Raw genomic sequence first — 123,298 nt, 5'->3', positions numbered from 1 at the left:
GCAAACTACATGAGGTCCATGGGGTCGCAAACAGTCGGACAAGACTGAAGCAACTTAGCACAAAAGAATATGACGTTCAGGAAATAGAAAGCCTGCAGTCTGCTGTTTTCAGCCTGAAGGATTATGGGAAGAGAACTGTGACAGAAGACAGAAGCAGGAAATAAGTTCTCCCCCCAACCCTCACCCCAGGGATGAACCTCAGGCTCCTTACCCCCACACAGAATACACGAGTGCCCCCAAAGAGCCGCACACTTCCTGAGGGGACCCAGAAGTGCTGGAGAGAAAGAACCAGCAGAAGGAAGAACAGGGAGGGAAGGGGCCGCACTAGGTACCTGAGGCCAGGCCACCAACTGCCCCTCAGACCAGGGAGCAACCGAGACTCGAGCAGAGACCAGTGGGAGTCCTGAAAGCCACACAGGTCCCCAGGCACTGTCTCCTCTGCTGTCACAAGGAGTCCTAGGCCCCACCAGCTGCTGTAGGAGACAGATGGGCTCCAGGCTAGACATTGACAACTGGCCTCCTATCCGCATTTCATTGGGGCACAAAGAAGTGGGCTTCAGGCTGGATACTTACAGCTCTTTAGCATTTCTTGAGACAAGAGATAGGTGGGCTCCAGTTGAGGCATTTACAGTCAGCCTCCTGTTTGCCCTCCGAAATGGAAGCAACAAAAGAAACAAGGTAAATAGCAAATGTTTGTCTTTTATAAACACCTTAGGGTAATAGTCACAGCAAAAGTCAAGGTAATAGTCATGGCAAGGACAAAGAGAGGCAAAACCCTGTTTTAATAAATGATGAAGGGATCTCCGTGTCCCCCTCTTTTGAGACAAGTGAGACACTACAAATGCACCGAAAGGTTCTTTGTGGGTCAAAAGTCAAGAGACAATGCCAGGCCGTAATGAGTCTTGCTCCTCCCAGAAGCCTTCACTTGGATATCCATCTTGGCTGAGGGCGGTGTGCACACCCAGGGGAGTGTCCCAGGGTAGGTCAGGTGTAGAAAAATAAACCAGATAATTGGCCTGAAGGAAGACAAAGACCCAGAAGAACTGCCTGATATAAATGACTTAACTGCCCGCCTCTTTACTTCACTCCTCCTCACCAGAGGGGATGCCCGCACCCTTCCTCTCTGGGTGTGCATCTCCGTCTTGTTTCTGTCTTAACTAATCAAACCGTTTCTCTGTGTGCTCTCAAACTTGTTGTTGTGCTGTGTCTCTAATAATAAACTTTGTACCTGCCTCCGTGATAAATACATTTTCCAGTGGGGGCAAAGATCCAGGAAAAAATAGCTTCTAGCCTGAAGCCCTTGCTGGTCTGGTGGCTAGGATTCCTGGTTCTCATCCAGGCTACCCAGGTTCAATTCCTGGGCAAGGAATTAAGATCTCACTTCACGAAACCACTCACTGCTGCTTTGCCAAGATCACAGCTACGCTCACCCTAAACCTTCTCAGAGAGGAGCTGGGTTGGGGGTGGAAACTGAAAAGATTGATTGATCCAAGCAGAGGCTAAGCTACGGAGACACGGGTTCGATCACTGGGTCGGGAAGATACCTGGAGGAGAAAATGGCAACCCTCTCCAGTATTCTTGCCTGGGAAATCCCGTGGATAGAGGAGCCTGGCAGGCTACAGTCTATAAGGTCACAAAGAGCCAGACATGACTGAACGACTGACACACACACACACAGCCCTACAGAACCTCATATCATCTGCTTCTGGGCTCTTCTCTCCTCAAGAACACAGAAGGACAGTGTCATCGGCCTCTGAAGCCCTACTGTGTTATACAGGCTGGGGCACATAGTAGGTACTCAGCAGACAGTTGCTGAACACTGAATGGGAGAGAACCTGTGGGGGTGGGGGAGCTGGGTAGAGTAAGGGGCAGCTGTGCGTGTGGGGGCTGGACCAGAGGAGTGACAGCGAGGAGGGCACCAAATAGCAACTGCAGAGAACAGAGCAGGGTGTGAACACACAGGAGGCATTCCTTGGTGAATTCCCAGAAATAACTGGAATGCACTTTGAGCGCAGCCACTGATCTACTAGGCAACTGGGTCACAGAGACATAGGTAACAGCCCAGTCAACTTGGTCTCGTACACGACACGTGTCGGTGATCTCACTTGCCCTGGCTGACCTTGTTTTAACCTCCCACCTGCCCTGTTTTAACCTCCCGGGCATCCCCTGGGTTTTTCCCTGCGGGTGTGTCTGTTCCAGCTAATTGTTGATGAGTCAGGCTGAGGTTTTGTGTTTTATTGGTAGGGATATCCTGATTATAAATATTACATGTCTTTAACTTTGAAAGTATATTTGTACTGGTCAATCAGCATGTCCCTCTTTGGGATCAGAAAATATGGTTACTGTGGCCATCTCCTCATTAGCCTGGGAGACCTCTTCAGGGCCCAGGCTGTAGCTCTTTATTCTTATGGGTCTCCTCCCAGGACCCAGTTCTGAGAGCTGCATAACGTGGCTGTTAAACAATGGTGGAGACACACCTCTTGACCGATGGCAGCCAAGGCCCATGCCCCTTCCTCCTCTGAGCACTTGAGTAGACGCATTTCCATGGGCATCTTCCTCTCCTGAGCTGCTCAACCCAGTCCTCTGGCCCTTCTGTTGCCCACGGTGGCTTCAGGCCACTCTTATTCGGCACTTATTCTGGGATTCTGACCCTACCCCGCCCCTGCCACCCTCCACCCCACACTCATGGCAGCCCTGGCCTGCTGTTCTCAGGCCCTGTCCTGAGCAACCAGCGGTCCTGCAGCTTGGAATAGAAACCCTCCCCCAACACACACACACACACACACACACACACACACACTCCTCCCTGCTGGCTTAAACTCAGAAGTGTTCCGTTCTCCAGAATGGGAGGCACTGTTTTTGACTGAGTCACCACCTTATACAGACCTCTGTGAATTGCGGAGAAAAAAAATCAAGCTGACTGGAGAATTTATAAAATGATCTCTGCCCTTGAAGAACTGAAGGTCTAGCAGGAGTGGCAGAACAATCACAGAGCGACAGACTCACACACTGCAAGAGACACTTAGGAGGACCTTGTCTCACGTCTTCATTTCTCAGATGAGGGATTAAGGGACAGAGATGTTAAGGAATTTTCCCAGAGTTAACCTGCTACTTAACAACAGATCTGGGACTCCTAAAGTTACTTAACAGTACAGGCAAAAAGAGATAAAACACACACACACACACACACAAATCATGTATAAATAATCACCAATTTTAATAACCCTACCGTTAGATTTAGGAATGTCCCCACCTACTTGGCCTGTTTTATTTTTTATTTTTTTGTCTCCAGGATCCAGGAAGAATGCTCTGGCACTGTTACTGCTAGTGGGTTCAGTCCTTACTAATACCGTAACATCACTGGTGATTTTATAGTTAGTGTCTTCTCCCTCCTTCCCTCATTCACTTCCTACTATTAATTGAGTCATTTCTGTCTCCTCCACTAACTTGTAATTAATCTTTGGTAGCAGAATGGAAGAAAAAAAAAAAAAAAAAAACCTTTAACAAATGGCACCTAAATTCTTCTTGCAGAGAAGACACTTCTTCTTGTCTTTAGCAAGAAAAATATCTGGATATGCCACAAGGAATGGAATGCAAGGTCTTAAGCCTAGGGAGTCAAGGCATAAAAAGATAAACTGCTGTGTAACAGAAACAGACAGGAATTTGGGGATGGGGAAAGAGCAGAGAGGGAGAATCAAAGAATGAGGTGGGGGAGGGAGCAACCAGGGGTGGGGAGCTGAAGAAAATTGAAGAACAGTTTGGGGACTTTCCTGGTGGCCCTGTGGCTAAGACTTCATGCTCCTAATGAAAGGTGCCCAGGTTCGATCTCTGGTCAGGGAATTAGATCCCACATGCTGCAATTAAACATCCTACAGGAGACAACTAAGATCCAGCGTAGCCAAATAAATTAATACAATAACAAAATAAAATACATTTAAAAAAGAGAAGCTGACATTGTTATACTATAAAACTCTTTCTCCTCTGTCTTCATCAAAACTCTCAGAAAAGTTTACTATATACAGTTGGAGTATGTGTGTGTGCTTCTAGCTAATAAATATGGCAAAGGTGATGGAACAGCCACTCCCTTGATTAGGTTATGTTATCTAAGCCTCTGACTTAGCACATTAGAGACAGATGGTTTTGCTGACTTTGAAGAAGTCAGCTTCCCTGTTGTGAAACAGCCTAATGGCAAGGGAATGCTAGGGGCCTCTAGTAGCCAAGAGCTACCCTCAGCTAATAGTTGGCAAGAAAATAGGAACCTCAGTCCCACAGCTGCAAGTAACCACATTATTCCAATGACTATCTGAGCTTGGGAGAGGACCTCGAGCTTCAGAAGGGAACGCAGACCAGCCGACATCTTAATTGAAGTCTGATGAAAACTTGAGCAGAAAACCCGGCTAAGCTGTACCTGACCCACAGAAACTAAAAAAATTAATGTATGTTATTTTAAGCCACTAAATTTGTGGCAATTTGTTACGCAGCATAGAAAACTAATACAGGTGTGTGTGTGTGTTTATATACTGAGCCAAGGACTGAGTTCCTGGTCCGGATCGCCACTGTGGGTAGGAAGCGGCACATGCAGAACAGTGAAATGATCTCTGAACTGATTAAATCAGCTGAAGCAGAAGTTCTGAGTCAGCGGTGGTCCTGAGAACGTAGCCTTCAGAAATGCGGAGAAATACTGGTATCTTAGCCTCCCCCACAGGCAAACACTGAGTCAAGAAGTTAAATTTCAAGGGCCTTCCTTGGTGGTCCAGTGGCTAAGACTCTGCACGCCCGATGCAGGAGGCCCAGGTTTGATCCCTGGTCAGGGAACTAGATTCCACATGCCACAAGTAAGACCCAGTATAGGGAAGTTAACTTTTTTTTAAGTTAAATATGGATCTTTTATTTGAAAATTGATCCCAGAAAACCAGGTAGGATATTGGGGGAATGAAAGTGAAGGAAGCTAGGGAAGGCTGCACATCAAGCAGATTACTACTGCGGGCAGCTAGAGCTTAATCCTGTGGGAAATAATGAAGAACAAGCCCCAGAGTTATCACACCAAGGAGCATTTATCCACTGTAATGTTTATCCACCACCTGCCATCAGATCTGGGCTGAGGGCTGCTTCTGATGGGTAAGGAGAAATTAATTCCCCAGACTTCTGGGTGACCCTCTCAGACAGGCATACCGTCCAAGCCTTCTGCCCTTCTCTAACTGCTCGCAAAGTGTGTGTGTAAGCTACTCCTCCTGTCAGGCACTTTCTATCTATTTGTTCATTTAATCCTCCCAGTATCTTCTTCTCAGCAGATATCACCACCCCATTTTACAGACAAGAAAGACTAAAACTTCAAGAAGTCAGCAACTTGCCAAGGTTATATAGTGGCAGTTGTTACTAAGTGGCAGTTGTTTTGTTTAGTTGCTAAGTCCCTTTTGCAACCGCATGGACTATAGCGTGCCTCCCCCCAGCCCCTTGACCAGGCTCCTCTGTCCATGGGATTTCCCAGGCAAGAATACTGGAGTGGGTTGCCAGTTCCTGAGGGCAGGACAAATTGAGAAAGTAGCATTGCCATATATACACTGTCATGTGTAAAATAGAAAGCTAGTGGGAAGCTACTGTATAACATGGGGAACCTAGCATGGCACCCTGTGATGACCTAGAAGGTTGGAATGGTGGTGGGAGGCTCAAGAGGAAGGAGATATGTATATAGTTATGACTGATACATATTGAGGTATGGCAGAGACCATAGCATTGTGAAGCAATAATCATCCAATTAAAAATAAAAAGAACTTGGATTAGAAACACAAGTTGGTCACCAATAAAGTTCAGGCTTCTGACTACCTCTCTGAGTCATCAGTCAGAAGTCCACCTCCTGGTCTAACCTTTGCTCCTAGGACCTACCCTCTGACTAAGCTCCAGGATGTAATGTGGACCTCTCTGCCCACTCCTGGTGCCCTCTCTTCTGGCTGAAGCTATTTTTGATTCTTGCTTCCATAAACCTGTATGTGAATGGTGCCAAGGTTGTCCCTACCATCAGTTCAATTTGCCAGAGTGGAGGGAGTAGGAGGACCGGAGAGTCTGTGGAGCTGAGGCACGTTGCCTGGGAAACGAAGAATTTGTGTGAGGCTTTGTGTGGGGAGGAGGCAGCGCTCCGCTGCTCCAGCAACCACGGAACAAGAGACAGATTAGCTGGCCAGCTCTCTCTGGAACAAAACAAGCTTTCTGTGGGCCTGGACAGTGAGGGACGGCCCTCCCCAAGGACTTTTTTTTCTTCTCCTTTTTCTTTTTAAAGCTCTCCAACTCTGGCTCGCTTCTGAGAAACATCAAAAAGAAATGGAGATAGGGCGGGTGGGTGTCAAAAACTCCCTTGCCCTTCCTGGGGCCTGCATACTGCAGGTTGGTTTTGCTGCCTGCAGATGTCTGTAACTGTGAGGATTAACCCGGAAGAAAAGCATCCTATAGGGATGTGTGTGTGTGTTAGTCGCTCAGTCGTGCTTGACTCTTTGTGACTCCATGGACTATAGCCCGCCAGTCTTCTCTGTCCACAGGATTCTCCAGGCAAGAATACTGGGGTAGGGGTTGCCATTTCCTTCTCCAGGGCATCTTCCCGACCCAGAGATTGAACCCAGTTCTCCTGCATTGTGGGCAGATTCTTTACCGTCTGTGCCCCCAGGGGAGCCCTCTGCAGAGATGGAGTGTCTCAAAAAGACACGGGGCTTATTAGGAGAAATGTGTGATTCTGGGAGAGCATGGGGTCCTGGGGTAGATTTCCATAAGGCTGGGAGGAGGAGCTCCCAGTTCCAAACTGGAATACTGAAAAGCATCCAAGTGTTTTATGCTGAGAGTCAATATTTGATTTCTGAATAGAATTCCTGCCCCCTCAGAAGCTGAGAGGAACTCAGGCTTGTGTCCACAGCTGATGAACGTGCCCTGTTCAGCAACTCTCCAGAGGAACAAAGAGGAGCAATTCACTGGCATTACAGCATGGAGAGATCCAGCTTTCACTGGCCTATTTACGATGTGGCAAGGACATTCTAGAAAACATCTCTGGATTTCTGTTCATGTAAAGCTTCAGGAAGATCCCCTGGAGAAAGAAACAGCAGTCCACTCCAGCATTTTTGCTTGAGAAATCCCATGGACAGAAGAGCCTGGTGGGCTGCAGTCCATGGGGTCATAAGAGTCAGATATGACTGAGCCCACTAATCAACAACAACAAAGTTTCAGTGCTCAAACAAAAGGAGGTTGAAAAATCATGGGGAAGCCACAGATTACCCTCAATTGGTCAAAGGCTTCATTGTTTCTCTCCTAGATGCTCAAATGGTGTCCTCCCACCAATGGTATCTGGGAAAGTGTTTGCTCCCATCCTCCCTTCCCTGCCCTCCTCCCAGAGAGGGAGGCTCGTTAATGGAAGTCAACTGCCTACTGTGTGAAAGGCACTCCGTGTTCCAGACTTTAGTAAGAGGAGTGGGATGTGGGGAAGGGGACCGGTTCGAAAGTAACAGAAAACACAATCCTTGCGGAGGTATTTAACCTTACCTGGGAACGTGGCATCTATTAATAAATCTACAATGCCGTTGATAATGCAGCTCTACTGCCCTTACAGTTTGTCTTTTATTATTTTTTTAAGGTTATTTTTATTTACAAGTTTGGGAAAAGGTACACTTTTTACATGGGTACTTGTGCAAAATTAGAAGTGATAAAGGCACACAAATTGACAATGGGACAAAGGGACATTTGCAAGCCTTGTCCGCACTGCTACTTAAAGGTACTTTTTATCTAAAAGTATAAATACCCACAGGAAGATCGCAGTGACTTTAAGGTTCTTTACTACGGAAAGGGACGAAGAAACTGAAGCATGCAGCATAAACTGAGGATTTGAGGGGAAAATAGTTTACCATTGATATGTTCCTTTCCTTGGGCTAATTAAAACTTAAAAAAAAAAAAAAAAACCACCCCAAACAAAGGGGGATTACACATTTGTTTATCTAGAATAGCACTGCTTCTTTAAAAAGATTAAAGGATCCCCAACTTTCCCTAGCTTAAAAACTAATGATTGTTTCCATTCCTCTGCCAAACTGTCTTTTAGAATATTGTCTTATTCTAACAACTCTGTGTGGCAAGAATTTTTTTTCCCAAGGAGGGACATGAAGCTCAGAGAAGTTAAGAAACTGGCTCAAAGTCACACAGGTTATGTCAACATAGAGTATACTTAGCCCATGCTTCTTGTTCTAGTCTTCACACCCTACACTCCTGAAAGAGGTTGCTTTCAGTCAAGCCCAGAAGTAAAAAATGGGTAGAAAAAACGATGTCTCTGAGACAAGGTATGAGACAAGGAAGGATAAAGGCAAGCAACAGGAACTTATGAAAAAAAAAAAAAAAACAGATTTAGCAAGAGAATGATTGAGTCCCCTGTGGTGACTCTGAGGACACTTAAGACAATGAATTTATGATACATGGGATTCAACGTAGGGAGAGACAAGGTTTCTTTTCTTTATATAAGTATATTTATTTATTTGACTGTGCCTGATCTTAGTTGTGGCACTCAAGATCTTCGATCTTTGTTGCAGTATGCAGAATTTTTTAGTTTAGTTGTAGGATCTAGTTCCCTGACCAGGGATAGAACCCAGGCCCCCGGCATTGGAAGCTTGGCGTCTTAAGCACTCGACAGCCAGGGAAGTTCCCTATAAAAGATCCTTGAAATTCCTCTTTTGAAATTGTTTTTAGACCCTTCAATATATTTTTTAAAGTATCTCTTAAGATTGCAATTTTTGTATTTTGGTGCTAAGTCACTTCAGTCATGTCCGACTCTTTGCAACTCTATGGACTGTAGCCTGCCAGGTTCCTCTGTCCATGGGATTTTCCAGACCAGAATACTAGAGTGGATTGCCATGCCCTCCTCCAGGGGATCTTCCCGACCCAGGGATCAAACCTGTGTCTCTTATGTCTCCTGCATTGGCAGGTGGGTTCTTTACCACTAGTATTTAGGAGTACATTTTCTAAAAAAGCCAAAATATAGTGAATAATATAGGCAACACTTTATTGACAGATAAAATCATTTTGACCCAAACTGGCTTTGTGTTAAGGCGAAGTCTCTCATCTTAGTGAAGCTTCTTTGACTACAAATAGTCATCCCAGGGAAGTTCCCATCAGAGGCAAAGCATGCCACATGGGTCTAGAATTGCAGCGCTTATACACTGGAACCAATTTTTGTAGGCAGCTCTGAATCTTTCTGCTTATCCACTCCATTCTCTTACCTTTACCAATAGCCTCCGTCTATTTTGCTCACCTAGGGGCTGTCTATGTTACAAACAACATAAAACCTAATGCAAACTGGCATTCACATAAGGGACTTTATTGGCTCACATTCGCTCACAGTCTAGAGGTGGGATAACCTTGAGAGTTAGCTTAATCCACAGGCTCAAAAGTGACAACAGCGAATAGGAAGGACTTTAAATTGTGGTTAGACCATCTCTTTGAAATATTGCCAGTCTCTTTGATGAATAAGAAAAGAATAATGATGATGCTAGTGATAAAGAACATACATGTCTGCTGATACAGGAGGCATAAGAGATGGAGGTTTGATCCCTGGGTTGGAAGAACCCCTGGAGGAGGGCATGGCAACCCACTCTAGTATTCTAGCTTGGAGAATCCCATGGACAGAGGAGCCTGGTGGGGCTACAGTCCATAGGGTTGCAAAGAGTTGGACAAGACTGAAGCAACTTAGCACATACACACAAGGACTATCTATGGATTTTACACTGGGAGTAACATGGCCTGAAAGCTGTTCGTGCCTTGGTCCCTGAGGCGTAACAACACTCAGAGGGGGTTGTAGTTGGGTTCTCCAGGAAGAAGACTCTGAAACGAAGTTTCAAGTTCAGGATTTTATCAGGGACTGGATATTGACACCTGTTGAAGGGAGGAGGAGGAAATAGGAGGAGGCAGAAGGATCGATTGAACTGTGATTCAGGCTGGACAGCCTCAGCCAAGTCCATGGGGAGCTCTGAAGCTGAAATGATGGCTCATCGGAATTGCTCCAGGTTAGGCAGAAACACCCACACCTTATGTATCCAGAGAAAAACATGATCGAAAAGGATATATGTGTCCCAATATTCATTTCAGTAGTGTTTACAGTAGCCAAGACATGGAAGCAATCTAAGTGTCCGTTGACAGAGGAATGGATAAAGCAGATGTGGTACATGTATACACAATGGCATATTACTCAGCCACTAAAAAGAGTGAGATTAATGCCATTTGCAGCAACATGGATGGACCTAGAGAGTGTCATACTGAGTGAAGCAAGTCAGACAGAAGAGGAAAATACCATATGACGTCACTTATATGTGGAATGGAAATAGAAATGACACAAATGAACTTACTTACAAAACAAAAAGAGACTCACAGACTTAGGAAACAATTTAGGGTTGCTTCGGGGAAGGGATAGTTAGGAAGTCTAGGATGGACATGTCTACACTGCTATATTTAAAATAGACAACCAGTATGGACCTACTGTATAGCACAGGGAACTCGGCTCAATGTTATGTGGCAGCCTGGATGGGAGGGGAGTTTTGGGGAGGGTGTATACACGTATATGCATGGCTGAGTGCCTTCGCTGTTCACCCGAAACCATCACAACATTGGTAATCAGCTATACCTCAATCCAAAATAAAAAGTTTAAACAATAATAATAATAATAGACAAAAACCATCTTGTCTTTACATTCCCAGACCCATCGATCTTGGGATGAGTCTCCTCAGAGAGAGAGCAAGGCTGCTCTCTGAAGCTGATGTTCCTTAAGGAGCCGACAGCTCAAGGGGTTACAACGCTCTCAGAAGCTGGGCCATCAAGTCCTTCCTTGATTCGGGATCTGGGAAGTGCATCTCTGTCCATGTGAGATGAGTATTTGGTAATATGGAGGACAATGAAGCTCTTGTGTTAATATTTTTTTTAATCACCTACGAAGAGAAAGGGGAAAATGCGTCTTCATCTTTGATAAATTTAGAGAATTTTTTGCAAAGATGAGTACAGCAGATGCTCTTGACACAAGCGGGCTTAATCGGAACACTCTGTAATTGATGCCATTTACAAGGAAACACTGCTTGTAAAAAACTTGGTTGGCACAAACAAGCAGAAGGACCCTTGCCAATGACTTCAGTTAGAAAGTTTATTTTGAGACTGATACCAAGCAGGGCCTTGTGGGGCTCCTGGGCACAGAGCCTTTCTGTGTCTCCCATTTCCTTGATCACAGGAAACAGCCTTCATTCAACCTTCATGACCTTCCCTGAGTTCCAATGGGCAAATTCAAACAGTTGTTAATTAGGGAAGGGAGGGGATGCAAGACCAAATAGAAACAGTCAAGAGCAGCCTTGGGGCAAGGTCCTCTTTCCCCATCAAAGGATACACACGACAATATCTTTGAGGTAGTTTGTAGATATGGAAACCCCTTCCAGGTGGGAGAAGATATGATATGCTCCCCTTAAGCATGTTGACCCCAGACCATTTGGACCTGAAGGCTGATGATGTTGACACCTACTTAGCTCCCCACCAACCCATCAGAAGAAAGTCAGGAGCTGACATTTACTATTAAACTTGTCACTGTCTTCCCCAAGTGGGGACACACGATTTTGAGGGCATTAGCCCACTGTGGCCCCCTTTGCCTGGCAAAGCAATCAAGCTACTCTTTTCTGCTTCCCCCAAAACTCTGTCCAAGATTTAATTCAGCACCAGTGTACAGAGGAGTTGTTTTTGGCATCAAGAGGTAGGCAAAGAGGAGGAGGAACAGAGAAGACTTGGAGGAAACAGCCCAGAACATTGGATGCTAACCCTAGGGAATCCTGCTCAAGTGTGGGGAAGAGAGTGGAAATGGGTGACGACACAGCAGTCGAGCATCCAGGTCCCTAGAGCGGGGAACAGGCAATTTTCCCACTTAAGGCAAAGTTCTCCTTAGGACAGACCCTTGGGACGAACAGGTGACCACGTTTTCCAGTGTGTTACAGGTCAGGGGGAGGGTCAGTCAGCCACAAACAGATTAGCGGCAACCAAGCAGCACATTTCATAGTTCTGTGTGGGTGGACCCCTGCCAAGGACCCAGTGACTCGGGCTCTGTGCGCTGATGGCTAGGGATTCCCCAGCCACACACATCAGAGAGCATCCCCCTGAGGAGCAGTGATTGAAGCAGGGCCGCAACACTCTGGTGCCAGCAGCACCTGTTCTTTTAAGTTCTTGAAGAAGACAGACATTTCCAAGCAAACAGTTCCCTTGCTGAGAAAACTAACTCTGGCCACGAAAGATAAGCCTTGTGAAAACATCAGCAAATGGGAGCTGGGCTCAAGATGAGATCTCTCTGGAAATGCAAGAATATAGATTTATAAGAAGCCATGGCACAGAAGCTAGTGGGAGGCACAGACCTGAGTGAGCAGGTTAGAGGAGCTACCTGATAACACTTCTTCCTAGTGTTGGGGTGTGTGTGTGTGTGTGTGTGTGTGTGTGTGTGTGTAGGTGCACAAATCCATCTCCCTCTGGCCCTCTCCAACAGTAGCTGTTTTCTGTTTCTCACCACCCTGGGTGGATGAGGGGTGTGTTTTCATTTTTTTTTCCCTTTCTTTTTTTAAAATTAATTATAAAAAATTTACACTACTTTCTAAAATTGGAGGATAGTTGCCCTACAATGTTGGGTTTCCTTTTTGTTACTTGATTACTCAGTGCTATCTAGAAACCATTTGTTTTTTAATTCTATTATTTATAAAAAGAGAGCTCCTTTTTCTCTGCTTCGCCCTTCGCTTTGACTCTGATATTAGGCTATGCCACGCACTAATTTGCCAGCTACACTCATGCACCAACCTCCAGGTCTTTTCCTGGAATTCCCTGAAGACTGTTGCTCCTGGCTCTCACCAACACTATTCTGGTCATGGATCTTGGTGATTTCAATAACCTCAGGAATAATCCATTCAGTGCTCTTACCCTCATTTCTCTGACCTCTTCTTCTGCAGCAATTTTGTTCTTCTACTTGAGCACTCTCTCCCTTGGTCATACCATAGACTTTGACAGTACCAATATTGTGGTTTCAAGCATCTTGAGGTCACCACCTATTTTTAAAAATAGGTATTTATTTATTTATTTGGCTGCATCAGGTCATTGTGGTGGCATGTGAGATCTTTAGTTGCGACCCACGAACTCTTAGTTATGGCATGTGGGACCTAGTTCCCTGACCAGGGATGGAACCTGGGCCCCCTACATTGGGAGCTGGGAATCTTAGCCACTGGACCACCAGGGAAGTCCCTCAACCACCTCTTATTTTTTCGGTGCATTTTGTTCTAACAAACCTTAGACCCACCACTGGACCCTACAAGGTCTTGATCCTGACAACTTTACCAGGTCCCTTACCTACTTAGTAGCTTCCCTGGTGGCTCCTATGGTAAATAATTTGCATGCAATGCAAGAGACCCGAGTTCGAACCCTGGATTGGGAAATTCCCCTGGAGAAGGGAATGGCAATCCACTCCAGTATTCTTGCCTGGAGAATTCTATGGACAGAGGAGCCTGACGGGCTACAGCCAATGGGATCGCAAAGAGTCAGACATGAGTGAGCGACTAAGCACACAAAACAAATATGGGAAAGGGTGACAAGTAGGTAAGATGATTTTTAATCACGCAGTCATGTCTGACTCTTTGCAATCCCATGGACTGTAGCCTTCTAGGCTCCTCTGTCCATCGGGATTCTCAGGCAAGAATACTGGAGCAGTTTGCCCTGCCCTCCTTCAGGGGATCTTCCCTACCCAGGGATTGAACCCAGGTCTCCCGCATTGCAAGCGGATTCTTTACCATCTGAGCCACGAGGGAAGTTTCAATTCCATGGTCAGTCATTTAATTACTCCTTTGCACTCATCTTTAACTCTCTTGCACCTTTCTTGCTTGTGAGTAATAGTTTAGTAAAACCTCAACCTTGGTTAAAATTAAAACCCCCACCTATGATTATGCCTGTAACCATGCAACTGAAGGAAAAGCCTCAAACATGCTGACTAGTCTCACTTTAAATTCATAATCATGAACCTCACATGGGTCCTTAATGCCGTCTGGCAACTGTACATGTTTCTAGTTCATACTTTTACTCTTCTGGACAACTATTTTATACCTTTTCAAATGTCCAGCATCTCTTTTTTTTCTATTTTATTCATTGATGAACTTGCTTTCTATTTGTAATAGTTATTACAAATAGTTTGTAACCAGTTACCTCAGTATCTAGCATCTTGAAACAACAAATATTATCTCACAGTTTCTGGCTGGATACTCTAGCTCAGGGTCTCTTATGAGATTGCAGTCAAGTTGTTGGTCAAGACTACAGTCTATGAAGACTTGACTGGGGCTGGAGGATCCACTTCCGAGATCATTCACCAGGTTACTGGCAAGAGCCTTCAGTTCACTGCCACGTGGTCCTTTCTATATGACTTCTCATGACATAAATGGCTTCCCCCAGAGCAAACGTTGGGAACGAGTGAGAATCACAGCAAGAGTGAGAGATGGAGAGAATAAGAGTACATGGTGGAGAGAAACACAGCATTTTTTTATAACCTAATTTCTAGTGACATGTCATATACTGTTGGTCACATAGAACAATTCGACACAGTGTGTACAGTGTGAAAGGGGACTACACACGGTGTGAATACCAGGAGGTGAGGCTTATAAGAGTCAGCTAACAAAAATACTACTTTACAGAGAAAACAGAGCAATCAGAAAAGAACTTCCACAAGCTCCCACTGCCACATTAGCCAGTTACCAGTATATATTTTATTTCACTGCTAGTGTTACAATGAACTCTCTCTCCTGCTATCTAAGGCCAATCCCTCCAACTGTTCACTAGATCCATTCCCTCTTGTTCATTACATCCTGTTCCCTCTTACCCACTTAAGGACACAGATACAAAAATTCCCCCATCTCTCTCCTGCATTGTCAGTTTTCTTTTGTTTACTGGATAGTTAGCATCAACAGTACACATGGACTGCAATATTAAAGAAAAGAATCCTATGATCCTATCTTTCAGATACACATTTTCTCTGTGTCACTTTACAATTCAACTCATTGTAAGAGTTGTCTAAAATGGCTGTCTCCAATTTTTCCTCCCTCTCTAGGTCTACCCAACAGAGCCTTTTGATCTCAAGCTACCCCCAAAACACTGCTCTCATAAAAGTTATCTATGACCTCCATGTTGTTCAATCCAACAGTTAAATTTCAGTCATCATCTTATTTGACCTATCAGAATTTAACACAGGTCAAATTCCTCTTCAATAAAACATTTTCTTCAAGGTATTACACACTCCTGGTTTTCTTCCTAGGCTGACTGGCTGATCCTTCCAATCTCTTTGCATTCCCCTCTTCTTCCCAGCCTGTTTAATGTGAGGAAGCCCCAGGGCTCAGGTTCTCAGCCAGGCAGGGAGGCACTCACTCTGGAGCAATTGTACTTGCTGTTCACTTTGCCTGGAACTTTTAGAAAGCTCTCCAGTGAAAATCGGCTTGTTCCACTAGTCCATGGAAATTTGTATTGGAGTCTTTGCTCAAAATTATTTCAGTGAAGCCTTCTCTGGTCATCCTATCTAAAATTCCATCTCCTCTACCCTCTGACACACTTTTTATCCTCGTCCTCAGCTTTATTGACTATGCCAAAGCCTTTGACTATGTGGATCACAATAAACTGTGGAAAATTCTTCAAGAGATGGGAATACCAGACCACCTGATCTGCCTCTTGAGAAATTTGTATGCAGGTCAGGAAGCAACAGTTAGAACTGGACATGGAACAACAGACTGGTTCCAAATAGGAAAAGGAGTTCGTCAAGGCTGTATATTGTCACCCTGTTTATTTAACTTATATGCAGAGTACATCATGAGAAACGCTGGACTGGAAGAAACACAAACTGGAATCAAGATTGCCGGAAGAAATATCAATCACCTCAGATATGCAGATGACACCACCCTTATGGCAGAGAGTGAAGAGGAACTCAAAAGCCTCTTGATGAAAGTGAAAGTGGAGAGTGAAAAAGTTGGCTTAAAGCTCAACATTCAGAAAATGAAGATCATGGCATCCGGTCCCACCACTTCTTGGGAAATAGATGGGGAAACAGTGGAAACAGTGTCAGACTTTATTTTTCTGGGCTGCAAAATCACTGCAGATGGTGACTGCAGCCATGAAATTAAAAGACGCTTACTCCTTGGAAGGAAAGTTATGACCAATCTAGATAGCATATTCAAGAGCAGAGACATTACTTTGCCAACAAAGGTCCGTCTAGTCAAGGCTATGGTTTTTCCTGTGGTCACGTATGGATGTGAGAGTTGGACTGTGAAGAAGGCTGAGCGCCAAAGAATTGATGCTTTTGAACTGTGGTGTTGGAGAAGACTCTGGAGAGTCCCTTGGACTGCAAGGAGATCCAACCAGTCCATTCTGAAGGAGATCAGCCCTGGGTGTTCTTTGGAAGGAATGATGCTAAAGCTGAAACTCCAATACTTTGGCCACCTCATGCGAAGAGTTGACTCATTGGAAAAGACTCTGATGCTGGGAGGGATTGGGGGCAGGAGGAGAAGGAGACAGCAGAGGATGAGATGGCTGGATGGCATCACTGACTCAATGGACGTGAGTCTGAGTGAACACCGGGAGTTGGTGATCGACAGGGAGGCCTGGCGAGCTGCGATTCATGGGGTCGCAAAGAGTCGGACACGACTGAGCGACTGATCTGATCTGATCTGATCTGATCTCAGCTTTTAATCTACAATGCTCATCACTCAGACACATTTGTTTACTTATTCATGAGTCTGTTTTGTTATTTCTCGTCACTTCCATGAACAAGGGATATTTATCTGTTTTGTTCACTACTATACATTTCCAGTGCCTAAAACAGTAGGTATATAAAAATCTCTCAATTATAAGTTACACGAAAGAATGAATGGGTGTCTCACAGGGATAATGAAGTGTCCCTGGGTTATACTAAAGCTTGGAGCAGACAGGGAGACCACTCAGGAGGCTACCATACTTATGCATAAGAACATGTATGAAATAGCACTACTAATGTAAGGAGGTGTACAAAGGATCAGCATGATTTACAAGTGGCTTGAAAGTGTTAGTTGCTGAGTCGTGTCCAACTCTTTGGGACCCCATGGACTGTAGGCCGCCAGCTTCCTCTGTCCATGGGACTTTCCAGGCAAGAATACTGGGGTGGGTGCCATTTCCTTCTCCAAGGGATCTTCCTGAAGGGATCGAAGCTTGGTCTCTTGCACTACAGGCAGATTCTTTATGGTCTGAGCTGCTGGCTTAGTTCATTCCTCAAGGAAGCCCTGCGAGGCCCGCCTTCGCCCATCCTTTTCCTGTGCTTCCTTCAATTAGGCCCCTGGCCAGCTCAGTTATGGGCTTCTCTGATGGCTCAATGGTAAAGAAGCCGCCTGCCAAGGAGGACACCCGGTCCGATCCCCCCTGTCGGGAAGATCCCCTGGAGAAGGAAATGTCAACCCACTCCAGTACTCTTGCCTAGGGAATCCCACGGACAGAGGAGCCTAGCGGGCTACAGTCCATGAGATCGCAAAAGAGTCAGACACGACTTAGCAACAACACGCTCAGTCAACCAGCTTTTCAGCCCGACGTACTCCTTTTCCGGAAGATGCCGGACGTTCCCGGCGCTGGGATATTCGAAGCACTGCCGGCAGACCTACATTTCTGATGGCCGGTTTCCCAGCCGCCGGGTGGACCCACCCAGGCCGCACCCATTCCACCAGCATTCACAAGTCCCGCCCCCTCAGCGAGACGAAGCGGAGGTGACGCACATCTGGAGCGCTAAACTCCGCCCCTCACGCTTTCCCAGTCCCTGGGAGATGACGCAAGCCCGGTAGAGGCGGCTACGAGGCCGCCGAGGGGCGGGGCGGGGCAGCGCGGCGCGGCCTTCTCCAAAGCGGCGGTTTACTGGCGGTAGTTACCTTAGTATCCACGTTAGCTTGAGTTGTGGCCAGCTGCGATCGATACTACTAGGCCGGTGCAGTCTCAGCCAGAGTGTGACCCCGAGGCCTGAGAAACAGGATTTTCTCTGGTCCGGGACTCCCCGGCGTTCAGCGCTGTCCCCATAACCGGATACCAATTATTTGAACTTCAGACCCAGGTTCCCACCCCGCACCCTCCCAGTCCCGTCGCCCTCCCGCTGCTACGCTCTTCTTCCTTTCCCATGTCGCTGCGCCACCAATGGCACAGTTTCCTTCTCAGTCAGGTTATTTGTCCCCCGCTCTCTTCCGTGTTGCTTTTCGAGGGCGATCTTGAAACATTTCCTGCCTTTATAACACTTCTTTTGTATCTTCCCTTTCCCCTTCTTTTCCCCCTTCCTTCCTTCGCCAGAATCTTTGTCAGACTAGGGTCTCCTGCAAGGCTTCACTCATTTTCAGAAGTCTGTGGCACAGCTGTTAGGGAATTGAGTTTTTAAAGCGGTCATTTGAAGATTTTGAGCTTTTCCTCTCTCCTAACCAGGAGTCATAGATGCCAAGAAGTATGGCCCCCCTCAAGAAGCCTCGAAATACCTCAAAGTTGCCCCTGGCTTTAAACCCCTTGAAGAGCAAGAATGTGTTGGCAGTGCTGGCTGAGAGGAACCAGGCTATAGTACCCGTCGGGGCCTGGGTGGAGCCTGCCCCGCCAGATAGTTCAGAAGTCCCGGCAGCTGTGAGTGTCAGTTTGATGCCTATGTGGTGCGGTTTCTTCTCCCATCTTTCTTTTTGTTAGCCTTCCCTAATTCCTTGTGCTCGGATAAGCAGTCTGGGGTTGCCGTTTGTATTCCGTCATAGTTATGTTTTTGCTTTACGGTTATTGAACGAATATGTAGTTGTTAATTAAATTATCATACAAAGATGTTTAGTTGTTTCTAAAATGTGGTACACTCTTAATCTTTGGTTTACGCTTGAAAGCCACAATTTGGAACCAGTCATGCACTTCAGGAAAATGTTTGGTAATCTCAAGGTGAGGGCAAAAGAAGGCAGACACACAATGGGAGTTAAGGAAAGAGGCGCCGGTGGCTTCAGTTTGTCTGGTCTTGAGTTAACTTGAGTCACTTGTCCAGACTTGATATATATATATATATATCTCCTTTGGAATTGTGTTACCTAATTGTTCATTGATACTTGTACATTCTACTCTCTGGTACATATGTTCTAGAATAGTTTATGGGACAGATTTCTTGGAACTCATATAATTTTAATTGGAATTTAAATTCACTTGATTTTGAGAATTTAGAGACTGTGAAATAATTTGAGGCACCCCTCAGAATTAGAATTTGGTATCACTGTGTTAGAAGTAGGGATAGACAGGAGGTATGATGGGTTTATTTAATTTGGAGATTCCTTATGACTTCACTTTCACTTTTTACTTTCATGCATTGGAGAAGGAAATGGCACCCCACTCCAGTGTTCTTGCCTGGAGAATCCCAGGGACGGGGGAGCCTGGTGGGCTGCTGTCTTTGGGGCCGCACAGGGTCGGACACGACTGAAGCGACTTAGCAGTATGGAAGAGAAACATAGTCTAGAGAAGAGCAATACAGTATAGGACATAAGTGTTGGAGTCAGAGAACGTTCTAGCTTTGCTACTTGCCAGCTGTAGGATCTTTGGCTGCTACTAAAGATGAATGTTTCCTCATCTTTCATGTAAGAGATAAGAATACCTAGTATTGGAGCTAGTTTTGAGGATTCAGTGATATGAGTTAAAGTGTTTATGCTAATACATCCTTAATCATGGTGACTACTATTATTTTCATTCTTTGCTATTCAGAGCACTTAAAGGAAGTGAACAATGATCAAGGACTCATGTAATAAAATGTTCCAGATTGTTTTGTAATTAAGCATTATATAAATATTGAGTATCTTTGTATTATAGGCTCCATTACAGTAGGGGAAACAAAGAAGAATGAAATTCATTTCCTATCCTCAAAGGATTCATAATCTAATAGGGAGTTAAGAATTATTGTACTCAATGTTAGTAAGAATGAGAGGTGGTGGGTGGTGGCAGTGGTGTAGTCGCTAAGTCATGTCTGACTCTTGGGACCCCATGGACTGTAGCCTGCCAGGCTCCTCTGTCCATGGAATTTTCCAGGCAAGAATACTGGAGTGGGTTGCCATTTGCTTCTCCAAGAATGAGAGGTACCAGATGGGTATTGGATGTTCTTGAAGACTGAGTAGGCCTTTTCTAGGTAGAGATGACAGGAAGGGCATGCTTGGTTAAAAATGCAGCATAATTCTCATTTTATAATAGCACATAGTGGGTGAGTGGTGAGCCACCTGGTATGTTAGTGTTAGTTTCTCAATCATGCCAGACTCTTTGCGGCCCCATGGACTGTTAGCCCACCAAGCTCCTCTGTCCATGGAATTCTCCAGGCAAGAATGTTGGAGTGGGTAGCCACTCCCTTCTTCAGGGAATCTTCGAGATCCAGGGATTGAACCCAGGTCTGCATTGTAGGTGGATTCTCTACCATCTGAGCCACCAGGGAAGTTGAGCAGTCTGGTATATGTGGACTGTTTTACTCACTTTAGAAACTGAAACATAAGATAGGTTTGAATTGGTTCATTGAGAATTAATGAAGAAACTTTTAGTTCTCAGTACATGAAAAATTAAGATTTGATTTTTGTGTTCACAGATTCTAAGTTTTAGTTTGTGATTTGGTTTAAGTTCTTGGTACTCACTTGAGCTTCCCTGGTGACTCAGATGGTAAAGAATCCACCTGCAATGCAGGAGACCTGGGTTCAGTCCCTGGTTTGGGAAGATCCTCTGGAGGAGGGCATGACAGCCCACTCCAGTGTTCTTGCCTGGATAATCCCCATGGACAAAGGAGCCTGGTGGGCTATAGTCCATGGGGTTGCAAAGACTCAGACATGACATAGCGACTGAGCACAGCACAGCTATGTCTAGATTATCAGCTCTGAACTACTGTGACTTCTTTATTGTACAGGGAATTTTGGATTATAGAACTGAATTATTTTTTGGGGATTGTATCCTGACCACTTTGTGTTTACAGTAGGCAAAACTAGTGGGACAGTAAATTTATTTTCTATCTTTCATCTTTAAAGACTTCAGCATATATAATTGAAGAAGAACTGAAGGAGCAGCTAAGAAAGAAGCAAGAAGCTCTGAAGCATTTTCAGAGACAAGTCAAAAGCCGAGTAAATCAGCAAATTAGGCTGAGGAAAAAGCAACAACTTCAGCGGTCTTATGAAGCTGTAAGTTCAAAAGTGAGCCTGAGTAAAGATTGGATGGAACATGTGTTTGTTATGGGAAATGCTATTAGGCAATAACAGAATCACCTTTTTTGAGCCCAGGCTTTGTATAATCTGATTAACTAGTGAGGGCAGTCGATTTGTAGGCAGAGAACCTGTTGTTTGTGTTTTCCTGTGTTGTTCTGACTACCTCTTTTGCTTTCACCAAATAGTAATAAATAATGTCAGAGTTTGGGCTGGGGTTTGAATTCTGGCTTTGCTCCCTACTAGCTATGTGACCTTTGGAGAAGGCAATGGCAACCCACTCCGGTACTCTTGCCTGGAAAATCCCATGGATGGAGGAGCCTGGTGGGCTGCAGTCCATGAGGTTGCTGGGACTGAGCGACTTCACTTTCACTTTTCACTTTCATGCATTGGAGAAGGAAATGGCAACCCACCCCAGTGTTCTTGCCTGGAGAATCCCAGGGACGGGGGATCCTGGTGGGCTGCCGTCTATGGGGTCGCACAGAGTCGGACACGACTGAAGCGACTTAGCAGCCACAGCAGCTATGTGACCTTGGGCCAAGTGCTTAAATTCTCTCAGCATGGTTTCTTTTTCTGTGAAGTGGGGATATAATACTTGTCCCACAGTGTTGTTTTGAGAATTAGATAATGTAGATTATTAGCACCCAGTAGGTACCTGGTAAATGTTAGTTTCTTTGCCAACTAAAATTTCCCATCCCTCTCACCAACCCTGGTTTTAAGACTTTTGGGCTGCTTGTAGATATTAGTTGATTATACTGGGCTGGGGGGAATCACTCTCAACTAGAGAATCTCATTCTTTCTTCTTTCGTCTAGGCAGAGAAAGAAGGCTCTATAGCCATGTACTCTTCAGATCCAGCACACTTAACTCCTAAAAGAACCAGCGTTTTTCCAAGCAATTTGAATGCTGCTATTGGAAGGGCCAGATTGCCTCCTCCCCAGATGCTTGAGGGTGGAATAGAAGACCGAGAGAATCAGAGTGAACTGTTCCAACAACAAGCCCAGGCTGTAAGTACATTTTCATTTTATTTATGTCTCTGGTTTCTTTCTTTTTTTAGATATATGACATACCTGGCCTATGATGTAGAGATTAGGTGTCACATCAACTTGGATTTTTATCACGTCCCCCCCTTTTTTTACCTTTCTAAAGTGAAGATTAATGGGATGATGTTTATTTTTAATATATATTTAAAGTTATATAAGAGTCCTTTGGACAGCAAGAGGATCAAATCAGACAATCCTAAACGAAATCAACCCTGAATATTCAGTGGAAGGACTGATGCTGAAGCTGAAGCTCCACTACTTTGGCCACCTGATGTGAAGAGCCAACTCATTGGAAAAGACCCTGATGGTTGGGAAAGGTTGAGGGCAGGAAGAGAAGGGGGAGACAGAGGATGAGATGGTTGGATAGCATCACCGAGTCAATGGACATGAGTTTCAGCAAACTCCAGGAGATTGTGAAGGACAGGGAAGCCTGCATGCTATAGTCCGTGGGGTTGCAAAGAGTTGGACATGACTTAGTGACTGAACAACAGCAACAAAAATTTATATTTATTGATTGGACACTTATGATACCAAAGTATTCGAGTTCAAAACTTATGAAAAAAAGCTTTAAGTCAAAGAATGTAGATTTTCCAATTATACTTAAGTTGTTACGGGTAAGTGACTCTCAGTTTATAGCATATGGACAAAAGTGATTCCTAACCTCTATTCCACAAAGGTTCAGTACATATATGGGAATTTCACTGACTGTTTTTGTTTCTTTTTTCTGTCCCTCAGTCTGATTATCACAATAAATTGATCTATAAGTCAAGTAATAATAAGTAAACTCTAAATTGACATACTCACAAATTTTTAATATAATTTTTCGCTGATTGACTTTGTATACCTAATATTTAAAAATTAATCGCCATGAGTAGCTCCATCCACTCAAGTCACTTGATGCCATCTAATCAGCACCCCCACCCTGCTGACTGTACCTTGGCTTTTGTTCACTTGGTCACATTCTTCACCTTCGTTGTGGGAATAATCTTTCATCTTATCATTTTATTTTATTTCATTTTATTTAGTTCTACAAGTTTATTGCTACCAACTCATCTCCCTCCACCCTCCTCATGCGTATGTGCTCAGTCATGTAACCCCATAGGCTGCAGCCTGCCAGACTCCTCTGTCCATGGACTTTTCCAGGCAAGAATACTGGAGTGGGTTGGCATTTCCTTCTCCTATCTTATCCTTTTAAAATGTAATCCAAAGTGTTAGTAAGAGGAGAAAAAAAATGTAGAAAGTTATGATTATGTGAAAATAAAAGTTGTGTGATACTAACATGCTTGGTCATAAATATAAAGCTAATCTTTTTGTGCTGTTAGGATAAATAGAGAAAGCTTTATAAGTACATGTGTGTTGAAATACTTTTTAAAAAGATTTTTTTCTCTTTCCCAGACTATGACTTTTTGTTGTTATTGTTTGGCTTGTAGTGATCATTTTTTATTTTCTTTTAAATATTATGAACAATTTACCAAGCCAGTATTTATTGAGCCAGACACTGCATAAAGTACAAAGGATAAAACATTGACCAAGACAGACACAGAACCTTGCTTTCATGGTGCTGGTAGCTATAAATCTCATTGTAGTGAGGCTTGTACTTCATCTGTATAATACTTAAATAGGACACATCAGTCCACAGATATTTGAATATACTGTGTTTGTTAAGCATTGTGGGGATACTAATGATATGTGAAATAGGACCTTTCATGGGTTTACATTTCCAAGTAGAGATACAAAGCTGCTGCTGCTAAGTCGCTTCAGTCGTGTCTGACTCTGTGCGACCCCATAGATAGCAGCCCACCAGGCTCCCCGTCCCTGGGATTCTCCAGGCAATAACACTGGAGTGGGTTGCCATTTCCTTCTCCAATGCATGAAAGTGAAAAGTGAAAGTGAAGTCGCTCAGTCGTGTCCGACTCTTAGCGAACCCATGGACTGCAGCCCACCAGACTCCTCCGTCCATGCGATTTTCCAGGCAAGAGTACTGGAGTGGGGTGCCATTGCCTTCTCTGAGATTCAAAGCTAGCAGACTCCGAATCTGTTGGTTAATAATATGGAAATATTTGCTGCATTTGGTGATAAATCTGTGCAGTGGAAGTTCAAAAATGTTTTAATTCTAAAGAAATAGTTAGGGAAGAATTCTTGGAGGAGGTGGAATTGAGCTGTATATTTTGAACTGGTAAACTGAGTTGAATTGGTAAATTAAAAAGAATTTTAAGATAGGAACAGTAAAAAGTCTAGAATATAAAAGTTTTTATACCCTGTTTGTTTTTTTTTTTTCTTTTTGGGCTGGGCCTTGGGGCTTGTGGGATCTTCTTGTTCCCTGACCAGGGATCAAATCCATGCTGTTTGCTGTAGAAGCAAGGAGTCCTAACCATTAGACCACCAGGGAAGTCCCGACCCTGTTTTTTTCTTTAAAGAAGATGAGCTACTGAGGAATATTCAGTGACTTAAACTACTCTAAGCCTATAAACTTTTGCTTATGCAATCTGTGACAATAGAAGCTCAATTTTTTTTTTTAATCTTACTGTTTCTGTTGCACTTTCTATCCACTAGATGTCACTGAGAACTAGACAGTGAGACAGTGTGCAAAGCACTAACTCCTTCGGAACAGCTCCAGGCGAACTGGGACAGCTGGTCACCCTGTCTCTACGTGTGTTCACTCTTCTTTACTTACTTTTCTACTACTAACTGGTATTCTCATCATCACAGCTACAAAACTTTGGCATACTTATAACTCCTTTAGCCTCTTTGTATGCATGTTCATTTTACATAAATTATGTAAAATGAACATTTAACAAATAGGGGGATTTGTAAGCCCACAAACTTAGTAGCTTAAAATGACAACAACTTTTTCTCTCACAGTTGTGGAGACCAGAAGTCCAAAATCAGTTTCACTGAGCCAAAATCAAGGTGTCTGCAGGGATATGCTCCTTCCACAGATTCTAGGGAAAATTTGTTCTTTGACTCTTCAAGCTTTTGGTGTCTGCTGGCATTCCTTTGCTTGCGGCCACATCAAACCAATCTTTGGCTCCATCTTCATATCACCTTTTCTGTATGTCTAGTTTTCCTCTATCTGTTTTATAAAAACCACTTGTGATGGCTTTTAGTGTTGGTCTAGATAATCCAAGATTATCTCATCTCAGGATCCTCAACTTAATCACATGTGCAAAGGCCCTTTCTCCTTATAAAGTAACAATTACAAGTCTAAGGAATTAAGACCTGATACCTTTGTGTGCGTGCTAAGTCGCTTCAGTTGTGTCCAACTCTTTGGGACACCATGGACTATAGCCTGCCGGGCTCCTCTGTCTGTGGTATTCTCCAGGCAGAAATACTGGGTGGGTTGCCACACTCTTCTCCAGGGGGTCTTCCTGATCAAGGAATCAAACCCACATCTTTTGTACATCCTGCATTAGCAGATGGGTTCTTTTACCATTGATGCCACTTGAGAAGCCCCTTGATATCTTTGGGTGACTGTTACTCAGCATACTACATCCTAATAGCAGGTCATTGAAAGGGCTTTTGGGTTGATTTAATGACAGAGAAACTGAATGTTAGATATAGTCCAATTGCTGGACCAGCTGAAATATCCTGCTTAAGGGACTAAAGTCAGTCTGCGATTCTAATAGAGGTTGGACTTGATGGAAAATGAAGACTACATAACTCTTATTTTAAATCTGTCACACCAAGTATTTTGCATCCTTGGTCCCATTATACAGGGCAGTGATGTCTGCCATACCTGACAGTGAGTTAAAGCAGGCCTGTTCTTGGCTCTATTTTTTCATAACTTCAACTGCAAATATACTGTGTCTTTTTGCATTGTAATTAACTCTATCTTGGGGAGTTGGTGATGGACAGGGAGGCCTGGCGTGCTGCAATTCACGGGGTCGCAAAGAGTTGGACACGACTGAGCGACTGAACTGGACTGACCCCTTTAGCTACTCTACTAACTAAATTTAGCTACTCTATGGTGAAGTCGCTCAGTCGTGTCCGACTCTTTGCGACCCCATGGACTGTAGCCCACCAGGCTTCTTAGTCCATGGAATTTTCCAGGCAAGAGTACAGGAGTGGGTTGCCATTTCCTTCTCCAGGGGATCCTCCCAACCCAGGGATTGAACCCGGGTCTCCCACACTGCAGGCAGATGCTTTATCGTCTGAGCCACCAGGGAAGCCCAGCTACTCTACTCTAACTAAATTTAAAAGTCCTCCTTTTAATAGAATAGAGTATAATGTTTCAAGCTGGTTTCTCTGGCTAGAGGTATAGACTTTCTTAGAAGCAAGGTCAAAACAGAGGTAATATGCTGTAAGGAAACTGGACTGGTAACAAGAGAGAATTTTCATCTCTAGTCACTATTAGTAAATACCATAAAATATTTGTTATTTATATCTGTAAACCATAATCATTATTTCCCTTTAAGGAAGAAATGATGTCATTAAACTTTCACTGGATGGGTTGAAATTGGTCCTGGCTTTGCCATAATTTCACTGAATTGTTTAAGGATACACTTTCCTGGATTTTCCTTAAAGGAACATTCTGTGCAAATATGTGAAATATAAAATAGGCAGTGCTTCTCTGAAAAAGAAATCAAAGTAGGTGCTTACTGAAACTGCTAGGTAGAAATACGGAATAAACACAAAATTAACATATTTGATATTAATATTTATTACTAATTGTTGTCTAGAGTACTTGAAACAAATTGGTTCTGTTGAGATGTTTGAGTTTGTGTTCTAAATTAATGTAGGAAGGCTTCCTGGAAGAAGAGACATTTAAGAAAAGACAAGTAAGTACAGTCTTCAAATGTTACAGGTGAAAAAGGAGCCCGTGTAAATAAGAAAAAACAATTTTAGGGAAGTAGGAATGATAAAAGTGATCAGGCATGCAAGGACCAGTTGAAGAAATAACTCTTTATTAAGAAGATGGATAAAAGGTAAAGAATATCTGCTGAAGCATTTCCAAATTCAGATCTTTAGGTTCTAATATTTTTGTGTACTTACTTAATATAAAGCATACATTATTAAAAAATGATTTGAGTAACAGCACTTAAATCAAGTTATGAAATGCAGTCTCTTAGAATAATAAAACAGTGTTGTAAAAGCTTATCAGCACATCAGAAAGTCTTCTTTGCAGGTAATCCTCTGGTCTCAGGTCTGGCATTTTTTAATAATAGGGGCCTGTTTTCCTGTTGGAACACTTAGTGAATCTGGTATTAAGACTGTAGCCTGTTTTTGTTTTCTTTTTTTCCCTTGTCCTTGGCAGCTTAGTCAAAGCATGAAACAAGCACGTCACCGGCTGGCATCATTTAAAACTGTGAATCAGAAAGATGCACCAGAGTTTCCAGATGATAGAAAGAAAAGCTTTCCCACCCAGGAGGTAACCTAAGTTCTCATGAGTTGTTTCTAAAAATACAGGTAAAAAATAAGATAAAGATTAATTTATACCTCAGCATTATTTAGAACTGAAAAATAATTGGAAATGACCTTAATTTTCCAATAGTAGGGAGTGGTCTACAAACATGATATATCCATATATAGCTGTTATCAAAAATATCATGCTTTCAAAGGATATTTGAAGCCTTGGGAAAGTGTTTGTGATATAAAGGTAAGTGGAAAAAGTAGGATATAAATTAGATATAGTATAAGCTCAATTTAAAAAATTCATCCAATAAATATTTATGGACTATCTGTAGTTTCCAGGCATTGTTCTAGAAGCAGAACTTAACAGCAATGAAAAGATCCCTCAAGGAGCTCCTGTGCTAGTAGGGAAGCATATTCTTAAACAAGCACATAAATACAGAATATTATTTCCAATGATAAGTGTAAGGCAAAATATCGAGATGGGGAGAGAATGCTATATGCATAGACAAAGACCTGAAAAGAAATGAACCAAGAGGTTCATGCTGATGATTTCTGGGTAGTGTTATTACAAGTGATTTTTTTTCTTTTTTTTAATCATAGAAATTTTCCGTAATGTATATATTTTAAATTTTAATCAGGAAGGAAGAGGTAAATGGCATTTTTTTTAAAAAAGGAAATTCTCTTGGTTTTTTGGATTTTTTTTTTTCACCATACCAAACAGCATGAGGAACTTCCCTGACCAGGAATTGAACCTGTGCCTTCTGCAGGAGAAGCATGGAGTGTTAACCACTAGACCACCAGGGAAGTCCAGAAAGAAATTCTTTTGTTTCAAAATATAGAATAACTTTCTGGACGTCCTGGTATATATTTTTCCTGGTATATATTTTACCATAGTGAAAATAAAGACTGTGATTGCAGTGAGAAAAGCTATAGAATAAAGTTAGATCGAATTGGAACCTAAATATTAAGTTAGAGTTAAAAGAATATTTAAAGCCATGCTTATAAAATCACATTGTTTTGGTGTCTCCTTATTTCCATATTCACAAATTTGGATCCTAAACCAGTATATTTCCCTGTGTTTACTTAATTTTGGAAGTTTTGATAGGCAGCATCGATAAAATGGATTATTAATCAGTCTTTTTTTTACTCTTTTTTGGTACCTTTACCAGCTGTCTCTTGTTTAGTTCTCTCTCAGTTTTCCTACCTAATTGGTATTTTTATTTTTACATTTTCCTAGATTACATATATGTTTACATTTTATTTTTGTATTTTTTCCTTGAGTATCTCAGTGCAACCAGCAACCATCAAAGACATGCCTCTATGTTTGTAGTTAGTAGAATACTTCCTCTATAGTGATAATTAAGAAACTTATAGTTAAATATGGACTTCCCTGTAGCTCAGATGGTAAAGAATGTGCCTGTAATGCAAGAGACCTGGGTTTGATCACTGGGTCAGGAAGATCCCTGGAGAAGGAAAGTGGCAATCCACTGCAGTATTCTTGCCTGGAGAATCTCGTGGACAGAGGAGCCTGGCGGGCTACCGTCCATGTGGTCACAAACAGCTGGACACGGCCAAGTGACTGGCACACGTGGTGAAATGTGAAAAGCAAGTAGGCATGGGTGTGCCGAGTATTGTGTTCCACCTTGGATGCATTAAGTGTGCTTACCTCTAGGATTGCATTGTTGTGACTCAAGACACAGTTTCGTTTGTAACTAAATTCTTGCCTTGGTTTCTTGACAATTTTCATACCTCTTCCGCAGATTTGGCAGTACTGTAGTTTTGGCCCATAAGACCGACTTCCTGGTACTGCGAAAAGGAGATGGTTGGACCCAGTTTATTTAAACCAGAAAAAGAAGGATGACCAGATCCCAGAGACTGATACTTTATAACCTTTCAATTGGTGTTTTTCCAAAAAGAGTACTGTTCCTAGGTCTGACTGAAATAATTATCCAATAGAAGAGAGGAGGTTAAGTCTTTTATAACATCCTTGTATAAACCAGTTTTATACGTCAAAGGTGCCATTTAAGTGTAGTTCATTATGATAATGATGAACTCTGGTCTAGCTGCTTGCTTTCAAATAATGCATGTGCTATTTCAGATAAAGCACCACAAACAAATCTATGCCGTATAATTGACAGCGAAATTTTTCTTATCGAGTATGTAGTCTTTGCTTTAAATCTGAATAGTTCTACCCACTCAGTTGTGAGCAGGAGGAATCTGCTGGTCAGAAAGGAGAACAGCCTATAACCCAGTTGAGCTCTGGTTTCATTTGCTTGTTAGACTTATTTTTACTGACATTAGAATCTGGTTGGTTGTTATCGTTGTTCTAGATTTAGAGATACACGTGGAAGATAGGTTTGTTTGCCCACTGTTAGATCACCAAGACAAAATTATAAGCATTCTGAAGTTGTTACTGGCTAGGATAGGGCAAATTGCAAAGAAAGTTAAAGTATTCTACTATCTTATTTCACTCCTTACGTTTGTTATGTAAATGGTTTGTTTGTGTACTTGAACTAGAACTCTATTCTGTATTAGATTACCATAAACTGGTAAGATTGTATCAGATATTTCACAAAAACTCAACTTAGTGTTATGAGCATATTGCTTTCTCTAGACCATTTGTATTTGTATTAGTTTTTCTTTTTTGCAGAAAGCACTTTGTAGGAAGCCATCATTTACCAGGATAAATATAGGCGTAAGAGGAGAACTGCCCTTGGAGGTCCATCAAGGTCTTTTAACTCCTGCAGATTACCAGAAATTTATGGATGATCAGGTAGGTAAATATAAAGAGTAGAGGGGAAAAAAGATGCCCGGTTATAACTAACCATACAAGATGGAATTAAGTACTGAGATTATAATATCCAATAATTTTTTTCTAATGGTTTTATTGAGCTATAATTCCCATACCACACAGTCTGCCTACTTTAAAGTGTACTCTTCAGTGGTTTTTGGTATATTCACAGGATTGTGCAACCATCATGTGAAGTCGCTTAGTCATGTCTGACTCTTTGCCATCCCATGGACTGTAACCTAACAGGCTTCTCTGTCCATGGGATTTTACAGGCAAGAGTACTGGAGTGGGTTGCCATGTGCAACCATCACCACAATCTAATTTAGAAGATTCTCATTATCCCTAAAAGAAACACTGTACCCATTAACTGTCACTCTCTAGTCCCTTCCTGTTTCTGTCCCCAGTACTAAACAACCACTAAGCTACTTTCTGTCTCTGTAGATTTGCTTATTCTGGGCATTTCATGTAAATGTATGTGTCATATAAATGGAATAGTATAAAATGGGGCTTTTGTGACTGACTTCTTTTACTTTGCTTAATGTATTCAGAGTTTATCCACCTTGTAGCATGTATCAGTACATCAGTATATTACACTTGGTATATCCATTCATCAGTTAATAGACATTTGGATTTTTTCCACTTAGCTTTTATGCATAATTGTGCTGTAAGCAGTTACATGTATTTGTGTGAACATTCATTTTTCTAGTTATGGAATTTCTGGGTCACATAGTAACTCTTTGCCTAATATTTTGAGGAACTGTCAAGCTGTTTTCCATTAGCAATATATGAGGTTTCCAGTTTCTCCACATCCTCTTCAATCGTTGTTGTTGCCCATCTTTTTATAGCCTCCTAAGTAGGTTTGGAGTGGCATTTCACCATACTTTTAATTTGTATTTTCCTGATGACTAATGATCTTGAGTATCTTTTCATGTGCTTATTGCCCATTTATTTATCTCTCTTGAAGAAAAATCTGTGTTCAGATGCAGTACCATTTTTAAGTTGGGTTGTCTTTTTATTATCACGTTGTAAGAATTCTTTGGGCTTCCCTGTGGCTCGGCAATAAGGGATCCACCTGCAGTGCAGGAGACACAGCTTTGATCTCTGAGTTGGGAAGATCCTCTGGAGAAGGAAATGGCAACCCACTCCAGTATTCTTGCCTGGGAAATCCCATGGACAGAGGAGCCTGGTGGGCTACAGTCCAGGGGGTTGCAAGTTACATGATTTGCAAGTATTTTCTCCCATTCTCTGGGTTGTTGTTTCATTTTTTCGTGTGTATGTGTGCGAGAAGCCTCTTTATTGGGGTCCCTTCCTTTATTGGTGTAAGAACAAAAGTTCCAAATTAACCATGTCACTGCTTTATTCTCATAATAGATTTTTTTATCCAATTCTTTTGAAATTTTAGACTCATTTGTAAATATATCTTTCTACATTAAAACTACTCCTCATCTCACAAAGACCCCACTTACCTTTGATTTCTATGGACACATTTTCAATTACTCATTTTATCCACTATACAAAAAAATCCCACCATTTTGTAAGCAGTTTAAAAGCCCTCAAACAACTCTCCACCAATTCATCAAAAGAAAATTACCAAAATACAAATCTTTTTAAAACAATAAAAAATTTCTGTTTCTAAAACCGTATTTACAAGACTGACATTCCATCAACATAACAATGAAATTGTATCAACATTGCCATCAATGTAAATATTCATTTCACTTTTTTAATGCTATCATTTTTTAGCACAAAATTTTTAGTTTTGGTGTCATCTAATTTATCTGTTTTTCTTTTGCTGCTTGTGCTATGGTGTAGGATCTACTAAACCATCGCTTAATTCTACGTGTTCTAAGAATTTTATAATTTTAGCTCTTATAATCCATTTGGAGTTTTTTTTTTATATGTAGTGTGAGGAAGAATTCTAACTTAATTCTTTTACATGCATTCTTGTTTCTACCTGTAATAGATACATTTGTTTGTTTTTCCATTTTTGTTTGTATGTTCTTTAGGAACCTGAGGAATCTTCATCTGTTATGATAGATAAGAAAGGGAAAAAGCATTTGTCTTGGGGGGACCAGGAGGCTCTCTTTCCTGAAGACAAAGATATACCTTTCAGCAGAGTTCAGGTAAAGCAGAGGGAAGGGAGATGGTATAATAGAAATGAAAGTAATTATGATTTGGACTTGAGCTGTTGGTATTCTTGTGCCTGGTTTGGGATTGTAGATTCAGGTTCTGTTGAGCAAAGACTGTAATTTTGCATTTTATCTTAGTAATTTGTTTGACTACCATATCCTTTTAAGATTATTTTAGGAATCTCACAGAAAACCTGAGTGTTACTGCTACATGGCATTCTATATTCAATGTTCCTGTTCACTTTTAGAAAGTACAGTTCAAAACCCCACTATTTGATGTGATAGAAGAGGAAGAAGTAAAGCAGTTACATCAGGACATTTTGCCAGAAGCCCAGGATTATCTTCCAGAAGCTCAGGGGGATTTGACGAGTGCCCTTGATGTTGAGTGGGAAGCCCAGCGCTGTGAGCCGAGACTCAGTACCCAGCATATCGACCTGGAAGGCCACACTGTTGAGCCCAAAGCCCAGGCCATTAAGACAAAAACTAAGAGTTGTATCCTGAAAGACCAGACTGTTGGACTAGAAGATGGGGATATTGCCTTGGAAGTGCAAGATCTTCCACTCCAAAATCAGACTTTTCTACCCACAGATCAGCACATTCTCCCCAAAGACCAGAATATTCAACCTGAATGTCAGGACCAGGATTTTCTACCCAGCGATCAGGTAAAATAAAATGGAAAGAAGATACAACAAAAAGAAATAAGCATGTTAAGGCTTGTAGTGGGATTTGCAAGAACTATTGCAGCTGATTTAGAGAGTCATAGTTGGGGAAGAAATAACTTGTCTGATTGATTTCTTACATGTCCAGCATTCTTATTAAGTGTTAAAATTCTTAGCAGCAGCATATTACCCCTGTCTGGACAATTTACTTTTTAAAAAAACTTTCTTCGTTAGATGAAGTATTTCTCGCAGCTTTTGTCTGTTTTGAGAGCTGAAAGATGGGAAAAAAGAGTAGACCACAAGTGTCCCAACAGTATTTTTAACCCAGGTCCCAAGGCCAGCCCTCCAGCAGAGATTGATTAGACTTAAGAGGAAAAGAAAGGGATCAACAGGAAGTAAATTACTTAGGGCTGTGGCTAGGCTTATGTGGCATAGAGTATAGTGTATTAACTTATTCTCTTAAGATGATGGCCTCAGTTAACTTCTGAATTCTCACTGCAACCTAAAGTATTATTGATTACCTTGTGTTTCTTAACTGAACAACTGCTATTTATATTTGTTCTTTTTTAGAAAGCAGATTTGAAGCCAGCAGTATCAATGTTGATAGGTAGGAGTCAGGGAGAGGTGTTTCCTCTGGATATCTGTCAGGATCTTTTACACAGGCGTGAAGATGAGGCCTTCATCAGTGGCAAGGTAGAGCAGAAAAAGGAGAGAACATGAGGAATTGCATTATTTGGGCTTAGTTTGGAACTTATCAAGATTGTTCTCAGAGAGATTTCAGGAAGTGTGGTTTGTGTTTTATTCCATATTGTTTCACATCATCTGGAGTTGAAAAAATTACTGTAAGGTTTCTAATAAAGCCTGGACTATTATTTCTATTATTTCATGTTACTCCCGTTGAACAATTGACAATTTATGTTTTTTTTTTTGTCTTTTAGAAGGTATGCTTCAAGGAGACATACTGTGATATGAATGAGAAAGGGAGAAAAGACTTTTCTCTGGCAAGTTATCAATATCTGCCTCCTAAACTTCAGTACCAGGCTTCCATCAGAGATCAGGTAGAGCTCAATCAAAAAGATATAGATGCGGGACTTCCCTGGCGGTCCAGTGGGCTTCTGTTGTGGCTCAGACTTTAAAGAGTCTGCCTGCAGTGCGAGAGTTCTGGGTTCTGTCCCTGGGTTGGGAAGATCCCCTGGCAGAGGAAATAGCAACCCACTCCAGTGTTCTTGCCTGGAGAAACCCATGCACGCAGGAGCCTGGCGGGCTATAGTCCATGAGGTCACAGAGTCGGACACGACTGAGTGACAACACTATTCTAGTGGTAAAGACTCTGCACTTCCACTGCAGGGGGTGCAATTCAATCCTTGATTGAGGAACTAAGATCTCACACGCTCTGAGGTGTGCCCCTACTCCCCATCCTGCCAAAAAAAAGAGAGATAGATGGAAAAAAAGTAACTGGATTTTATACATTTCCAACAACTGGTAATGTGAAATATAGAATCAGACCCTTGTTTAGTGAACTGTATCAATCAAAGCAGTTCTGTCATTCAGAAGGCTGATAAATCATACTTGTATTCTTATTGTGGAATCAGACGATTTTAGTTTATTATTTTGGTGAGGCATTGTTCCCACAGGTATACTGCTCTTACATGAACAATGTAGGGGAATTAGCAGATTCTAAATTACTTAAATTTTGAGGAGGTTGTCAGACTGTTCTGTGAATGTTTCGGGATTAAAAAGTAAGATCTATAGACTTGGGTTAAAAGTTTAACATCCCTGTTCAAACTAAAATGTATCAGAATACCCTCATGTGGTACCATTTCTCTGGCGTTCTCACTGAAGCCCAGAGTGTTAAGGTTAGCATGTTGCCCTGGTTAGACGATTTGTTTTCTGTTTTTGTTGTTTCTTTTAAACGTATTTCTGAAGCAACTGTCATCTCTAATGCGAGAAGAAAGATGAATTGACTCTGGGGTGTCATCAGTATATTCAACCTAAAATGTAAGACCTGCCCCCCTCCCCCCAGAGAGCAGGTAGAGCAGAAGACAGTGGGAACTCTGTCTACTTTCTAAAAAAGTAACTGCAGATGGTGACTGTAGCCATGAAATTAAAAGACGCTTGCTCCTTGGGAGAAAAGTTAGGACCAACCTAGACAGCATATTAAAGAGCAGATATATTACTGGAAGAAAAGTTATGACCAACCTAGACAGCATATTAAAGAGCAGATATATTACTTTACCAGCAAAGGTCCGTCTAGTCAAAGCTATGTTTTTTCCAGTAGTCATGTATGGATGTGAGAGTTGGACTACAAAGAAAGCTGAGCACCCAAGAATTGATGCTTTTGAACTGTGGTGTTGGAGAAGACTTTTGAGAATCCTTGGACTACAAGGAGATCCAACCAGTCCATCCTAAAGGAAATCAGTCCTGAATATTCATTGGAAGGACTGCTGCTGAAGCTGAAACTCCAACACTTTGGCCACCTGATGCGAAGAGCTAACTCATTTGAAAAGACCCTGATGCTGGGCAAGATTGAAGGCAGGAGGAGAAGGAGATGACAGAGGATGAGATGGTTGAATGGCATCACCGACTCAATGGACATGAGTTTGAATAAACTCCAGGAGTTGGTGATGGACAGGGAGACCTGGCGTGCTGCAGACCATGGGGTTGCAAAGAGTTGGACATGACTGAGCGACTGAACTGAACTGAACTGAGATTACTTAAGATTTGGGCTAGAGCTTGTCAAGCTAGCTTGTATGTAGGCTGCATAGAATTAAAGCTTCTGGCATTAGGCTAAGAGTATGATGTCTTCAGTTATTTCAAAATGTGTCAGATCTAAAGAGAGTCCAGGTGACAAAGCATAAGTCTGTCATTTGGGCCAAATAAGAGGTAGATTTTACTTGTATAATATTGATTGGTTGTCAGTAAATAGTTCTTGGTAAACTCAAGTCCTTCAGTAAATTTGGCTTTGAACATTTAGTCTTCTATACATTGAAGGAATTCTACTCTTGGGCAGCTGAAGCAGTATACCAAAGCCAGACATCCAGTTTGCAGACCAATTATGATGAAGAACAAAACAAGCTGTTTGCCACTCAAAACTTCCCAGACTTCACCACTTCTGTTGTTTATGCATGGAATTATCGGGGACATTGAGTAGGCGTGCTTAAGGGAAGTAACACAAGCTTGTTTCCTGGCTTTACCTGAGAAAATGTTGGCAACTTTATAAAGATATTTTCTTGTTTCCTTATCGTATTCTAAATGTGTTGTTGAATAAAGAGTTACCCCATGCAAAAAAAGAAAAAGAAAAAGCCAGAATAATCTAGGATTTGCTTTCAAATACTCTAGGAATAATGTGGGAGAAAAGATATATGAAAAAACATGATGTTGCTAATTGCTGGGTGATGGGTATCTTTAGATTCCTTATACTATTTTTTTTTCTACTTTGATGTATGTTTGGAAATTTTATATTAAATACATGCATGCACACACCTGTTAAATTATCCTCTCCTAGTATCATTATTTTGGGTTGTCACTGAAGTATACAGTACTATTATTAAACTACTATTATTATTTAATAGGTTATTAAATAATAACCTATTATTTTTGCTCAATTAGTTTTGTATTTTGTTGTTCTTTTAGAGCAAGTGTATTATGCAACCCTCATGTTTCAAGAAATCGGAGCTTGGAAGAGGAATTGCTTCTGGAGTGTGGTTGGTATGTCTCACCCAGTGTTCAAGACCTAGCCTTTCCCAGAGAGTAAGTAGAACAGAATATAGTGGGGAGTAAGTTACAGTAGATTCCTTAGGTTTGAATTCCAGATTGGCAGGGCAAAGTCATAACTGCTTCGGGGGTTTAGTGTTAAGGTCAATAACAATGGGCAAAGGTATAATGCCCTCTTGTTCTGTGACTGTTCTGCCCTGTTGAGACTCGTTCTGGCCTCTTCACTGAAGCTTTCGCTAGGGCCCTGGCCTGATGCTGCTTCTTGGACAGTTGTTCAAGGTTTCTTTTCTTTTAGCACAGGAACTTCGGGCAGGCCTCACATAATGTGACAGATGAGAGATGGAGAGAGGAGCTATTTCTGGAGCACTGTGAATGTGTCGTTCATGAAATGCAGGATCCAGTTTCTGCCAGAGAGAAGGTAGAGCCTAGTATAGTGAAGAGTAAGCAGCAGAAAGTCAATTAGTGAGAGTTTGATATGGGCTTGCTAGAGCTATGCTGCCAGCAAGCGATGATAGTGTTATCTCTTATTAATAGTATTAGTAATGTTATTAGTATCAGTATGAATAACAGCTTAAATTCATTAAACATTTACCATAGCCACAATGGTTCTAGAACTTTGTATCCTTTGTCTCATTAAACTCTCAAAATAACCCTGGGAGATCGATGCCATTATTCCTTGTTTTACCAGTAGAGAAACTTAGGATTGCTTCGCAGATACAGTTAAGATCCGTAGCAGTGGCAAGAGTAGTGTCTGCTTTCATTCCCTAATGCATCAGACTCTTCTGACATGTTTAGATTACATCAGGGCTATCACTGCAGCCTAAAGTATTTTTACCAACATCATGTCACTGCTTATGCAATTTGGTGAATGCTTTTGTATCTTTTAGAGCTTATGCTCCATACAGCAACCATGTGTTGGAACAGCTGAAAGATGGCAGGAAGATTTGCTTCTGGATGGGCATCACCATCTTGCGCCCAAGCAGCAGAGAGAGGCTTCCAGCAGAAAACAGGTAGAGCAGACTGTGGAGCGTGAGCAGTGGAATTTAGATAGGGTCATAGGTACCTACTGAGCTGGGAACAGTAAGCCTGAGCAAAAAGCAGATTCTTGGTTTATTTCATGGTGTGTGAAACCTGTTTTGACCTAAGATTACTCCCTGAAGGCTAGGGTATTGTCAGAAACACTTGTTACCTATTGGAAAATTGTATTTTTTACATGTGTATTCTCTTATAAAACGTGTATTTTTGGTGTCTCTTCTTTTATGAGAAGGAAAGAAGTAAGTGGTTTCTGAAGGGTCGGGGTCAGGAGAATCTTGCACCCAACAGCCAGGACTAGATCCCCATCAGGAACCTGGTAGGGCATAAGGCAGATCACTAAGACATTTAGGCTGGAACTTGTTAGGGTTATGTTTTCCAAGAAAGTGTCACGGTACTGTGGCCTACTGAGATTTCCCTATGACTGAAGTCTAGTTTATTCCCATCAGAATTTTACACTGTCTGCATAATTTCTAACTCGTGTTTTTTTGTTATTTTAGAAACAGAGCCTTCAGGCAACTAGCATTGTTAGAATATATGAAAGAGATAAAGAGAAATTTTCCCTTGGTCCTTTTAAGAGAGCAGAAAGAAAAGGAGGAAGAAAGGCAGAAAGAAGCACTTGGGCTGAGCTTTTCAGACTGAACTGCAGCTTCTTTATTATTTTTGGTTTGGGTCTCTAAGGTTGGTCTAAGGGAAGGCTGTTGTGTTTTATTCTGCATCACCATTTCTATATTCTGCAAGCCCTTTCTACTTGCTGTCCTTTGCCTATTTTTTCCCTCTTTTTGAGGGTCTTCTCTTTTTTGCTTCTCATCCTTTAGATTTCAACTTTAACTTCTGCTCTGACCACCTTATCAAGATTAGGCCTCCTCCCCTTTTGTGTTTTTCCTCTGTCCCTGTATTCTGTTTGTTTCCTTCTCCATACACAAGACAGTTGGTAATTACTTATTTGCATGTTTTCCAGTAGTCTGTAAGCTTTATGAAGAGAAATAGCATACCTGTTTTGTTTACTGGAGTGTGGACAGCCTTTAGCATGGTGCCTAGTACCTGCTTGTCTCTTGCTAAATTTGTTTAGAAAGAATTGGTCAGTCAGTCAAACGTTTATTGAGCACCAGTTTGATGTTAGCCATTGTTTAGGTTTTAAATATTAAAGATATAGCTGTGAATAAGACTTAGCACTCAAATTTCAGACCGTCTGAAGAAGAGAGACTGATAAATAAGCGATAATTATGAAGCAGCGTAATTAGTGTTAGAGAATGGATAGGCCATTAACTGAGCAAGAAGAGGGGTACCTAATCCTGACTGTTTGATTCAGGGTGCCACTTTAATAGCCAGAACCTCTCCTTGTCCTTCTGTCACACCAGCCCTGAAAATCCTAGATCAGTCCTTTGACCTTTCAGACTCCCGAATAATCCAGGTTTATTGTAAAGAAAACCCTCTTTAATGGAATAGATACAATTATACACATTCATACTTAGGGTTTTACAGTCACAGCTAGATCCCCAGTGCTGCTTAGCGTTTTTCTTAGTTGCTACTTGTTAGCTCCCTCACACATGGCCCACACTGATAATTCCAAACCTTAAATACTCCATAAAGTTCTTTCTGCAACCCTGTACTCTCTGACTTTCATTAAAAAAGGGGCCATCATTCAATAACTCCCTTGACCATTTACTCTTTTGCCGTTCTTCCCTGTTTCTACTAATCTCAGGGGAAGAATTGTCCCTTTTTTTTTGGACTGTGTGGCACATGAGATCTTAGTTCCCTGACCAGGTATCGAACCCAGGCCCCCTGCATTGGGAGCGTGAAGTCTTATCCACTGTACCACCAGGAATGTCTCATCCCAGAGTTGTCTTTCTTTGGATCCATATTCTGGATTCACTTTCCATGTTTTCTTCTGGGTCCAATTTTGAACATTATATTCTTGTTAAAATCTTCTGAAGAACGTTCCTTTTTTTGTTCTGGCAGGCAGCTGACCTGGTTAAGTTCAGGCTCCAAGTTCTCTCTCATCTTCTGTGAACAGCAGCTCCAATGTTAGTTCAGTTCTCAGAGCCTTCTTTATACTGCATTAAGTCCATCCCAGGCAGCACAGCTCAGGGGTGATGCTGGGGTGTGTGCCATTTCATACACAAAATTAAGGAATCCGCTTTTCTAACTCACCCTTCTTTTTTTTTTTTTTTAGTTAATTTTTATTGGTTTATAGCTGATTTAAATGTTGTATTAGTTTCAGGTGTAGAGCACAGTGACTCAATCATGCATGTACATATCTGCATGCTTTTTTAGATTCTTTTTCCCATTTAGGTTATTACAGAGTATTGAGTAGCATTCCAAACTCACCCCTCTTCAGGGTACCCCACCCATATACTCTGCAGATACTTAGAGCCACATTTCCTACAATTTATACTTAGAATCAGTGAGAGAGAGCTAGAGGCTCAGAATGGGCTTACTTCTTGGCCAGTGCTGGAAGTCCAATTTTTCTTAACCAAAAAAAATGTTTTTTCCTATACTTATTTTTGGCTGTACTGGGTCTTGGTTGCTGCACGCAGGCTCTCTGGAACTGAGGTGTGCTGGCTTCTCATTGCGGTGGCTTCTCTTGTGGCACACAGGCTCTAGGGGTTGAGACTCACGGGCTTAGCTGCTCCACAGCATGTGGAATCTTCCTGGACCAAGGATCAAACCTGTGTCTCCTGCATTGGCAGGCGGATTCTTAACCACTGGACCACTGGGGAAGTCCTTTCTTACTTTTATGAAAGCAGAAAAAATGATTTCATTTTTATTTCAGCAAAAAGTAAATACAAAGGATAAAAGACCCCAAATTACAGAGATAGCCACCATTAACCTTTTGCTACGTACTGTTTTTAGATTTTATCTGTAACAAACAAACTTTATTGAGGTATATAGTCAGTTCTCTTTACTCATAATAGTTATGTTCTATAAACTTGCCATAAATACTGCAACTGAATTTTAGTCAATACTGAACCATTGCTTAACTGTTTTGTGTGAATTTCTGTTTAGACACCTTATTAATATGTATTGTTGATCCATTAACATTGGACTCAGGGCCAACGGCACTATAGCTCATGGCTGAATGAAGCTTATCTAATAGATGTATTTTCTCCATAAGGCCCATCACAACCTTCTTATGCTAGAAACACTAGGTAGTACTTGAGCACAGTGCTTGAGGGGTGTTTTAAATAGCACAATAACAAAAAAAGCACAAAAATGCAAAAAGCTTTGGACTCAGTGTACATTTGAAAGGATACTGTTTACAGTATGAAGGCTGAAAGAAGAAGGCAGAGCATCACAGTGTTTGACCTTAGCTGACAACATGTCCATCTGATGACTCAGATTTTTCCCAGTACTGTTCATGTCTGGAGGCGACCACAAGCACTGCAAGCATTAATTCTATGATAAATACATCTTGGTGAATAGGCAAATTCACAAATAAGGAGTAGTCAAATAATGAAGCCTAGCTGCTTTGTATACCATACAGGTATACAACCCATTGAAAATGTACAATGCACTGTTTTTACTATATTCAGAATGTTGTGCAAACTTTGCCATAGTCACTTCTAGAATATTTAATCACTGCCCAGAAGTCACATACCCTTTAGCAACCCCTCATCCCCTTTTGCCCCTTACCTCCAACCCCAGCCCTAGGCAACCACTAGTCTACTTTTAAATCTCTCTAGATTTGCCTATTCTGGACACTTTATATAAAAGGGATCATAGAATGGCCTTTTATCACTGAGTTCTTTAACTTAGCATAATGTTTTCCAAGTTCATAGACCTTGTAGCATGTAGCAATGCTTCATTCCTGTTCGTTGGATAATATTCCATTGTATGCATGTAGCATATTTTATTTATCCATTCATCAGTTAATAGGCATTTGGATTGTTTCTACTGCTTGACTGTTAATAGTGAATAGTGCTGCTGTGAACATTCGTTTATATGTTTTTCTGTGATATGTGTTTCCATCTTCCTTGGGTGTATAAGTAGGAGGGGAATTGCTGAGACTTCTGGTATCCATATGCTTAACCTCGGGAGGAACTGCCAAACTGGTTTCCAAAGTGGCGCAGCGCTGTTCATCCTTACCCACAGTATTACGAGGTTTCTGTTTTTCCGCGTCCTCACTAACACTTGTAATTGTCTTTTGTCTTTTTAATTATAGCTCTCTTAATGGCTGTGCAATGATAGCTCATTGTGGTTTTGGTTTACATTTTCTTGATGATTAATGATGAGCATCTTTTCATGTGCTTATTGACCATATGTGTATTTTCTTTAGAAAACTATTAAATCCTCTGCCCAGTTTCTAATTGGATTATTTGTCTTTTGATTATTAACTTATGTGAGTTCTTAATATATTCTACACATAGTACCCTTATTTATTTTGTGATTTGCAAATGTTTTCTCCTGTCCTGTGGGTTGTCTTTTCACTTTGTCAGTGGTTTCTTTTGCAGCACAGAAATTTTTAATTTTGATGAAGTCCATATTATTTACTTTTTTGTGGCTTGTGCTTTTGATGTCATATCTAAGAAACCATCACCTAATACTCCTTTGTATTTCTCTAAGAATCTTACATCTCTTGCGTTCAGGTCTGTGATCCACTTTGCATTAATCTTCATATATGGTGTTGGGTAGGGGTCCAGTTTCACTCTTCTGCATGTGGGTATCCAGGGTGACCCAACAGCATTTGTTGAAAAGATTCTTCTTACCCACTGAATTCTCATCACTCATGTCAAAAATCAGTTGATTGTAAATATGAGTTTATTTCTGAACTGCCAGGTCTGTCCACTGATCTGTGGGTCTGTCCTTAGGCTAGTGCCACACCGTGTTGATTAGTGTAGCTTTGTAATAAGTTTTGAGTTGAAAAGAGTGAGTTCTCCAACTTTGTTCTCTGTTTCAAGATCATCTCAGCTATTCTGGGTAAAACTCAGCTAGTAAAGAATCCGGCTGCAATGCAATGCAATGGGTTCAATCCCTGGGTTGGAAAGATCCCCTAGAAAAGGGAAAGGCTACCCACTCTAGTATTCTGGCCTGGAGCATTCCATGGACTGTATAGTCTGTGGGGTTGCAAAGAGTCAGACACAACTGAGCGACTTTCACTCGTATGAATTTAAGGATTACCTTGTCAACTTCTACAGAGAAGTAAACGTAATTTTTTTTTAATGTGGACCATTTTTGAAGTCTTTATTGAGGGTTTTTTTTTTTTTCGATATTGCTTCTGTCTTATGCTTTGGTTTTTGTGCTGCAAGCCCTGTGAGATCTTAGCTCCCTGAACAGGGATCGAACCCCCCGTCTCCTGCATTGGAAGGTGAGTCTTCGGTGCTGCAGGAAGGCTTTGTCTGGTTGTGGTGTACAGGCTTTTCATTGCCGTGGCTTCTCCTGTTGCAGAGCCCAAGCTCTAGGTGTGCAGGCTTCGGTAGTTGTGACACACAGGCTCTAGAGCGTGGGCTGAGTAGCTGTGGCACGTGGGCTTAGTTGCCTGCGGCATGTGGAATATTCCTAGACCAAGGATCAAACTCATGTCTCCTGCTTTGGCAGGTGCAGTCTTAACTACTGGGCCAGCAGGGAAGTCTAGAAGGTAAAATATTAACCACTGGACTGCCAGGGAAGTCCCATCAACTTAAATGTTGATGCAGACTGCATTAAATCTGTTGACTCATTTGCCATCTTAACAGTATTAAGTCTTCTGATTCATGAACAAGAGATGTCTTTTCACTCAATTAGATCTTTTATTTCTTTTAACATGGTTTGTAGGTTTCAGTGTATAATTTATATTTCTTTTATTAAATTTATTCGTAAGGTGTGTTTTGATGGTATATTATATGGATTTTACCTTTAATTTCATTTTCAAATTGTTTGTTGCAAGTACATAAAAATGTAATTGATTTTTGCATACTGATCTTGTATCTTGCAACTTTGCTGACAGATAAATAACTTTTTTTTTTGATAAATAACTTTTAAGCTAAAAAGATCAAAGTAATTTAAAACTTGTATTTCTAAAAGTTAGAGATCATAATTTGAGCCACATAATGTGAAAGTAAGTATACTAAGTTATGTCAACAGGCTTTCCTAGTATTTTGGAAGAAAATAAGTTCTAGTTTCTTCCCTGCCATGACAGCTGATTGCTATAATCTTTTCTTTCAAGCTTTTATTCTCTAAATTCACACCATCAAGAATGTGTACAAATTGAAAATTATTATAGATATGAGATAGTAAGAGATCTAATTTTATATCCTATATTCGATCCCAAGCACACAGTCATAATAGAATTATTTCAAGTGACCATTGTAGAAGGCCTCTGTACATTTTTATTTGTCATGAATTCATCCATATCTTTGACCTGAGTCTTTTGTTTTTGTTTAATGCCTTTATTCTTTCTTAAAATTTTATTCTTTTATATATATATATTTTTTAACTTTTTAAATCTAGTTGAGCTCAAGATTGCAGGGGAAAGAATTAGTAGATAAAATTGTCAAAAATGTGCATAGGTCTCGCTTTTGGCAGTTTTGTCACTTTGTGTGACTGGACTTCCTAACAGGTTGGTGATGAGTATCAATCAGGATTGAACACTGAATTTCAAACTCCCCTGGCACTTCAGTCTGGAGTAAGTCAAGAGGAAGACAAGAAAGAGGTATGTAGTGGTAATGGCTTTTGGACATCAGTATATGTGAGATTGGAAGCAATTTGTTGTGTCCTAACATACTGAGCCGGAGAAGGCAATGGCACCCCACTCCAGTGCTCTTGCCTGGAAAATCCATGGACAGAGCAGCCTGGTGGGCTGTCGTCTCTGGGGTCGCACAGAGTCGGACACGACTGAAGCGACTTAGCGCAGCAGCAGCAGCAGCATACTGAGCTAGTAGTAAGGATATTTCCTTTCTTGGAAAGTCTCTGAGAGCAGAGTCTTAAACATTTTTACTTCTCTTCTTTAGCGTCAAAAGCAGTATCTGAGGTATAGACGACTTTTCATGGATATTGAAAGAGAACAAGTGAAAGAACAACAAAGGCAAAAAGAACATAAGAAGAAAATTGAAAAGTAAGTTCTTTGATCCTCAGTGTGAGCTGTGAATTACCAGTTAAGATCATTTTGGAAGCTAGATTTTAGAAAGAGTCAGGCAGTGGTTTTACCTTCTTATCCATAGTGGAAACAGCTATTTTTGATCTGGGTTGCAATATTAAAAGATGGTTAAGAGTTATATTTTTTAATAGGTTTATTTTTTTTGAAATAGTTTTAGATTCATGGCACAATTAAACAAAGTCCAGAAAGTTCCCATTTACTTCTTACCCTGCACATGGACTGCTTCCTCCACTGTCAATATCCTGTACCATAGTGGTGAACTTGTTACAACTCATAAACCTACACTGACACATCATAATCCTATTTTACACATGGACAAATAATACTCTAATATCTGGATATACTACAGTTTTGGAGAAGGCAATGGCAACCCACTCCAGTGCTCTTGCCTGGAAAATCCCATGAACAGAGGAGCCTGGAAGGCTGCAGTCCATGGCGTCGCTGAGGGTCAGACGACTGAGCGACTTCACTTTCACTTTTCACTTTCATGCATTGGAGAAGGAAATGGCAGCCCACTCCAGTGTTCTTGCCTGGAGAATCCCAGGGACAGGGGAGCCTGGTGGGCTGCCGTCTATGGGGTCGCACAGAGTCGGACGCGACTGAAGTGACTTAGCAGCAGCAGCAGCATACTACAGTTTATTTGTCCATTCACCTCCTGAAGCATATCTTGTTTTTTTCCCCCAAGATTTGGCAATTATAATAAAACTGCTTTAAACATCTATGTGTAGGTTTTGTGTGGGCATAAATTTTCAGCTCCTTCGGGTAAATAATGAGGAGTACATTTGCTAAATAATATGGTAAGAGGATGTTCATTTTTCTAAGGAACTACTGCACACCAGGATCAAGTGGAATTTATTTTAGAGATGCAAGGGTGGTTCACATCCACAGATCAATCAATGTGATACACCAAATTAACATACTGAATGATTAAGATCATGTGATTGTCTCAACAGATGCAGAAAAAGCACTTGGCAAAATTCAGCATTCATTCATGATAAAAGCTCTCAACAAAGCAAATATAGAGGACATGTATGTCCCTTGACATAATAAAGGCCATATGTGACAAGTCCATAGCTGACATCATACTCCATGGTGAAAAGCTGAAAGCTTTCCTTTAGGATCAGAATGCCTATTCTTGCCACTTCTATTCAACATAGTATAGGAAATCCTAGCCTGAGCAGTTAGGCAAGAGAAATAAATAAAAGACATTAAATCAGAAAGGAAGAATTAAAACTGTTACTTGAAAGAAGGCATCATTTACCAATATTAGGAATGAAAAAGAAGCCATTACTACAGAGCCTAGAAACATTAAATGTTAATAAGAAGACATTAGAAAATTTGAACACTTTGATGAAATAGACAAACTCTTCAAAAGAACAAAATGAATGCAAGAAAAAATAGAAATCTGACTAACCCCACAAAAAGAAATCACTTATGGAATGTAAACAAATTAAATCACTTTTTGAAAAAAATTTTACCAAAAAGAAAAACTCGATGTTTAGATCCAGGCTCAGATGTCTGCATTCAGTTCAGTTCAGTCGCTCAGTTGTGTCCGACGCTGCGACCCCGTGAATCGCAGCACACGAGGCCTCCTTGTCCATCACCACCTCCTGGAGTTTACTCAAACTCATGTCCATTGAGTCGGTGATGCCATCCAGCCATCTCATCCTCTGTTGTCCCCTTCTCCTCCTGCTCCCAATCCCTCCCAGCATCAGGGTCTTTTCCAATGAGTCAGCTCTTCGCATGAGGTGGCCAAAATATTGGAGTTTCAGCTTTAGCTTCAGTCCTTCCACAGAACACCCAGGACTGATCTCCTTTAGAATGGACTGGTTGGATCTCCTTGCTGTTCAAGGGATTCTCAAGAGTCTTCTCCAACACCACAGTTCAAAAGTATCAATTCTTCGGTGCTCAGCTTTCTTCACAGTCCAACTCTCACATCCATACATGACCACTGGAAAAACCATAGCCTTGACTAGATGGACCTTTGTTGGCAAAGTAATGTCTCTGCTTTTTAATATGCTGTCTAGGTTGATGTCTGCATTAGGGGATCCCAAATATTTAAGGGAAAAAATAACACCAGGGTTTATATAAGCTATTCTAGAGGATGGAAAATAGTGAATACTTCCCAAATAATTGTAGAGGCCAGCATAATCTTAGTACCAACCTGACAAGGACTTTATAAGAAAGCAACATTTATAGACTTAATTTCTCTTGTGAACATAAATTTTACTTGAAATTAAAATAAGAAGACCTAGTGACCTATTAGGGTCACTGCTTCACCTATTAGCCCCTGACCTTAGGGCTTCTGCCCAAGCATCTGCCTTCTTCCCCAGGACAGCTTCTTAACTACCCCTGAACTTCTCCCAAGCCATGGACCCAACGGAAGCAAAGCTTTTTGCAAGAACAATGATGATGAACACAATGATTAAATTAAGCATTCCAAGATGTTTAGGAATTGTCTTTCACTGGGGGAAATAAGTAATTTTTTTCTGTTCTTTCTGCATTTCAATTTTTTATTATTTATATGTTTGACTCTGGGAGCCTAAGCAGAAAGGGCCCCCTAGATTAATGTCTTGGGTGTTTTTTGCTATAAAGACTACAAAGACTCTGAAATTTTTATGTGGCAGTCCACTGGTGAGAATGGTTTTCCTGTGAGGTGTTTAGTAGTTCCTTTGGTATGTTTTTATTCTCACATTTTTTTCCCCTTTGAGACATGTTATAACACTGTTGTCCTAAAAGCGACTTGGCAAAAACTGCTACAGTAGAAAAGTGTATGTGTATGTGTGTTTTGGATTGGGATTAGAAGAGAGAGGCTTGGGAAAATCCTCGTGAATTTACCAAGGGTAGCCTTTAGGCAGACTTCTGTTTAAATAGTTCAGGGATCTTTTCTGTTCTTAATGTTCTTTGGGACTATAATTATTTAATTCCCTGGATAATAGTTTCAGAATCTAAGGACATTGGCTCTCAGGAAGTCCATTCTTATATCTAGGCCAGATTTGTCGTACTATAATTTAGTCATTTTGCCATAATTTTGATCTGATCTCCATCAAAAAGAAAAAAATCTGAATTCTGTGGTGCCCATATATAAGCATTTTACAGACTCATCAGGCAAAACACAGAATAGAAATTTTAGTTCATCTAATTGAAGCCAAGACATCTCTGCTGTGGGTAGTTTATGTCTACCTTAAATCTTCTTATGACATGCCTACCACATGGTGTAGTCAGTGGGGAATTCTTCTTTAGCTATTCTGCTGACCTTCTTTAAAAGCTTTTCTGCTTAAGGCTTTTGTTTTATTGCCATTTTCTCACTGGATAATCTTTTTCTTGTTGGATTTATACTCTTGACCCCAGAAGAAATATGAAGGTCTCTGTCTTACAGATGGTATCAGAACATTAAATCTGTTGTCAGTGACAGTTTGAAAATAATATAAAATTATTTTTTTGCTTTTTACTTGTTGAAGAAATGAAATGTATGCCCTTCTTTGCAAGGGAGTTATTTGTTTTAACTTAAAGACAAAACCACTTTAGCAGCATTCTAAAGTAAACATATACCTGCTTTCTACATAGGAGTTGATAGTAACCACTTTACCTCACCCAGTTGTTACGAGAATCAAATGATACGTCTTCATTTATTCATTTAGCAGCTATTTATTGAGCATATATTAATTGGTAGACATGATACTAGATTTAAAGCATACAAAATATGGAAGATATGATCCCATCCTTCAAGGATCTTAGTAGACAGATTCTACTGACTAATGGAGAGGCAAATAAATGAATAATTATAGTGCAATATGTTTAAGTATTACAACACAATATACCATGTGATTAAGAACCTGGGGAGATACGTGTTCAAGTCCTAGCTCTGCTGCCCACCAGCTTTGTGACTTTGGGAAAGTTACTATTAGCCCTAGTTTCTTCTCTATAAAACAGATATAAGAGGAATATACACCTCAGAAAGTTGCTGTGAGGATTAAGTGAGGTAACATGGCAAATGAACTTAGTGTAGAATCTGGCATGTGGTACATGCTCAATAAATGTTAGTTGCCAAATATTTAAGCACTAAGTTTTACATAAAATATTCCAGAGAATGGAAAACAGGAATACTTGCCAAATAATTATAGAAGCCAGTATAACCTTAAAATCAACCTGTCTTGGATATTAAAAGATAGCGATATTACAGACTAATTTCTTTAATCAACATAAATGTAGAAATATCAAGTAAAATATTAGTAAAATAAAATCTTTCTTCTAATGTCAGTAGAAGGAAAACATTATACAAGAAGGTATGAGAGCACAGAGACTGTTTTGAACTCAAAATTGGGGTCCCAGTATAGCAGTACAGGGAAGACTTCCTGGGCTGAGCTGTGAAGGGTCAGAAGAGTGTATGAGACGCAGCTGGAAGCGGTGCACCAGGAGTAGACAGGAACTCCAGGCAGAAGGGCCAACACTGTAAAAGCAGGAACACGAAGGAGCACGACACTTCTGAGTTGGATGTGATTGGAGCTAATAGAATGGCAAGAGGTAAGCCTTATAAAATGAGGAAAGATCATAAAGAACTTTGTATGTTATAAGAGGGAATTTGGATTTTATACTGAAAACAGGAGCCGCTTAGACACATTGTGAGGCATGGGTAAAATGGCTGAGACTAGATGTTAGGAGATAATTATCCTTTTTACTTTACAGATGAGAAAATGAGCCCCCGAGAGGTTAACTAAGTTGCCTACGATAAAGATCATACTTAACAGTGGCAGAACTGGGATTCAATCCAAAATTTATTCAGTTCCATCACCTAACTGCTTTGAAGTCTGTAACTTCAATAAGTTATAAGCCAGGGCCAGGGAGGCAGTGAGGAGGAGGCAGTTTTAAGAGCAAAAGACATAGAATTGGTAAGATACTGCTAGAGGAGAATTCAAAGATAAGTTCCAGGTTTATGGCTTAGGCCACCCTTAGCCTATTTACCTAATGAGCTGCTTTGAAACAGATTTTCCAGCAAGGAGGTAGAGGTGGAGAAGATAAGTTTAGTTTGGGGCAAATTGGATTTGAAGTGCCTAAAGGAAATTCAAGTAGAGCATCTAGTAGGAAATATTACGTTATTTTTAGTAATGATTTCAGAAATCACTAAGGAAGAATACTGTCAGAATCAAGAAAGAGAGAAAAAGGTTGAACAGGAAAACAGGATTGGCAGGCAGAGATTTAGACTGTGCTAGATTAGACATTAATCCTGTTGTACCGAAGAGGAAGATTTCTTTCATCTCCTTAAGAAGTTATTTTTCTAGCAGACACCTCTTTTAACCCCCGAAATAAAGCTACTTCTTATTCTTGAATGCAGAGTTCCCTTTATGTGACAGTGTTAGTGTTGGCAGATTTCTGTGATTGCTTAAGAAGTATGAATTCATAGAGCCAAAAAGTCTCCAATTCTAGTTCTAGATCTCTATCTATTACGAAATTTAACTTTGTAAAGGATTAGTGGCGTGACCTTATATGAAAGATGACTAACAAGATGTTGAGTTGTTGTAGTTCTAAGAATGTATTTTTACTGTACTTTACCTGTGATACTGCTTTTTCTTCAGGATGCTTTCCAAATGTAAATATTGCCATCTACTTGTTGTGCAGACACTCAGTGTAGCAAGTTGACAAATCAGTTTGCAGAGTTTTATATTCTTCCTCTCTTTGACTGAAAGTTTGACACTGGGTTGAGAACCACTGTAATTGTATTCACGTCAGTGCCCTGGGAAAAACCCATGTGTTAACATCTTGATTTCCAACCTAGTTAAGTTTCTATTGTGTATCAACTAAAAAGTGTATTTACGTAAGAAGCTTTAAAGACATTTGAGAGGTTTATAAAGTAATTGTTTTCATCAACTTTTTAAGTTGATTTTGCCATTTTTTATTGTTATGATCCTTTCTGCAACTACTGTGTGGCAGTAGTTCTTAACTTGAGAATCTAACCAAAGTTGTGGATCCTTTTCCCAGATAAATACCTTTGAGACACTCAACTGGAATGTCAAACTGGCAGCCAGTTAACTAGGTTTAAATCTCAGAGGAATGGTCTATGCTGGAGCTGGAGCTTAATGAGTTACAGATGATAGGGGTGGTCACAGAAGCAGATGGTATGCAAAAAGTCACCTAGGGAGAAGGCATAGAATAAGAAATGGACAATGCCTTCTTCTAGAGTAAGAAATAGACATGGTATATTTCTGTTTATGTACTATGACCTTTTCGAGGGCCACAAACTATTTTAACATCTAAGATATTTTGCTCCCTTGAATCAATTTTTGCTGCCGTGGGTATAATGTCACCCCTGTTGAGAATGTAAATGCTAGATGGATTAACCTGTAGGCCACCAATGACCTTAGAAAGAGCTGTTTTGTGGAGTGATTGATGGGTCTTAAAAGCCACATTGGAGGAGAGAGGAGATCAGAGAGGAAAAGGCTAGACTCTTAAGATGTTTGACTGTGAGGAGAGGACTAACTAGGGGGGAAGAAGGGGAAAGGGCTGATTCCATCACTGCTAGTAATTGTCCTGTTACCAACAATTTCGAGTAATTTTCCTGTTACCCACATTTGAGAAACAATGCTGACATGTTTCCTTAGCTCTTAGTTTATAGGTATAGAGAATAAATGGTATAGAGAATTATGTGTGTGTGCACTAAGTCACTTGAGTCGTGTCTGATTCTTTGTGACCCTATGTATTGTAGCCCGCCAGGCTCCTCTGTCCATGGGATTCTCCAGGCAAGAATACTGGAGTGGGTTGCCATGCCCTCTTCCAAGGGATCTTCCTGACCCAGGGATGGAACCAGCGTCTCATGTCTCCTGCGTTGGCAGTCGGGTTCTTTACCACTACTGCCACCTGGGAAGCCTATGGAGAATGATACCAGTAACTAAACCGTTCTGTTATTATTCACTTGGCTTCATTTAAGTTTCACTCTTGAAAACCTAAGGCTTCCCTGGTGGCTCAGTGGTAAAGAATTCGCCTGCCAATGCAGGAAACGAGGATTTGATCCCTGGGTGGGGAAGATGCCCTGGAGAAGGAGATGGCAACCCACTCTAGTATTCTTACCTGAGAAATCCCAGGGACAGAGGAGCCTGGTGGGCTACAGTCCACCAGGTTGCAAAACAGTCAGACACAACTAAACAACAGCAACAATTGAAAACCTCAGTTTGATTTCTCATCTGTAAAAAATCTTTTCACATTTGCATTTTTCACCAGCTCAGGAGTTACTGAACTAATCAAATATGAATGTCCTGAAAACATTTACTTTTTTAAACTGGCTCTCTTTGGGAAAAGATCTTTATGTAAATAGATCCTTGGCGAAGGGCACCTATGATCCTAGGCTCATATTTAAACTTTTATACTTTTTTAACCTCTTCCTTTTATTCTCTTACTTATATCACGCATTCTATTTTAAGAGAACAAATTGATGTATATTTTGAAGTTAATTGTGGGGAATTCCCTGGCCATCCAGTGGTTAGGGCTCGGCACATCTACTGTAGTGAGCATGTGTTCAATCCCTGGTCAGGGAAGTAAGATCTTGCATGCTGTGCAGCATGGCCAAAAAAAGAAAATTCAGATTTGAATAAGTATGTGTGCCGTGGCTCTTCTCCACATTACCTTTCTCATGTTCCTAGTACACTGCCTGGTATGCCTTTATATCTTGATCCTTACTAGGAATAAAACATCTCTCTACATAAGTTGGAGTATTGAGATTTCTTACTTCTTCCTTGTTCCAACTTTATATTGCATTTGAGTTTGATTGTGATCCCCTTCATGGATCACAGCCTTGTCATGGTGAAGGGGCTTATGTAATGCAGTGAAGCTATGAGCCATGCCATTACAGGGCCACCCGAGACAGACGGGTCATAGTGAAGAGTTCTGACAAAACGTGGTCCACTGGAGGAGGGAATGGCTAGTATTCTTGCTGCGAGAACCCCATAAACAGTATGAAAAGGCAAAAAGATATGACACTGGAAGATGAGCCCCCCAAGGCCAGAAGGTATCCAGTATGCTACTGGAGAAGAGCCAAGGACAATTACTAATAGCTCCAGAAAGAATGGAGCGACGGGGCCAAAGCAGAAACAGTGCTCAGTTACGGATGTGTTTGGTGGTGGCAGTAAAATCCAGTGTTGTAAAGAACGGTATTGCATAAGAACCTGGAATGTTAGGACCATCAATCAAGGTGAAGTGGACATAGTCAAGCAGGAGATGGCAAGAGTGAACATCGACATCTTGGAAATCAGTTAACTAAAATGGAGAGGAAAGGGCGAATTCAGGTGACCATTATATCTACTACTGTGGGCAAGAATCCATTAGAAGAAATGGAGTAGCCCTCATAGTCAACAAAAGAGTACAAAATGTAGGACTTGAGTGCAGTCCCCAAAACACCAGAATGACCTTGGTTCATTTATAGAGTAAACCATTCAGTATCACAGTAATCCAAGTCTATGCCCCAACCACTAATGCCAAAGAAGCTGAAGTTGACTGGGTTCTGTGAAGACCTACAACACCTTCTAGAACTAATACCAAACAAAGATGTCCTTTTCATCATAGGAGATTGGAATGCAAAGATAGGAAGTCAAGAGATACCTGGAGTAACAGGCAAGTTTGGCCTTGGAGTACAGAATGAAGCAGGACAAAGCCTAACAGTTTTGTCAAGAGAACACACTGGACATAGCAAACACCCTTTTCCATCAACACCAGAGATAACTCTGCACATAGACATCACCAGATGGTCTCCGTGTGGTCATGTTTGACTCTGTGGGACCCCATGGACTATATCCCGCCAGGTTCCTCTGTCCATGGAATTCTCCAGGCAGGAATACTGGAGTGGGTTGCCATGCTCTTCTCCAGGGAATCTTCCCAACCTAGGGATCATACCTGAGCCTCCTGCATTGTAGGCAGATTCTTTACCGTCTGAGCCACCAGGGGTTGCTATCCCAGATCATCAATATCAAAATCAAATTGATTATATTCTTTGCAGCCAAAGATGGAGATGCTCTATACAGTTAACAAAAAGAAGCCCTGGAGCAGACTGTGACTCGGATCATCAGTTTCTTATTGCAAAATTCAGGCTTAAATTGAAGAAAGTAGGAAAAACCACAAGGCCATTCAGATATGACCTAAACCAATCCCTTATGATTGTACAGTGGAGGATCAAATAGATTCAGGGGATAAGATCTGGTAGACAGTGCCTGAAGAACTATGGATGGAGGTTCATAACACTGTACAGGAGACCGTGACCAAAACCATTACCAAAAAAAGAAATGCACGAAGACAAAGCGGTTGTCTGAAGAGCTTTACAAATAGCTGAGGAAAGAAGAAACACGAAAGGCAGGGGAGAAAGGAAAAGATATACCCAACTGAATGCAGAATTCCAGAGAATAGCAAGGAGAGATAAGAAGTCCTTCTTAAATGAACAATGCAAAGAAATAGAAGAAAATAATAGAATGGGAAAAACTAGAGATCTCTTCAAGAAAATTGGAGGGATCAGGAGAAAACCTTATGTAAGGATGGGCACGACAGTGAGGACGGAAGCAACCTACCTAGCATCTTCCTAGACAATGATGCTGTTAAAGTGCTGTACTCAGTATGTCAGCAACTTTGGAAAACACAGCAGTGGCCACAGGACTGGAAGAGATCAGTTTTCATTCCAGTCCCAAAGAAGGGCAGTGCCAAAGAATGTTCAAATTACTGTACAGTTGTGCTCATGTTACATGCTACCAAGGTTATGGTCAAAATCCTTCAAGCTAGGCTTCAGCGGTAGGTGAACTGAGAACTTCCAGATATAAGCTGATTTAGAAAAGGCATAGGAATCAGAGATCAAATTGCCAGTATTCGTTGGAGAAGGCAAGGGAATTCCAGAGAAATTTGTACTGTTGCTTCTTGGGCTACACTAAAGCCTTTAACTGTGTGGATCACAACATACTGTGGAAAATTCTTAAAAAGATGGGACTACCAGACCTACCTGTCCCCTGAGAAACCTGTATATGGGTCAAGAAGCAGAAGTTAGAACTGGACATGAAACAACTGACCAGTTCAAAACTGGGAAAGGAATACAGCAAGACTGTATATCATCACCTTGCTTATTTAACTTCTGTGTGGAGTACATCACGTGTAATGCCAGGCTGGATGAATCGCAAGCTGGAATCAAGATTGCCAGGAGAAATATCAACAATCAGATATGGAGATGATACCACTCTAATGGCAGAAAGTGATGAGAAACTTCTTTCCTCTTTCCAGAAAGTGAAGGAAGCTCTTTAGAGCTTCTTAATGAGGGTGAAAAAGGAAAGTCAAAAAGTTGGCTTAACACGCATCATTTGAAAACCTAACATGACATTCGGTCCCATCACTTTATGGCAAATAGATGGGGAAAAAGGGGAAGCAGTGACAGATTTTATTTTCTTGTGCTCCAAAATCACTACAGACAGTGACTGAAGCCATGGAATTAAAAGACACTTGCTCTTTGAAAGAAAAGCTACAACAAACCTGCTGCTGCTGCTGCTAAGTCGCTTCAGTCGTGTCCCACTCTGCGACCCCATAGACGGCAGCCCACCAGGCTCCCCAGTCCCTGGGATTCTCCAGGCAAGAACACTGGAGTGGGTTGCCATTGCCTTCTCCATTGTGTGAAAGTAAAAAGTGAAAGTGAAGTCACTCAGTCGCGTCCGACTCGTAGTGACCCCATGGGCTGCAGCCTACCAGGCTCCTCCATCCATGGGATTTTCAAGGTAAGAGTACTGGAGTGGCTTGCCATTGCCTTCTCCAACAATAAACCTAGGCAGTGTATTAAAAAGCAGAGATATCACTTTGCTGACAAAGGCCCGTATAGTCAAAACTATGCTTTTTCCAGTAGTCATGTACAGATGTGAGAGCTGGACCATAAAGAAGGCTGAGCGCTGAAGACTTGATGCTTTTGAACTCTGGTGTGGAGAAAACTCTTGAGTAGTGTTCATTGGACAGCAAGGAAATCAAACCTAAAGTCCAAACCTAAGGCCATCCTAAAGGAAATCAACCCTGAATATTCATTGGAAGGACTGATGCTGAAGCTAAAGCTCCAAAACTTTGGCCACCTTATGCAAAGAGCTGACTCACTGAAAAAGACCCTGATGCTGGGAAATAATTGAGGGCAGGAGAAGAAGGGGATGGCAGAGGATGAAGTGGTTAGATAGCATCACCAACTCAGTGGGAGACAGTGAAGGACAGGGGATCCTGGCATGCTGCAGTTCATGGGGTCCCAAAGAGTCAGACATGACTTAGTAACTAAACAACAACAACAACATACCATATAAGCTATTTTTATGTTCTAGACTGTTTGAGGAATACTCCTAGTAGACTTACAGCTCAAGAAAGAATGGTAAGTGTGCCGAACAGTTATAAGAAAATCCTTGTTTAGAGTGGACTTGTCACCTCTACTGGAGGTGACAGAATCTGCATGAACTTAGTCACACATCAAGTTTCTTGTACTTTTCCAGTGCCTGATCTTTGAGCCTTTGTAGGACAGCTTCCTGGTTTTTTAGTATATACCTGTATTAATCTAACAAAGGAAGCCCAGAATTCCCCTGGAGTAAACAGGCTGCTACAAATGGATGGAAGCCCAGAATTTTCAGCAGACCATGCTTTATTGAAGAGGTGTGTGAATTGACCTCATACTACTGTTCAGAAAATAGCAGCTCATTTGTTTCAAAGTCATTTTTAGCAACTGACATTATCAGCATACGTCTATAAGTTCGAGTCTTGAATTATATTGCTTTTTAAAAAATATTTACTTACTTGGCTGTGTCAGATCATAGTTGTGGCATGCAGGGTCTTTTGTTGAGGTGCACTGGTTCTCTCGTGGCACGGGTTCAGAAGTTGCAGTGCACAGGCTTAGTTGCTTGGTGGCATGTGGGATCTTAGTTTGCCAACCAGGGATTGACTCTGTGTTCTCTGCATTGCAAGGCAGATTCTTTACCACTGAACCATGAGGGAAGTCCCGAATAGTTACATTTCTTAACAAAAGCTCTTAAATTAGATTTTCTGGCAATTTTCTCATTGTGCAACTAGAAGGTGTTTTTTGCTCTCTGCTAGAAGGTGTTTTGTTTAAAATAAGTATAATTGATGTTCAGTAAACTACATTGGAAAAGACTCTGATGCTGGGAGGGATTGGGGGCAGGAGGAGAAGGGGACGACAGAGGATGAGATGGCTGGATGGCATCACCGACTCTATGGACGTGAGTCTGAGTGAACTCTGGGAGTTGGTGATGGACAGGGAGGCCTGGCGTGCTGCGATTCATGGGGTCGCAGAGAGTCGGACACGACTGAGCTACTGAACTGAACTGAACTGAAACTACACGTATGAAATTTCACACATACATAGACACACACATGAAATGACTGTCATAGTCAAGACAGTGAACATATCGATCACCCTCAAAAGTTGCTTCATGCCCTTGGTAGTACCTCTTACCTGCGCAGCCCCCTCTTCCTCAGGCAGCTACTTGTTTGCTTTGTGTCACTGTAGATTAGTTTGCATTTTCTGGAGTTCTGCAACATGTACTCTTGTGCCCAGCTCCTTTTATTTTAACTAAATTTTATTGGAGTGTAGTTGCGTTACAATGTTGTGTTAGTTTCTTGCTGTATATCAAAGTGAATCAGTCATACGTATGCATATATCCCCTCTTTTATGGCTTTCCCTCCCATTTAGGTCACCACAGAGCACTGAGCAGGGTTCCCTGTGCTCTACAGTAGGTTCTCATTAGTGATCTATTCAGTACACAGTAGTGTATATGTGTCGGTCCCAGTCTCCCAATTCATCCCATCCCCCTTGGTAGCCGTGAATTTGTTCTGTATATCTGTGACTGTATTTCTGCTTTGCACATAAGTTCATCTCTGTCATTTTTCTAGATTCCACATATAAGCAATATTATGCAATATTTGTTTTTTTCTTTCTGACTGACTTTGTGTGACAATCTCTAGATCCATCTATATCTCTGCAAATGGCACTATTCTGTTCCTTTTATGGTTGAGTAATATTTCATTGTATATATGTATCACATCTTCTTTATCCATTCCTCTGTCAATGGACATCTGAATTGCTTCCATGTCCTGACTATTTCCAATAAACATCAAGAGTGCATGCATCCTCTCCAATTATGATTTTCTCTGGATATATACCTAGAAGTGGGATTGGCCCAGTTCCTTTTTTAAAAAATCAGTCAATTTTATTTTGTGGGGGTTGCACTGGGTCATCATTGCTGTGCATGGGCTTCTCTAGTTGCGGAGAGCGGGGCCTACTCTCTAGTTGCGGCGTGCGGACTTCTCATTGCAGTGGCTTCTCTTGTTGGGGAGCACAGGCTGTCAGTGCAGGGGCTCAGTCGTAGCATCTCACAGGCTCTAGAGCATAGGCTCGTGGGTTTAGTTGCTCTGCTGCAGTTGGAATCTTCCTGGACCAGGGATTGAACCCCTGTCCCCTGCACTGGCAGGCAGACTCCTTCCTATCCACTGTACCACCAGGGAAGTCCTGGCCTACCTCCTTTTATTCAGAGTGATTATTTTGAAGATTTGTCTTTGTTGTGGTGGTATCAAGCGTTTATCCTTTTTCTTATAGATAGCATTCCATTGTTTGGATATACCACAATTTGTTTATACATTCAAAGGTTGATGGACATTTGGGTTGCTTCCAGTTTGGGGCTAATACAGATAAAGCTGCAGTGAACATTCATGTGCAAGTCTTTGGAAATATGTTACCTTTTCTCTTGGGTGAATACCTGAGAGTGGACCGGATCATCATGGTAGGTGTATATTTCAGTTTTTAAAGAAACTGTCCGATGGTTTTCTAGAGTAGTTGTACCACTTTATGTTGCCACCAGCAGTGTGAGAGAGTTCAAGTCCCCTTACATCATTGCCGACACTTAAGTGTGATCAGTCTTCTTCGTTTTAGCCATTTGAATAGGTGTGTAGTGGTACCCCATTGTGGTTTTAGTTTACATTTCGTAAATGACTGAAGAGATTGTACTTTCGGTGTCATAGTTAAATCATTGCCTAACTCAAGGTCACAAAAATTTGTTGTTGTTTTCTTCTAGAAAGATTATCATTGTAGGTTTTACATTTAAGTCTGTGATCTAGATTGAGTTCATTTCACATGTAGTGTGAAGTGGTTTTTTTGTATATGGATATCCTCTTGCTGAAGCTATTCTTTCTCCACTGCATACTTTAGTGCGTTTGTCAAAAATCAATTGTCCAACGAACAGTAAAAGAGAAGATTGATAACTTGGACTTCATCAAAATTAAAAACCATAAAGAAGGTGAAAAAAACAACTAAAGATGGGAGAAATTATTTGCAAATCATATATCTGATGAGAAACTTGTAGTCAGAATATATAAAAGAACTCTTACAACTCAGTAATAAAAAGATAACCCAATTAAAAAGTAGACAAAGGATTAAATAGACATTTCTCCTAAGGAAATAATATATAAATGGCTAATAAACATTTGAAAATATACTCAACAGCATCAGTGCTTCTAATGAATATTCAGGGTTGATTTCCTTTAGGATTGATTGATTTGATCTCCTTGCTGTCCAAGGGACTCTCAAGAGTCTTCTCCAGCACACAGTTCTAAGGCATCAGTTCTTCAGTGCTGAGCTTTTTTTATTGTCCAGCTCTTCCATCCATACATGACTACTGGAAAAACCATAGCTTTGACTGTATGGATCTTTGTAGGCAAAGTAATGTCTCTGCTTTTTAATATACTGTATAGGTTTGTCATTGCTTTTCTTACAAGGAGCAAGCATCTTTTAATTTCATGAGGATGTTGATCAAGTCTATATCTTTGCCATGTTTATGCCTGGTTTTTCTGTCAATAATTGAGAGAGGGTATTAAAAATCTCTGCCTTAACTGTGGATTTATTGTATCTTCTTTGCAGTTCTATAAGCCTTTGCTTCATGTATTTTGAAGCTCTTTTATTAGATACATAAATGTTTGGAATTGTTATGTCTTCTCAGTTAATTGACTCTATAATTATGAAATGACCTTTATCTCTGATAGTTTATTTGCTCTGAAATCTACATTGTCTGATATTAATATAGTTATTCCAAACTTCTTTTAACTACTGCTAGCATATATTTCGCATTTCTTGTATTTTTAATCTGTTTCTTTCTATTTAAAGTGCATTTCTTGTCAGCAGTGTGTCGTTGAATCAAATCCTACGATTTTTATCAAATCTGACAATCTCTTCCTTTTAATTGGGTGTTTAGACTATTTACTTTTAACGTGATTATTGGTAGGGTTTGATATATTATCTTGCTGTTTGTCCCATTTCTTCTTAGTTCTCTTTTTTTCTCTTTTTGTACCTTTTTTGAATTACTTTTATGTTTTTATGATTCTAGTGCATCTCCGTTGTTGGCCTGTACACTATGACATTTTTGTTATTTTATTGGTTGTTCTAGAATTTATAGGGCTTCCCATGTGGCTCAGTGGTAAAGAATCCACCTGCTAGTGCATGCATGAGACTCAGATTCAATCCCATGGAGCAGGAAGTGGCAACTCACTCCATCTTGCCCAGGAAATTCCATGGACAGAGGAGCCTGGCAGGCTCCAACCCATGGGGTTGCAAAGAGCTGGACACAACTCAAGAGACTGAGCATGCACACACTAGGATTTATAGTTGTGTATCTCTTAACTTTTCACACTCTACCTTTAAATGATATTATACTACTTCACAAATAATGTAAAAATTTTAGTATAAGAATCTTAGAGTAGTGTACTTCCATTTCTCTCATCCAACCTTTATACTATTGTTATACATTTTACTTTTACATATAAAATACATGGTTATTTTTGTTAAAGAAGTCTGTTATTATTTAAAAGAGATTTAACTAATAAGAATCTTATATATATTACCTAAAGTATCATTTTGTTCTTGTCTGAAAGATAACCTTTAACATTTCCTGCAGTTGTGGGTATACAGGCATGCCTTGTTTTACTGTGTTGCGCCTCATTGTACTTTGTAGATACTGCATCTTTTTACAAATTGAAGGTATGTGGCAACCCTGTGTTGAGCTAGTCTGCTGATGCCAATTAGTTTTAAATTAAGGCATGTACATTGTGTTATCACACACTTAAAAGACAACAGTGTAAACAGAATTTTATATGCACTGGGAAACCAAAAACTTCATGTGACTTGCTTTATCTCAATCTTCCCTTTATTACAGTGGTCTAGAACCAAGCCTGTACTGTCTCTGTGTTATGCCCATACTGGGGATGAATTCTTTCAGGTTTTGTATGTCTGAAAACAACTTGATTTCATTTTTTTTCCCTTCATTTATTCATTTATTTATGTGACACGGTTTTTTCTTTTGATGGTAAAAACATATAATGTATAATTTACCATTGTAACCACGTTTAAGTGTACAGTTCAGTAGTGTTAATAAACAAATAAACATATCCGTATTGTTGTGAATATAGTATGAGGTGATAATCTCATTGAGATTTGCATTTGAATGAAGATTCGTGATGTTGAGCAACTTTTCTTAGGTTTGTTGGTCATTTATAGATCATCTTTGGAGAAATATCTCTTCCAGTCCTTTACCCATTTTTAATTGGATTCATTGCTTTTTTGTGTTCCTTTTAAATTTTTGGATTTTCTCGCTGTGGTTTATTTTGGATAATTTCTATCATTATGCTTTCAGATTTAGTTTTGCAGTGTTTAACCTGCTAGTAATCCCATCCAGTGTATTTTTTTTAATAAAGAATTTATTTTTATAGAGAAGTTAGGTTCATGGCAAAATTGAGAGGAAGGTAGAGCAATTGTTCATATGTACTATCCCTTGACATTCAGAGCCTCCCCCATTATCAACATCCCCCACCAGTGTGGTACAACTGTTAACACATGATAAGCCTGCATTGATACATCATTATCAACCAAAGTTTATAATTTACATTAGGGTTCACTCTTGGTGTTACACATTCATGGGTTTGGGCAAATGTATAGTGACTTGTATCCATCATTAAGTATCATAGAGAATAGTTTTACTACTCTAAAACTCCTTTATGCTCTGCCTGTTCACCTTCTTTCCCTCTCTCCAACCCCAGCTTCTGGCAACCACTGATCTCTCACTGTCTCCATTGTTTTCCTCTTTCCAGAATGTCATATGGTTGGAATCATATAATATGTAGCCTTTTGAGATTGGCTTCTTTCACTTAGTAATAGGCATTTACATTGAATGTCTCTTCATGTCTTGGTAGCTCATTTCTTTTTAATACTGAATAATATTTTGTTGTTTGAAAGTACAACAGTTTATTTATCCATTCATCTACTGAAGGACATCTTGGTTTCTTCCAGCATTTGGCAAATAAACTATTTAAAACATCCATGCGCAGGTTTTATGTGGGTGTAAGTTGTATAAATACCAAGGGTACTGCTGGATTGTATGGTGTTTGATTTTGTCAAATGCTTTCTGTACATCTTTTTATAGAATTGTGATTTTTCCTATATAGCTTTTGATATGATCTATTACATTAATTGATTTTTTTCATGTTGAACCAGCCTTTCATTATTGGCCTGAATTCCTTTTGATTGTGATATATGTGTACATTGTTAGATTTGACTTGCTAATATTTTGAGGATTTTTGCCTCTTGTTCATGAGAAATATTAGTAATACTTTCTAATATCTTTATCTGGTTTTGATTTTAGAGTAATGCTGACATCATAGAATGAGTTAAGCGTGCTTTCTGTTTCTGTCCACTGAAAGAGACTGAAGAGATTTGGTGTAATTTCTTCCTTAATTGTTTGGTGAGCCCATCTTGGTCTGGTGCTTTCTGTTTTGGAAGGTTACTAATTATTAATTCTATTTCTTTAATATACAGAATTATTCTCCAATGTATTTTTTATTTCAGAAATTGTAGTTTTCATCTTGATAAGTTGATCTCAGTCTTCTTTATGTCTAAACTTTTTGAATGTATAAGATCTATTAATAGTTGTTCTATCTTGTTTTCATTTCCTTCTATGCTAATTCTAATCACTGTCTATTCTAGGTTGATTTTGAGTGGTTGATTACTCTCTTCATTATTAATTGTATTTGTCTGCCTCTTTGCATGCCTGGTAATCTTTGATTAGACGTCCAACATTGAATTTACTTCATTGGTTGGTTACTGGTTATTTTTGTATTCTTATAAAATTTTTCTGAGCTTTGTTCAGGAATACAGAAGGAAATGGTAACCCACTCCAGGATTCTTGCCTGGAAAATGCCATGGACAGAGGAGCTTTGTGGGCTACAGTCCTTGGGGTCACAAAGAGTCAGACTAACACTTTTATTTAAGTTACTTTGGGGCCTTGCTTTTACAGTGTTGGTTGTGTCTGGAACAACCGTTACTCCCCACTACTGAGGTAAAGTCTTCCTGAAAACTCTACCCAGTGCCTGTACATTATGAGTGTTTCAAGGCTTAAGTGGTGGGAACAGTCTCCATTCTGTGCTGTGAGCACAGGACACTGTTCCCTGTCCCTCTTTAGGATGGCTCTGTCCTTGGTCTCAGATCGCGTCCTCACATACATGCTCAGTGCTCTGCTGTGTACTAGGAGACCCCCTAGATCTCTGGGGTTCTCTCTCTGAGCAGCTCTGGCCCCTGGATTTTCTGTCTTAAGTACTCCAGTTGCTTTTGTGTCCCTGTACTTTCAGCGTCATCTCCCCAACTCAGAAAGTCTCTCAGGCTCCACCTCAACTCTCCTGCCCTGTGCTGCTGCTGCCTGGAAACTTTGAAGGCAGTGAACTTGGACACTTGTAGGACTCACTTCATTTGTTTTCCATCTGTCAAGGATCACTGTCTTTCATCAATGAATATCCAGTGTCTAGAAAACCATCGTTTTGTTTGTTTGTTTGTTTTTGGTCTGGTTGGTTTCTGGGTTGATTTGTTGTTTTATTTATTTGGTTGTTTAAGGTGGTAGGGCAAATCCAGTCCCCATTAATCCATTTTAGCTAAAAGCCGAAGTCCTGTCTGCTTGTAATTTTAACCTCAGAAAGTTCTTGTGTTAGAATTCTTCCGGGAACACTCTTTTAGTAGTAACTATTGGTCATTTCCATTCAAGAGAATGAACAATGAGATAAACTTAAATCAGCCAGCAGGGGGTTTTGAGGCTTTTCTAGGGTTGTTAAACTGATTTCCTGATTCCCCTCTTTCTGGGAATTTCTTGAGGTATTTGGACCTAAAAGCTAATTCTAAATAATGACTTGAAATTCCTAACCATGTTATGATTTTATTCTCAGAATTAAGAAAAAGAAAGAGCAGCAACGTTATGCTGAAGAACAGAGGATATTAAGAATGAAATCCCATGAAGAGCCATGTTCAGGGGAGAAGATGAGTGAGATATTAGCCCAACTACAACTGGAGGAAATAAAAGGAGCCAGAGAAAAGCAACAGCAGAAAGAAAAAGAATACCAAAGGTACTTTGGAAAGTTCTGCATGAAGTTTTGGCCCTGGAGGAGACCTGTTAGGAAGTCGGGGTTCTCATTTTCCCTAAAGTGAATTGACTGTGTCTTCTTATGCTTTAGGAGGCACAGAACTTCATCACATTTCTTTTTTTTTTTTTTTTATGTGGACCCTTTTTTAAAGTCATTGAATTTGTTACAATATTGTTTCTGTTTTGTGTTCTTTGGCTGTTTTGGCCATGAGGCTCCTGGGATCCTAGCTTCCCAACCAGGGATCAAACCCTCACCCTGTGCATCAGAAGGTAAACGGATTTCTTGGTCACCTAATACCTCTCTGGAATAGCACTGCGCTTTTCCTTGTACTGCCTCTTAGTACACAGAGGAAGGGTTGAGGCTCAGTGATAAGAAATAGTTTCACAGTTTGAGCTAGGAGTAAAATAAGGACTCATGTGCATTCTCTTCCTGGTGGTTCACTTTGCTTGGTCATACTGTATTTTTATAGATATGTAGAAGCTTTAAGAGCCCAGATCCAGGAGAAAATGCAACTATATAATATTACTTTACCTCCACTCTGCTGCTGTGGTCCTGATTTTTGGGATGCTCATCCAGATACCTGTGCCAACAATTGTATTTTCTATAAAAACCACAAAGGTAAGTATCTTTAAGGAATGGTTGGGGCCTGATGGCAGATAAAAAATAACAAGAGTAAAAGAAGTGATTGTAGTAGAAATTTAGCATTTATTGACTAAGTGCTTATTATATATCAAAGACTGTTATACCCCCCTTTACAAAACAACTCTGAGACAATAAAAATAATTATAGTGAGTTATATTTCTCTTTGAGATATGTTATCTTCTTATCTTCATTTATGCTGGGGAAATAGTCCTAGCCCATTGTACAGTAACGAGACTAGGGTTGCAGGTCCTCCTGTAAATGAAGAAGATTAGAGGTTTATAGCTATCTAAGTTAGGCCTCTGTCCAGTTGAATACCCTTTTATCCAGATTCTTGAATGTTATCTAACAAAGACTTATCATCTGTATATTATTTATAATGTGTGTATATGCACATTAGACTGCCAGGTCTGCTAGGGGTCACTGAGAAACATGAGGACCAATATAAACTCTGTTAGGAATACCAGCTAGAAGAAATGGAGTCATTTCCTGTTGTCACTAACATGTCTGTTTCCTGTCCATTCCTAAATGTATTGATTTACATAGTGTGGAGATTATAGAGGCTTCATACAAACACCGAAAATGGTGGTGGTGTTTGTATCCCTAATGTTCCATCTGCGATATGAGTTTCTTATCAGTCCTGTGAATTATGTTTTAAAAACACACATCTGATTGTGCCATTCCCTTATCATCAGATCTGTCGGACTTACCACTGAAGTACAAAATACGGTGCATAAACGGCATGTTTTCTCTCTGGCTCCAGGCCATACTCCAGCCATATCGAACCTGCTGTTGTCAGTACACACCACATAAAAAATGTATCCTTGTACCCCCACACACTCATTTCTTTGCCTAGAAGGCCTTCTTTCCTTTACTTCTATTAATCCTTCAAGACCATCTTAAATCTTACCGATTCTTTTTTTTGGAATGTTGCCACTTCTGGGAATCTTTTTCATCCTCTCCTAGTTTCTTTTTCGTTTTGAGCTTCATGCTGTGATGACATTTTGTATATGCCTCTGGTTTGGAAATAGTACACTATAATTTAATTTCTGTGTCCATCCTCTCATGATCTTTTCTGTAATCACAGAGTACTTGGCATGTGGTAAATACTCAATACTTATTCAATGGATTGTTAATGCCTTTAAGACTGGGCAGAGAAGCAGTACTAATAGGAAGAGGTTGGGAGAAATGTTTAGAATCCTACTTCATTGATCACTATGTTAATCTTTATTTGCAGCATATACCCGGGCACTGCATTCAGTCGTCAACTCCTGTGACATCCCTGAGGGGAACTCAGATCTTCGAGTTGCCATTCATAATTTTGCTTCTGCACATAGACGGACTTTGAAAAACCTGTAATAAGAATCTGAAATCAACCATCAGTATTTCAACCTACTTAAAATCTACCCCAAGAGATTATTTTAGGAAAAACTGTCAAAGTGTATAAGATATGTAACTTGGAAAGAAAGACTGTCCTACATAATTGGTATCTTTTTAATTAAATCATGACCATTATTTAACTCTGTGCTTAGGACCAAGATGGAAAACTGGCTTCCAGACTTGTATCATTACCGTAAACCATCTGGTACGTATTGTTTTAAAAATGATCACTCAGGCTGGTGAGTTTTCTCTCACTTTGCTCTGCTCTGCTCAGAAGATATTATTAGAAATCTTTGAGATTATCTGATTTATTATCTTTATATAACTGTACCACTTGAATCTTGATAAAATTGAAAATGTTTGGATGAAGGAGAAGAGAAGATAAAGAAATGAATTTCTGAACACCAGTGGCCATCTATATTGCTGTTATCTTTTCTAGTTGTGTGCAGCAGTTAGAGATGAGAACAATCTGAATTTGATGTACGTTTTTTCCTCAAAATTTTTTCTCTCGTGTTTTTATTACCTCTTTCCCCATTCAGTGACGATGAACAGAGGACTTTTTAATTGTATAATTTTTATAGCAAAAAAGGCAAATAAACCCTCTGCCTTTTGAGCATCTTTTATGTGAAATAATTGTGAGTGACATTTCAAAAAGTGAATCTGAAGTCAAAGAGAGTAAAGTCCTTTATTTTCCTATCTATAAAAAATCTGGTGAATGCCATACCTACAGAGCAGGTGAAATAAAAATTGCTATAGTTAGTATGAATTTGCTATTTCTTTACAGTGTTTCTTGACACAATATGAAAAGTTTTAATATTGTGAATTAAGGTGAGGTACTCACATTTTCTTTTTCCTACTTCTAATGGTCAGTGTTGAAAAAGCACTGAAATTATGTCTCAGAAAACACCTAAACATCTAGCCAGGTCATTGAAAATAAGTGTCAGAATTACTCGTGTGACAAGATTGACTGGTTATTTAATCAGATTAATTATCCAGTTCAGTCAAAATCCTTATGCAACTAAATCCTTGCTTTAGCCTTTCTGAGTTGTGTTTTTTAACACCTTTGTTGAGATATAATTCATATATCATTTGATTCACTGACTTGAAATGTACAATTCAGTGGTTTTTATTATACTCTGTGGTTGTACAGCTATTACCACTATCAAATTTTAGAACACTTGTCACTCTAAGGAGATGCCCAGGTGATCCAGCAATCCCACTGGGGGTATATATCCTAGATAATTGAAAGCAGAATCTTCAACAGATATGTTCATAGTGGCAAGAGGTGGAAGCAACCTAAATTTCCATCAACAGATGGGTGGGTAAACAAAATGTGGTACATACATACAATGGAATACTCTTCAACCCTAAAAAGGAAAGAAATCCTGTCATGTAGTGTAACCTGTATTAGCCTTAAGGACATTGTGCTAAGTGAAGTAAGCTAGGAACAAAAAGACAAATACTGTGTGATTCCACTCATACTAGGAACCTAGAATAATGAAATTCATGCGGACAGGAAGTAGTGATGGAGACTTCCCTGGTGGTCCAGTGGCTGGAATCCACCTTCCAATGCTTGAAACATGGCTTCGATCCCTGGTTGGGAACTAAGATCCCACATGCTGTAGGGCAGCCAAGGCCGTGGGCTGCACCTGCTGAGCCCTCGCATTCTAGAGCCTGTGCTCCTCAACAAGAGAAGTATGCACACCGCAACCAGAGAAAAAGCCCATGTGCTGCTATAAAGACGCAGCACGGCCAAAATTTAAAAAAGGAAAGCAGAGTAGTGGTTGCCGGGAGGAAATGGGAAGTTAGTAATGAGTAGAGTTTCAGTTTTGCAAGATGAAGAAGTTCCAGAGGTCTCTTTCACAACAGTGTGAATATAAATACACTTAAGATACACTACTGAAAGTATACTTAAAAACTGGTTGCAACTGTAAATTTTATAGTCTTTTTTTTTTTAACAATAATCAAATTTTTTTAGTATAGAAAAGAAAAATCCCATACCCACTAACAGTTGTTCCTCATTCTCTCAGCCAATCACCAGCGCACTTTCTGTCTCTATAGATCTGCCTATTTTGAACTTGCCATATAAATGGAGTCATGTAATAAATAGTCTTTTGTGACTAGAGTCTTTCATTTAGTATCATGTTTTTATTAAAGATTTCTCTATGTTGTAGCTTGTATCAGTAATTCATTGCTTTTTATTGCTGAATAATATTCCACTCTGGATATACTCTTTTATTTACCCAGTTGATGAACATTTGGGATGTTTCTACTAATTAGCTACTGTGAATAATGCTGCTATGAACATTTGTTTACAAGCTTTGCTGTATTTTTATTTCTCTTGGCTATATACCCTGAAGGGGATTTGCTGGGTCATATGGTAGCCTAACGTTGAACATTTTAAGGAACTGAAAACTTCTACAAAGCATCTGCATCATTTTACATTCACACCAATTGTGTATAAGGGTTCAGATTTTCTTCACATCCTCCAACTCTTATCCTTATCTATCTCTCTGATTATAGTCATCCTAAAGGGTATGAAGTGGTATCTCATTGTGATTTTGATTTTCCTGATGACTAACAATGGTGAGCATCTTTATTTTTCTGATGGCTGATGATGGTGAGCATCTTTTCACATGCTTATTAGCCCCTTGTCTATCTGTTTCGCAGAACTGTCTTTTCAAATCCTTTGCCATTTTTAATTGGGTTATTTATCTTTTGATAATTATTGAGTTCTGAGAGTTGTTAATATATTCTGCGTAAGGTCCCTTATTAGACTTATGGTTTGTAAATATTTCCTGTTCTGGGGATTGTTTTTTCACTTTTTTGATAGTTTCCTTTGCAGGACAAAATTTTTTAATTTTGTGGAAGTCCAATTCATCTACTTTTTCTCTTGTTGCTCTGGTCATTACCTAATCCAAGTTCAGGGCTTCCCCGGTAGCTCAGTGGGTAAAGAAGCTGCCTGCAGTGCTAGAGATATGGATTCAGTCCCTGGGTCTGGATGATCTCTTGGAGGAGGGAATGACAACCCCCCTTCAGTATTCTTGCCTGGAGTATCCCATGGACAGGAGCCTGGCGAGCTACAGTCCATACGGCCGAAAAATCAGACACAACTGAGTGACTGAGCACGTGTGCACACAATCCAAGTTCACAAAGATTTACTCCTGTGTGTTCTTTTAAGAGTTTTGTAGTTTTAGCTTTTACACTGAGGTCTATGATCTGTTTTGGGAATATTTATGTATAGAGTTAGATAGGCATCCAGCCTCATTCTTTTGTATGAGGATATCTAGTTGTCCCAGCATCATTTGTTCAAAAAACTATTATTCACCCCACTGAATTGATATGACACTGTTGTCAAAAATCAATGGACCATTAATATTAGGGTTTATTTCTGAAATCTCTTTTCTATTCCATAAATCTATGTATTTATACTTAAACCAAAGTAGTCTGTTTTGATTACTGTAGCAAGTTATGAAATTGAGAAGCATGAGGCTTCTATCTTTGTTCTTCTTTTTAAAGGTCATTTTGCTATACTGAGTCCCTTGCATTTTTATATGAAATTTTAAGATCACCTTCCTGCAAAAATTGAGGTTTTGATAAGGGTCACATTGAATCTATAAATCAGTTTGATTCATGAATGTGGGATGTCATTCCATTCATTTCTTCCAACAATGTTTTATAATTTTCAGAGCATATAATGTGTACTTTTCTGTTAAATTTATTTCAAAATATTTTGTTCTTTTTGATACTATTTTAAATGGAATTATCTCCTTAATTTTATTTTCTCATTGTGCATCATAAGTGTGTAGAAATACAGTTGAATTTTGTATATTATGATAGCTCAGTTGGTAAAGAATCCACCTGCAGTGCAGGAGGCACTGTTTTAATTCCTGGTTGGGAAGATCTGCTGGAGAAGGGATAGGCTACCCACTCCAGTATTCTTGGGCTTCCCTTGTGGCTCAGCTGGTAAAGAATCCGCCTGCATTGTCGAAGACCTGGGTTTGATCTCTGGGTTTGTTGGGAAGATCCCCTGGAGAAGGGAAAGGCTACCCACTCCAGTATTCTGGTCTAGAGAATTCCGGGGACTCTATAGTTCATGAGGTCACAAAGAGTCAGACATGACTGAGAACTTTCATTTTTCAGTCTTGTGTCTTATAACCTTTCTGAACTAATTTTTAATGTCTGTTGTTCCTGTTCTTCTCATCACATTATCTCTTGAATACATTGTGAAAGTGAAGTCGCTCAGTCGTGTCCGACTCTTTGCAACCCCATGGGCAGTAGTCTGCACCAGGCTCCTCCGTCCATGGAATACATTGTAGGAAGACTTATCTGCTTTTCCCTTTCTGGTAAAAAAGGCTTTTCAAACCCATCGGTGACTTCCACATTGCTAAATTCAGTGGTCATTCTTAAAGTTTATCTTGACCTGCCATCAGAATTAAACACAATTGATCACTCCATTTCTTATTGAAATATCTTATACCTGGCTTCCACAACCCCAAAGCTTTTAAGAGTATCCCAGGGCTCAGTCCCTGGACACCTTTACTATCTACACTTGCTCTTCGGGTGATCTGTTTTAGTCTCATGGGTCTCTTATCTATATACTGATAACTCCTACATTTATGTATCTGGCATAGATCTCTCTCTGAAAATCCAAACTTTTAACCTTAACTGCCTACTTAACATTTCCTCATCATTGGTTCCCCTCAATTTGCTCTTCATATAGTCTTCCCTGTATTGGTTAATTAGCAATTCCATGTGTCTAGTTACTAAGACCAAGAACCTTGAAGAAATCATTGAATTTCCCCACTCTGTCTCTTTCATCCTTCACTCCATCAGCAAATTGTGTCAGCTTTGCAAAATACATTTCCAGTTCACATTACTTCTGCTGTGAGATGCCTGGTCCATACCACCATCATCTATCTCATAGATTATCTTAAGAGTTCCTAAGTAATCTCTTCCCAGGTGGCTCAGTGGTAAAGAATCTGCCTACAATGAAAGAGATGCGAGTTCAGTCTTTGGCTGTTAAGATCCCCTGGAGAAGGAAATGGCAACCTACTCCAGTATACTTGCCTGAAAAATCCTATGGACAGAGGAGCCTGGTGGGTTACAGACCAAAGGGTCACAAAAGAGTCAAACATGACTTGGCAACTAAACAACAACAAAATAATCTCTGTTTGTACCTGTGTACTTTCTCAATACAGCAGCCAAACTTAACAATCCAAAACCAAACCTCATGACCCCCACTCTCTACACACAACACACACACACACACAGAGAGACAAAATCTGGTCCCACTTCTGAAACGTATATCTCCCACTGCTTTCCTCCTTGCTTGTTCTGCTGAGCTTCATTGACCTGGTATTTAGATGGACATTCCAGGGACTCTTGCTTCAAGTCTTCTTTATTAGCTCTTTCTCTGTCTGGAGACACTTCTCAGATAATTTTTTGGATCACTTTATTACCTTATCAAGTATATTTCAATTGGAGGACATTCTGTGTGTGTGTGTGTGTGTGTGTGTGTGTGTGTGTGTGTGTGTGTATGCGTGTATGCTCAGTCATCCAGTTGTGTCTGACTCTTGTGACTCCGTGGACTGTGTAGCCTGCCAAGCTCCTCTGTCCATGGAATTGTCTAGGCAAGAATATTGGAGTGGGTTGTCATTTTCTTCTCCAGAGGATCATCCTGACCCAGGGATTGAACCTGTGTCTCCTGCGTCTCCTGCATTGGCAGGCAGATTCTTTACCACTGTGCCACCTGGGAAGCCCCTGACCACCTGTTTTGAAATGTGACCTTCCTATCCACCTGCTCCCCTTAGGTCCCCCCTCCCCTTCCCCCGCTTTATTTTTCTTCATTATATTTACAGCTGTATGGTTTAGTCACTAAGTTGTATCTGACTCTTGTGACTCCATGGGCTGTAGCCAGCCAGGCTTCTCTGCCCGTGGGATTCTCCAGGCAAGAATGCTGGAGTGGGTTGCCACTTCCTCCTCCACAGCTGTGTGGCATACTGTATAGTTTACTTAATGTTTAGTTTCTTTACTAGATTGTATACTCCACGGACACGGATTTTTGTTCAATGCTGTATCTGGCACGTAACAAGCTCTCAGTAAATGTTAAATAAATACACAGACTTGAATTTTTTAAATTCCAAATGCGTCTACATGATTAGTAGTCTTACCTAATGTTTTTGATGTCCTTACAGAGATCATGTTACTTTGTTTTTCATTCTGTAATTATGACTAATTCAGGGCAAGTAATTTAATTTCTCTGGGCTACAGTTTTCTGTAAAGAGGGTTATACTAAGTGAACTTTAATCTCCCCTGTAGCTCTAACATTCTACAAATTCATTAATTATGTTTTACACCTTTGACCTCACTAATTCTCCATTTTCATTTGCTCTTCATGACGAGTCGTGGACTCGTACATTTTACTTGTAGATAGCACGGTAGTGTTAGACAAGTTCACTCTCTTCAACTCTGACTCCAATATTAATCTTGTCAGAGTAAATGCATGTTCAGTAGGGTCATAGTGGACTAGGACAGGAGGGTGTAGGACACTACAGGTGTGTGTCCGGCAAGGGGGGTTCAGTACCCCAGGCTCAGGTGTGCTGTTCCCCAGAGAGACCTGTATCAACTTAGAGAATTCGGGCCAAGAGACGGAATGTGTATGTGATAGAGGCAATTCCAGGATTATGGTAGTTGCAGAGGATGTTCATGTACTTGTTTTCATGCAATAACGATCAAAAAGCTGATGCGTGACATATTTTCCTAGGCAGTTCAACCTAAAACAGCTTTCTCAGATTGCTCTGATTTCGTGAACTCTGTGTCCTCTCCCTGGCATTGCTCCAGCGTATTACTGGAAGTTGTCCAGTATCACTTACCCTTACTTTCTTAGCCCTTTTGTGATGGGCAGGAATAAGATTGTCAACAACTTTATTGACTACCCACTCAGTGCAGAGGCTAGAAACTGCTGCTTTCTTTCATATCTTCCAACAATTTACGGTATAATAGGTAGCAGGTTACTTACTTAGATTCTGGTTTCTGGAAGCAGAAGATTTCCTTTAGTGTCCCTTTAAGAGTAGTGATCATAGTTTACTGTGTGTCCCATCTTGGGCATTCTCCCCTGCTTCTCAGGAAAGCACACTTGTGTGTGTGTGTGTGTGTGTGTGTGTGAGTCGCTCTGTAGGGTCCAACTCTTTGCATGCCAGACTCCTCTGTCCATGGAATTCTCTAGGCAAGAGTACTGGAGTGGGTTGCCATTTCCTTCTCCAGGGGATCTTCCCCACCCAGGGATCAAATATGGGTCTCCTACATTGCAAGCAGATTCTTTACCATCTGAGCCACCAGGGAAATACTGTGCAGAGCTTAGTCACTCAGTCATGACTGACTCTGCAACCTCATGGACACTAGCCCGCCAGGCACCTCTGTCCATGGAATTCTCCAGGCAAGAATGCTGTAGTGGGTTGCCATGCCTTCCTCCAGGGGATCTCCCCAACCCAGGGATCGAACCTAGTTCTCCCACAGTGCAAGCAGATTCTTTACCATCTGAGCCACCAGGGAAGCCCAAGAATACTGGAGTGGGTAGCCTATCCCTTCTCCAGGGGAACTTCCTGACCCAGGAATCGAACCAGGGTCTCCTTCACTGCAGGCGGATTCTTTACCAGCTGAGCTACCAGGGAAGCCTGGAAAATACTATAGAGGAAGATAAATGCAAATATTCTCCTGGCCCGCTATACCCGTTCTGCTCGGTAAAAGACTTTGAATATGTTGATTTTTATTTTTAAGCCTCTCTTAGGGTATAAGTGAATGGTTTGTGTCTAGTCTTGCTCTCAGTATTACTGACCACTATTATTGGGTGTGCTGATGGGGAGAAGTCAAATTGATTTCTTTTGATTAAGATTGATGAAGACAATTTTGTGTTATATGTGCTGCATGAGTCATCATCCTGTCCAGGCCCTAAGATGAGATCACCTTTGGTAAATGTTTCACTCAATTCTTGTCTTAGGTTCCTCCCCCTCCCTCAAAATATCTATGGCAATCATTAATGGATGAAACTATTACTTAACTGTCATCATCTGAACCCATTAATTCATCTTCCTGTCACTAAAAGCGAGAATAGACATTGTACCTCCTGATAACCTTCAATATGAAGCATTCAGTGCCTTCAATGAAGTATTTATTTCTGCCAAAAAAAGAAAAAGTTGAAACAATATAATCAAGACTTTAAACCTTTTTCATTTGGGTTCTGAAATTTAAGTTCTACTGCCCTAAGGAATCCACTATGTATAATAAATTAAGTTCTCTTCACTCTGTTCATGGAATTCTTCAGGCAAGAAGACTGGAGTGGGTAGCCATTCCCTTCTCTAGGAAAAGTGAAATCGCTCAGTCGTGTCTGACTCTTTGTGACCCCATAGACTATAGCCTACAGGCTCCTCCGTCCATGGGATTTTCCAGGCAGGGTTACGGACTGGGTTGCCATTTCCTTCTCCAGGGGAATCTTTCCGACCCAGGGATCGAACCCGGGTCTCCCACATTGCAGGCACATGCTTTACCGTCTGAGCTACCAGTGTGTGTGTAAGTTGCTCAGTTGTGTCCAACTCTGCGACCCCATGGACTATACAGTCCATAGAATTATCTAGGCCAGAATACTGGAGTGGGTAGCCTTTCCCTTCTCCAGGGGATCTTCTCAACCCAGGGATCGAACCCAGGTCTCCTGCACTGCAGACGGATTCTTTACCAGCTGAGCCACCAGGGAATCCTTCACCTGAAACAAAGGCCTCCTAAAACTGAGTTTTCTGGCAGAGTTTATGATTAACCCCTTTATCTAAAACGTTATTACCTTTCTTGTCCTGCCTCTAGTCCCCTAGGGGAACTGGATACAACTGAAGAGTATCAAAGAAAAGGGGATTGAAACTGTGGACGGTGGTGCCCTCCTGGGCACAAAAGTCCCTCTGTGTCCCCCATTTCTTATAGAAAAAGGTTTTCATCTGCTAAAACTTCCCTGAGTTCTAATGAGCTCAATCAGTTGCTAATTAGGGAAGTGAGAGAGCGCAGAATCAAAGGAAAAGCAGTCAACCAGTTCAGCAATAAGAGTCCTAGTTCCTCCAGGAATCCTGACATGTATTTTTGAGTTGTTCTGCTGGGGCTTAGAACCCCCCACCCACCCAGGTGGAGGATGGTAACTAAATGCTGAACATGAGCACACAGACCCCGGACTGGTTGGAACGAGACGATTGATGATAAAGATTCCTGAAATATCACCCTGTTACCACCTCATCACCAATCAATCAGAAGAAAGTCCATGAGCTGATCACGCCCCCTGCAACCTCCACCCCTAAGGTTGTCTTGAAAATCATTCCCTGAAATCCACTGGGGAATTCAGGTCTTTTGAGTACCAGCTACCCTGCACTCTTTGCTTGACACCTTACAAATAAATGCTGTCATTTCCTTCGTGACGCCCCAGTGTTTGTGAATGGGCTCTGCTCCCCGGCGGGCAAATAAGACCCAAGTTCACTTTAGTTACACACTTAGAATGGCACGAGCTGTGTACCTTCCTTGAGAGAATTGAGAAAACAGTCTCAAATCATTTTCTGTGTTTTCTAGTTTAGATGAAAAGAATATGTAAAGAGGAAAACGGTGAGAATTCCCTTTATAGGAGATAGGGAGAGAGAGGGAAATGAATTCTACCATGAGAAAGCAGATATCCAGAGGAGACACCACTCTGTAGGAAAATTGACCCAATTTCTTCAACAAGTTAATGGCTTGAATTTGAAAAATGGGAAGGTAGCTCTACATCAAGACAGATTCACAGAGATTACAACCCTCAAATATAATGTATGGACCTTGCTTAGATCCTGATGTAAAACAAAATAAGAGTCTGAAAAAGGTATGTGTGAAGCAATTTTGAATAGTCTAAGCTATTCATTTTGTTAAGATAACAGTAGTAGTATATAAGAAAATACCTATACAGGAATGGATACTGAAGTATACAGGGATGAAATAAAATTATGTTTGAGATTTGCTTTGGAATAATTCAGCAAAATGGGACAAAAGATATAGATGAAGTGCAGCAACACTTTGATAATAGTGAATCTAAGGGGCAGGTATGTGAAAGTGAAGTCACTCAGTCATGTCCGACTCTTTGCAACCCATGGACTGTAGCCTACCAGGCTCCTCCGTCTATGGAATTTTCCAGGCAAGTGTACTGGAGTGGGTTGCCATTTCCTTCTCCAGGGGAATCTTCCTGACCCAGGGATCGAACCCAGGTCTCCCGCATTGCAGACAGACGCTTTACCATCTGAGCCACCAGGGAAACCCATGGGGCCGGTATATTGAGGTTTTATTATGCTATTCACTCTATTTTTGTATAATTTTTAAAAAGTAATTTAAAAAACTTGGGGCTAAAATAAACTTGTTAGCCTTATAAAATGTCCTTCCCTTTCCCCTTCCCCTTCCACTGCCCTCCCCAATAATAGGAAGTTTAGGTAGGGAAGTAATATCCCTTAGTTGCATGACTTTAAAAATTAATTATTATAGTTGTGTGACTTATGACATGATCATTATTTTCAGGTGGTGATTAGAACCTAGAGGCTGAAGCATTTTGTGGTCTTTTTTTTTTAAGATTTTTTTTTATGTGGACCCTTTTTAAGTCTTTATTGAATTTGTTACAATATTGCTTCTGTTTTATGTTTTGGTTTCTTGGCCGCAAGGCATGTGGGCTCTTAGCTTCCTGACCAGGGATTGAACCCCCTGCATTGGAAGGCAAAGTCTTAACCACAGGACTGCCAGGGAATTCCCATTTTGTGGTCTTTCTATAAGAAAGACTGGGCAGTCAGTTACTTGGTTTTATTATTTGGTAAATTCCCAGGCATATAAAAGTTGGGAAAATCAGGGATGAAAGACCATGGAAAATAGGGTTGTTGTTGTTCAGTTGATAAGTCGTGTCTCACTCTTTGTGACCCCGTGGACTGTAGCATGCCAGGCTCCTCTGTCCTCCACCACCTCCCAGAATTTGTTCTAATTCATGTCCATTGAGTCAGTGATGCTATCTAACCATCTCATCCTCTGATGAAACCCTTCTTCTTCTGCCCTCAATCTTTCCCAGCATCAAGGTCTTTTCCAGTGAGTCAGCTCTTCACATCAGGTGACCAAAGTATTAGAGTTTCAGCTTCAGCATCAGTCCTTCCAATGAATATTCAGGACTGATTTCCTTCAGGATTGATTGGTTTGATCTCCTTGCAAGTCCAAGGGAACTCTCAAGAGTCTTCTCCAACACCACAGTTCAAAAGCATCAATTTTTCAGTGCTCAGTCTTCTTTATGGTCCAACTGTCACGTCTGTACATGACTACTGGGAAAACCATGGCTTTGACTAGACGGACCTTTGTCAGCAAAGTGAAAATAGGGTAGAAATTTTTAAAATTACAAAAGGAAATAGGGTAGAAATAACAAAAAGAACAAAATGGTAATTTAGTAAAAGAAGCTTTGAAATCTTAGGGTAAAATGGGACTAAGAATATTTATGTGCTGTAAATCAGAGATGGGAAAAGTCATTTAGATTTCTATCCTGCCTCTGAATAGGATCTGCTAGAGATTGTAACACTGGTTTTTGTTGTCAGATTTCTTTCTTGCTCTGTCTTCATAGCCCCTACTTCTGTGGGATAGTTTGGGCTGTGGTTAAGGTCACAGTCACAGGTTCAATTCTTGTACCACATTATCAGCTGTGTGACCTTAAGCAAGTTACTTGAGTTCTCTGGGCCTCCATTTCATCATCTGCAAAATGGGAATAATAATAGTACTTACTTCATAGAGTTGTGAGAATTCAATGGGATAGTTCAGGCATTTCATTTGACTTTTCGTATTAATGCCGAAGAGAAAAGATTTTCTAAGTCTCAGGGTTATGATGACATTTACCTTTATTTGAAGTGAAATGAAAGTCGCTCAGTTGTGTCCAACTCTTTGCGACCCCATGGATATACAGTCCATGGGATTCTCCAGGCCAGAATAACTGGAGTGGGTAGCTGTTCCCATCCCCAAGGGCTCTTACCACTCCAGGGACTGAACTCAAGTCTCCCATATTGCAGGCGGATTCTCTACCAGCTGAGCCACCAGGGAAGCTTTTGGGTATTTGATTGTATTCATTGTTCCATCCTCCTGTGAGCTTCAGTTCAGTTCAGTTCAGCTCAGTCGCTCAGTCGTGTCTGACTCTTTGCGACCCCATGAATCGCAGCACTCCAGGCCTCCGTGTCCATCACCAACTGCCGGAGTTCACTCAGACTCACGTCCATAGAGTCAGTGATGCCATCCAGCCAATAAAGCCAATTTTTTTTTTTTTTTTTTTGGAGGTGGAGAATCAAGGAAAGAGAGTTTGCCCAGTTGCCAAATGGATGGGTGTGCCGTTTAAGTTGTAAATTAGCACACCTTGTTTATTGCAACCAAAGGATGAGATGATGCCTACCTTAAAATCCTTCCAAGCTTAGAACTGCAGGTACCTCCTCTCACAGGATTTGGCCACCTTATCACACTGGCAAGACTGAGTTGCGGTTCAGCTGGAGGAGGAACATGTCTTACCCTGTTTCCCCAGATGGATTGTGTGTTTTCTCTAAGGAGTTCAAAGCAATTGCCATTGAGCTGACTAACAACACATCTCTTCCTGTCACTATTGAGACTATAGCCTACACATAAAACCTGACTGTCACACAGCTCAGTCTCTAAGGGTTCAGCCTCATGAGTCTTTTTTCACGTAAGTTAACTGTTTGTTCTTTTCTTACCAGTAACTTGGGTCAGGGATGGTAGACAAGGGCCTTTCTGCCTGTGACCCCTGCTCTGTAAAAAGACAAAAAACACGGGAAAGGAGTTTGGGGGAGAATGGATACGTGTGTATGTGTGGCTGAGACCCTTTGCTGTCCACCTGAAACTATCACAACGTTGTTAATCGGCTGTACTCCAACATAAAATAAAAAAAATATTAAAGGAAGAAAACGATGGCAATACAACTAGAAAATTTTTCTAAAACAAAAGAAATTTAAAGGACAGATGTACTCTATTTAGGGACTTCCCAGGTGGCGCTAGTGGTAAAGAACCCGCCTGCTAATGCAGGGGACATAAGAGACTTGGGTTCGATCCCTGGGTTGGGAAGATCTGAAGGAGGAAATGGCAACCCAAACCAGTATTCTTGCCTGGATAATCCCATGGACAGAGGAGCCTAGTGGGCTACAGGTTATAGGGTTGCAAAGAATTGGACATGACTGAAGTGATTTAGCATCCACACAGGCAGACTATATTTAAAATAGATAACCAACAAGGATTTACTGTATTGCACAAAGAACTCTGCTCAATGTTCTGTAAAAACCTAAATGGGAAAAGAATTAGAAAAAGAATAAATGTATGTATATGATTGGGGCAGGAGTAGGAGGGGACGACAGAGGATGAGATGGCTGGATGGCATCACTGACTCGATGGATGTGAGTCTGAGTGAACTCCTGGAGTTGGTGATGGACAGGGAGGCCTGGCGTGCTGCGATTCATGGGGTCGCAAAGAGTCGGACACGACTGAGTGACTGAACTGAACTGAACTGAACTGAATCACTTTTCTGTAAACCTGAGAGTAATACAACATTGTAAATCAATTACGTGCTTAGTCACTCAGTCGTATCCGACTCTTTGCTGTAGTCCAATATAAAATAAAAATTAATAAAAAATAATTTAAAATAACAAACAGCAACAACAACAGAAAAAAACAAACAGCTGAGACTGGGAGGGGGGACCACACAGACAGAAGGCAAGAAACAGGTTGAGACTGAGATAGAAGACGAAGGGGAAGGACGGTTTGAAGTAGAATGTGATTGCTATTTGAGCCAACACAATTGGAAGTATGGTTTAGCTAGACATGGGTTTCTGAAAACTGTGGAGGTATTTGTTGTTAGTCTAGGAGACTAATATAGTCTAAGTGGCTTATACTGTAGTGTTTGCAGTAAGTAATGGTAAGTCTATAGTAAGTCTAGACTTATTGACTCTCGCCGGAAAATCCATTTATGAAGAACACAGATAAACAATAATAGCTGGAGACTTAGTTAATGCTCTGCTAACCTTACCTTAAGTCCTATTACATTTTCTGAACTCCTTACCTACCTCTTCCTCTTTACCATTGTCAAAATGGAAATGTATGGGTTAAAAGTCATTAATGAAACTAATTTGACCCCAGGAGTAACGCAATTAGATCCATCCATACAACGACATCCCTGGCCTATGGAGGCAGCATGGTGTAGGGAATTTGACTAAGCTGTGGTGTAGTTCTATCTGACATACAGGAAATACACACTGATCCTCATTTCAAGATACAGTGCTTTGAACTGATAAGCCACTTATCCCAGTTACATCATGCCTCACACTCCTGGTCTTGCCAAGAGTCTTTCATCAGCTGAGCAGTGGGACTGTAAGCCTTGCCAGGTCAGATATACAGGGAGATTCCCTGATACTGTTTCCAAACTGGGAATTGCTGCTACATGAATCTCACAGGATTGACTCTGGCCTTTCCTTGGGACCCAAGGGTGCTGGGTGCTGACTCATAACATTCGGGTCAGGAGAGCCCCTTAGGATTACTAGTCATTTTGTTTATTCTTCCAGTTCTCAGTCTTAAAATTTTACTCACCCTTAAAGCCAAGTATTACTACCACAGGCATGCTTAATTTCGTATGACTTTTTGAGACCCGGTGGACTATAGCCTGCCAGGCTCCTCTTTCCATGGGATAGTTCAGGTAAGAATACTGGAGTGGGTTGCCATTTCTTTCTCCAGGGGATCTTCCTTACCCAGGGATTGAACCCCTGTCTCCTGCATTGCCAGTGGATTCTGTACCTGCTGAGCCGTCAGGGAAGCCTATTACTACCACCTGCTCTATGAAAACATGTCTGTTTTCTTTCAGTTCAGTTCAGTTCATTTCAGTCGCTCAATTGTGTCTGACTCTTTGCGACCCCATGGACTGCAGCACACTAGGCCTCCCTGTCCATCACCAACTCCTGGAGCTTGATCAAACTCATGTCCATCGAGTCAGTGATGCCATGCAACCATCTCATCCTCTGTCATCCACTTCTCCTCCTGCCTTCAATCTTTCCCAGCATCAGGGTCTTTTTCAGTGAGTCAGTCCTTCGCATCAGGTGGCCAAAGTATTGAAGGTTCAGCTTCAGCATCAGTCCTTCCAGTGAACACTCAGGATTGATTTCCTTTAGGATGGACTGGTTGGATCTCCTTGCAGTTTAAGGGACTCGAAAGAGTCTTCTCCAACACCACAGTTCAAAAGCATCAATTCTTCAGTGCTCAGCTTTCTTTATAGCCCAACTCTCACATCCATACATGACTACTGGAAAAACCATAGCTTTGACTAGATGGACCTTTGTTGGCAAAGTAATGTCTCTGCTTTTTAATATGCTGTCTAGGCTGGTCATAACTTTTCTTCCAAGGAGCAAGCGTCTTTTAATTTCATGGCTGCAGTCACCATCTGCAGTGATTTTGGAGCCCCCCAAAATAGTCTGTCACTGTTTCCATTGTTTCCCCATCTATTTGCCATGAAGTGATGGGACCAGATGCCATGATCTTAGTTTTCTGAATATTTAAGCCAACTTTTTCACTCTCCTCTTTAACTTTCATCAAGAGGCTCTTCAGTTCTTCTTCACTTTCTGCCATAATGGTTTTGTCATCTGCATGTCTGAGGTTATTGATATTTCTCCAGGCAATCTTGATTCCAGCTTGTGCTTCATCCAGTTCAGCATTTCTCGTGATATACACTGCATATAAGTTAAATAAGCAGGGTGACAATATACAACTTTGATGTACTCCTTTCCCGACTTGGAACCAGTCTGTTGTTCTATGTCCAGTTTTAACTGTTGCTTCTTGATCTGCATACAGATTTCTCAGGAGGCAGGTCAGGTGGACTGGTATTCCCATCTCTTTAAGAATTTTTCACAGTTTATTGTGATCCACACAGTCAAAGGCTTTGGCATAGTCAATAAAGCAGAAGTAGATGTTTTTCTGGAACTCTCTTGCTTTTTTTTTGTGATCCAACGGATGTCAGCAATTTGATCTCTGGTTCCTCTACCTGTTCTAAATCCGACTTGAACATCTGGAAGTTCACAGTCCACGTACTGTTGAAGCCTGGCTTGGAGAATTTTGAGCATTACTTTGCTAGCATATCAGATAAGTACAATTATGTGGTAGTTTGAGCATTCTTTGGCATTGCCTTTCTTTGGGATTGGAATGAAAACTGACCTTTTCCAGTCCTGTGGTCACTGCTGAGTTTTCCAAATTTGCTGACATATTGAGTGCAACACTTTCACAGCATCATCTTTCAGGATTTGAAATTGCTCAACTGGTATTCCATCACCTCCACTAACTTTGTTCGTAGCGATGCTTCCTAAAGCCCACTTGACTTCATATTCCAGGATGTCTGGCTCTAGGTGAGTGATCACACCATCGTCATTATCTGGGTCATGAAGGTCTTTTTTGTATAGTTCTTCCATGTATTCTTGCCACCTCTTCTTAATCTCTTCTGTTTCTGTTAGGTCCTTTATTTCTGTCCTTTATTGTACCCATCTTTGTATGGAATGTTCCCTTGGTATTTCTAAGTTTCTTGAAGAGATCTCTAGTCTTTCCCATTCTATGGTTTTCCTCTATAATCAGAAGCAAGTATTCGTCCTGTCCAATTATGGATGTGTGCCTGCTAAGTCACTTCAGTCATATCCTATTCTTTGCGGCCCTATGGACTGTAGCCTTCCAGTCTCCTCTTTCCATGGGTTTCTCAAGGCAAGAATATTGGAGTGGGTTGCTGTGTCCTCCTCCAGGGGATCTTCCCAACCCAGGGATTGAACCCACGTCACTTATGTCCCCTGCATAGGAGACGTGTTCTTAACCACTAGCGCCACCTGGGAAGCCCAATCATAGCACAGTACTTGTAATTTTATGTAGCACATATTGTTCTGTCTTACGTGGTAATTGTTTATATACATTAAAAGACAATTTTCAGGAAAAAGTAAACTTATGCCTCTTATACAGATAATAAAATGAGCATGTTGATATTAAAATGAGCATGTGTTAAAGACTGAAAGTCCAAAGGAAATAAGCAGATGTAGTTCCAAGAAAAAGTAAATGAAAAAAAAAAGTACTCATATTTATATGAATAAAAGAATGTTGTGAAATTTCAAATGGAGACAAACCTGATTTCTTTCTAAATAGTTATTTAAAATTTGCAGAACTGTAAATTAAATTAACTATAGGCTAAAATCAGATAACCTGGAAGGGAGTCCTCTAAACCATATATAATTTTCCACTGAAACATAACATTTTTTTCTACAGCCTCCTATGCTTTGATCAAAAATAGCCCTAAAGCAAGACTATTCTTGATCATAACCTAAAGCTGGTCTCATTGGATTGTGTCTAATTATTTATACAGGTACAGTAAGAGTGTTAGTTCATGATCCAGGTATCCTTAAGATTGCTTTGTTGGAAGTTTTTATAAGGAATTTCATATTTGACTTTTAAAATATTTGTTAATTAACCAGACTGAATATTCATTCATAGTTCATCTGTTTTCAACCTGATTGTATTTTTAAATGTTGAGGCTTCTGTGTCTGTGTGTCTTCTGGGCTCCCCATGTAACTTTATTAGCTGAGCCACCAGAGAAGCCTAAGACTTGCAGGACTTTCCAAGGTAACACAAAGACTTTGAAAGAAACTGATGAATTGTCTGTTTCACTTTTTTTCTTTTTCCCAGAGATGTGTGGGCATATCCGCCCCCAACAACCAGCTGAAGCTCTGTCATTCTAAACTACAAAGACCTACACAAAGTCATTAGTAGGAAAGTGGGGGAAAAGGTTAGAAACAGGGCTCAATCGATAGAAGTTGCTAGAGCACATTTTAGCATATGGTGAGAGCATTTAGATGATATTTGATTCTGAAAAGGGGAAGAATCAAACCCAATTTTGGGGTTTAAAATAAGAGTTTCTCTGGGATTTCCCTGGAGGTCCAGTGCTTAAGACTTCAAGATTCCAATACACAGGCTGTGGGTTCAAACCCTGGTTGGGGCAAGAAGATTCCACATGCCGCAAGGTGCAGCCAAAAGATGAAAGTAACCTAAGAGCTTCTCAGAAGCACGAGGGTCAGGACTGTCCCAGGAATTTCAATCTCAAACACAATTCCTGCCTGTCCTTTACATATTTTACAAGGAATGCCAACAGTGTGCAAGGAAATAGGGATCTGACTCCCGTAGGAAAGAGTTTTTTGGAGAAACTGTAGGATGAAGGTATTTCTGGGCCAAAGGCGATACAGAGAGAGTTTGTCCAAATGTGGGGCCTGCCTTTGCTGCCATGGGCACCTAAAGGTAGCAAGAACATCTCTGGTTTTTATTGTATGAGACTAGTTTGTTTATCCAGGCTTCCTTTAATCTTACTAGTAAACTTTTCCCTAAAAGACCTTCCAATTCTTGTCTGCAAAAAGCATCATAGTTCTTTGAAGTCACATGCTTCTGATTTCTAAATCCAACTTCCAATTTTCCTTTGTCCAACCTGTTCTCCCTGTTTCATTCCTCTTGTTTCACAATGATGCAGTAAAACTGTATTCCCAAGTATAGATTTAAGAGAGTAGCGGTGGAAGGCAGGAAGGCATCCCACAGTCACCCCAGGGGCTGAGAACAAAGGAATCTGATCTCCATATATTCGGAGTGGCCTGGGGAACAGTTTATATCTTCTCTTTCCACCACCATCATCATGTGATTCAGTACATGCCTTTTTTCTTCTATAAGCTTAAATTTTCTTGTCTTTGGAATGGGGAGGAGTATAATCTCCTAGCTGTGAAGTGGTACAAACAAAAGTGTTAGGTAAAAACAGAGCTGGAACCATTTGGAATCAAGGGAATAATGCTGAAATCATGAATAAGGAAAGTTAAATGTTAACTTGAATTAGCATGGACAGCTGACCTTGACACTCCACAGCATATTCTCAAAAGAAAAGATTTATATTAAAAGGTAAATTCATGGGACTTCCCTGGTGGTCCAGTGGCTAAGACTCCACGCTCCCAGTGCAGGGGCCCAGGTTCAACCCCTGGCCAGGGAACTGAGATCCCCCATGCTACAGCTAAAGATCCTGTGTGCTTACAGCTAAGACCTAACATAGCCAAATAAATATATAAATATATATATAGTTTTTTAAAAAGGTAGTCATACCATCCCATTTCTAGAATTAGCAAACTGAGAACTACTAGAAAGAATTTAAAAGTTGACAGAGTTGCTTTTTTTTTTTCATATTTTACAAAACTTTCTATAAAGTAATTATATATGGACTTCCCTTGTGGGGTTGGGAAAGAATCCACCTGCAGTGCTGGAGACCTGGATTCGATTCCTGGGTTGGGAAGATCCCCTGGAGAACGGAAAGACTACCCACTCCAGTATTCTGGCCTGGAGAATTCCAAGGACTTTATAGTCTAAGGGGTCGCAAAGAGTCGGACACGACTGAGCAACTTTCACTTTCATGTATATATATATATATATATATATACACACACACACACACACACACACACACACACATAGGAAATTGCAAAAATAGTTCAGGGAGGAAATTTTCCTAGTTTCCCCCAATGGTTCCTTTTAATATAACTATAGCTCAATATCAAAAGCAGAAACCTGGCATTAGTACAGTATGTATTGTAAGATGGTACAGATAAACCCAAACAAACTTTTGGGCCAACCCAGTATATATGGTTCTATGTTGCTGTTTCCACATGCGCTGATTCATGTAAACACCACTATCGTCAAGACACGAAACTCTTCCATCACCACAGAGACCTCCCCCTCATGTTACTCCTAGAGAGTTACCTTCCTACCCCCCTACACGATCCCTAAGCCCTGGTCACTATTCATCTCCTCGCTACCTCTATAATTTTGTCATTTCAAGAATGTTATTTAAATGGAACCATACCGTATGTGGGGGCTTTCCTGGTGGTTCAGACAGTAAAGAATCCACATTTAATACAGGAGACCTGGGTTCAGTCTCTGGGTGGGGAAGTTCCCTTGGAGAAGGGAATGGCAACCCACTCCAGCATTCTTGCCCAGAGAATTTCATGGACAGAGGAGCCTGGTGGGCTACAGTCCACAGGGTGCCAAAGAATCAGACACGACTGAGCAACTACCACTTCCACTTGGTTTGCATAGGCTACCCTTTTCTTGAGCCTTTACTTAAATAGCCAGCTTTTCTTGGTGTTTTTTTTCTTTTCCTTTCCTTCTCTTTTTCTGCCTGTGCTGTTGTACTTCTGGACTGCAGGCTTCTCCAGTACCCAGTCCAGAATAAAAGGAAACCTGGACAAATCACTGCTCTGTCTTATCCCAGATCTCGAGGTTCCTAGCTAATCTTGCTTCTTCTCTCTACTTGTTCAGAGTTTTCTTATGGTGCTATGTGTTTAATGCCCAGGGGTTTTAGCGCTTAGCAATGAGCGTGGCTTCCTCCTGGTAGTTCAGTCGGTAAAGAATCTGCCTGCAATGCAGGAGACTTGGGTTCGATTCCTGGGTTGGGAAGATCCTCTGGAGAAGGAAATGGCAACCCACTCCAGTACTCTTGCCTAGAGAATCCCATGGACAGAGGAGCCTGGCAGGCTATAGTCCATGGGGTCGCAAAAGTCAGACACGACTTGGTGACTAAATCACCACCACCACCAAGTAGAATGGGGAGCAGTGGGTCTATTCCATCTGATCCAAAAACCAGATGCCCACCAGGCCTTAAAAATAGCCATTTCTCCTCTAAGAACATAAATCTGATCACCTCTCAATCCTTTTTGAAAACCTTTTCTTTACATCCAGCTGTCCAAAGAACAAGATCCCAGCCCCTTAACACTGACATTTAAGGTTATTTCACCACAATGGACTGTGGTTGTAACCTCTGGAACACCTCACTCTGCAAGCGTGCTCTCCAGCTAACAGAATTGTTTATGCACCATTTTTTGAACAGACCACGTTTTTTCCTGCTTTGTCATTTTGCACACACTGGTGTCCAGGCACTCTGCAGGTCCCAGTTTTTTGTTCTTCTCCACTTGGCCCACACCCAGCTATAGTTCACATCTGCTTCTCATATGAGGTACCGTGAATGCCCTGAGCTCTTCCAGTTATTTGATCCCTTGTCAGTGCCACCTTAGGAGTATGTTCATTCTTAGGAGTATGAACATACCTGTATACGTGGTAGCTCTTCTCCTAGAGCTTCCCTCGTGGCTCAGTGGCAAAGAATCTGCCTGCCATCACAGGAGACCTGGCTTTGATCCCTGGGTGGAGCAGATTTCCTGGAGGAGGAAATGGCAACCCACTCTAGTATTCTTACCTGGAGATTTCCATGGACAGAGGAGCCTGGCAGGTTACAGTCCATGGGTCGCAAACAAGTTGGACTTAACTTAGCAACTAAACAACAACAACTTCTCCTAGGACTCTGAGGTGGAATTACATCTCTACACATCTCTGTCCCATTCAACTGTGACTTTGAGATTAGGGCCATGCCTCTCTTGCTCATCAGTATATCCTCAGCACAGAGCCCCATGCCTGGCGCATAGCTGCCATTCAAAAAGTGTTGATTAAATGAATAAAGGAATGAATTGTTACTTTTAGATACTAGAGCAACGGAAAGTTGTCCTCAGCTTGTGTGAGCAGACTCCGGGAGGCTGCCTTTTATATATTCCTTTTTTATTTTCTCCCTTGAACAAAGTGACTTTGGGAGGCCATAATACTTTTTAAATTATTTATTTAGTTAGTTGTTTTTTGCTGTGCCGGGTCTTCATTGCTGCACACAGGCTTTCTCTAGCTGCATCACACGGAAGCTGCTTTTTGTCACGGTGCACGGCCTTCTCACTGTGTTGGAGTCTCTTGTTGCGGAGCACAGGCTCCAGAGCATGGGCTCAGTAATCGTGGTACACAGGTTTAGTTGCCTCACGGCACGTGGACTCTTCCTGGACTAGGGATCGAACCCATGTTCCCTTAGTTGGCAGGCAGATTCTCATCTACTGGACCACCAGGGAAGTCCTGAGAGACCATAATAATTTAACCACTTCCCCAGTCTGCCCCCGCCCTCCTGCAGTCTGTCTCCTTATATATATCTGCGGCCACCGGTTGATGGCGTGAGAGCAGGGCTTCCGCCTTGTTTCACTCTTGCTGCTGCTGCTGCTGCTGCTAAGTCGCTTCAGTCATGTCCGACTCTGTGACCCCAAAGACGGCAGCCCACCAGGCTCCCCCGTCCCTGGGATTCTCCAGAGAAGAGGACTGGAGTGGGCTGCCACTGCCTTCTCCGTGTTTCACTCTTAGTGGTCTCAAAAGCCCATTCTTAAGGCCACTGAGTCTTGAGTAGACTTAAGCCCCTCCCTTTCACCAGTCTTATCAATGCTGGGGCTTTCTTTGCCAAGAGCTTCCAAACTATTGTCTTTTATTTGTTTATGTTTTGGATTTATTTCTTTTAATTTTTTTAATGTAAATTTTTTTAAATTGGAGAATAATTGCTTTACAATATTGCGTTGGTTTCTGCCATATATCAACATGAATCAGCCATAGGTATGCATATGTCCCCTCCCTCTTGAACCTCCCTCCCACCCCTCTAGGTTGTCATAGAGCACCAGATTTGAGCTCCCTGTGTCATACAGCAGCTTTCCACTGGCTGTCTAATTTTATATATGGGAATGTGTGTGTTTCGGTGCTGCTCTCTCAGCTTGTCCCGCTTCCCCACCGTGTCTGCAAGCCTGTGCTCTGTGTCTGTGTCTCCCTTGCTGCCCTGCAGATCGTCCCATCAGTGCCGTCTTTCTAGATTCCATGTGTGCTGAGTTGCTTCAGTCGTGTCCGACTCTTTGTGACCCTATAGACTCTGGCCCACTAGGCTCCTCTGTCCCTGGGATTCTCCAGGCAAGAATGTTGGACTGGGTTGCCATGCCCTTCTCTAGGGGATCTTCCTGACCCAGGGATCAAAACTGTCTGTATCTCTTGCAATTGGCAGGCGGGTTCCTCACCACTAGCACCACCTGGGAAGCTCATATATGCATTAATATATGATGTTTTTCTCTTTCTGACTTACTTCACCCTGTATAATAGGTTCTAGGTCCATCTACCCCATTAGAACTGACTCAAATGTGTTCCTCTTTATGGCTGAGTAATATTTCATTGTGTATATGTACACAACTTCTTTATCCATTCATCTGTCAATGGACATCCATGTCTTAGCAATATAGTGCTACAAAGAACATTGGGGTACATGTGTCTTTTTCAGTTATGGTTTCCTCAGAACATATGCCCAGTAGTGGGATTGTTAGGTCATATGGTAGTTTTATTCCTAGTGTGTTTTTTTTTTTTTTGCGTACTCCATAGTGTTATCCATAGAGGCTATATCAGTTTGCATTCCCACCAACAATGCAAGAAAGTTCCCAAAACATTGTCTTTTATTGAGAAACAAAACCTTTTTGGATACACGGCCACCTTGTTCATCTATTTTTTTTTTGTATTGGCTGGAAGAAGTTTAAAAGCAACTCTTCTTAAGATTTCAGCGCCTTTCATTTTCATGACACTTGACTCAACCCATAAATCCATTCTTGTTACCCCCCAATTATTCTACGTGTGTTATCACAATGCTTACAGTAACTCAGTGAGTGAAGTTGTATACACTCACAGACATACACACATGCCTATACATTCATACCTATACACACACTCACAGGATATTAAAGACTTTTCAGGTGAATCTATTCTGTTATATCCACCAAAACTTTTTTTTTTAATTGGAGGCTAATTACTTTACAATATTGTGGTGGTTTTTGCCATACATTCACATGAATCAGCCATGGGTGCACATGCGTTCCCCATCCTGACCCTTCCTCCCACCTCCCTCCCCATCCCATCCCTCAGGGTCATCCCAGTGCACCAGCCCTGAGCACCCTGCCTCATGCATCAAACTTGGACTGGCAATCTATCTCACATATTATAATATGCATGTTTCAGTGCTATTGTCTCAAATCATCCCACCCTCGCCTTCTCCCCCAGAGTCCAACAGTCTGTTCTTTACATCTGTGTCTCTTTTGCTGTCTCGCATATAGAGTCATCGTTACCTTCTTTCTAAATTCCATATATATGCATTAATATATTGTATTGGTGTTTTTCTTTCTGACTTACTTCACTCTGTATAATAGGCTCCAGTTTCATCCACCTCATAGAACTGATTAAAATGCATTCTTTTTAATAGCTGAGTAATATTCCATTGTGTATATATACCACAGCTTTCTTATCCATTCATCTGCTGATGGACATCTAGGTTGCTTCCATGTCCTGGCTATTGTAAACAGTGCTGCAATGAACATTGGGGTACACATGTCTCTTTCAATTCTGGTTTCCTCGGTGTGTATGCCCAGCAGTGGGATTGCTGGGTCGTGTGGCAGTTCTATTTCCAGTTTTTTAAGGAATCTCCACACTGTTCTCCATAGTGGCTGTACTAGTTTGCATTCCCACCAACAGTGTAAGAGGGTTCCTTTTTCTCCACACCCTCTCCAGCATTTATTGTTTGTAGACTTTTTGATAGCAGCCATTCTGACCAGCGTGAGATGGTACCTCATTGTCCACCAACACTTTTTAAGGACTCTGATCCTCTGGTGCCTGTATTTTTTCCACATGTGTAATGGCCATTGGTTTCTAAAAGTTGTAGTCAGTATCTGTTCCTAATGCTAAATATAAGCTTATGCAAATATAATAATTGTTCCACCAAACTTATTTAATATGGCCATACACTTTTTATATGCATAATTTTAAATTCTTACAGCTCCCCTGCAAGACAGATGTTATTATCCACATTTTACAGAGGAGAGAACTGAGGTTCAGAGAAGCAGCTGAGACAGAGGTGGCTCTGCTGCAAAGCCCGTGTTCTTTTCACTACACTTGGCCTCTCAGTAAAAAGGCCTAAGTGAAATAGAATCTTTAGGGACTTCCCCTGTGGCCCATGGTTAAGAATGAGTGTTTCTACCTCAGGGGGTGTAGATTTGATCCCTGGTGGGGAAACCAAGATCCTACATGGGCGTGGCCAAACGAAAAAGAAAACGAATTTTTAAGATGTTTAATAATCTCTATTTCTCCTAATATCTCAACTCCTACCCCATTAATCAAGACCCTGGGCTTTGATTCTATCACAAAAATTGTGCTAGTCTCTGTTTAGTGAGACAGAAGTGGGAGGGGAAAAATGTGTTTGAATAATGATGCTTGTGTGTGTGCAGGGAAACACGAAGGTTCTGCCGCCTGATGCTTTCCCTCATGGTCTGTTCTCACAGACTTTCTCAAGAATTCAGGTCCCTGGGTCCCTCTGAAGTACCAGAAAGGACACTTGTTGCCCTATCTGAAGGATCCAAACAAATAACTGACCACCCAAAAAGCTCTGTGGATGGTCAAAGAAACTTGCTAGCAATAGGAACTGGTGATTGATGGACAAAAAGGCCATGAACTGCCAGCACCAGGGAAATGGCTACCCACTCCAGTATTCTTGCTTGGAGAATCCCACGGACAGAGGAGCCCGGTGGGCTACAGTCCATGGGCTTGCAAAGACGCAACTGAGCGTCTTTCACTCACTCGATACTAAACTATAAGTGAACATTTTTAAAAAAATTCTTATTTTGTATTGGGGTGTAGCTGATTAACAATGTCGTGATAGTTTTAGGTGAACATCAAAGGGACTCAGCCATAACATATAGCTGTATCCATTCTCCCCCAGACTCCTTCCCATCCAGCCTGCCCCATAACCTTAAGCAGAGTGCCCTGTGCTATATAGTAGGTCCTTGTTGGTTATCCATTTTAAATAGAGTGTCATGGTGAGCGTTTTTGACCAGTTATAGGTCTATCGGTGGGACCTCCTGATGTTCCAGTGGTTAAAACTTGTGCTCCCAGTGTAAGGGGCATGGGTTTGATCCCTGGTCAAGGGTCTAAGACCTCATATGCCAGAAATTTAAAAATTAAAAAATATTCCTTTAGATACTACTACGCACACCCGGCCGGGTTTGAGCAGGTAGCGTATGAGGGGGGCCAGATAACAGGAAGGTGAACCAAGGGTAGGACACTTGTGTACGTGAGTGAAAGGAATATCCTCTTTCATCGCCCCCCTAAGCAAGAAAGCAAGAAGACGACTGTCAGCTCCCCCACGGGAGCAAGGGAGGAACACTTTTCGGTGTGTCCCCACTACCATCCTGGCCCCTTGAACAGGGACCTAAGGTTGAATTCCCAAGAAGGAACTAGGACAAGGCAAAGACTGTCTCAGGACTGGGTCTGCCCCCAACAGCTCGGGAGCCATACCACCTATAGGGGATGGTCTCTGTGCCTCTCTGAGGGTTCCAGCCACAGACGAGCGTGATCTCCCGAGGGACAAAAACACATCTTCTCTGGAGGGGCATGTAAAATGAGTGGTAATGAGTCTTATTCCTTGGTTTCTCTCTTTCTCCAATGGAAAGCTAGCGATTCCACACAGCTGAGGTCTGGATAACACCCCTGGAGGCCTGTGTGTGTGCTAAGTCGCTTCAGTCATGTCCAGCTCTTTGCAACACCATGGACTGTAGCCCGCCAAGCTCCTCTGTCCATGGGATTCTCCAGGCATGAATACTGGAATGGGTTGCCAAGCCCTCCTCCAGGGGATTTTCCCGACCCAGGGATTAAACCCAGGTCTCCAATGTCTCCTGCATTGGGAGGCAGTTTCTTTACCACTAGTGCCACCTGGGAAGCCCCCTGGAGGCCTGGTGTTCAGTTCTTTCCTTCCCCTGCTCACATCCATGTACTCCTCCTGTGTAGCCTCAAGTGAGCTCAGCTGCTTCCTTGGCTCCTTTATATCCAACTTTATCCTTCCTTCTAGTCCCTGGGACACAAGCAGCTGTCTTCCTGGTGATATCAGCTCATTATTCCAGTGTCTTTTCCACCCTTAATCTGCCTTCTATCAGGCCCAATGTCTTTTGGGTGTTACTGACCTCAGAGCTGTCCATTATGCATTCTGGGGAAGCAGGTGTCTCCTGGGGTTGTCCCAGGCAAACCAGCATATGTGGTTAGCCTTCCCAGATGGATCATGCCCGCCTCACTGACTTGTAAGAATGAATGGAATAAATGTACATCTGGGCACTGTGTATGGTGTAATTTAAGGGCTGAGTTAGCTACTGGTAGCTGAGCTCTTCCTCAGGTGTCTCAGCTCCATACCTTACACACCCAAGCCAGCTCCTCCTTCCTGTTCCCTCTCTCCTTTCATTTCTAGTCCCCCACCTCCTGTGCTCTGCTTGTTGGCATCTCCATCTCTGCGGCTAGATACTGGCCCCCAAACTTCCTGGTGTTAAGGGAGGGTTTTACAACTCTGTTTACCTCTTTTTGCCTGATTCCGGGACTGGTAGGGGCCAAGCCCACTCTCCTGGGTCTGATCCTGTTTGGTATAGCCCTTACCGGCAAGTCTCTGACCTTGAACTTTGGGCCTGGGCACTCCTAGGAGTCAGGGGCAGGGTGGGGTTAGAGCTGAAATCTATTTGCACAGGGACGTTCCTAGTTTACGCCTAATAACAATTTTATTCTCCAGGCCACGCTTCCCTTTCCACTCGGCGATAGTTCACCCTTGGTTTCACAGCCAACGATCTCACAATAACTCCTTTTTTATAGGTGGAAACATGCCCTGGAACTCTTCAGGCTAGATGTGTGCAGAATTCTGTGCCTCCGAGGGGCCCTCCACTGTTGCATGGCCGCGACCCTGTCCCCGTGGGGAGTAGAGTGGTGGCGGGGAGGATCGGAGGGTCCTGTCTGGCTCAGCGCACAGGCTGGAATCTGAATGGGACAGCAAGTCCCTGCTGGGACCTGGGAAGTATGTTTGGGGCCAGGGGGCGCTCGCACTCAGATCGCGGTCCTGTCCGGGGGCCGCGGGGTGTCAGTCCTGGCCCTCCAGCCGGCCTCAGTTTCCCCGGCAGTGTCTGGGTCACTAGTAACCAGGGTAGGAAGGCGCGGCAGGAGCCTCTGCGGGCAGACAGAAGGTCGCTCAGAGCCGGCTGCATGTGTGATCGCAGCTTTCGGTTCCCTCAGGGAAGTGAGCCGGCAAGTTCTGGCTGAAGGAGGAGCCCACAGAGGCGCGGAGGGCCGCGGGTCCACGGCCCGAGGCGAAGCACGGGAAATTCGCGTGCGAGCGGACGGACCAGAAGATGGGCAGGCCGCGTGCGCTCAGCACAGCGCCCGGCGGCCCCGAGGGCGGTCAGGTGCAAGGGGGCGGGGGCTAAAGGCCACGGGTTGCGGGGTCGGGGCGGGCCGGCCGGCGGGGCATTTAAACCCCGGGGATTGTCAGATCGGGACGCGTGCCCAGCTCCGCGTCCTGCTCCGCTCCGCCTTTGCTTCGGGTACCGCCGGGCAAGATGCGGTCCTCTCTGGCGCCCGGCATCTGGTTCCTCCGCGCCTTCTCCAGGGACAGCAAGTGAGCGGGGCTGGGGCGTGGGGGCACGGGGAGCGCCGGGCCCCGCGGCCTCGCTACTGATACCCGACTCCGGGAGTCCCAGGGCGCTTGTTGGGGTGAGGGTGGGGGGTTCTGGTAGCATCTGGCCGGCGGTCGGCGGGGAGGTGAGGTGGCACGTGCTCACTCCGCCTCTCCTGAACCCCTCCCTGGGACGCTGTCCAGGAGCGTCTCAGCCTTGTCCTTTCGCATCCTCACCTCCGCGCACACACACTACCCGCTGGGAGAGACCCGATTCAGAGCGCCTCCTTTATCACCCGGGGGACCCCCGGTTTGTAGACTAGGGAACCGAGGTCAGGGCGTGGCAGCTGCTGCTACGAGAAAGTGGCCGTTGGAGTTGCCGAGTGTCCCATTTGGTCTCTTTTAGCCCTCGGATAGCTCCAAGACCAGAACCTAGTGGTCCTGGGAGCTTGCCTTGAGCGGCTCCAGGCCCTGAGGGACACCCCCGGGGAGGGCACACCTCTCAGATCAGGGCCAGCTGCTCCTCAACTGGCTGGTCACCCCGGCAGCCAGCCAGCGACTTCCTCCTGCACAAGGAGGCTTGGTGGGCTGGAGAGTTTTCAACCCACTCTTCATCAGAGGCCACACAACGGAACACTTTGCTTGGTCTGCACCGTGTCTTTCTTTCGTTCTGTTTCACTTTGTGTTAGTTGCCATCACTTGCAAATGATAAAACTTAACGTTAATAGCCAGACTCCTCCTTCCTCTGATCTAGCAATATCAGGCCTAAATTCTCAAATTTTATCATTAGGAGTATTATCATCACCCTTTAGATGGGGTGCAAGCTCTTAGTAGGACCCAGCCTTGTTTTAAAACAAAATCCTTCACCCCAAACCCCCTCAGTCCTGGGCAAATCAGGATGGTCACCCAAGGCACTTTCCAATTAGTGACAGTCCTCCTTGGGGACCTTCCTCATCACTGCCAGCCTTCCTCACTCATTTGTTTATTTGGTATTTTTCAGAAAAAGGTCAGATGACTCTTGTAAGGATATGAAAATGAACATGTGTTTAAAAGATTTTATTTCACTGGTGATGAGAGTGCCAGAAAATGGTATAATTGGCACAAAAGAAAATCCAGGGAGGGGAGAATGGGGAGTTACTGTTTAATGGGTACAGAGTTTCAGTTTAGGAAGATGAGAAGGTTCTGGAGATGAATGGTGAGGGTTTCACAAGAATGTGAAGGTACAAAATGCCACTAAACTGGACACTTAAAAATAGTTAAATTTTATGTTACAGATGTTTTACCACAATTTTAAAAAGAATACAAAGAAGATGCCCATTTAAGTCAGGAATATTGAGGCAAAACTGGTTGAGAGAGAAGGTTATTGAAACTCTATCAGTTCATGGACATATTTTATATGACTTATTTGTTACTTGGGCTTCCCTGGTAGCTTGGACGGTAAAGCGTCTGCCTACAATGTGGGAGACCCGGGGTCAATCCCTGGGTTGGGAAGATCCCCTGGAGAAGGAAATGGCAACCCACTCCAGTATTCATGCCTGGAAAATCCCATGGACCGAGGAGCCTGGTGGGCTACAGTCCATGGGGTCGCAAAGAGTCGGACACGACTGAGCGACTTCTCTTCACTTCTTCTTCATTTGTTACTTACTGTTTGATGAAATTCAAGGTCAGGGACAGGCATGAATCAGATAACTTGGAGGGGAGGGCTGTCCTCCTGGCAATGCACAGTTTTCCAGAGAAGCACACACACATTTTTTTTTCCCTCTCCTACACTTTTCTCTGCTAAGATAAAAAATAGTCTCAAAGAATGATTATTTTTGGTCACAAAATAAGGTTGGTCGTGTTAGGTTTGATCTGATTATCTATATACATAATTTACTGTGTTAAGTTCACTTGGCTGGAAGTTTTCATAAGGGTTCTGAGACTGGACTTTTAAAAGCCTTCTATTATTTACTGTTCTGAGATTAGGAAGCCAAGCCAAGAAATTGTCTCCACTAGGTTTTACCTGATGTACCTATACATTTATTAATAGACAAATTCCCCTCTTCTTGAGGTCCCCAAAATATCCTAAGGTTCCTGGGCCTGCCAGGAAGTGAAGTCCTGATTTGCCTGTAAGGGAAGACAGTAAGCCAGTTTTCTTGGGAGGGTTTTGCATTGGCTGTCAATCTTAATTCCTTAAGAGTGGCATCAATATCTGATTAGATGAGTATCATTGTCAAATACAATATTCCAGGCAAGACCTTGGTTGCAAAACCAAGTTTTCTAATTGTTGTTGTTCTGTCACTCAGTCATGTCTGACTCTTTGCAAGCACATGCACTGTAGTCCCCCAGGCTCTTCTGTCCAGTGGGATTTCCCAGGCAAGAACACTGGAGTGGATTGCCATTTCCTTCTCCAGAGGATCCTCCTGACCCAGAGATCAAACCCACGCCTCCTGCATAGGCAGGTAGATTCTTTACTGTGGAGACAGAGACACCTGGTAAACCTGTTCTCAAATACGTCCTGATAAAATAAAGAGGACAGATTCTTACTGAACTTTTGCAAATAACTGTATTTTATAAAAAACAAGGAGACAATGAAAGTTTCTAAATTCTGGGGAGTCAGGTAGAGAGAATAAAATATTTACAACATTTCATTTCAGTTTACAAAAACAGAATCTCCTAAATTGTTATGAGTTACAGGCATATTAAGAAGAAAGAAAAAAGAGCTTTCTTATATATTCAGAACACTGAACGCTATAATGTCACTGACATTCCGAATGTCAGTGACAATTACCCTCATCAGTCCATTCAGTTCTAAGTGATTAATTCTTGTTCTGCTGAATCTTGGGTCAGCAACCTCATAAACCTGTCAGCATTTTTACCTAAGTTTTGGAAGTCCTGACTCAGTCCACAAGTATGTTCTTAAAGATATCTGAATGATATCACCAGGAGTCTGTACCCACGAGTGTGTACCTGGTCCACTGATTTCGTGAGACAGTGCTCGGTTGTTAAAGATAAAACCTTCGGCTTGTAGATGATTGCAGAGCCTTTAGGGAGCATCCAGAATAGAACAGAAACTATCTGTAAGGGTCAGAGATCTGAAAAGGTATGGATTAATTTATTAATGATAATTTTCAAAAGTGAATGATCTGATGAGAAGTCATGACAAGAAAAATGCAGCTAACAGTGAAGTCTGGTTGTTCCTGAGGTATGTAACACACACAAAGCCAACCCAGAAAATATTAGACAGTGTCTAAAAACATACTTAAGGTTAATTTCAAAGAAGATGGTGAACACAATATCCGATTTTTAAGAATGGATAATTTTTATAGAGGAAAAATATCTCAAGATTTTTTATATCTCAGTATATATATTTTTATGTATTTAGAGATATGTAGAAGTCTCAAGACATAATTTTCATAATATACCAATGGAATACCAAGAATGTCAACTTAGATTTAGTAAGTCCAAGTGACTCAGTGGTAAAGAATCTGCCTGCTAATGCAGGAGACATGGGTCTGATCCCTGGGTTGGGAAGATCCCCTGGAGGAGCAAATGGCAACGCACTCCAATATTCTTGCTTGGAGAATTCCATGTACAGAGGAGCCTGGCTGGCTACAGTCCATGGGGTTGCAAAGAGTCGGGCACAACTGTGCATGAACATACACCAGCAAGTCCTAAACATCTATGTTTTAATAAAGCTCTGTAGGGAAGTCTGATGTACCTCCCCAGTTGAAAGCCACTGACCTAGAAGATGCTAGACTCAAAATAAAGAAGTAAAGTTGCAGCTTGGATAAGATTAGCTGAAGTCATGATTGGTAACAATACTGTCATCATTAGGCAAAGCACACCAGGATACTGATCCATAGAGACAGATCATGGACCAAGAGGGTACTGAGAAGTCTATGGAAATTTCTCATGCAGCAAACCATTCCTGAGATACTTATATAAATAATCATATTCTACTTCTCTTTTTTCTCTTAATAAACAAAAATACATCTCATTACTGTATATACAAAGTTGTACCTCTCTGCCACTTATTGTTCCTAGTAGAGTCTTATTCATATATATTAACTATACTTTTTAACCAAAGGAACTTGTATTTCAGAGGAAATGAAGGGGCAGAGAGACTGGGTTATTGGAAGTTGCCTGTCCCACACCAGCATTTTAGAAGAGCTCAGAAACACACATAACTTTCTACAGCTGCACATGTCACTGAGACACTTCTTAAAGTGTGAATCCAACCATGTCTCCCAGGTTTAAGACAGATCTGAATTGAAATCCGCTCACCACTGTGTCCTTTTGTATAGTTAACTTCTCTGAGCACTATCCCCCAGCTGCCCCAGCATCAGTAAAAGTCAGGTGGGTTCTTGGGGGCAAAAGTGATCCATGAATGTTCTTGACCTCCCGTGGCTGATGGAGAGCCCACGGCAAGTGTTCCTTCACTTCTTTCTTGACGTGTGTAGGTTTGGACTCCTAACAAATACCCAACATCTTTGTAGTTCTTACTGTAGACACATGATTGTTTTGAACTCTCAGGCTTACAAAGTTGATTAAGACACAGTCCTACTTTCTCGGAATTAAGGATTAAGCTAGAGGGAGGGCGTGTCCTCTCATTATCAAACTGGCTGCTTCCACACGTTCCCAGGGAGGACTTTTAAACAGAAGAGAAGAAAGCAGGCATTCTGGAGTGGGATCTTGGTGGGTGGGCTCCCCCCGAGCTTCGGCTTTGCTGTCTGTACAGCAAGGATATTTGTAACATCTGCCTCATTCCATAGTTGTAAGGATTAAGGATTGTCGCAAGGTGAAGCAGGTAAAATGCTTAGATGAGTGCCAGGCTCACAGTAAGCACTGACTAAACATTAATTATTGACTATTATTCTACTTGCTCTTCCTACCACTCTGTACCAGGCATTGTGTTTGTGGTTCACTGCAAGATCTTTGTTTGTTTCCCGGCCTAATTCCCCATTATAAGGATATAACGAGGCACAGAGAAGTTATGTAACTTGTCCAGCACCACATAGCTAGTCAATGATTGAGCTGAATTTGAATCCAGGTTAGATGGACTCCCATGTCCCTGGTCTTTTCCTTCTGATTAGAGGGTGGGAGGGGAAAAGAAAACAGAGGCGTTTTGCTTGAGACAGATCACTAAATTTCTGAGGCTTCAGGTTCTTGTCTTTGAAATGGAAATAACAATGTACCTCTAGCCCAGGGCTTTGGTGAAATTAAGTGAGAAGACATTGAAAGCACTTAGCCTGGTGTCTGGAGCACACTTAGTCCTTGGGAATGGCTTGGTGCTTGTCAGTTTCTGGAGGTGGGATTCATCTTCATTAGAAAGGAAAGGTAGCATTTGACTTGCTGGATCGGGAGGTATTCTGAGCAGAGGCCGTGGAGTGGCAGTCAGGGCAGGGAGGTCACAGCCTGTCCCTTCAGCACTGGTCACCTGCTGGCGGGAGCCTGGGGGTCTGAAGGCGTGGCCCCTGGATAGGAGGCTGAGAGGCAGGTGGCATGAGCTGTGCCGGCAGAAGGCAGAGACTCGGAGGAGTTTCTGCCCAGGAAGATGGTACCCCCCCCTCCTACTCCAGTCAGACCCCTGCTGTGTCCTCGCCCAGTGCTGGACCTGCTCTAGCCGGTGCCAGCCTCTGAGTGGGCCTGTCTGGGGGCAGATGGCAATGTGGGCATCTTGCCAGAGAGATGACTATGGCTGCTGCACATGGGGCTGGGCCCGTTTTCCTGGGACCTGTGGCCCGTGGGAGGAGGAGCAGGAGCCGGATGAGCAGGAACGGGATGAGGCACCGGACGGGCAGGAAAGCAGGAGTTGCGAACTCCCTCATGGCAGTCCTCCCCCACATTCCGGTCCTCCCACGGGAGCTGGAGAGGCGAGGCAGGTGGTACTTGCAGCAGGAACCAGTGGATCTGTGTGCCAGAGTGTGCTGAGGGCCTGCTGCCAGGTCCATTGCAGCTCACAGTACTTATGGACATCTCCTGTAACGTTCAGTCCCTCAGTCGTGTCCAGCTCCTTGCAACCCCGTGGACTGCAGCGCGCCAGGCTTCCCTGTCCTTCACTCTCTCCCTGGAGTCTGCTCAAATTCATGTCCATTGAGTTGATGATGCCATCCAACCATATTATTCTCTGCCGCCCCCTCTATGATAGGAATTCACGATCTTATTTATTTATTTGGCTGTGCCCAGTCTTGGTTGGGGCATTCGAGGTCTTTAGCTGTGGCATGCGAACTCTTAGCTGTGGCCTATGGGATCTAGTTCCCTGACCAGGGATCAAACCCGGGGCCTCTGCATTGAGAGTGCAGAGTCTTAGCCACTGGACCACCAGGAAGTCCCTTAGTATCTCATTTAAAGGAAGATCAAAGTGAGACTGAGAGGTGAAATGTTCTCTGCATTAATCCCCAGGGCCACCTTGATGACAGTTAACAGTCTTGTTTAAAAGAAGCTCAAGCAGAGGCTGAGAGGTGAGACAGCTGGCCCAGGGTCGCAGTCACAGGACCAGAAGTTAAGACCCAGCCTCTTGTTGGTCTAACGAACTTTTCCCTGTTCTGCTGTAGCTTCAGACCAGGGGTCCCAGATGCTGCCAAAGCAGCTTTCTCTTGTCTTATTTTCCTGGTACCCATTAAGGATGAGCTGTGATGGTGAGAGGCAGCTCTGAGAAGGAATGAGAGATCCTGGCAGAGGACCTGGAGGGCTGAGCCTGTCCCCTGTCCCCACTCCTGCATCCCCCACCCCCACCCCGGTCTTCAGGCTGATCCCCAGAGAGCATGTGACCCTGCTCGCTCCCCTCCCCCACCCACCCATGATTGCTGTCTTCTCCCCCAGCTGTTCTGCTTCCTCTTCCTCTCTGCTGTTTCCCCTTTAGGGAGCAGACTGATGAGCACTTCCTTGGCTCTGGGTGGGGCAGTCTGCCCCAGGGGCCCGGCTAATCTAGAAGGCAGCAGGGGTTTGGGAATGGTTTGTTTGGATGGCCGAGGCCTTATGTCTTCCAGTCGGCAGTACCACTTGAGCACTGAAGTTGGGGTTGAGCAGTTCCCAAGTGACACCAAACTGGGGCCAGACACCAAGGGTGGAGTCGGTGAAGCCCACAACCCCACCCCCATCTCACAGCCCCCGAGTTGGTATGTGGGGTAGAGGCGAGGTGGACAGTTTTGCTGCTCCCGTTTTGGCCTCTGGCTCATGCCTCACCTCCTGGATCCTTCATGCCTGGAAGGAGGCAGAGAAGAGGGTGAGCCAGGGGCCAGGCCTCTGGAGACTCTCCAGAGGAGGGCCCCCATCCTGATGCCCTGGCAGGACCACAGCCCTGCCACCATCAGTGCCTTCCCCTGGTGCTGTTTGCATAGCCTCTCTGCAGAAGAGAGACCAGCTTCCTGCCCACTTCTCCCAAACCCTGCCAGCTCTCACACACTCCCAGAGGTTTTCCAGGTACCCACACGACACCTCATGCTGTAGCTGAAAGCCAGGTCTTTTCATTCTGTCTGAACACTCGGGGTTCCCCTGCTTAGATTCCTTCTCAAAACAAAGCAGTCTAGCAATCTAGCCTATAGTTTCCACTCTCCTAAAAAAGATGATGATGTATTCATTCCTTCTAGAAAGTCCTGGGCTGCTTGTGCTACTAGCCAATGATTCCCTTCTCCGGAAGGACCTTGGGACCGAGCCCAGAGTCCCCTCGATCCCTCTGAGCAAGTGTCTGAGTCCCAGCTGGAGGAAAGGGCAGCACCTGGAGGATCCGTTAGTCAGGCTGCGCTCAGCTCCAGGAGGGCTTTGTTCCTCAGAGGCCGTCACAGACCTGGCCCGTCCCGTATGGCCTGTCTCCATCCCTCCTGTCAGTGGAAAGCCCGGCTCGGGGGCTCTGCCCTGTGCGGTCTGTTCAGCCTGGCCTTTCCCTACCAGGCTGTGTCTCAGTGGTAGTGGAGGACTCGGGAGGAAGCGCAGTGATGGAAAGTCACCGTTGCCCTGGTTCTTACCATCCCCAGCCCTCTCTCCCTTTCAGATCTGCTGAGTCCCAGAACTGGCACATCCAAGGACAGGCCACCAAGTTCATTTCCTCAGGGCAAGTGCCCCAGCCCAGTCTCTCACGTGGCCAACCCGAATGGCCCTATCCATCTACTAGCTGCCCCAGACTCTGTTGAAGGGCTGGGCTGAGGCAGGAAGTGATAGGAGTGGGTCAATGAGGGAGCTCAAGTCCCCCTTGACCTGGGGCCTGAAATGGCAATGGGAACTGTCTGTAGTGTGGCTGCAAAGCCAGGAGGGGGATGCAAGGACCGGGAGATGACCCGGTAGACGCTGGACGAAAGGGGCCTTCCGCCACTGTCTCCTAAGGTCCCTCTCCTGGGCTCTTTCTTATTTTCTATTGTTGCGCTGGTGGTGGTAGCAGGTCCTTGGGGTTTTGTTTGTTATCGGTCACTGCTTTGACAGACACTGTTCTTTGTCCCTACCTCAGAAGCATTTCTAGTGCAAAGTCTTAACGAGGTCCATAAAGCTATTAGCGTGCTCATTTGAAAGAGTAAGTTGGACTGTCAGCTAATAGTTAAGAGATAGCCAGTCCACCTCTCTATCTGACTTGGTTACTCAGTAACCAGTGCTGGGCAAGGGGAGGTGAGACTCTCGGAAGTGACATTTCTCACTAACACAGACTTGGAGGGTCCTGGGATAGGCGCCCAGCCTGGAACAGTCTGTAGGCCTTGCCGAGCAGGTTCCGGGGTCCCTGGCTCGCTTGTCCAGCCTGCCCAGCCCCTGGGTTGCCTTCCCTCCCCTCTGCAGCTGCCCTGGGGCCAGCTGGGTAAGGCCAGGCTCTGTGAGTGTTTTCCGCCTGCCCCCCTTTCTGGGGCCCCTTGGTTCTGAAAGAAGGGCTCGTGAGCAGAAGTGAAACTTGAGGCTTCCACAGGCGTCAGGAGCCCGTCAGCTATCTTCAGTGAGCTACTGTGAGGTTGCTGGCCTCAGCCCAGCCCTGCACTCCACCCATGTCCCCAGTCCCCTTTGAACTGTGGCACCTTGGCCTTTTTCTTTAAGAGATGTCAAAGCGGAAAGTGAACTGGACCAAGGAGCGGCCCGGCTCCGAGCACGCTCTGCCCAGCTAGCCGAGCCCCTCTGGGCTCCTCCTGCCACCGTGCTGGAGTCCAGGCAAGGAGTCCCAGAGGAGGCCAGTGCCCAGCCTGGCGTCACACAGCACTCTGAGGACCTTGTGCCCCACAGCCTCCCTCCCTCTGACGCTCCTGCTCTCTTGGGTGTCAGGTTCTCTACAGAGGGATGGGGTCAGAGCTGGGAGAAAGGTCAGCAGGCCTCTGGGCAGGGCTGGAATCTGGCCGATCGGCATGTCTATGGACCTCTGCTAAGCCTCTCCATCTACTCCCAAGGGAGTGCAGGGGCGGGCCCAGCAGACCAACCTGTGCTCTGTCCCCTTGCAGGCTCCCCTGTGGGCACTCGTAGCCTCAGGCGTCTGCAAAGACGCCTCCAGCCCAGGTCTGCATACTGGGCTGGTGGGGAGGAGTGGACTAGCCAGCATCCAGACCCCTACCTTACAGGCACATCCAGGGCCTGGAGCCCCCACTACTCAGAGCAGCTTGGTGCCCACCCCCACCCTGCTCACCTCCTGCCCGCTCCAGTTTTCCTTCCTCAAAACCTGAAATCATCGTCGCTGTCATTTTTAAGTGTGGACTGCGTGTCAGAAACCTGTAAGAGGTATGCATCATCTCATCAACCCATCATCACCCTGTGAGAGAGGTGATAAACTGTACTTTCAGTGACACACAGGTGTGAGGAATGAGAGCAGGTTTCACCTGATTCCTGAGTCCAGGGCACCACCAAGGGTCTCCCCGGGGGTGGCCGTGTGCCTGGGGAGTGGCTGGCAGGATGGACGAGGCAGAGGAAGCCAGCCCTGCCTTCTGCGAGGAAGCCGTCTGGAGTTTTCCCAACTCACCAGCAGGGCAGAGCCCTGGGTCCCTACCTGGCTGGTGCCCAGAACTCTGTGACCTAGAAAATCCCATCCCACTTCAGTGACATCCCGTCACCCCAAGAGACAGTCCAATCTTGCCCAAGGCCCTCCGTGACCTGTCCCTTTCCTCCTTCCCAGCGCCCTCACCTGCCGTGCTTGGCTCAGCCCCACCTTCCAGACACCCTGAACTACACCCTGAACCATACAGAGTTCCCCAAACAGGTAGTGATATTCACGCCTCCACGCTTCAGCACACGCACTTCCCCTCTCTCTGGCCCTGCTCCCGCCCCAACCCTGGGGGACCTGGCTGCCACCTGCTAGTTTGTGAAGACTATACTGAGACCTCACCTCCAGGATTCTTTCTTTCTTTCTTTTTTAAAAAAATTTTATTGGAGTATAGTTGCTTTACAATATTGTATCAGTTTCTGCTGTATGACAAAGTGAGTCAGCTATATATATATATATATATATCCTCTCTTTTTTGCATTTCCTTTCCGGTTAGGTCACCACAGAACACTGAGTAGAGTTCCTTGTGCTCTACAGTAGGTTCTCTTTAGTTATCTATTTTATACTTAGGGCTTCCCAGGTAGCACTGGTGGTAAAGAACCCACTTGCCAGTGTAGGAGATGCAAGAGACCTGGGTTTGATCCCTGTGTCTGGAAGATCCCCTGGGGGAGGGCATGGCAACCCACTCCAGTATTCTTGCCCGGAGAATCCCCATGGACAGAGGAGCCTGGCGGGCTACAGTGCATGGGGTTGCAAAAGAGTTGAACTTGAGTGATGCGAATTAGCACAGCCATCAGTAGTGTATACACATCAATCCAAATCTGATTCATCCCACCCTCTGCTTCCCCTCTGGTATCCATACTTTTGTTCTCTAAGTCTGTGTTCCTTTGCAAATACCCTTTTTCTAGCTTCTACATATACAGGTTGATAGACGATGTTTGTTTTTCTCTTTCTGGCTTCCTTCACCCTGCATGACAGTCTCAGGTCCGTTCACGGATTCCTCTCCTGCCCCTGCCCCCACGCAGCCGGTCTGGGCTTCTGCTCCGGAGTCTCGCGGGGCTGGCCGCCCTCTTTTGTAGCACAGTCACACTGGTCCTGCTGTCGCCCTGCTGCCCCGCGAGCCCCGGCGGGCAGAGGTCTCTCTTACGGTTGGTTTCCCCAGGTCCCTAGCTCAGGGCCCGGCACGTGGTGGGATGCGCATGGGGGTGGGGTGGTCCTGGCTCCATCTCAGGGAGACGGAGATGTCAGCAGCGGGGCCGGATGTGCTTGCTGTTCTGTCACAGCTTCCCCCACCCGAGGGAGAGGATGCCAGGTGGGGGGCAGATAAGGAAGAGCACCGGGGGCCACAGGCCGGAGAAAGTCCAGGGCGGCGCTCGGAGGTGCCTCCCAGGTGGGCGGGTGCCGGCCCTTGGGGCAGAAGCCGTGTGGTGGGGAGCGCAGGGGGGTGGGGGTGGGGAGGAGAAGGGTGGCTGCCAGCGGGGCTGTGCCTTTTGACCCCTCACTGACTCCAACCGGCTCCTGAGGGCTCCTCGTGGCTGAGGGCAGCCTGGGCCTCACGGCCAGGCTTGTCAAGGGAGGACTGTCAGTGCCGGGGCCTCAGCGGGGCCCCGGGGATCTTTGAGGCCCAGCGTGCGTGCTCAGTCACTCAGTCCTGCCTGACTCTTTACAACTCTATGGACTGTACCTGCCAGGCTCCTCTGTCCATGGGATTTCCCTTTGTCCATGGGACTTCCCAGGCAAGAATACTTCCCTAGGGTGTCTTCCCCACCCGGGGGTCGAACGTACGTCTCCTGAGCCTCCTGCATTGGCAGGCAGATTCTTTACCATGGCACCATCTGGGAAGCCAAGGAGATCTGATTTGTCACCAGGGTCACTGCATCCATGTAGCAGCGAAAAGAGACTTGGCTGAGCCCAGGGGTGGAGGTCTTAAGGGTAGCACAGCAGAGACCTGGGGACCAGGGTGAGAGTTACATTGTATTCACCTGTGTTTGACTTAGATGTGGTTGATGCTGTTCTCCCTGTACATCTGATGAGGAAACCAGAGGCAAAAACTTAAAGAACTTGCATTTGGTTGCACAATTAATTAGAGGCTTCCCAGGTGGCTCAGTGGTAAAGAATCCACCTGCCAATACAGGGGACACAGGTTGGATCCCTGGATTGGGAAGATCACCTAGAGCAGGAAATGGCAACCCACTCCAGTATTCTTGCCTGGAAAATTCCATGGACAGAGCAGTCATGGAGTTGCAGAGTCAGACATGACTGAGTGCGCAAGCATGCGCACGCACACACACACGCACACACACACACGCACGCACATCTACAAAACTTGAAGCTTTTTTCCAGATAGGACACTGGTGAGTGTTAATCTGCAGGGCTGTGGTTTTCTTCCATCCTTTGCTTTCTGAAGAAGCCCAGTTGGGCACAGTCTCCAAATCCTTCCACCCCCTCCCCCCACCCGCTGCCAGATTCTGAAAGTCCCTGATCCAGGAGTCATGAGCCATTTACCAGTTGGAAAACATTGCTACCACCAAGCTTGTCTATGTGGGTCACTGTGGCAGTCCCTGGGAATAACCCCAGATTCCCTGGAGAATCCCTTGTGACTCCCTGCCCCTGTGCACCCCGTGTCTGGAAGTAGGAGCCAGACAGACCACACAGTAGAGGAGCCAGAAAGCCAGGCTAAAGAGTTGGAGCTTCATTCTTCCCCCAAGCTTTAAGCTTTTTATTTTGTACAGAGCTTCATACTTAATGGAATGGAGAGCCACTGAGAAATGTTCAGCCTGGTGACGGCAGGGTACATGTACCTTCATTCTCTTCAGAAGATGAACTACGAGGCAGTGGAGAGATGGAGATAGACCAGAAGTCCAGGGGCGAAGTGAGAAGGGTCCTGGCAGCCCAACCTGAGTTCAGCCTCTGATGTAACACCCTTCATTTCACAAACTTGAGCCTTCATAACATGCTTGTGGGGAAGTGATTTGGGGTTTGGAGGCAGATCGCTAGAGAGGGCAGACCGAGCCTCCAGTGTCCTGGCTCTTTGATTCAAGGAGCCCAGGGATAGAATGGAGTTTCCGGGCCCCCTCCCCTCCTTCCCCATCTTCTCCAGGGGATCTTTAAGAAGACAAGGCTCTGGCCTTTCTCTTGGGCTGGAGTCCACGCTGAACTCTCTTTTTCCATGTACTTCCTGGCTCCTGGATGCTGAGTCGGCTCAGCTGATGCTCTGCTGGGGAAGCAGTGACTCAGGAGGACACGGTGGCCCTCCCCCAGATCCTCAGGAGAAGTGGGGAGTGGGGCGGTCAGTGGAAACTTCAGTGGTTCCTGGCTGACCTGTGTTTTCCACCTCAGATCAGTGCATGGGATGAGAAGCGAGGGTGGGAGAGGGCTGTGTGATGCGTGAGCCACAATGGAAAGAGTGACCCTTCTGTCTGGAGGAATGGACTAGAATAGAGCCAGGCAGAGGACCTGGGTCCTGTCAACTGGCTTTTCCTCTGCTGCCACATTTCCCTCTATGTTTTGGACTCTGCTCCTACTGGACTGTAGCAGGCACCATTTCTGCAGCGTTCTAGGCTTCTCTGGTGGCTCAGACGGTAAAGAATCTGCCTGCAACGCAGGAGACCTGAGTTTGGTCCCTGGGTGGGGAAGATCCCCTGGAGAAGGGAATGGCTACCCATTTCAGTATTCATACCTGGAGAATCTCACAGACAGAGGAGCCTGGAGGGCTACAGTCCATGGGGTGGCAAAGAGTCAGACACAACTGAGCAACCAACTAGGCTTGTGAGGAGTAGTTGACCTCTCTTTAAAGATAGACCCTTTCTGGAAGTTTGGAATCAACATGTACTCAACATGTAATCAACAAACACTGATGTATTTTAAATGGGTGATGTATATGTATGTCTTAGTCCCTTCGCTGTTCACTGGAAACTACCTCAACATTGTTAATCGACTCTACCCCAATACAAAATGTTTCTGGTGTTAAAAATAATAAAAATTTTAAAAGTAAAATAAAATGGATAACCAGCAAGGACCTACTGTGTAGACAGAGAACTCTGCTCAGTGTTATGTCGCAGGCTGGACAGGAGGGGAGTGTGGGGGAGAAGGGATACACGTGTATGTATGGCTGAGCCCCTTGCTGTTCACCTGGAACTATCACCACCTTGTTCATCAGCTCTGCCCCAATAAAAAGCAAAAAGTTTTTTAAACAAAGAGACACTTGGCATGCATCCTTCTCCTCCTGGCTTCCACCGTTTCTGGTATTTAAACACAGTCCTGTCTCCCTGCGCCCCCATCTCTCTCACACACACGCACACAGAGGCACCCTGATCTTAGGGAGGACAGGGAGAAGTAGAGGCGATGGGCAGTGACAAGAGCCACAGAGGGCACTTTGGTGCCGTCTAGGACGCCGCTGTTGGCCCAGCTCTGTTGGGAGGCCTCTGCCCTCGGGAGCAGGAACTCTGAGCACTCTGGCCTCTGGGCACCTGTCCCTCCCCTCCCCTTGGCCTCTGCCCCAAGCTTGTGTCTGGAGGGGAGCGTTGGTGGTGCTGCCAGAACGAGCACAGGTGGACTGCTTCCTGGACACAGTGGAGACGGTAGGCCTGGACTCTCTGCTAACCCAGATGCCCACCTTCCCCTGCAGGTACCGAGCCTTCATCCTGCTCATCACCTTCTTAATCTACACCTGCTATCACATGTCCCGGAAGCCCATCAGTGTCGTCAAGGTGAGTCTGGCCCGGGGGTAAGGAAGAATGCAGGACTGCTGGGCTCAGCAGAAACACGGAAATACTTCAGTAGCACAGCCCGGAGCTCAGTGGAGCACCGTCCTTGTCCCTTGTCTTGGTCACCAAGTCTGTCTCTTCCCCCTTGGCTGACTCCCACTTTCAGCAGTTCTTTTTCCCAGGAGAGTTTCCTGGGTTTCTTCACCAAGAGAGTGGTGTCGGGGAACTGGGGGTGGAACCAGAGAGCAGGCACCTTGGGTCCCCTGGGTGCTGCTCATAGACACCCCTTGCCCTTCACCGAGGCTCTGCCGTGGCCCCTTGCCAGACCGGGTGTCAGAGGAAGACGCAGGGAGTCCAGTGGGGACGGGCAGTGGCCTGCTGTGGTGGGGGAGGTTACTGGCTCCCTTGCGGGCTGGGTTGACTCTGGAGCCACCAGCTAACCCCTGACCTGCACACCCGTTGCCTCTCCAGAGCCGTCTGCACCACAACTGCTCAGAGGTAATCCAACCCGTCAACAGCACCCACAGTCTCAACGACACCACGTGGTGCAACTGGGCCCCCTTTGGTAAGAGCGGGGCGAGCCACTCCTCCCCATGCCTGCTCCCCATCCAGGCCCGGGAAGGGCTTCTTGCAGGGGGCATCCAGATAGCCAGCTTTCTGTCTCCCCTGTCTGCCTTCAGATAAGAGCAACTACAAGGAGTTACTGGGGGCCGTGGACAACGCCTTCCTCGTGGCCTATGCCATCGGCATGTTTATCAGGTAAGAGGCAGAGCCCATGTTGGCCTGTAGGGTGGTTCAGGCTGCTGTCTTCTCTACACCAACCTGGGGCCATGGGGTCAGAGACAAAGTTGTTGGAAATGAGACAAGCCTTCCACACATCCCGTCACCCGTAGCTGGCGTGTTGCCACCATCACCCAGCCTGCTCCTTCACCCGGCTGACTCCCTCTTTTAGTAACTTTCCTGCAAAGACCTTCCTGGATCTTCTTTTGAGTTTATTCACTCAGATGGCATGTCAACGGTGTGGCTGGAATATGGTCTGTCCTGGACAGGGATCCTTCACGGATAACCCGAAAGCTGAAAGCCCAGCACGGCTTTTATGTAGCAAGCATGATGTTTGTTCCCAGGAGGTGAGGGTGGCTGAGGCTGGGTACTACCTCTAAAGAGCTCACAGCCTACTGGAGTGACCGATGCTTCAGCAGCTATGTTATAAACAGTGTGGTGGCTCTGAGACAGAGGTGGCTACGTACGGAGCTCCAAGGAGTCGCTTAGTCTGAGCTGGGATTAGAAAAGAGGGGTCAGGAAAGGCTTCTTGGAGAAGATGACACTTGAACTGATGAAGAGAAATTGGACTTGACTCATTTGAAAAGACCCTGATGCTGGGAAGGATTGAAGGCGGGAGGAGAAGGGGACGACAGAGGATGAAATGGTTGCATGGCATCACCAACTCAATGGACAGGAGTTGGAGCAAACTCCGGGAGTTGGTGATGGACAGGGAGGCCTGGCATGCTGTAGTCCATGGGGTCACAAAGAGTCGGACACGACTGAGCGACTGAACTGAACTGAATAGAGACAAGAGTCTTTCCCAGTGGCTCAGTGGGTAAAGAATCCACCTGCAAGGCGAGAGACACAGGAGACTCAGGTTTGATCCCTGGGTGGGGCGATTTTCTCGAAGAGGAAATGGCAACCCTCTCCCATATTCTTGTCTAAAAAATTCCTTGGACAGAGGAGCCTGGAGGGCTACAGTCCACAGGGTGGCAGAAAGTTAGACATGACTGAGCACACTCGCACAATGGAGTCATGGCTTGGTGAAATAAGGCAGGTGTAATTTGAAGCAGCATGACTGCACAGAGGGCAGGGGGTGGAGTGGGGGACTCCTAACAGGTTTACCAACATGTAAAATGCAGAAGACGGGGCTGAAGAACGAGGTCATTGTGTACTAGGCTGTGGGCACAGGAGAGCCACTGAGTGGGTGGCTCAGTGGGTGTCATGTTCAGATCCACATGTCAGACAGATACTGAGAGGCTGACGGAGGTGGACTTGAGGGAGAGAAGGGCTGATTGGCTTTTCTGGTAACTCAGATGGTAAAGAATCTGCCTGCAATGCGGAAGATGCCCTGGAGAAGTGAATGGCAACCCACTCCAGTATTCTTGCCCATGGGCAAAGGAGCCCAACTGGGCTATAGTCCATGGGGTCACAAAGAGTTGGACATGACGGAGTGACTGACAGTTCACTTCAGGGCTGACTAGCAGGTCACACTAAGGAACAGATTTGATAGTAGCTCCACCTGGGCTTGGAGGAAAGCTTGAGTTAGAATGGTATTATTAATAATAGAGATGGAGAGAAATGACGCACTGGAGAGAAATAAGAGGAGCAGCAGGCAGGTCTTGGAGGTCGCTTGTGGAGGGTGGGCCGCAGGGACAGGAGACTGAGGTAGCTCGCTTCCGGCTTGAGTGGCCAAATGTGGGGATGCCATCGAGTCCACTGAGGGGCGCAGACATGGGGCAGGGTCTGGGAGGGGGGCAGAGGAGTCCAGTCTTTGGAGTTGTTGATTAGCAGCTATTTGGGAGGCAACGCAGTCAGGATGTCCAGAAGCAATGTGGATATGATCCTGGGAGAAAGTTCAGGGCTGTAGACACACAGCTGGGCTGTGTACATGTACATACATGACAGGTAAAACCATAAACGTGATGCAAGAGAGAATGCATGAGATGGACTGGTCAGCCAAGGGGGAAGAAGAAGGTCACGGGGATGTTACAGAGGCCACTTTGCCGGGCATGTTGCGAGGCGTGTCGTCAAACAAAGCAGAGGGGCCTAGTGGCAACACAGAGGTCCCTGGTGGGGCCCTGGGGGAGCCAGGAGGCGGAGGGCAGGGGTGCGAGGTAGCCGAGATTAACCACGAATCCAACTCTCTCTGCAGCGGCATCTTTGGGGAGCGGCTCCCCCTCCGGTACTACCTCACAGCCGGAATGCTGCTCAGCGGCCTTTTCACCTCACTCTTTGGCCTGGGGTATTTCTGGAACATCCACGTGCTCTGGTACTTTGTGCTGGTGCAGGTACGAGCCTCCTCCGTCTTGCACTCGGGGCTCTGTTCCTGCACAGAAAGATCACAGAGGCTGTGAGTCCTTCCCAGCCGCTCCAGGTCACAGCAGATCCCGACCCAGGCTCCTTTATCACAGTGCGGGGTCCCCTGCCCACAGCCAGGGCGGCCTCGCCAGCTCAGGGAGTCTGCACTGAGCGTCAGCCTGAGGTCTGTGGAGGTGCCTGTGAGGCCCAGTCTCTGCTGTAAGGACCTGGGGTCAGAGGGGCATCAGCTGGTGGGTGTGTGCACGCGTGTGAAGGAACGGGGAGCATAGTGTGGATTCTGGAGGGCTCCCCATCCCAGGGGCTGCACCACACAGTCCAGGGGTCTCTGTCCCCCCACTTTCCCTGCAGATCTTCAATGGACTCGTGCAGACCACGGGCTGGCCTGCCGTGGTGAGCTGCGTGGGCAACTGGTTCGGGAAGGGCAAGTGAGTGTGACCAGGGAGGCGGGTGGGCATTGCCTGGGGGTGCTGGGCTGGTGTGGGGGCAGGAGGTCCCTTGTGGCCTCTGATACGATTTTAGGATCAAAGATTAGAAATAAGCCTCCGTCCTGCTGACTCGCACAGGCTGGGATATAAATGTTTTAGTGACTAAAAGCAGTGACTTTTTTCATTGCTGAGGTTTTAATCCTTAAAACCTGCCATCTTCGTTATGCCTTCTCCTCATAATAGATGAATTTCCATTTTGCATGAAAACAAAAATGAAGCCTATAAAACTCTGTGTGTGTGTATATATATAAATGCATATACTCATATATTTTAATGCATATATATGTATATGTCTTATATATTTATTTATTTTTCCCTTGAACTGGCTTTTGTGCAAAAAAAAAAAAAAAAGTTTCTTTTGGGCAGAGTTTCTCAGCCCTGGCACTGTTAATTAACACTGTGGGCTACATCTGGGGCTGTGTAATTCTTTGCTGGGGGGCCGTCCTACACGTTGTAGTGTTTAGCAGCCTCTACCTGCTAGACACCACCAGCACACTCTGGGCTGGATCACCAGAACTCTCCAGACAGTGTCCATGTCCCCTGGGGGCAGTCACCCTTAGCTGAGGCTTTCAGAGTCACAGCCTCAGGGCAAGAGAAGAAAGGGTGGGGCTGCGGCCCTGGGACGGAGGGCAGGGAGGGCTTGCTCAGGGAGCTGGCTGGGCAGCAGGACACCACAGGCCTGGCTGTCGCTCACTCGATGCCAGCCAGCCCTGCCCCTCCTCCCCGACTGGGGTCTTCGGGCACGGAGGCTACAGGCAGCCAGCTGTTCGCACTTGGCCAGGGCGGTGTCCGAGAGCCCAGGGCTTCTCTTCTTACGCTTCCTGCTCTTGCCTCCCTGCCCCCCTCCCCACCTCCCCTCCAGGCGGGGGCTCATCATGGGCATCTGGAACTCCCACACGTCCGTGGGCAACATCCTGGGCTCCCTGCTGGCTGGCGTGTGGGTGGATCAGCAGTGGGGCCTGTCCTTCGTGGTGCCCGGCGTCATCACCGCCATCATGGGCATCATCACTTTCTTCTTCCTCATCGAATGTGAGTGGACCCCTCTCCCCCCATCCCCACAGGGCCAGAGCGAAGCTTCCCAGTTAGGTTCTGGGAGAAGGAGGCTGGTCCCGTGGGGGTCGCAGGGTTGGAGGCCCAGGCGTGTGACTCAGAGGACGACCTCTCTGGGCCTCGATTTCTCGCATGGGACACCTGCTTTCCTGGGCTGTGGAGAGTGTCTGTGAGATGCATGTCAGGATGCCCGGCAAACGCTGGCTCCTCTGACCCTGAGGCTGGAGAAATGGGTTGGACGGCACCCTCTCCATGCTTGCTGCTTTTTTTCCGGCTCCCTGACAGATGGCCCCTGGAGTCATGGCCATGGTCACTTGTAAGCAAGAGAACGAAAGTCCACGAGGCTCCCATGGTTAGGAGACCCAGGCCTCAAAGGTGGTCTCTGGAGCCCTGGCTCCCTTGTGCTGGAAAGTCCACAGGCCCCCTTGGGGGTGTGGGGCTCACATGCCATGCAGGGTGAGGGCCTGGTCTGCTGGCAAGCTTCTTAGAAGGTTTTCCTTTCAGACCCAGAAGACGTGGACTGCTCCCCGCCTCAGCACCACGTGAGTGTGGCCCCCAGCCCCACTTCACCAGGGGGCTGGTCCCAGAGAGGCCTGGGGAGTTGAGGAGGGGCCTGTGTGTCCAAAGCTGGGCCCACGGGTGGCTCCCTGGCAGGGTGTGAGTCCGGTTCAGGAGGGGGTGCATACCTCATGCTGCTCATCTCACGTGGGCTGTCCCTCTAGCTGGTGGGGGAGTGGTATGTGGACGTGCCCCCAGTAAGGGCTCTTCTCTGCTCAGGGTAATCCAGAAGAGAGCCAAGATCAGCCTGAGGACCCCGCGAATGGACCCAGCTGTAACAAAGAGAGCAGCCTGGAATCAGCTGTCACCTGCTCCAAGGAAGCAAGTGCTCAGCCTTCCGCCATCAGCTTCTTCGGGGCCCTGCGTATCCCGGTGAGTCGTCTGTGGACCAGAAAGAAGAGAGAGGCTCTCTAGATTTTTCTGCTGGGTCTCAGGAGATGGGGATGCTCAGGGTGATCCATGGTTTTTGGAGTTTCTTTACGTGCAGTGCTTAGGGCGGGGGCCCTCCTGGGGAGGGTCATGTGGCCGGACGTTACCCTAGCATTCAGGCAGCAGGCATGTTGCTGTACCTGAGACTGGAGGTGTTCTAGAGGCTGCTCCGTGTGGTGGGCGGTGGAAAGTGCTGGCACAGGGCTTGGTGGCCGCAGGCCCCAGGCTGTCCTGCCCACCTTCCCACCTGCCCTCTGTTGTGCTCCCAGGGCGTGGTCGAGTTCTCCTTGTGTCTGCTCTTCGCTAAGCTGGTCAGTTACACCTTCCTCTACTGGCTGCCCCTGTACATTTCCAATGTGGGTGAGTACACGGGGAGGAAGAGGGGAGAGAGGAAGGGGGGGGCCTCCAAGGAAGAAACCCACCATGAGGTGCTTATGACTCCACGAATAGGCAGGATTTCTGCTGACACTCTCCAAGCACAGAAGGAAGATTTTTTCTTTCATGGGAAGCTAAGTTTTGCAGAAACCCTCCTAGTCCCTGACTGATTCCAGCCACTTTTCCTCACTTGGCACTCAGTCGGGGTTAGGAACTCAAATCCTCTCTAACGTCTACTCCGGCCTCAAGTGTAGGCGAAACCCCACTTCAGGCCCATTGGCTGGCTCATAGATGGGTGGGATTGGAGGGTCCTGGAGAAACGGTCTGCCTTCTGAATGCCTCCAGGAGTCTCTCAAGCCTTCCCCAGCCCAAGGAAGAGGGCCTGGCAAGCTGCCCCCGCTGCTGGTAGCCTGGTGGGAAACACTGTTCTCTTCCCAGGGGCTGCCGGGATACTTGGGTCATTGATGCCCAGTGCCCAGGTCTGCTGGGCTGCCCACCTTGTGGACTTCCTGTCCCCTGCCTCTGTCTCTGCCCAAGGATGGACAGACATATGAGAGGTCACTTCTGTGGTTAGAAAAGGATGTTTATGTCCTCTTGTCCTGGGTCTCTGGTTTTCCCCAGGTGGGGCTGCTCTATCAAGGAGCAGCTCTGCCCCCAGAGCCCAGAGCCCCAGAGCCCTGCCAGGGTCAAGGACCTCTCAGCAGGGACACCGGCCTCCCTCCAGGGCCCTGGGGGAACAAGCTGCCGTCCACACGGTACACTTGGGCCACAGGATGCCGTTTGGATGAGTCAGGGCCAAATCTCAAGCTGTAACCTGCCACCTCCCACCCTCACCCTGTCTGCAACTGAGGGGCCTCCCCCAAAGACAGGGCTAGAGGCCAGGGCGGCCCTGTGGACACTGACTCTTTGTTCTGTGGCCTTGATGCTGGCTACAGACCGTGAGTCAACCTTGAGGGCTGGGCTGCCAGTCACACTGCTGGGCATCCCTCCTTCTAATCCCAGGGCAAGGTCAGGGGCCTGAGGTGCCCATTTTCCCAGTGAGCCTCCTTCCTGGCTCCGTTTATCAGTAGGGAACTCAGAAGGAGGTGACAAGCTCCTGTGCGGGCGTGCTGCTCTGTCAGGGGCGGGCAGGCATGTGGCTGGACGGGCTGAGGCTCAGACCAGGCTCAGCGCTGGGGTGCCCCCCGGTGGGACAGGGTCCTTGGGGCCAGATCCGTGTGCTCTCGGAGATCAAGGCCATCCGACAGGGGAAGAAGGTAGTACAGGCCTGGTGGCCAGAAAGGGTGTCCCGTCCCAAACTGCTGCAGACTCACCTGTGACCTTGGCCAGTCGCTTCCCCCCAGACCCCCCACTCCTTCTGAAGAAGGGGGCAGTGATCCCGGGTCGGGAGTCTGCAGGGACGCTTCCAGCAGTGGCCCTCCACGCTGTCTGCCCTGAGTCCCCAGGTCTGAGCACGTGCTTCGTTTTCCACAGTTCACTTCACTGCCAAGGAGGCTGGGGACCTCTCCACGCTGTTCGATGTTGGTGGCATCATAGGTAAGGCCACGCCCTGCCATGCCTCTCAGCTGGATCCACCTCTTCTCTTGTTGGGTTGCAGACGAGAGGGACAGGTTCCAGCGAGACGTGACCTAGGCAGATGGCAAGGGAAAAGGTGGCATCCTGCCCAGGTGGCCCTCCCGTGAGCCATGGGTACTGGGACGGTTGCAGAGGGAGACACTCTGCTGGCCCGGGGTGCCCCGAGTGGACTGCTGGGGCAGCGCTCGGGGGTCCCCCGTGCCTGGGGCGGCAGTGTGCACATTGTATTCCAGGCGGCATTCTGGCGGGGCTCGTCTCTGACTACATCAATGGCAGGGCCACCACCTGCTGCGTCATGCTGATCTTGGCTGCCCCCATGGTGCGTAGAACCTCAAGGCTGAGGGCCGGGAGCTGTGTGCACGCCCGGGCATCACACACACACACCCGTCTCTTTGCGTGTGTGCAGCCCTGTGCACGGCCAGGGGAGGAGAAGCCAGGATCAGCACAGGGAAAGGGATCCAGACTGAGAATTTTGGAAAAGGACTAGTGGCTCTTTGACCTCAGTTGGAGCGGGGGATGTCAGCTGCTAAACTTCCTGACCAAGGAAAGAATAAGAGGCTGAGGTTTGATAGGAGAGGAGACTTCTGGAGCAAAGGAAAACGATGGATTACTGCATGTTAGACCCTGCCTCCCTGGGACACTTGAGGACCAAGAGGCCAGGGTATGAGAGGAAAGAAGGGAAAGCGGGCTTCTGGGGTTTCCAGTCTTCTGGGCTCCAAGCTAATGGAGGCGGCCCATGGAGAAGCCAGCTTGTGACCCTGCCCCCCTACTTCTCCTCTCTCAGATGTTCCTGTACAACCATGTTGGCCAGAGAGGAATCGGCATCTCCATAGGTAGGGAGCTGGCACTGCCCTGGGGACCACACGAGGCTGGCTTGGGGGCACGGTGGGCAGCCTGGGGAAGTGGAGGTTCTCAGCCTGGAGCCTGGGGGACTCACCTGCTTTGGGGCGGAGGATGATGGTGGCTTCTCCTCTCTAACTGGCCGTCTCCATCACCACCTCAGTCATGCTGCTTATCTGTGGAGCCCTGGTCAACGGCCCTTACGCGCTTATCACCACTGCTGTCTCAGCTGACCTGGTAAGCAGGGCCACCTCGGGGCCTGGCCAGGGGCTCTATCTCCAGGCTCATCTTCCCCACGTCTTTCCCCTTCCCCCAGCCTGCAGAGACGAGATCCTCAAAGTCCTTCAGAGTCCGCCCTGGTTCCCTGTTTCTTCCCAACTCCAAGCCCTCATCGCTCCCTTTCCCCGACCCAGCCCCTTTCTCAGTCGCAGTCCTGCTCAGGGCGCTGCCTCTTAGTTTGGCCCCCACACCCACCCACCCTGACTCTGCTGTCTCTCCAGGGGACGCACAAGAGCCTGAAGGGCAACGCCAAGGCGCTGTCCACTGTGACAGCCATCATCGATGGCACTGGATCCATAGGTCTGTAACTTTCACCCTGGGCTCTCCCAACAGACCCCCGAGCCTGGTCTTGGGCAGAGTTTTAGGATGGAGGGCACAGCCCCTGCTCTGGGCCCTTCTCTGACACTGTGCTCCGCACAGGTGCGGCTCTAGGGCCTCTGTTGGCCGGGCTCATATCCCCCACGGGCTGGAACAACGTCTTCTACATGCTCATCGCTGCCGACGTCCTGGCCTGCTTGGTAAGAGTTTGGGGGCACACAGATGGGTAGGGGGAGGGGTCCCCTCCTGCAGGCCTGGAAGCTGGGGCTCCAAAGTGTCCGGACGATGAGGACCGCTTCCTTTGCATGAAGCACTCTGCCTCCCATGGGTGACCCCTGCAGAATGGCACTGTGAACAGCCAGCCCAGTGGTCACCTAGTGTTAGGGACTGGCCACATGCTCCATGCTTGCGTCTCCCTCCCCTCCTCCCCACAGCTCCTCTGCCGGCTGGTGTACAAAGAGATCCTGGCCTGGAAGTCATCCCTGAGCAAAGACAGAGGGTAAGTCCTGCGGAGGGAGCGCTGGAGCCCTGTCCACCCAGCCTCACTCCTCCTGGGAGTGAAATCCATCGCTCGGGGGCTCTGCACAGTCTGAGCCCAACTCCAGCCCAGACCTCAGGGACGTGGCCCGCGGACCCCGAACGTGCCCGTGAGCCCCGGCCCGGCCCCCAGCTCCACTAACCCGTCGTCTATTGTCCCATGTGTCTCCATAGCTCTAATGTGGCCCTAACCCACGCGTGATAGTCTTTTCCTCAAGTCCCATGACTTTTGTGAGTATTTCCTTCAAGTCTGTGACTACTGTGCTCTTAAGAGTGCATGCAAAGCCTCTCTCTCCTCCAGTGTGATTTTTCTGATTTTCCTGACTTTTCTGACTTTCGCTTTTTCCTTGGGGGCCAGTTCCAAAGATTCGGACTCTGGGTGGAATATGGTGCTTGGGAAGTATTTCCTCAGAGGCCAGAGCCGCTGGGAAGGTCAGCAGCCTCTCCTTACCGAGAGTGACAGGGTTTGGGACGGACCCCACCCCCCAGGACAGAGGAGATGGCATCTGGGGAAATAGTTTTTCCTCTGAACTCAGACACTGAGCTGTCTGCACCTCCCAGAGTTCAGAAGCCGAGGGCGTCTGGCCTGTCTGACTGCGGTATGCAGGAAAAAAGCGAGTGCCAAGTGAAGCCTCTGGAACAAAACCCCAAGCTGACCTGAGGCGTGGTCTGCCTGTCGCCCAGCGGTGGTGGGTGCAGAGGTGGCTCAGACAGGCTCGCGGCTGAGGCTGGGCGTGAGAGGCTGGGCCGTGCAGCTGGTGCTGAGGCTGGGAATGTTCTCTCGCAGCCTTTCTGGCTTTCCTTAGGAAGCTCTTGCTCGTGAGAAGCAGCCCGAGTGATGGACCGGGTCTGGATGGTAAATGTGAGGAAGAACCCGCTGGGGGCCTGGGAACCAGCGCCATATCTGGGGAGGCACTTCCCTTTAAGGAAGGTGTCATCCCGGCTCAGGGAGAGCAACCCGCAGGGCAGGAGGCGTTAGCGGGGCCTCTGTCCTGCCCTGCCCTGGAGGGGGAGCAGAGGATGGCACCTCAAGACCAATGCTGCTTCCACCTGCTGCCCCCCGCCCCCCAGACCAGGCCTGCGGGGACCTGGGGAGGAGAGGGACGGAGGCAGGAGGGGAGGAGAATGATGCATAGTGAGCATCTGCTCTGGGCGTTGACTTGAGTCTGTCTAGCTGTACTGGCGTCCCTCTCAGCAGCCCCGAGAGGTAGAGGCGAGAGGACAGAGGCTCAGAGCTCACGGAACACACCTCAGGCCTTTAGCTCGTCCCAGCAGAGCCCGCCTTCGGACCTAGGTGTGCGGGTTCACTGCCATCTGCATCGTCAATGGGTCTTTCTGTGAGGCAGGCCTGTGTCGGGGGCGCGGAGGCACAGAGCCAGGGCTCGGCACCAGAAACCCTGGACAATCCTGACTTCTCTGCTCGCCTGCTTCTGTAGAACCTTGGCACCTTCTCCGAATGTCCGCGTCCTTGTGTGTCCAATGGGGGTGCTCATTCCTAAATACCTGATTGGGTTGGTTTCAGGCTGAGACACGCTGGGATAAAATATGACATGGCTTTGCAAAGCCATCAGACGTGGTACAAACATTGTGAAGTTTTTTGAAACATGATTCTGGCTTGGTGCTCCCTGCTGAAGAGGGGACGGGGAGCCCTAATGACAATGAACAGGAGGAAAAGCAATTATTGGGTTGGCCAAAAAGTTCATTCGGGGTGTTTCCATACATTGTTATCAGTTCAGTTCAGTCACTCAGTCATGTCCGACTCTTTGTGACCCCATGGACTGCAGCACCCCAAGCTTCCCTGTCCATCACCAACTCCTGGAATTTGCTCCAACTCCTGTCCATTGAGTCAGTGATGCCATCCGATCATCTCATCCTCTGTTATTCCCTTCTCCTCCTGCCTTCAATCTTACCCAGCACTAGGGTCTTTTCTAATGAGTTAGTTCTTTGCATCAGATGGCCAAAGTACTGGAGCTTCAGCATTCTTCCAGTGAATGTTCAGGACTGATATCCTTTAGGATTGACCAGTTTGATCTCCTTCATATGATGTTATGGGGAAACCCGAATGAACTTTTTGGCCAGGCCAGTATTAAGGGACCCAGTATTAAGGCAAGGGGACTTGCCTTCCCTGTTCCCACTGTTGGGATGGGAGCCAACACTTGTTAACCAGTGTCTCACCTTCTCTTCCACTGCCTCTGTCCTCTTCATGCAGGTATAGAGAAATGTGAGGCCCCTGATCAGAGCAGAAACACGGAGGGACCTTGCTGGGTCCCAAGGTGCCCCCCCACACAGATGGCTGAGGCAAAAAGCCCCTTGACCCAGCACCAGCCAGCCCAGCCCGTGAGGCTTCCAAGGGCTAGGAGACGCTCCACGGGAAAGGACCGCCAAGTTCGAGGACATGGAAAACTCAAGGGCCTTGTTGGAGAATGGAGGGAACGCAGAGTGCTCACCATACTGAGAAGGCATCTTGAGACCAAAACAAAACGCTCAGGCATCTCCGCGCCATCAATGGATCAGTTTATTACAGGGTCACTTAACGGATGGAGTAGGCTGGACAGCGATCTGGGAGCACCCCCATGCCGCCCAGGGGCCATGGGAATGATTCTATGGCTAACCTGGGGGACGGGGAGGCAGGACATGCCTTCCTAAGTGAAAATTTATGAACACGTAACCAGTCTTGTGGGTGCTGGGAACATGTCAGAGAAGATTTCCATCATTGTTTAGGGACTAACAGAGCATAGAGGCTACCTGGTCCTAATGGTTATTAAACAGTATCTATTAACTTCCAAAGCCCTTGATAACAGGGCAATGATTCAGCATACCGTACAGTCCTGAGCAGGCCCAGCGGAAGGAGAGGAGAGACTGTGAGGATCCCTGATGGTGTCAGTTCCGCTGACAGTGATCCAGGCCTGAACTCTGGAGACCGCAGGCCGGAGGGATTGCGGCTGAGGGCTGTCAGCATTTTGGTACAAGGAGGGGTCTGCTCAGACTCTTTCTTGTCCAGATTCCAAGATGGATAGCCGAGGTTCAGTGAGGCCAAGGCCTGGAAAGAGTGTGTCTCTCCTTCTCATGTTAAACTTGAACCCGTGTAATCAGCCTCTGCCTGAAAGTGTTATTTCAGAGCCACCGACCTCTCTCGGTCCCTTATGTCCACAAGCCTGTTTTCTCCGTGTGTTTCCCCACACTGGCACCCCTGTTTCTACCCTCCATTTGATCCTGTTTCCAACTCCTGACCCACTTTGATTAAAACATTATTGCTGTATGCTCCAGGGACCAGGGAGAGGCAGGGCAGCGTGGGGGTGTCACTCCCAGGCGTGGCCAGCTCCTGAGTGTGAGGGCACCTTGCCTCCCTCTTGTCCCAGCCCTCTGTGTCCCCAAGGCAGATGGCTTATCAGGGCAGTGCTGTGGGGGAAGTGTGTAGGGCGGTGGGGTGGGGGGGGCATGACCCAAAGTCCCAGTATGTTATTAAATATTTTGATAATGAAATACCAGTGGTTACTGAGTGTTCACTGTTGGCCACCCTGAACCCTTGGGTCTGCCAGGCAAGCTCTTGGCATCTCTGTCTGCCCTCTGACACTGCCCATCAGCCCCTGTGCCAACGTCTGTTGCCAGCTGCTCCTGTGCTCATTGGGGATCATGTGGGCTATTGGCACAGCATCCCAGGACCTCGGAGCAGTGTGCTGGGTGCTCCAAACTGGGGTGCTCGTGGCAGCTGTGCCTAGAGGAGGCAGTTCAGTCAGTTCGGTTATGCAGTCATGTCTGACTCTTTGTGACCCCGTGGACTGCAGCACGCCAGGCTTCCCTGTCCATCACCAACTCCCAGAGCTTGCTCAAACTCAGGTCCATTGAATCAGTGATGCCATCCAACCATGTCATCCTCTGTCATCCCCTTCTCTTCCCACCTTCAATCTTTTCCAGCATCAGGGTCTTTTCCAATGAGTCAGTTCTTTGCATCAAGTGGCCAAAGTATAGGAACTTCAGCTTCAGCATCAGTCCTTCCAATGAATATTCAGGACTGATTTCCTTTAGGATGGACTGGTGTGATCTCCTTGCAGTCCAAGGGACTCTCAAGAGTCTTCTCCAACACTACAATTCAAAAGCATCAATTCTTCGGTGCTCAGCTTTCTTTATGGTCCAACTCTCACATTCATACATGATTACCAGAAAAACCATAGCTTTGACTAGACGGACCTTTGTTGGCAAAGTAATGTCTCTGCTTTTGAATATGCTGTCTAGGTTGGTCATAACTTTTCTTC

General features: G+C 44.3%; 2 protein-coding genes and 1 non-coding gene across 14 annotated transcripts; 2 read left to right on the top strand and 1 right to left on the bottom strand.

Annotated features, from left to right (window-relative positions):
• Positions 1–17,835: 17,835 nt before the first annotated feature.
• Positions 17,836–67,224, top strand: CCDC15 (coiled-coil domain containing 15). Of its 10 annotated transcripts, none has more exons than XM_027531684.1 (17): positions 17,836–17,919; positions 18,466–18,654; positions 21,045–21,194; positions 22,029–22,220; positions 27,511–27,624; positions 30,259–30,381; positions 32,406–32,522; positions 32,777–33,190; positions 34,126–34,245; positions 36,821–36,895; positions 37,197–37,319; positions 37,789–37,911; positions 44,472–44,564; positions 44,863–44,966; positions 64,245–64,421; positions 64,909–65,057; positions 66,316–67,224. In XM_027531684.1, exons 2-17 carry the CDS (start codon positions 18,475–18,477, stop codon positions 66,435–66,437), a joined length of 2,376 nt encoding a protein of 791 aa, XP_027387485.1. In that variant the 5' UTR covers positions 17,836–17,919; positions 18,466–18,474; the 3' UTR covers positions 66,438–67,224. The 10 variants fall into 10 exon arrangements, 9 of the variants coding, with proteins under 9 accessions (XP_027387485.1, XP_027387488.1, XP_027387487.1 ...); XM_027531687.1 differs by having other exon boundaries at positions 17,845–18,106; positions 34,126–34,128; XM_027531682.1 differs by having other exon boundaries at positions 17,846–18,106.
• Positions 67,225–94,417: 27,193 nt separating this feature from the next.
• SLC37A2 (solute carrier family 37 member 2) lies at positions 94,418–122,528 on the top strand. Of its 3 annotated transcripts, none has more exons than XM_027532209.1 (19): positions 94,418–94,681; positions 109,437–109,518; positions 109,987–110,080; positions 110,196–110,274; positions 112,433–112,568; positions 112,948–113,024; positions 113,947–114,113; positions 114,639–114,676; positions 114,912–115,064; positions 115,391–115,481; positions 116,970–117,032; positions 117,305–117,390; positions 117,856–117,904; positions 118,075–118,148; positions 118,412–118,490; positions 118,611–118,708; positions 118,943–119,007; positions 119,220–119,276; positions 121,255–122,528. In XM_027532209.1, exons 2-18 carry the CDS (start codon positions 109,489–109,491, stop codon positions 119,245–119,247), a joined length of 1,407 nt encoding a protein of 468 aa, XP_027388010.1. In that variant the 5' UTR covers positions 94,418–94,681; positions 109,437–109,488; the 3' UTR covers positions 119,248–119,276; positions 121,255–122,528. The 3 variants fall into 3 exon arrangements, with proteins under 3 accessions (XP_027388010.1, XP_027388007.1, XP_027388009.1); XM_027532206.1 differs by lacking the exon at positions 94,418–94,681 and adding an exon at positions 94,727–94,893; XM_027532208.1 differs by lacking the exons at positions 94,418–94,681; positions 119,220–119,276 and adding an exon at positions 94,728–94,893.
• On the bottom strand, positions 101,128–101,200 carry TRNAE-CUC. Its single transcript has one exon. It is a non-coding gene; the product is annotated as a tRNA-Glu (tRNA).
• Positions 122,529–123,298: the final 770 nt, after the last annotated feature.

The sequence above is a fragment of the Bos indicus x Bos taurus genome, chromosome 29, assembly GCF_003369695.1.
Source record: "Bos indicus x Bos taurus breed Angus x Brahman F1 hybrid chromosome 29, Bos_hybrid_MaternalHap_v2.0, whole genome shotgun sequence".
Taxonomy (NCBI): Eukaryota; Metazoa; Chordata; class Mammalia; order Artiodactyla; family Bovidae; genus Bos; species Bos indicus x Bos taurus.
Note: the sequence above shows the minus strand (reverse complement) of the source record. Positions and strands in the feature narration are given on the sequence as shown.

What these genes read in the sequence shown, in the direction of transcription:
- SLC37A2 (XM_027532206.1), top strand. Translation starts at nt 94,835, where the DNA reads ATGCGGTCCTCTCTGGCGCCCGGCATCTGGTTCCTCCGCGCCTTCTCC. An exon ending in AACTGGTTCGGGAAGGGCAA is followed by an intron (nt 113,025 to 113,946) that starts GTGAGTGTGACC and finishes CCTCCCCTCCAG; the next exon opens with GCGGGGGCTCATCATGGGCA. An exon ending in AGGAATCGGCATCTCCATAG is followed by an intron (nt 117,905 to 118,074) that starts GTAGGGAGCTGG and finishes TCACCACCTCAG; the next exon opens with TCATGCTGCTTATCTGTGGA.
- CCDC15 (XM_027531684.1), top strand. Translation starts at nt 18,475, where the DNA reads ATGCCAAGAAGTATGGCCCCCCTCAAGAAGCCTCGAAATACCTCAAAG. An exon ending in AAAGAAAAAGAATACCAAAG is followed by an intron (nt 64,422 to 64,908) that starts GTACTTTGGAAA and finishes GTATTTTTATAG; the next exon opens with ATATGTAGAAGCTTTAAGAG. An exon ending in TTTCTATAAAAACCACAAAG is followed by an intron (nt 65,058 to 66,315) that starts GTAAGTATCTTT and finishes CTTTATTTGCAG; the next exon opens with CATATACCCGGGCACTGCAT.